This window comes from Mesoplodon densirostris, chromosome 7 (genome assembly GCF_025265405.1).
Source record: "Mesoplodon densirostris isolate mMesDen1 chromosome 7, mMesDen1 primary haplotype, whole genome shotgun sequence".
NCBI lineage: Eukaryota > Metazoa > Chordata > Mammalia > Artiodactyla > Ziphiidae > Mesoplodon > Mesoplodon densirostris.
In genome coordinates, this window is record NC_082667.1 from 55,834,499 (window position 1) to 55,978,677 (window position 144,179).

The window sequence follows — 144,179 nt, forward strand, 5'->3', positions numbered from 1 at the left end:
GTTGTCTGACCCAAGTTATACTTTCAGGCAGAACGCCTGCCTAACCTCGGGAGAGAGCAGTGACCAAAGCAGTTTCAGCTTGGCTCCTGCAAGAAAGGACCCAGGGCAGGTGAATAGGAAGAAATCTTGGCTTCTTGTCTAGAGCCTAGGCTGGAGCTCTAAAGGGCAGGTCCTTGAGAAGGCAGGCAACGGAAGGGTGGGGAGACAGGTCAGCCCTTCTCTGACTTCTGATGATGCTAGAAAAGAAACAGATTTTGTTTCCAAACCTGGGGATGAGGGAGGGAGAGATGAAGAGGGAGAGGGTTGGAGGGAGTGGGGAAGAGAAAGAGGAAGTGCTTGCTAGGTATGTGAATTAGCTCATGGAAGGAGCACCGGTCTGGGTTCTAGTTCTGGCTTTCCCACTGAATCTCTGTTCTTTCATAAACTACTTGCCCATTTTAGCTCTTGGTAGTAAGGAGCTCTCTAAAATCTGTTTTAGGTCTAAAACTTTTATACCTGTTTAATAAAGTCCAGAAGAAAGATCCAAATAAAATACTCTAGGAGTTTAGAGGAGGAGGAAGAGAGAACTTCTGTTTGATTTGTTTAGTCTGTATTGTAGTTTCTCAATCTTGAGACTATTGATATTTTGGATCATATAATTTTATATTGGGGGCTAGGGGCTATCCTGTATATTCTAGGATGTTTAGCAGCATCCTGTCCTCTACCCAGTAGCATCTACCCCCACTCTAGTTGTGACAATCAAAAATGTCTCTAGACATTGCCAATGTCCCCTAGGGAATAAAATCAGCCCTGATTGAGAACCAGTGGTCTACATACATGCAAATTGTAGGGACAGTTAAAAGATAAATTTAATGATGATGATGATAATAATAATAATAAAATCTCAAATAGCACCTACTGTGTGCCAGACACTGTTCTAAGGCTTTAAATATATTAGCCCATTTAATCTCCATAATAATCCTATGAGTTAGGTACACTTCTTGTCCCTGTTTTACAAACGGTTAAACTGAGGGAATAAGGTTAAGTGAATTGATAGCAGCTAATGTTTTTATGAATTGCTATGTGTCGGGGACTCTGCTAAGTACCTTATGTATGTGTTATCTCATTTAATCCTCACAGTCACTCTGTGAAGTGGGTACAGGTGTTATTGCAGTTTTACAGATGGGGAAGCTGTACTGTGTCTAACCCTGTACTGAGCACTGGGGGCACTCTGGAGTAGATTAGTTTCCAAAGTACTTATTCCTATTTTATCTTAAGAATAGTGTTGTGAAGTAGATAGAATTATCGCCATTTTATTTATTTTTTTTTTTTTTTATTTTTTTTTTTTTGCTGTACGCGGGCCTCTCACTGCTGTGGCCTCTCCCGTTGCGGAGCACAGGCTCCGGACACACAGGCTCCGCGGCCATGGCTCGCGGGCCCAGCCGCTCCGCGGCATGTGGGATCTTCCGGGATCGGGGCACGAACCCGTGTCCCCTGCATCGGCAGGCGGACTCTCGACCACTGCGCCACCAGGGAAGCCCTATCGCCATTTTATAGTTGAAGACACTGAGACTCAGAGAAAGGAGAAGAAACTGGTGGAGCTAGCATTTATTGTGTATATGTTTTATGTTTTTTTTTTTGTGGTTGACCATGATGCTCTAGCCACACAAAACAGCAGGCAGTCAGGTGACAACGTGTATGGCAAAGAAATACTGAGCCCCTATTTGTGATGGAGGGAGAGGTGAGAGGAGCTCCTTCTGATTTGTAATCTAAAGTTTGTTGATGAAGTTTTCTTCTGCATATGTGCTCTCCTACCCACTTCTTACTTCCTGATTGACACTGGCTGTGTATCACAAGTTGTAATTATGTTAAAATGGGCTTGCTTATTTATTTTTTAATACCTGACTTCTGTAGCGTTCTATTCTGTAAACTCCATAAATACAGACTTACATGTAAACAGACTCTGTTCAACACACTATCTCAGCACAGTGCCGTGTGTGCAGTAGTTAACTGTTATTTGTGAAATTTCTGAATTAGTAGGCACATGGGAAGGGAACAGAGTCAGAGAGAATGATTTATTCAAGATTAGGCAGCAATTTGGTAGCAATTTTGGGGCTAGATCTGATTTTCCCTATCTTCAGGCCCAGAATTCTTTGTAAAACATTGTTTTGCTTGCCATATACCTATCATACAGTTGAGATTATATGATTTTGCTGTGTGGCCTTAGGCAAATCCCTCGGTGTTCCCTTCTATCAACAAAAGTATTAAACAGCTGCTCTTTTCTCCTTTCCATCTTTGGTTGCCCACCACTGGTGTCCTGGTGTGGCCTCCAACCACAGGATAAGTGTCTACTGTGAACTAGGAAAGCCTCATTCTCCTTGCCAACCCAGAACTAGGAATCATGTTATCTCTCCTGAACAATGACTTCATATTTCAGTGGTGATGTGGTGGTCAGGGTATAGGAATTGAAACAAAGTAGTTTTAGGTTCTAGGGAAAGAAGGCAACCGGGTATCTACTTATACCCCTTCTTTCTTCAGTACTGCATGCTGAGTGCCTATGTTCATAACTTTAGAGCTTTCTTACTCTTCACTGTAAATTTTGGGGTCTGCTCATTTTCTTTTTATCAATAGCTTGTAGGAAAATACCACAAAGCTACTTAAATCAGGTGAGAAAAATGTCCTTCTCTCTTTCAAATATTTTTGTCAGTTAAACTAGTGACAAGAAATGTCTATCAAGAGAAAGTAACAGTCTTAGGAAATTAGCTGTATGCAAGGCACTTTTCATGTCTGTTTTCTTACCTTACTTTCCAGCCATTTTGCAAAGGTAGTGATTACTGTTATTATCCTAATTTTACAAATAAAGCAAACAAGGTTCAGGGAGAAGTCATCGTGATGCAGGTAGTGAGTAGTAAGAACCAGGATTTGAACCTAGGTCTTACTCTTAAGACCAGGGGATGCTCTTGTCACTCTACCATAGTGTGTGTGTGTATTTAACAGCTTTATTGAGACATAATTCACATACCGTAAAATTCACTTACTTAAAGTGTACAATCCAATGTTTTTTAGTATATTCACAGGGTTGTACAACCGTCATCACATGTTCTGTTGAATAGTTTTAGAACATTTGGCCTCCTAAAAGAAACCCTGTGCCCATTAGTAGGCACTCACCATTCTCCCCATTCTCATCACCCTGGCCCTAGACACCTACTAATCTACTTTTTGTCTCTTTAGATTTGATTTGCCTATTTTGGACATTTCATATAAATGGAATAATACAGTATGTGGCCTTTTGTATCCTGTTTCTTTCATTTAGTGTGTTTTCAAGGTTCATCCATGTTGTATAATTTCTTTTTATTGCTGAGTAATATTTGATGATATTTTTTGCTGAATAATATTTCATTGTATGGATATACCACATTTTATTTATCAATTTATCAGTTGATGGACATTTGGATTGTTTCCACATTTTTTTTAGTACTATGAATAATGCTACTATGAGCATTTTTTGTGTGTGGATGTATATTTTTATTGATCTTAGGTATATACTTAGCAATGGAATTGCTGGCTCATACGGTAGCCCTATGTTGAACCCTTTGAGGAACAGCCAGACTTTTTCTCAAAGGTACTGCAGCATTTTACATTCCCACAGCATTGTATGAGGGTTCTAACTTCTCCACATGTTCATAAACACTTATTATTCTCTTTTTTTGTTACAGCCATTCTGGTGGATATGAAATGGCGTCTACCTCATTGTGATTTTGATTTGAATTTCCTTAATTACTAATGATGTGGAGCAACTTTTTATGTGCCTATTGACCATTTATATATCTTTGGACAAATGTCTATTTAGATCTTTTGTCCAGTTTTAAATTGGGTTGTCTTTTTACTATTTTTGTTAAGAGTTCTTTATATATTCTGGTTACAAGTCCCTCATCAGATACATGGTTTACAAATATTTTCTCCTAGTCGGTGGATTGTCTTTTCACTTTCTTGATGCTATTGCTTGTAGCATAAAAATTTTAAATTTCAATGTAGTCCAATTTATTTAGTTTTTCTTTTGTTTGTGTTTTTGGTGCCATACCTAAAGAAACCATTATCTAGTCCAAGGTCATGAATATTTACACCTATGTTTTCTTCTAAGAATTTTGTAGCTTTAGCTCTTACATTTAGAAGTTGGATCCATTTTGAATTACTTTTTGCATATGGTATGAAGTAGAGGTCCAACATCATAGCCAGTTGTCCTGGCACCACTTGTTGAAGACTATTCTTTTCCCACTGAATTATCTTGGAACTTTTGTCAAAATCATTTTACTGTTAATATAAGCATTAATTCCTGGACTCTCAGTTCTGTTTTGTTGATCTATGTATGTTCATCTTTATGCCAGTACCACACTGCTGCTTTGTAGTAAGTTTCAAAATTGGGAGGTATGACTCTTCCACCTTTGTTCTTATTTTTCAAGGTGTACAGGTCTTGTACTTCTTTTATTCTTTTTGATGCTATTATAATTGGAATTTTTTAAAATTTCGATTTTTGGATCATTCATTGCTTGTGTATAGATATACAATTGATTTTTGTATTGATCTTGTATCCTGCAACCTGGTTGAACTTTATAATTCTAATAGTTTATTTGTGTGTGTGTGTTTGTGTGTATGTGTATATGTGTGCACCTGTGTGGGTTCCTCAGGATTTTCTGTATACAAGATCATGTCATCTCAAATAGAAAAAGTTTTACTTCTTCCTTTCCACTCTGGATGCTTTTATTTCTTTTTCTTGACTAATTGCTCTGGCTAGAACCTTCAATACAATGCTAAATAAAAGTGGCAAGAGCAGGTATCCTTGTTTTGTTCCTGATTTTAGGGAGAAGGCATTCAATTATTTACCAATTAAGTATGATATTAGCTGTGAGTTTTTCATACATGCCCTTTATCAGGTATAAGGAAGTTTCCATCTATTCTTGTTTTCTTGAGTGCTTTTAACATGAAAAGGTGTTGGATTTTGTCAAATGCCTTTTCTTTATCAATAAGATGATCTTATGGCTTTTTTTCATTTATTCTATTAATATGGTGTATTGATTGATGTTTTTGGATGTTAAACCAACCTTGCTACCTGGGATCATACTGTATTTTATGACAGGTACGTATTGGGCACCAACTACTTACCAAGCCTGTAGGAATACATGGATTACTAAGATGTTAGCGCCATTCACTGTAATTGAGGAGACAGAAAAAAACACAGGCTTAAAGTTGAGAACACAAGAGTGTGATAAAAACAGTATCTTGTGTTGATGTGTGATAAATAGTTACCAAATGAACTCTACAGTGACTTATTTTCAGGCCATTCAGTGATTATAGGGTTGGCATTTTTTTTTTTGCTGCACCACAAGTCTTGCAGGATCTTAGTTCCCCTACCAGGGATCGAACCTGGGTCCCCAGAAGTGGAAGCGTGGAGTCCTAACCACTGGACTGCCAGGGAATTCCCTAGGGTTGGCATATTGTAACTCTTTGTGAAGTATGTCCTTTCCTTTCTCCAAGTCTCAGCTTCACCATCTGTACATGGGAAGGTTGGACTTCGTGGTATTTAAGATCCCTTCTAGTTTTAACGTATTGTGAAATTACTTGCCTTTTGTGGGGCTTCTTTCACTTAAATCCTTCTGAAGAGTTTGGGTTTTTTTTTTTTTGGTAAGTTTCACGTGGCTAGGTAGTTAGGTGCCTATTCGTGTTCTGGTTCTGAGTGGTAAAAAGATTCTTTACTCCTTCTTAGTTCACCTTAATCACACTCCCATCTCGGAGAGATTATTTTCTTTCATATTATTCCAAATTCTGGTGAATTCATATCATTTTCTTTCATATTATTCCAAATTCCCTTGAAAAAGGCCATGTCCCTAAGTAACACATAACTTTTATGAGGAGGAAGGGCCACTGGAGAGGGAGATGGGGGTATCTTTCAGGTCTGAGATATACATTTAGCTAACTGTTAAACATTGGGCACATCAATGCATTCTCTTCATGTTTCCTTTGCCTCATCTGTCAAATTGAAAAGAGAATACCACTTCTATTGCATAATCTCATAGGCTTGATATTAGTTGTAAATGATATCCTAGATGCATATAGAACTGGGTATAAACATGAGTTATTTGCAGAAGTTAGAGTTGCAAATAATGTAAATAATGTATCAAATAATGTAAACATAAACAATAATGCAAATGATTGTCAATGTTGTAAATAATAGCAAAATGTTATAAAATGTAGCAAAAAAAGAGCTAAGTAATAGATACATTTTAAGCCGCTACTGTTCTCGGCACTTTTGATAGGTGCTTTAAGCATTATTTCTCCAACACTTAACAAGAACAACTTTATCTCATTTGGTAGGTGAGGAAATTCTAGTTCAGAAAGGTTAAATAACCAGCCCAAGGTGGCAGAGTATGGAATCAAAACTAGACCTAACTCTAGAGTCCATATTCTTTCTATTATATTTTGCTGCCATTGTCTCATTACTGTTGATGTTCAGTTTGCTAACTTGCTCAGGATGGTGTCTGCCAGGCTTCTCCACTGTGAAGCTATAATTAATAAGTATTTTATAAGAAGGTGCTATGAAACTATGTAAATATCTTTCTCTTTGCCAAACTTTCAATATAGATAGTTATTTGTATCTGTTTGGACTCTTGGCTTCCTACTTTATTCAGTGGGTAGCAATCTATTGCTATATCATTTTTTATTGATGTTCAAATTCTCCCTGATTTGGCTACTAGGAGTCCTATTCAGGTTGGCTTCTGTCTACTTTTTTATGTCCCTATTACTCTTTGACCACTCCCTTTCTTTCTGACCAAATAAGATATTCTAGACTCATTTGTGCTTTCTGTGCCCCAGGCCTGGAATAATCCATTTCACCAAGGAGCCATAATTTCTTTTATTGTTTAGTAGTATTTAGAAGCCAAGGTCTGGCTGCTGGGTATGCTTATTGCTATTGGGTTGGTGCTGCTCCCAGGCCCTCTCAGTAGACATAGTGAGGAAACAAAGTTCCAGCTCCCTATTATAGGCTCTTCCCACTGTGTGGATGCCCTCCTCATTCTGTGTGGGTTCCAGCACCCTAAACCAGGCTGCTCTACCACTGGGACTCCTTCACTTCCTCACCTTGGGCTCTGACATACTGTATCAGGCAACCCTCCCCACACCCAATATGGATGCCCTCCTCGCTGTACTCAGTCCTCCTCCCTACCCCATGTGTGGATGCCCTTCTCACCACCTTGGGCTCTGATTCTTCTTACCAGGCTTCCTCTCCCTTCTCCCCTCCCCAGTGTAGACCTTCCTCACCCTGCTAAGGCTCTGGTCACAATGTTGGGCTGCTCTTCTCATCTTTTAACTAGACTATCATAACACAGTAGATTCCTAACAGCCTTACCACTTCTAATCTTACCTTACCTTACATACTTCTAGAGTGATCTTTCTAAAATATGTCAAACACCATAGCTCTGCTTAATAATAGTTCCCCTTGTTTGTAGAATAAATTTCAAGTTCCTTAGGCTGGCATTCAAGGCCTTCTAAGATCTGACCCAAATGTGCCTTTCCTGCCTCATTTCTTGTTTATTCTTCTGTGTACCCTGCACTCCAGTCATGGTCACTGGCCATTCCTTAGACATAGCCCAGTACATATACTCTTCCATTTTGCCTTTGCCTTCTCCTCTACCTGGCTTAGCCAACTCCTTTCTTCACAATTTGACAGAATCCCTTGGGGTCCTATTTCACATGTCTGGTGTGGGATGTCAGAATCTGAGAACAGTGTGGAGGGGACTGTTAAGGGGAGGGGGTTACCTGGTGAAGCCTCTCTGACCTTCACAGTAAAAATTAATCCCTTTTTTTCTTCTGATGGAGTACTTACCTCATTCTTCCTGTTTTCATGATTAATTTTTATCTGTTTCTGATTCATTGGCTGGTCCTTGAAAGCACCTGATGGAAGTTGTCGAGGGAATGAATTCTGAGTTGTGAGTCTTTTTTTCTTTTTTTACTTTTATTGAAGTATAGTTGATTTACAATGTTGTGTTTATTTTCTGCTGTACAGCAAAGTGACTCAGTTATATATATATATATATATATATATATATATATATATTCTTTTTCATTATGGTTTATCACAGGGTATTGAATATAGTTCCCTGTGCTATACAGTAGGACCTTGTTGTTTATCCATCACATATATAATATTGAATAGTTTGCATCTGCTAATTCCAAACTCCCAATCCTTCCCCCCCACCCCCTGCAACCACGAGTCTGTTCTCTATATTTGTTGAGTCCATTTTTGTATTGTAGATATGCTCATTTGTGTTGTATTTTAGTTTCCACATATAAGTGATATCCTGTGGTATTTTAGATTCCACATATAAGTGATATCCTGTGGTATTTATCTTTCTGACTTACTTTGCTTAGTATGATAATCTCTAGGTCCATCCATGTTGCTGCAAATGACATTATTTCATTCTTTTTAATGGCTGTGTAATATTCCAATGAATATATATACCGTATCTTCTTTATCCATTCATCTGTCGATGGACATTTAGGTTGTTTCTATGTCTGGGCTATTGTAAATAGTGCTGCTCTGAACATAGGGGTGCATGTATCTTTTCAAATTATTGTTTTGTCTGGGTATATGCCCAGGAGTGGGATTGCTGGATCATACAGCAACTGTGAGTCTGTTGTTTTTATTTAAAATCTGTTTATAGGCCTTGGTGAGGTCTAAGAGGCTCTAACTACAGGAAGGGGTTTGGACAGTGGCACTGCTGGGTCAGATACCTGCCCTATGCCAGAACTCTTGCTGAGAAAATTATGTATTCGCATGGCTTTCCTCTTTTGTAAATTCCAAATATGTTCTTTAAAACAAATTTCTTTACACTCTCTTCCCAAATAAAAGAATTGCTGGTTACACGTATGTTGGTATTTAAAGCTTCAAGTAATAGCAGCTACATCACTACCAAAAAAAAAAAACCTATCCCAAACTGTATGAAGGACAGTATGATGACAACATGTGTCTTCTGACAGCCTGTCTGCCATTCATTCTGTCTCCGGAGAGGCATTTAGGAGGAAGTGTTAGCCAAGGAGGGTTTTAGACTTTCTCAATGACTTACTAATCTGCATTGTTCAGGTGCTGTAGGGAGAAAAGAAGCATCACAGGTTAGGTTTCTTGCAGGTTGTGGGGGTGTTTGGGGAGGAAGAAGAGAATAAGAATGTTTTCTTAGGTCTCACTACCAGTCCTACTTGCTCCAGCCATTGTCATATCTTGATCCTCTCTGCTAATTCCCTCCTCCTGGCCTTTGTCTAGGTTTTTCTTTTCTACTCTTAAATTTGAACTGTCCGATTTCAAAGCCTAGGTTCTTTCCATGTTTCATAATCACAGTAATGAATGGTAAAAAAAAAAAAATAGATTGTTCACTTTTGCTTTTCCTGTCAGATTTTCAGTCTAGTTAAAATAATTTCAAAATTCATGTCAGAACATTTTCTAATATACATATTCAATTTTTAGCTCATCCTACTGAGGTGTGGCACCACAGGGATGGCAATCAAGCTGCGCTTACCTACAAGGCTAACTTAGTTTGATTTGGTCTGAGAGACAATGAAATGTTCTCAACTCAAGATTAGCACTGTTGGGCTTCCCTGGTGGCGCAGTGGTTGAGAGTCCACCTGCCGATGCAGGGGATACGGGTTCGTGCCCCGGTCTGGGAAGATCCCATATGCCGCGGAGCGGCTGGGCCCGTGAGCCATGGCCGCTGAGCCTGCGCGTCCGGAGCCTGTGCTCTGCAACGGCAGAGGCCACAACAGTGAGAGGCCCGCATACTGCAAAAAAAAAAAAAAAAAAAAGATTAGCACTGTTCCATCAGTCTAGAGGCAATTGTAAGCTTTTATTTTGTAATGTTGGCGAAGCAGTATGGGAAGATCTTTAGGATGTGATGAACTAGAATTCTATCTAATTCCAGGTCTAATATTTACTAGGTTTGCAGTCTTTGGCAAGTGTTATGCTCTCTGTGCCTCAGTTTTCTCATCTGTAAAATGAGGACAATAAAGCTGATTTTTTAGCTATTAGGATAAATATGTTTCTTCTAGGGCAGACTGATTTTGACTTTGTCAGTGACAGTGAGAGTCATCAACCTAAGCATTGTCTGTAACCTATATATCATTTCACTCTTCAAGTCACTTCTACTCACATTATCTTATATTAGTCTTCACAGTGTGTTCTGAGAGGAAAAGACTGTGTGATTGTTCCCACTTGTAAAAAATGTGGAAGCTGATGCTCAGAGAAGTTAAGTGGTTTGTCTGAGGACCAGGACTTATGAGTCCCAGCTCAGGACTCCTTCTTTTGTACACTGACCAATCCATGGAGAGGGCAGCATGGTAAAAAGAGTCCTGAATTGAAAATCAAGAATACCCTCATTATAGCCTTAGCTAGGAAAATTTGGGAAAGTCATCTCAGTTTCTACTTTATTGAAACAAAAATGCTGACTGTTTTGCCTAACTCATTTTGGTTTGTTTATTCAGCAGATAATTATCAAACATTTACTGTGCTATACACTGGTAGGCCTGGTTCCTTTCCTTAGGCTGCTCACACTTCACTATGGATAATAGGTTATCTGTATGAGTGAGAAGAGCCATAGCAAATGTGTGTGTGTGTGTGTGTGTGTGTGTGTGTGTTTGGTGGGGTTAGGGGGTGGCCCTGGTGGTGGTAGTAGTCCACGAGAGACAGCTTTGGGACTGGGCTTTGCTTGTGAGGAGAAATCTCAGGATTGTATGCAAAAATTAAATTGGGTGATGGATACGACTGTGCTTTGTTGATTGTAAAGAACTGCATAAATGTTAGGCATTGTCATATCTTATAGAAGGTACTTCTTTTCTGAAGCCTTGGCTGACACAGTGGAACACTGTAGTTGGAGTCTAAGCTTAATTGAAAAGAAAGATTTCAGTGGCAAGAAAGATGGGAGCTCATTAAAGACAAATCTGTGTCTAAAAGTGTTTTGAGTCTAGGAGTCCTTAAAATGGGATATACCTTTTAAAATGGTCTTATGCTTTGACGACACAGTGGACCTTCAAACTGCTTTTGGGTTTATAAAGAACTTATTTACAATCATCTTTTTAAAGAAGCACTTGTGTTGCTGCAGCATTTTAAATATTTAGGAGAGATATTTAAGGCAGCCTTGAAAACAAGAATATATCCTGGGATATAAGAGGAATCAGAGCAAGACAAAAGGAAATTAGGTGGCTGGGCCAAAAGATATGTGATGTTCTTATTTTTTAGATTTGTTTGGAATCAGTAGATATAATTGTTGAGAACCTTCTATGTATGAGGCTTTGATTAGGTACTGAGGGAATGGAAATGAATGAATGAAACATTCCCTTACCAAAGGGACTTATAGTCTGGCTGGAAATGTAAGACACCTGTGGTAAATAAGGTGAGGAGTTTTCATGAGGTGCTCTAATATCCTAAGGGAGGAGGACCTATTCAAACTTTTGGGCAGGACTGCATCAGAGATGGCCAGTTAGAGGAGAGGACACCTGAAGATTAAGAGTTTTCCTGGAAACAAAGGGAGATAAGGAGAGATAAGGCTATTCCAGTCAGAAATAGCAGCATGAACAGAGGCATAAAGGCTTAGAGTAGTACCTGGTACTTAAAGCACTCAACAAATAGAGATAAATTCCTTAGAATTTAATATTGGGATGTTGCAACTAATGAGACTGTGTGTTGTCCCTTTTTTGGGGAGAAGGTGAGAGCATTTTTAGTTTGTTAGGGTTAGTGACAATATGTTAGGCTGGAGTGTATTTTTTTCTCTACTGTTCTTTTTTTAATTGAGGTATAGTTGAGGTAAATAGTCTATGTTTCAGGTGTACCACATAGTGATTCACAAATTTTAAAGGTTATATTCCATTTATAGTTATTATAAAATATTGGCTATATTCCCTGTGTTGTACAATATATCCTTATAGCTTATGTATTTTATACATAGCAATTTGTACCTCTTAATCCCCTGCCCCATCTTTCCCCTCCCCATTCCCCTCTCCCCACTGGTAACCACTAGTTTGTTCTCAATATCTGTGAGTCTGCTTTTTTTGTTGTTGTTATATTCACTAGTTTGTTGTATTTTTAGATTCTACATATGAGTATTTGTTTTTCTCTGTCTGATTTATTTCACTTAGCATAATACCCTCCATCTGTGTTGCTGCAAATGGCAAAAATTTCATCCTTTCTTATGGATGAGTAGTATTCCATTGTGTGTGTGTGTGTGTGTGTGTGTGTGTGTATCACATTTTTATCCATTCATCTGTTGATGGACACTTAGGTTGCTTCCATATCTTGGCTATTGTAAATAATGCTGCTATGAACATTGGGGTGCATTTTCATTTTCTTCAGATATATACCTAGGAGTGGAATTGTTGGATCATATGGTAGTTCTATTTTTAGGTTTTGGAGAAACCTCCATACTGTTTTCCACAGGCTGCACCAATTTACATTCCCACCAATAGTGCATGCATGAGAACGGTTTTCTCCACATCCTCTCTACCACTTGTTATTTCTGGTCTTTTTGGTGACAGCCATTCTGACAGATGCGAAGTGATATCTCATTGTGGGTTTTTTAAAAAATTAATTAATTAATTAATTAATTTATTTATTTATTTTTGACTGTGTTGGGTCTTCGTTTCTGTGCGAGGGCTTTCTCCAGTTGCGGCAAGCGGGGGCCACTCTTCATCGTGGTGCGCGGGCCTCTCACTGTCGTGGCCTCTCCCGTTGCGGAGCACGGGCTCCAGATGCGCAGGCTCAGTAGTTGTGGTGCACGGGCTTAGTTGCTCCGCAGCATGTGGGATCTTCCCAGACCAGTGCTTGATCCCGTGTCGTGTGCATTGGCAGGCAGATTCTTAACCACTGTGCTACCAGGGAAGCCCTCATTGTGGTTTTGATGTGCATTTCCTTGTTGATTAGTGATGATGATAGGCTGGAGTATTTAAAAAAAAACTATATATGAAGGAAGGTATAAGTAAGAGTTAACTGAAATGGATAGCTGTCATTTGTTTTTACTGCACAGCATTTTGTGTCCCCTGTTTTTAAAAAAATATATATATATTTATTTATTTGTTTGTTTATGGATGAGTTGGGTCTCCGTTGCTGCACGCGGTCTTTCTCTAGTTGCAGCGAGTGGGGGCTACTCTTTGTTGTGGTGCACGGGCTTCTCATTGTGGTGGCTTCTCTTGTTGTGGAACACGGGCTCTAGGCGCGCACGCTTCAGTAGTTGTGGCACACGTGCTCATGTGGTATCTTCCCAGACCAGGGCTCAAACCTGTGTCCCCTGCATAGGCAGGCAGATTCTTAACCGCTGTGCCACCAGGGAAGCCACGTGTCCCCCGTTTTATGAGTCTTCTTGGTGGCAAAGATGCTATCCCCTAAAGGAGATAAAAATTTAGATACTTGCTTCTCAAACTTCCTTGCTTCTAGGGCACAGGCAGTGACCTAGCTTTCACCAATACCGTATGCCCACACCACACTTGGTTTAGGACTTAATGACATGAGAGAGAAGGTAATGGGGAGCTAACTTTCTCTCTTTGGCTGTAGAGGCAGGTAGCATCACCTGCAAGGTTGAGTTTCTGTCACTGAAGTAGCATTGATGCTGGTGGCTATTGCACTCAGGCCAAATTCCTGCACTGCCAGAAGAAGTCTGTTTCTTACATCCAAGAATCTTCTGACTTAAGGGTCAGCAAACTATAGCCTGTAGGACATATCTGGCCAGTTGACTGTCTTTGTAAATAAAGTTTTATTGCAATACAGCCATACTCATTTGTTTAAATATTGTTTTTGTGCTACGCAGGCAGAGTTGAGTAGTTGAGACTGCAGTGATACGACCTGCAAAGCCTAAAATATTTAGTCTGGCCTTTTGCAGAAAAAAGTTTTCCAATCCTTGCTTCAACTGATAATGGTTGTCTCGTAACAAAACTGAATTACTTCTTCCATTAGACAATGAGAGTTAATAGTTTGAATTTCACTCCCTTCCTTTTGATTTTGATTTGGCTTCCAGGATGCACAGAGCAAAATACGGTCATGAATTGCAATAGCTACCTTCAGTGTGGGTTTTTTGGTACTTGCTGTGATTTTCTTCTACTTTATGACCTATACCCCATTGATGATTACTATTGTCCTAGGATGTCTGTCTGTCTGTCTATCTATCTTATCTATCTTTTATATGTGCAAGCAACTTGAAAGCCATTTTTGAAGAAGACAGAGTTATACCGTTATTCTTATAAAAATAAGGACTTATTAGGAAGAGTGATTGTCTGGTGTCTGTTACTGTGCAGTCCTCCTTTTATATCTACTCTGTATTTGTAAAATTTGCTAGATCATCTCCAATCTCATGCTAATAAGAGAAATTCATTTATGGTTAGGGGCCAGTGGCTGGTAAGGAATAGAGGATTCAGACTAGTAAGAATCCTCTTCCTCTTGATTCTCTAGTATGCTTCTTGTTTGTGTTAATTAGGAATGTCTTCAGCTGTAAGTCGTAGAAAAACCTAACAGTGACTTAAAATGTAGGGATTAGCTTTCTTGACAAGAAGTCTGGAGGAGAAAGGATGGTTGCTGACATGGGTTCAGATACTCACAATACCATTTGGATTCCAGGCTATTTCTGTTTTTCCAGTCTGCATCCTTAGAGTGTTTGCTTTCAGCCTTTGTGCTTATGATCTCATAGGTACAAGGCAGCTACTGTAGCTCCAGCAGGAATGTTTGAGGAAGAAGAAACGGGGAAAGGCAGAACTAGCACTTCTTCTATGTCCTATTTTGTATTTAAAGCAACCATTTCCCCAGAATTCTTAGAAGCTTTTCATGGCTTTACTGGCTAAAACTGTGTCACATGGGCACACCAAACTTTGAGGAAGGCTGGGAAAACGAATATTTAGTTGTCTCATTGCCTTCCTGAACAAAATTAGAGTTTATTTAGCGAGAATGAAGGGAAGAATAGTTCTTGGTTAAGCATTTGAAAGTCATTTGACTTTAATGACTTTTTAATATGGTTTTTAAAAACATATTTTTACTCTATATCATTCCATAAAAATATGTAGTGGTGCCTACATTTTATTAAAGTTGCCATATTCTGGTCTGGGGATATAATAGTAAATGGGGATATAAAGTAATTTTTCAGTCTAGAGGTGAAAAGGTATATGTTTTAATATGCTAGGCTGGGTGGCTTAAGCAAAAGAAATTTATTTTCTCACAGTTCTGGAGACTGAGAAGTCCAAGATCAAGGTTCTGGCAGGATTTGGCTTCTTGTAAGAGCTCTCTTCTTGGCTCACAGACTGCTGCCTTCTCACTCTGTCCTCGAGGCAGAGAGAGAGAGACAGAGAGAGATAGAGAGAGAGAGAGAGAGAGATTCTGGTGTCTTTTCCTCTTTTATAAGAACAGCAGTTCTATTTGATCAAGGTTCCTCCCTTATGACCACATTTAACTTTTTTTTCCTTTAGAATTATTTTATTAAATTATAAATGTATAACAGCTTTTTAACTCTACCCACGCACTTAAATTTTTTTTAAAGGAAAACGTTATGTCTTATTACACCATGATCCTGGCTAATAGCTTTTCAAAACTTTGAGAAAAATCTTAAAAAGGGTTTCACACGTCACCTGAAACTTACAAATTTAATATTATCAAAGAAGGACTGCTTCTATACTCTTACAAAGACCACTAGAAAGAAACAACAGTTAAAAAGCTAAGAAACTGTCTCAAAGGCATTTTTTTTTTTTTACAATCCTTCCTCCCCAGTAGGTAATGTTATTAAATAATCCAATCCATTCACAAAATGGCTCTCTGCATCTACTCTGGTGTAGTCTGCATATTTATGCATAACTGAGATGAGAGTTTCCTTAACATTGTTATTTCGATAACCTGAAGCTGTTCTGTTACCTCTGGGCTCTCATCCTCTCCTACTTATACAGTGAAGCGCATGGTAAATAGAAAGAAGCTCAATATTGGCTTCTCCCTCCATAACCCCCACTTCCTCCACTGCCTCCTGGACCATAGTTTCCTCCACCATAGGTCCCCCCTTGTTCCTGCTACCACCAAAGTTTCCACTCTTCATTGGACCATGGTTAGTAGGTTGCTGATTATAATTTCCAAAATTATTACAATTTCCACTTCCATAATTTCCCTCTCCATAGTTGTCATAACCATCTCTGTAGCCCCCACCCTGGTTGCCATATCCAGGTCCTCCACCACCATATCCTTCTCTTCCTCCTCCATAACCAGGGCTACCTCCAAAATTACCACCTCCAGGTCCTCCTCCATACCCATTATAGCCATCCCCCAATCCACGACCACTTCCATATCCATCAGATCCTCCTCCGAAGTTACTTCCTTGACCTCACTTAACTTTAATCACCTCCTTACAGGCCCTGTCTCCAATACAGTCACAGGTGGGGTTAGGGCTTCAACATATGAATTTTGGAGGTAAGGGGGGCACAATTCAGTCATAATAATATATTAACAAACACTTAGTAAATTGGGCTAAGTGGACAGATTGTTCTGGGGACCATAAGTAGGAGTGGCTAACTCTGAGGGAGTTTGGAAAAACCTTGGTAGAGGTGGTGACATTTGAACTGAATCCAAAAGGATAAGCATAGGGGAAAATTATGGGAGAGTAGTTTGTTACTGCATCCTACGTGCTGAGAGGTTGATTGGGGGTGTTAATACTTTAAAGATTATCCATTTCATTATTGTATACTTCTGATTATTATAATGTTCTTATATTGATATAAAATAGAATTCCCCGTTACTCTCTCTGTCTCTATTTGATGAAGACAAGGTGATTTGTATGGCATATGACAAGATAATCACTCTTGGGCAATCTCTTCTTTAGGCCAATTCTAAGATTATATCCACATTTCTGGCCTTCATTGGTCTTTCTAGTTTCTTCCTGACTGGTCTTTCCAGCTCCATTTATTCATTCACTTATTCATTCAGCCATTACTTACCAATCTCCTACTGTGTGCAAGAAATAGTTCTTAGGTTGGGGGATAAAGGAAGAGTTTTTGCTTGTGGGGCATATGTTCTATTGGTGGGAGTCAGCCAAAAAGCAAACAGATATGTCAGTTGATGGTAAGTGCTATGGATACAAATAAAGCAGAGTAGGAGGGAATAAAGAGTGCTGAGATGGAGTGAAGAGAGGTTCCTGTCGTTTTATGAAGAGTGGTCAGGGAAGACCTCTGATTAAGTGATATTTGAGTAGAGACCTGAAGGGAGTGAGGAAAGGAGTCATATGGATATCTGGGGGAAAATGTGTTTTTAGGCAGAGTGACCATAGGTACCAAAGCCCAGAGGTGGGAGTGTACATAGCCTGTTGGTGGAAGCCATTGTGCCTGGAGCAGCGTGAGTGAAGGAGAGAGAAGTAGGAGACCAGGTCAGAGATGTAGCAGGGTAAGATGGGGGGTGGAGGAGGAGGATAGAGGTAAGATCATGTATGGCCTTGTAGGTCTTCATAAGAACTTTAGCTTTTACATTGAGGGATTTGGGAAGCCACTGGAAGATTTTGAGCAGAAGAGAGTGATGTGATCTGAGACTTACATTATAAAAGGATCATTCTGGGAGGCAGGAGTGGATCTGTTAAGAGTCTGTTGCAATACTCTAAGTCACAGTTTCAGTTGTTTCAACAAAAGTTTCTCTAGATATTGCCAAATTTCTCCTTTGGAGAAAAATCTCTCCCCACTAGCCTCCAAATATTGAGAACCACTATTCTGGGTAAAAGTTGCTGATGGTTTGGACCAAGGCAGTAGCAATAAAGGTGATGAGAAGTGATTGGATTGTAGATATATATTGAAGGTAGAGTTGTTAGGATTTGCTGGTGACTTTGAGGTAAAGGTGATAGAAAAAGTGGAGTCAAAGATGAATCAGATTGGAATTTCCCTGGTGGTGCAGTGGTTAAGAATCCGCCTACCAATGCAGAGGACACGGGTTCAAGCCCTGGTCTAGGAAGATCCCCCATGCTGCGGAGCAGCTAAGCCCGTGAGGCACAACTACTGAGCCCACGTGCCACAACTACTGAAGCCCACGCACCTAGAGCCTGTGCTCCACAACAAGAGAAGCCACTGCAATGAGAAGCCCACGCACTGCAACAAAGAGTAGCCCCTGCTCGCTGCAACTAGAGAAAGCCCACGCGTAGCAACGAAGACCCAACACGGCCAAAAATAAATAAATAAATTTATATATATTAAAAAAACATGAATCAGATTTTTGGCTTGGGTAATTGGAAGATTAGAACTGCATTGAGATGGGGACAGGTGAAGAAGGAACAGATTTTTGGATCTGTTAAGTCTGACTGTCAGTGACACGGGTTTGTCTTCTGTTGTCTTTAAAAATGCTCTTTCTTGAAAGTAAGAAGTAGGTCTCCTCATATTTTCATCCTTTGTGACTGCACTGTATCTGGCATGTGGAACAAATTCAGTAAATGGTGAATGAATGATGAGATTATTTACTATTTCCTTGAATGTCTAGATTATTTATTTCCTAAACAGAGCTCATGCTTTTTCCTCCTTTGGGCCTTTGCTTTTGTGGTTCCCTCAAGGGGATTCTCAACCCTCACCCCCATTCTCAGTACCTCTATTTATGAAAATTCTACTCCTTTTTAATACCCAACCCAAATACTGTCTCCTTCACAAAGCTTCCCCCAGCTCTACAGATGTAGTTGGTGTCTCCCTTCTCTGTACTTTTTGCCTTGTTTGAACTTCGTGTACATTTTGATTTAGTTAGTTGCTTTGTATCTGACTGGCACTGAATAGATTTTTGCCTTTTTCCCCCCTTTTCCATCCTTCCATTGCTTATTTCTTTTCTTGAAGTATTTTGATAAGCCATTATTGTTATTTATTTATTTTATTCTCTACCTCATTCCATAGTCCTTAATAGACAACAGGCTCTGCCATGTAATTACAAGAAAGAATGGTATATCAGATGACTATTTTAATAGAACCAAAATCATCATTGTTGACTGACTTGCTCCTACATTTTTTTTAAAGACTTTATTTTTAAAAATTACTATTTTTTATTTTGGCTGTGTTGGGTCTTCATTGCTGCGTGCAGGCTTTCTCTAGCTGCGGTGAGCAGGGGCTACTCTTTGTTGGGGTGTGTGGGCTTCTCATTGCAGTGGCTTCTCTTGTTGCGGAGCACAGGCTCTAGGCACGCGGGCTTCAGTAGTTGTGGTGCACGGACTCAGTAGTTGTGGCTTGCAGTCTCTAGAGCTCACGCTCAGTAGCTGTGGCACACGGGCTTAGTTGCTCTGTGGCATGTGGGATCTTCCCGGACCAGGGCTCGAACCCGTGTCCCCTGCATTGGTAGACAGATTCTTAACCACTGCACCACCAGGGAAGTCCCCACTTCCTCCTACATTTAACTGGTAATATCAGAAGTTGTAATTCTCAATCAGTAAATGTATTGGTCTTAAATTATTTGTGGTTGCACAAGAATCAAATAAAAACAATCATTTTCAAATCCTATAGCCACTATCAGTTGAAACCTGTAATGTCTAAACAAAATTTGCTAATTCTTACTGATCATTAGCCTTTATATAGTGTTAACAGTGGTTGCAAACTCACATGCTTGTAGAAGTCAGCTGAATGACCTGAAAAGGCCTGATTAGGCTAAGATGACTACATAGACAAAACATCACTGGTCAAGATCCATGGGTTGAATAAATAGTTCGTGAATTATTTACTTTGGAAAACCAAAGGACTATATAAATGCAAGGAGTAATTGCACTTAAAACAAGTTAACTGCTAACTTGTGTAAACTTGGGCCAGTTATTTGATATATGTAGGATTTTATTTCTTTCTTTGACTATGTAGTTTAGTCTTTTTTTTGTTTTGTTTTGTTTTGTTTTTTTTGCGGTATGCAGGCTTCTCACTGTTGTGGCCTCTCCTGTTGCGGAGCACAGGCTCCGGACGCGCAGGCTCAGCGGTCATGGCTCACGGGCCCAGCCGCTCTGCGGCATGTGGGATCTTCCCAGACCGGGGCACGAACCCGTGTCCCCTGCATCGGCAGGCGGACTCTCAACCACTGCGCCACCTGGGAAGCCCTGTAGTTTAGTCTTTTAAAGTCCCTTCTACCTCATTTGATTCTGCTTTTTAATTTCTTTAGCTAATAGTTTCTTCCTTGATTATAATTTACTAGCCCTCAGTAATAAATAAAATGCTGGCTTCTTATTAATATACCTCAATTTCATGAGTCTTGTATTTCATCAGAGGAAGCCATGGTTAGCCAAGCTTCCTATAGCAGTACCCACCATTGAAACAGACAGCATGTGAGCTGGCTGGTCTGCGTTCTATAACCAAACCAGCATCTGGTTTTTGAGAACTGAAATCTAGAATAGAAGATGCCTGAATTTGATCTTCCTTCCTAAAGACATTAGTGGTCCTGCCTTATACTATATGATACATGTTTTGTAGTTTCTTCCATCTTATCCTGTTTATTTTGTTTATTCAGTTTTCTAGTGCAGTACCTTTTACAGTTTTATGTATGCCACTCTCCCTTATTAGTGGTGATTCCTGGAGTCATAGGCCATTTCTAGGTCATCTTTAATCCCTGTAACCAAGTACAGGTTACAGATGTTTGACGAGATAGAATACTTACTAGATTTGCAGGTGATAAAGACTGGAAGGAAAAACTACTATGCTAGATGGCACAGAGAGAGACAGACAGAGAGAGAGAGAATGAGCGAGCGAGAGTGAGTGAGCTTGAAAAGGTGGGTTGAAGCCAAAAAAGATGAAATTTAAGGTGGATGGCAGTGAAGTTCTATATTTTAAGTCTGAAAGAAATGGCAAAATATGGGGAGCCTAGAGGAGACCTAGCCTGATGCTATTCTTATGAAAATTGTGGTTTTGGCTGCCTAAGGCCAGTGTCAGCCAAAGGCACTGCAGTGACTAAAAAGCTAGTGCAGCTTCAGACTGAATTATTAGAAGTACAAAGTATAATTAATGGAGGTGATAGTCCAACTACGTTCTATAGGGGATAGACGGCACTTAGACTATCACCTTTCCCATAGGGTACCAGGCAGTAAGAGGGTCATTGCAAACAGGACTGTGTTTAGTAAAAGGCGCCCAGATCACCCAAAGTAGAGTTTGAACTGTTCCCAGTCTGCAATGAGGTAAGCATAGAAATTGAGAGAGTTTAGAAACTTTTACAGTAATTTGACAGAGTAATTTTAGGTCTAATGAATCTAATGAAAAAGAAACTGAGGTTTATCTTATATGTCTTTTTTTGTTTGTTTGATACTTGCCCTTTATTTTTTATTTTATTTTAATAGACTATTTTTCGAGCAGTTTTAGGCTTATAGAAAAATTGATCAGGAAGTACACAGACCTCCCATGTACTCCATCTCTCCCACTCCTCCCAGCACTTCCTCTATTAACATCTTGTATCAGTGGGTAAAATTGATGAATCGGTATTGATACATTATTATTAACTAAAGGTCTTTGTGTTGTATATTTCTATGGGTTTTGACAAATGCATCATATCAGGTATCCACCATTATAGTATCATACAGAATAGTTTTACCATCTTAAAAATGCCCTGTGGGGACTTCCCTGGCGGTCCAGTGGTTACGACTCCGAGCTTCCACTGCAGGGGGCATGGGTTCCATCCCTAGTTGGGGAACTAAGATCCCTCATGCTGTGCTGCACAGTCAAAAAAAAAAAAAAAAAAAAAAAAGCCCTATGTTTCATCTGTTCATCCCTGCCCCCACTTTCTTAGCCCCTGGCAATCACTGATCTTTTTGCTGCTTCTGTAGTTTTTCCTTTTACTGAATATTATATAATTGGAGTCAGCCTTTTCAGACTAGCTTTCTTTCACTTAGCAGTATACATTTGGGGTTTTTCTAGGTCTTCATGGCTTGATAGTTCATTTCTTTTATTGCTGAGTAATACGCATTGTATGGATGCTTGTCTATCCATTCATCTATTGAAGAATATCTTGGTTACTTCTGAATTTTGGCAATTATGAGTATGGCTGCAATAAATATTTGTGGACAGGTTTTTCAACTCATTTGGATAAATACCTAGGAGTGCAATTGCTAGATTGTATGGTAAGCCTATATTTAGCTTTATAAGAAACTGCCAAACTGTCTCTCAAAGTGGCTGTACTATTTTGCATTCCCTCAGTAGTGAATGAGAACTCTTATTGCTGCACATCCTCACCAAATTTGGTGTTATCACTCTTTTGGGTTTTAGCCATTCTAATAGGTAAGTAGTGGTATTTTGTTGTGTTTTAATTTGCAAGTCCCTAATGACATATGATGTTGATTATCTTTTCATGTGCTTATTTGCCATCTCTATATCTTCTTTGGTGTGGCGTCTGTCCAGATTTTTTTGGTCCATTTTTTGATTGGGTTGTTAGTTTTCTTATTGTTGAGTTTTAAGAGTTCTTTGTATATTTGGAATATAAGTACTTTATCAAATGTGTGTTTTGGTAATATTTTCCCAAGTCTATGACTTGTCTTTTCATTCTGTTAATACTGTCTTTGGCAGAACAGAAGTTATAATTTTTAAATAAGTCCAAGTTATCAACCTTTTCTTTTATGGACTGTGGTTTTGTTGTTGTATCTAAAAAGCCATCACCCAATCTAAGGTCATCTAGGTTTTCTCTTTTGTTATCTTCTAGTCATTTTATAGTTTTACATTTTACATTAAGGTTTGTGGATACATTTTGAGCTAATTTTTGTGAAAAGTGTGAAGTCTGTGTCTAAATTTTTTTGCAGGTGGATGTCAGGTTGTTCTCACACCATTCATTGAAAAGAATGTTCTTTCTCCATTGAATTTCCTTTGCTCATTTGTCAAGTATCAGTTGACTATATTTGTGTATGTCTATTTAGGGTCTCTGTTCTGTTCCACTGATATATCTGTCTGTCTTTTCGCCAATAACACACCACCTTTATCACTGTAGCTTTATAGTAAGTCTTGAAATCAGGTAGTGTTAGTCCTCTGATAGATATCTATATGTAGCTATAGTTATATTGATCAGATACGTTGCCTAGGCTACATCCCAGACCAGTTGAGTCAGAATCTCTGCTAGGACTTCAGTATATATTTTTAAAACTTCCCTGGTAATATTGATACACAGGGCGAGTTAAAAACCACCCTACTCAAACCATAAACTTCTTGAAGGTGTAGTCCTGTTCGATGGTGTGTATGTCTCTGGTGGCTTGTACAAGATGCTTAAATAGTTATTGAATGAACAAATGATTAAAAGAACTGAGTGTGTTTATTCTGGAGAAGAGAAAATGTGCATGGCCTTGATAGATCACCATATACACATATCTGAAAGCCTTTAATATGATTTGGCGTTGAAGGACGTTTTCTGAGTGCTCTAGTGGCCAGAATTGGAAGTTTACAGAGAGGCACCTGGCTGAATATTAGGAAGCACTGTCTCATAGTGCTCGTTGCAGATGAGCTTTCTGTTCCTGCATATTCCAGCAGAGCCTATCTGTAAGAGCAAATGCTGCATGGGATGGGAAGTTGGGTAAGGTCAGATGTTATGATTATTGATGATTACTTTGAAACACTCTGTCCAAGACTGCGGACTCTTTTTGGTTCTCCTCTCATTCATAAGCTGAAGGACAAGGGTGTGGGCCCAAAAGAACATCCTAAAACTACTTTGAAGCTGAGTTCTCAGAGTGCAGCAGATCCCTGCAGTCTGTATCACTGACCGATTCTCTGTGTGGGCACGGGGATCGCCAAGAAATTTCCTGTCTCCTCTACCAAATTTGAGACTCTGATAGTTGGAATAGCACAAGTACTCAGGGTCTGGGAAAGGTGAAAAATACTTAACAGAAGAGCTCTTTCTGTCCTCCTGGAGTTCTTCCTCTACATCCTTCTGCAATTAGATTACTTTGGGCATATCAAATGGAGGTGTAGACATCTGTTAGGGAAAATTTCTCTCTAGTACATTTAAATTATTGATCAGACATAATGCTGGTTACCTGCTCTTTGCCAGGCTGTAGGGAGAGGGATATGGTAGTCAATACAAAGATGACTGACATGGCAGAGAGAAATAAAGCATAGGCTTAGGAGTCAGACCAAAGTTGGAATGACTCAGTCATTTACCAGCTGTGTGGTCTTGGGGAAGTCACTGCCCTCTCTCACTCATCACATCCTGTCTTTTACCAAGTTCGGCTGCTGCTTCTTCCAAGCTGTATGTTTAGAATATTCTTGTTTCTTCTCATCTCTTCTTCCAATATGTTATTCTAAATCATTACCGTCTTCTTTTGCCTGGAGTTCTGAAAGAATCTACTGACTTGTCTTATTTCCATAACTCTCCCCTCTGTTCTCCATTCGGCAGTCAGCGATTTTTTAAAAATATAGATTAGACCTTGTCATTCTGCTTAAAACCTTCCAAAGCTTTCCCATTGCTAAAACCTAGAACAAAACCCAGACTCCTAGTTATGACCCACAAGAGACCCTGCATAATCTGACTCCTGACATCTCTCTCAAGAGCAAGACATAGAGGGGTAGTTGACGAGGTAATTTTACGTCCTACGGAGCATTTGGAAATGTGTGAAGGTGTTTTTTTATTGTTTCAATTATTGGGGGGCACTACTAGTATTTAGGGGGTCTGGCCAGTGTTGGTAAATATTCTGTATTGTTCTGCTCAGGGCCCTTTACAATGCCTGATTCACAATATGTGTTTAAGAAATTCTTATTGTACAAAACCGTATTCTTCCTGGAACTCAGTTTTGACACATGTGAATTGGTAGTGTGTCTACTTCATAAGATTGTGGTGAGATAGACAGAAGATTTTGTAAAGTACCTGGTACACAACAGCACTTAATAAATGGTAGCTGCTGCTGAGCTTTCTTTGCTTAGAAGCAGCTATAAGCATCCACCCAGTGTTTTCCCTAGGGCATTAGAATTAGAACCTGACACCTTTGTTGGAGGCGGTGGGTGGGTGCATTTCTTTCCTTGAAGCCTAATCTGATAGAATGCTAGAATGGTTTGATTTGAGTTGTCCTGGAGTCCAGACCCAGCTGGAGAAACTAAGGCACAGGGGAGCTCTGGTTCTCTTCCTGGACTCTGGGGCCCACCTAGGAAGCTCTGGCAGTCCCTGGAAAGCCTGGATTCACTGAGAAATTACCCCCTGCTGAAGACTAGGTTGGGGAGAATAGCTGAGAGGGTGGCAAGGTAGTAGTCTCCCCGCCTTTCCTCAGAGCCTCTTTGCAGAAAGGAGAAGCGCGGTTTTCTCCCGCCTCCTTCCCTCCCTTATTTCCCCGCCCCTTCTGCTTCGCCAACCCTGGAGCAGAGCTTTCGCTGCGCCCTGCGAGGGCGGGAGCGTGCTGCGCCCCGGAGCCAGAGCTGGGGCGGCCGAGCTGCTGGGAGCCCGGCCCCAGCCAAGTAGAGCCACCTGGGTGGAGCCCAGGGTGTTGCGCGCCCGGCCAGGCGTGAGGGAGGTGCGGCTCTGCTACAAAAACCGTAGGCAGAGATGCCGGGGCCATCTCCCGCCACCAGGTAATGCTGGCCCACCCTGGGGCGCGCTCAGCTGCGCGGTGCTGGGGCGGGCGGGGGTGGGTGGGGACACGTCTCTGCTGGCTTCCGGGGAGTGGTGACGCGGGTCCGGTAGATTTAGGGTCTCTTCCTTTAAGAGACCCTAAGTGAGAGAAGGGGTTTAGGGTGGAACCCCCAGATGAGCCCACCCAGGCCTAGGCCAGCACTGGAATCAGAGCTCTGGCTAGGGAAGGGTGTGAAGGGGAAGCTGGTTTTGGGGGAACTTGTTCTGCCTCAGGAGCCTTGCCCCTTTGCAAGCACCCTTCTGCTTGGCGGCTAGGGTGATGCTTTCCTCAGCCTTGGATTAGCGGATGGCCTACTGGGACCATGGGGGCTTTTCTCTTGGGTGCTGGGGAGGGGCATTGCATTATAAGTGACTTGTTAAGAGGTGGAGTAAACTGAGAGCTGGGAGACCTGGGGTGGGGTGGGAGGGCTGGTCCTGTTCAGGCAGCCTCTGTGGGGCCTCAGTTTCCTTATCTGTGCAATGAAGGGCTTGACATTTTGTTTGTGACTCTGGCATTTTCAGGCTGTCAAACTGCCTTTTGGACAGGTGAGTTGGTAAAAGGCCTAGAATGGACTACAGAAATGTCCCCCTCAACACTGTAGGAGATAGGTAAACTTGGGAAACAGACCTTGGTACCCTGTCTTCCAGCCAGTCTTTTGAATGGCATCTTACTGGGCTGTTCAGGACCCAGTGACTTCACAGACGAGGCAGAGGTTGAGAATGCTGATTATTTTAGTGTTGAGTGTGGGTATATTGGGTGTAGGGAGATGGGGTTGGGAAGAAGCAGATCAAGGTATATTAATGGTTTTTCTCCAAACTGGCCAATTGTTTGATACTTGGGCATAAAGCTGCTTTAAACTCGGCTGTCTTCTCTGGAGCTTCCTCCTTACTCTGTCAAGCTAATGACAGACCTTGAGGCTGTGTAATGTCTTAATCACTATAATTCTTTCCTTTTTGATCATCTGAAACCAAGAAACACATGTCAGGCCTGATACTAACCTACCTTGATTATTTTGGACTGCCTTCCTCCCCCCATTTTTTCTGTGACTCTACCCCCTTATCATCTTCTCCCCACTTTTCTTTCTACTTCCTACTCCTGATCATTTTTCCTGCCCTGCCCCCTACCCACCTTTTCTCCCATCCCCACTTTCTCCCTTCTTACTGCTCCCCTTTCTAATCCCTTTCCTCTCATGCTTCGCCTTTCTAATCCTTTCCTCTTCATAGCAGATTTTTCCTGATCACTATCTTATGTACCATCCCCATCCCTGTCCCTTCATATTCACACGAACTACTCTTTAATTTTTATTATGGACTTGACATTGTATATTTATTTGCTTATTTCTTTGCTTCTCTTACTAATCCATAAAGTTCATGAACACAGGGACTTGGTCCTGTTCAGCTAGATTAGTATTGGTACACTGTAGATGCTAAATAAGTGTTTGTGGAATGACTGAATGTGTGTGTGTGTGTGTGTGTGTGAGAGAGAGAGAGAGAGAGAGAGAGAGAGAGAGAGAGAGAGAGAGAGAGATTGATTAATTAATGTAGCTGCTGAAGGAGGAGATCATTCCAGGTGAGAGGAGGGAGTACAAGCAAAGGAGTAGAGGGAGAAGAGAGAATGAGAGGATGGCTTTTGATGGGAGAAGGGTCACCTCCTTCATTGTAACTGGGTGGTACAGTGCAGGGAAGCATACAGATTTAGGAGTGGGAAGATAGAGATCTTCTGCAAAGATTTCTGTTTTCTCATTGAAAGTTGGCTCATTGGCTAAGGGAAGGGGTGAATGAGAAGCCCAGTTGATGCTCATTTGAGGCAAGGTAATCATAAGTAGGGAGAGCCTCATAATTTTCAAGCTAAAGCAGTCAACCAGGTAATGTTCTCTAGGATACTCAGCTCTTTCAGTAGAGAGACAGTTTGGAGCTCAACCATCCCAAAGCTGGGATTTTGCCAATTGAATTTTGGAAAGGGAGAGAAGGCAAGGGGGTTGATTTTTCTTGTTTTTGTTTTTTTATCAGATTTACCTTCCTAAAATGAGCATCAACTGGGCCTCTCATTCACCCCCTCCCTTAGCCAATAGTTTATTGTTCGTACTGTTATGAGCATGGGTGTACAGATAGCTCTTACAGACCCTGCTTTCAATATTTTGGGGTATATACCCCAGAAGTAGAACTGCTGGATCATATGGTAATTCTGTAATATTTTTAATTTTTTGAGGAACTGTTCACTCTACTGTTTTCCATAGTGGCTGTACCATCTTATATTTCTACCAGTAATTCATAAGGGTTCCAGTTTCTCCACATCCTCACCAACACTTGTTGTTTTCTGGGGGTTTTTTGATAGTAACCATCCTAAGGGTATAAGGTGGTGTCTCGTAGTTTTGGCTTGCATTTCGCTAAATATTAGTGATGTTGAGCATCTTTTTATGTGCTTATTGGCCATTCATGTATCTTTGGAGAAATGTCTATCCAAATCCTTAGCCCATATTTGAATTGGGTTTTTTGGGTTTTTTGTTGTTGAATTTTAGAGGGTTGATGGGTTTTTTTTGTTTTGTTTTGTTTTTGCGGTACGCGGGCCTCTCACTGTTGTGGCCTCTCCCATTGCGGAGCACAGGCTCCGGAAGCGCAGGCTCAGCGGCCATGGCTCACGGGACCAGCCGCTCCGCGGCATGTGGGATCTTCCCGGAGTGGGGCACAAACCTGCGTCCCCTGCATCGGCAGGCGGACTCTCAACCACTGCACCACCAGGGAAGCCTGGGTTGATGGTTTTTGATGTTTAAGTGATTTTGTTGGACTATGTTTAGGGAAAAAAGGAAGTGACGGTAGTGGGGACTAACCGATAGTGGATTGGAGCTCAAAATAAAGTCTGGGAATTGTAGTGGAAGTTCTTGAACAAGTGAGCTACATGGATAGGAGGTTGTGTTTGGAGTATATATAATTCTCTCTAGATATTGGTGTCAATGAACATTTTGAGGATAAGGTCCAGGGTGTGATCATAGGAGTATTGGTTAACTTGGACTATAGGTCAGCAAATGAGATAGCCAGAGTGTTAGAAGTGTCATCATTGTGTCTGTTGAATCACCTAGAATGTTAACTGGAAGGGTACAGAAGAACACTGATCTAAGGACCTTTGGGTGGAGTGTCCAGGAAGTAGGTATTAGGCAGCAAGGGAGTGTGATAGCAGCCAGTGGAGGCTACTCAAAGGAACAGAGGTTTTACAAGAGGAAGAAAAAGGAGTGGTTTGGTAATGGCACTGAAAATTAAGGACCACACTGATAGGTTGGGTGTAAGAGAGAAAACAGCCTTCAGTTGAGAGAGCTACTAGAGAAGTCTCTTTCTCAGGAGATAACCAAATTTCTTTTAAGGCAAAGAGGCAAGGGGAATGAGCCCATGACAAATGGGAAGTTCCAGAGGAAATAGTGGGAGGGATCCAGAGTCAGGAAAGGGTTGAGGAATTTGGTCAGATTAGAGGACATACAGAAAAGGTTGGGTATGAGAGTTTGGGTGGTCAAGGCTGTCTGAAGTACATGGACACTGGAAGCTTGATTAAATTAGTCGTGATTCTCTTTTAAAGGAGAGAGGACAGTCTATTTTCATTCTGTTGTTCCTAATACTTCCAAGAGAATATGTTCCTTTGAGGCAGCATGTGGCAGTGTGGGAAATCATAGGATATGTTCAGGCAGGTTGACTGGAAGATCATCCATCTAGGAGACAGCAGAATAGATTCCAGTGTTTCTTGGGAGGTTAAACTAGATCACCTTATTGGTTCCTTCAGCTCTCAGATTGTATGAGCCTCAGGTTTTAGTGATTATTTTCTCAGTTCAGGCCATCCATGGGGAGGGCTGGAGGTTTGAAGCTTAAATTTGAATTTTTCCCTTAACTATTGGGAATAGCTCAACGGGGGATACAGGTCAGGGATTTCCCAAGATGGTAGGAGGAGGATTATAAGACATTTGGTGCTGGTTTCTGTGAGTCACTCTAGTGACTATCTGCAGGGGTGACAGGGGTGAGGAAGATGTGTAGTATTATTGGTAGGGGGAGGAGAGGGTGAAGGTATAGGATCAGCGTAAGTTAATTTAAGTCTCTGACTCCAAATTTCTCTGCTTTTTCCATTTCACTTTGCTGCCTCTCATACCTCTCCAATGTAGGAAGTTTTCCAGGTATTCTATTTCATTGAGTGATCTTAACTAAGTTGTATACCCTTATGGGTTTCATGTTAGAACTATGAAATAAAGATTTGGAACTAGCTGATTTTTCAAGATCCTTCCAACTCCTGTGTTTTTCTTCTCTAAACCAGGCTGCCTTTTAGTCAGTAAACCGTTACTAATTACCTAGTTGTGCCAGGTCTATGCTGGGTGGGACTCGGGGACATAGACATTAATCAGACTTAGTTTTGTCCCTTGACTTGTTCATGGTCTGGTGAGGTTGATATCATGAAATATGGAACCTGCTCCCTAGAATTATGTATAAAATGCTATTAAATTTGGGGCAAGGTAGAAATAGGAGGGCTGTGTGAATGTTTTGTAGAGGAAGTGAGTCAAGCCGGGTCTTGAAGAATGAGTAGGAGTTTTCTTGGCAGACAAGTTGGGACATTTTAGGCAGAGAGAACAGTGTGGGCAAAGGCAGTAGCCTGAAAGCAGATTGGCTTGGAATGACAAGTTTAGAGATAGAAGAGATGAAACTGAATAGATGAGTGGGGGATGAGAACAGGTGTTTTTTTTTTGTTTTGTTTTTGTTTTTTTGCCATACACGGGCCTCTCACTGTTGTGGCCTCTCCCGTTGCGGAGCACAGGCTCCGGACGCGCAGGCTCAGAGGCCATGGCTCACGGACCCAGGTGCTCCGCGGCATGTGGGATCTTCCCGGACCGGGGCACGAACCCGTGTCTCCTGCATCGGCAGGCGGACTCTCAACCACTGCGCCACTGGGGAAGCCCGAGAACAGGTGTTTTTTGAACATCTATTTTGTGTCAGGCAGCATGCTAGGAGCTTTTACATATGCTTTTCAACTCTCATGATAGCTGTGTAAAATAGACAATCCTATTTGTATTTTAAAAAAGAGGAAACTGTGCTTCCCTGGTGGCGCAGTGGTTGAGAGTCCGCCTGCCGATGCAGGGGACTACGGGTTCGTGCCCCAGTCCGGGAAGATCCCACATGCCGCGGAGCGGCTGGTCCCGTGAGCCATGGCCGCTGAGCCTGCGTGTCCGGAGCCTGTGCTCCGCACCGGGAGAGGCTGCAGCGGTGAGAGGCCCGCGTACCGCAGAAAAAAAAAAAAAAGGATAAAAAAGAGGGAACTGAGGGTCAAAAATTAAAGTAGCTTTCCTAACAGCTCAGAAAGAGCTTCCAGTTTTCCTCCCTGCTACCTCAGCAGTTGCTAAACCAGTGCGAGTGGCTGGAGGCTGCATAGCGGGAATGTCTTTGACTTGTCAGAAGGACATCCCTCAGCAAATTCAGGACTGTAGCATTCCAGGCTTCTGCCAAAGAAAACCTCCTGGTACAATTTAATTAAAGATCAGATTCTCATAACCAGGTGTCAAGGGCATGCAGTACTCCCCAGTCTCGGGTGGAGTGTTGAGCATGCCAGTCTTAGCAGCTCTGAGTTGTTGGAACTGAGAAATGTGATTAATACATGAGATAGGTTTTATTTCTTTTTTCCTTCCCCATCTTCATTTAAATAATGGCCTGAGGTAATATTAAAGGTTATCTAGTCCATTCCTTTGCCTCTAGAGTGAACAGTGAGGTATGGTGTAGTGGAAAGAGAGGTGATTCTGCAGTCACACAGACTTTATCTCAGGTTCCTGCCTCTGCTCTCCACTAGCTGTGTGACCCTGGGTGGCTGGCAGCATCTCTGAGATTTTGCTTCTTCTGATTTGTTCACTCTTTTATCCCCAGCACCTAACACAGTCTGGCAAACAGTAGGTGATGAATAAATATTTACATGGGGCCTCCCTGGTGGCGCAGTGGTTGAGAGTCCGCCTGCCGATGCAGGGGATACGGGTTCGTGCCCCGGTCTGGGAGGATCCCATATGCCGCGGAGCGGCTGGGCCCGTGAGCCATGGCCGCTGGGCCTGCGCGTCTGGAGCCTGTGCTCCGCAACGGGAGAGGCCACAACGGTGAGAGGCCCGCATACAGCAAAAAGAAAATAAATAAATAAATAAATAAATATTTACATGAATGAATGAGAAAAATGATACCAACCAAATAGATTTCCAGGCTTTCTTGTAAACTCCATTAATGTTAGTGGTTATTAAAATATCAGCCCCAGGTGATGGCTGAAACCCTGTTTGTAAAGACGGTTAGTCCAGGAGTTTCAATGGGGATACTCTTAAAAGAATTTTAGCAACTTTGTTAGGCAATTTAGAGAACTCTCCTAAATTCCAAGTCCCATTGTGTGAGCTCAAGGCACCACAGAGTCGTCAGTGCAGATGGATAGCAGCTGGTCCCCTCCTCCAGGCAACACTTCTTTTCTCATTGTCATACATCAGCCTTTTTTAATCAACAGCGTCATCTTTTATTTTTAACATGGGACATTCATTGTACAGATCTAGAACTGCTTAGAAAGGACCATTTTTCTGACTAGCGCTGTATGTGTTGCAGAAAATGAAAGGTCCTCTGTGATTGCTGTGTCCTACTTTTTCACCTTCATGTTGCGTTCTACCACACTGTACTCTCACGCATGTTATTCCTATGGTCTGGGATATATTTGCCGTCATCGTTCTCTGTCAAAATCATTCATTTTATTGTCTGTTTTCCTTGGTCAAGGTAATATACCAATGCCTGGGCCTATCCCAGACCAATTAAAATCAGAGTTAAAGCAGTGGTATTCCCCCCCACCCCTGCTGCCCCCACTTTTTAATTAGGAAAATCTGAAACATACAGCAAAGTTGAAAGAATTTTATAGTGAATAACTGTGTAATCGCCATGTAGATTTTTCTACCATTAACATTTTCATGTTAACTTCCTTTATCACATCCATTATATATTATATATTAACATGTATATTATATCACATCCCTATGTTCATCCATTAATGTATCTTACTTTTAAAAAATGCATTTCAAAGTAAATTGCAGATATTAGTATACTTCTTCTCTTAAGTACTTCATCTAGTGTTTTAAAAAGCTCTCTTAAGTACTTCATCTGGTGTTTTAAAAAGCTCCTAGGGAATTCTAATAGTCCAGAGTCAAAGACCACTAGTCTGACCTATTTATTCTTTAAGCCTCTACTCTTTTTTTTTTTTTGGCTGCACTGCGCAGCATGTGGGATCTTAGTTTCCCAACCAGGGATGGAACCCATGCCCCCCGCAGTGGAAGTGTGGAGTCCTAACCACTGGATCACCAGGGCATTCTCCTAAGCCCCTACTCTTAACACCACTTCTTCTGTGAAGCCTCACTGATGGCCTCGGTTTAATATAGTCTTTCCTTTCTGTTTCTTCTGACATTTTACTGCTTGTACTGTTCTACAGCACTGTTCACAATTGGCCTGACATTATGGTTTTCTAGTTCCTGTCTATCTTGCTTACTAGACCGTGAGAACCTCTAGAGTTGGGAACATATTCATTTATTTATCTCTATATCCCTAGTTTCTGGCATAGCACCTTACAAGTAAGTACTCATTAAAAATTATTTATTCGAATTGTACTTGAATGAAGAGCCTGCAACTGCAGTAAAAGGTGTACATAACTTTCACATGGCTGATTTGAGGACCAAGAAATTATTTATCTTCTCTGTTGCTTAGTTCGTGGCAGACATTTAGTAAATATCAATCTTAAGTCCAGCCCAAACATGTTTATATATTTCTATATTTGCCATTGGCTAGATCTGACGGATCTAAATGTAAATCAGAAGTAGCCTAGTTTAGGTCAGAATAGGTACAGCAGGGTGAGAATTACCTCAAGTATAGTTGGAAAATCCTTTGGCAGAGAGTCAGAAGACTTGAGTTCCAATCTCCACCTTTAAATTTCTGTGTGATCTTTGGCAATTTCTTTCTGCTTTTTGGACCTCCGTGTTCCTGTTACGTGAGGGGGTCAGATTAGATGACCTCTAAGGTTGCTTCTGGCTTTGATGTTATGTGTATCTTAAAATCTTTGATTATCTTGGCTGTGATTCATACTTGTGGCTGTGGAATCCAGATGTGGTAAAGTAGAAAGAAGTAGTTGTTGGTGAACATACTCCTCTGAATCCCTGACCAGTTTTGTTCAGTACGTAAAGTACCTTGTACATACTGGCTACTTGAAAAGTGTTTTCTTTCTCTTTTTTCTACTCTAGCACTGTATCTTTATGCTTTTTGTAGAAAAAGAAACATAAATCACTTCCCCTCCTTGGTTGCCTCTTGACCAGTGTCTGTCTAGAGACTGACTGCTCAGGAGGAAACAACAGTTTGCAACTCATAGGTGAAGAGAGTTCTATTAGGACTATAGCTAGTAAATAACAGAGCCAGGACTTAAACTTGTCTGATTTTAACTCCAGTCATCTTTTTACTATATCGCCCTGCCAGTGGCCCTTTTGAAACTTCACAGTGATCCTACATTTATTATAGAGTCATTCAGTTGATTAATAATTAGTACTTCAGTATAATTAGTTGCTTATAAATTATTAGGCCCCCTGAGCCTCTGGGGCATTGGTAATACATGGTCAATCTGTCTTTCTCTCTGTTATATCAGTTTGTCATCTAGGATAGATAAAGGTTAGTAAACATTTTAAGATACACATAACATCAAAGCCAGAAGCAACCTTAGAGGTCATCTAATCTGACCCCCTCACGTAACAGGAATACGGAGGTCCAAAAAGCCAAAAGAAATTGCCAAAGATCACACAGAAATTTAAAGGTGGGGATTGGAACTCAAGTCTTCTGACTCTCTGCCAAAGGATTTTCCAACTATACTTGAGGTAATTCTCACCCCGCTGTACCTATTCTGACCTAAACTAGGCTACTTCTGATTTACATTTAGATCCGTCAGATCTAGCCAATGGCAAATATAGAAATATATAAACATGTTTGGGCTGGACTTAAGATTGATGAACTTTCATTCTAAATGTTGGCCTCAGGCTTAGCTTTATTCTGCAGCTTGTCAGAAGGCGTTGGCTTGTCATCCTCCCCAATCTTTGACCTGCAGAGATTGCTAGAAGATTTACTATATATTTGGTCATGTTATTCAAGAGCTGAGTTATTTCTTGCAAATCAAAACTACAATGAGGTAACATCACACCGGTCAGAATGGCCATCATCAAAAAATCTACAAACAATAAATGCCGGAGAGGGTGTGGAGAAAAGGGAACCTTCCTACACTGTTGGTGGGAATGTAAATTGGTACAGCCACTATGGAGAACAGTATGGAGGTTCCTTAAAAAACTAAAAATAGAACTACCATATGACCCAGCAATCCTACTCCTGGGCATCCGGAGAACACTGTAATTCAAAAAAAGATACATGCACCCCAATGTTCGTTGCAGCACTATTTACAATAACCTGGACATGGACGCAACATAAATGTCCATCAACAGAGGAATGGATAAAGAAGATGTGGTACATACATACAATGGAATATTACTCAGCCATAAAAAAGAACAAAATAATGCCATCTGCAGCAACATGGATGGACCTAGAGATTGTCATACTGAGTGAAGTAAGTCAGACACAGAAAGACAAATATAGCTTGTATGTGGAATCTAAAAAAAAAGGGTACAAATGAACCTTATTTACAAAACAGAAGTAGAGTCACAGAGGTAGACAACAAACTTATGGTTACCAGGGGATAAGGGTGGGGACAGATAAACTGGGAGATTGGGACTGACACATACACACTACTGTATGTAAAATAGATAACTAATAAGAACCTGCTGTATAGCATGGGGAACTCTACTCAATACTCTGTAATGGCCAATATGGGAAAATAATCTAAAAATAAACAGTGGATATATGTATATGTATAACTGATCCACTTTGCTATATACCTGAAACTAACACAACATTGTAAATCAACTATACTCCAATAAAAATTAAAAAAAAAAGAATTTCTTCTTTTTCCTATCAGGATTGAAATTTTGGACTTGTTTTCCTATAAACAAAGTTTAGAATAGTGTAGGTTTTAAAATGTGCTAATTATTGTGCTAGGTATAGATGGACAAAATGACCTCTGAGTGGATCTATGAAGTGTAAAGAGAGTAAAGACTTGTGCAGAAGCCATAGGAAAGGACTGGATGAAGGGCTGCAGAGAAACTGGAAAGTAGTGTAAAAATATTAAGTCCAAGTAAGTTCAAAGGAAAGGTTCAAGAAGGCACAAACTTGTGTTCTGTGAGTATAGTTGAAAGTACTGGCAATGTTTAGCATTGAGAAAATAGATTTTGGGCGGTGGGGGGAATCTTGAGAGATGATTTCAGGTACGTAAAGTTCTGTCTGGGAAGAGGCAATAGACTTTCGCTGAGTAGCCCTCATAGGATTTAGAAATAATAGATGGAAGTAGTGTTTGTTCATTTGTTGTTCTTTTATTTATTCATTTGCTTGTTCATTTGTTCAACAAATCTTTACTGATTACCTGTTCTGTGCCAGGCCTGGTGTTGGGGATTGCGATCACTGAACTTTGTTCTTGAGGAGTTCATAGTCTTAAGTCTGGCAGGGAAGGGAAGTGCAGGGAGAGGCAAATGTGTAAACAAATAATTTCAATTCAGTGTGAGAAGATAAAACAATATAAGTGAGGGCTTTCCTGGTGGCACAGTGGTTGAGAGTCCACCTGCCGATGCAGGGGACACAGGTTCGTGCCCTGGTCCGGGAAGATCCCACATGCCGCGGAGCGGCTGGGCCCGTGAGCCATGGCTGCTGAGCTTGCACGTCCGGAGCCTGTGCTCTGCAACAGGAGAGGCCACAACAGTGAGAGGCCCGCGTACTGCAAAAAAAACCAAAACCAAAAAAAAAAAAAACAATATAAGTGAGGGCTCTCTAAATGAGGTCACCAAAGATAGAATAGGCTGACTTGTGAGACTGTAGATTTCCTATCACTGGAAGTTTTCAAGCACAGGCTAGATGACCTGGGCTGGAATGTGGTACAGAGTATTCAAACATTGTATTCCAACAACAGATTTTAGGTTTTAATAATTTAGAATTTTTTTTGAAAGTGGTGATCTACCACCTAAGAGTTCTCCAAACACAGTGGAAGAACTGAGAAATGAAGAAAAGCCTTATCAGAAAGGTTGATGAAGCCTTTCTTGGTGCAATCCTGGGCTGTCATTCTGAAAAGGAGTAATATTCAATGAAGCTTTTGGCTGAAGGACCTAAGAGGCAAGGAAGGGCCTGCTTAGGGTATCAGGTGGCTGCAGGGAGTGTAATTTTGGAACTGGCAGTCTGGAGTGGGAAGGTACTCTTGAGAGCTGGGCCAGTAGAAATTCTCTTTGGGGGTGCTGAGGGACTTGAGTTGGGGCTGGGAGGGAAAGCAAAGACAAATCTGCAAAATGAAACTGGAAGAAATGGATAAAAATCACACCACCCAGAGTTACTCTAGATTAACAAGATTGTCCTTGCTTACTTGATTTCTTTTGTTCAAAAAGAGAAGTAAGGAGCAGTGGGTTTGTCAGAGGTAGGTCAGGATGAATTATATAAACAGATGAAGTTTAAATTTGATCTTAAAAGATGAGTAAGATTTTCATCAGTCAGAGGAGGGAGAAATCACTGACAAGAAGCATTGGGGGTGGGGGGGGTAGGGCAAGAGGAGGGTAAGAGACTACTTGGCAAATTCAGGAGAACAGAGATTTCTGAAGTGTGGTTTGAATGCAAGCTGTGTCCAGGTACAGTGGCTTAGTTTGTGAGGCAGTTCAATATCAAAGATTGCAAAGGACCTTAAAATTTTGTCTGTACTGAATTCCTTAAAGGCAAGGTATATAACTTTGTCAAACTTTTGATTAATAGAAATATTTATTGAACCCACTGTTGAGTTAGATACTATACTAGGCTCTTTTGGATTACAAAGGTGACAAAATCGTGCCTGACCTTTGGGTTACATTCTTCCTGGCGAAGATAATTATAACAGTAAAAATAAATGTGATAACCTGGCAATATACCCATTGCCTTTGGAGTGTGGAAGAGGGGACCTTAACTTCTTGAAGGTGAGAACATTTCAAAAGGGCTTCATAGAAGAAATAGCAGTTGAGGGGCTTGCCTGGTGGTGCAGTGGGTGAGAGTCCGCCTGCCAAGGCAGGGGACGCGGATTCGTGCTCCGGTCTGGGAAGATCCCACATGCCGCGGAGTGGCTGGGCCCGTGAGCCATGGCTGCTGAGCCTGCGCATCCGGAGCCTGTGCTCCGCAACGGGAGAGGCCACAACAGTGAGAGGCCCGCGTACGGCAAAAAAAAAAAAAAAAAAAAAAAGAGCAGTTGAAGGAGGAGTGAATTTGAGGATAGGGAAATTGGCATTCTAAGCAGAGGGAACAGCATGTGTAAAGGAATGAAAGTGTGAAAGCTACAGTATACTTGAAGAAGTTAGGTGTGGCTAGAGTATAAGGGGAATTAGAGGGAGGGGTAGTGGTTGGAAATGAAGCTGATGGTGGAATGGGTTAAACAATGGGAGAGCCTTCAAAAGCAAGCTAAGGAACTTTAGCTTTTACTCTGGGATGTCACTGAAGGGTTTTAAGTAGAGGTATGAGTGTTTTAAGATCACCGATGGCATGTGGAGAAAGGATTGAGGGAAAAAATGGATGCAAGGGATCATTTAGCTCTGCATTTATTAGAAAATATTAAGACTCCTATAGATTTTGTCCATAGCATTTAAGTAATTAACTTCTAAAGCAGTGGTATTCAATTCTGGCAGGCACTGGGATCACTAAGTTTTAAAATTATAAATTTTGGGCTTAACCCAGCCATTCTAAATCAGAATTTATGAGGGTCATACAAGGACATCTATATTTCTGAAAAGCTTTGGTGATTATTACACTTTTTTTTTTAATGATTAGAAACTTCAGTCTAAAAAGCACTGTTGTGTTTGACTCTAAGGGGCTTACATTCTAAATAGTCATGGTTAAAGATATAATTTCCAGTGTAGCATGAAGAATAATGAGAAACTTTATTAACTCTGGATATATTCATATTTATCTATTGTCAAGCACACTTATTTAAGGCAATAACACCTATCTTCACTAAAACTACTGGTTCCATGTGATAGGGATTTTTTTTCCTTTTCTTTTAGATTTTATTCCTTCTGTTTCCCAGAAGCACTGGAAATTGCCTGTAAATTCAGCACCATATAGGACAAGATGGTTAATGCATTGATCATCATATATTTAGAACAAGGTCAAATTTTAGAGGAAGGAGATACTGGAGAGATGATAAAGGCCAGGGGTCAGCAAACTTTTCTTGTAAAGGACCAGATAGTAAATATTGTAGGTTTGTGAGCAACCTAAATATTTTAGGCCTGTAACTCACTGTGTGGAATGCTGTTGGCAGTTTTATTTAATCTTCATGTGAACAACTGAATGGAACCCAAGTGGTTAAGGAATTTCTCTAAAGCTTGTTAAGTAGCACAGGGATTCATTCTCAGTTTAACTGGGCCAAATTTCTGCCTTTTAAATCACATCATGGTGGTTTCTTGTGCTCTCCAATGCCTTAGATAGGAGAATGAAGAGAAAAGCAAGAACCTTGTGAATTTTCAGCAGTGCTTGGCACAGAGCAGGTATTACATCTTTGAGTATGGTGGACTGAATAAGATAGCAGTAGTCATGGTATGCAGTGGAAGGGCTTGAGGTGGGTCCTGGAGGAAGGGTTGTGAAATTTGGATTCCTTTAAAATTTTCAATACATATTTCCTTTTGCTCAAAAAATAATAAAAGAGTTATGTTCTTCTTTCTGATTCCAGTAGCTGCTGCTGGTGGTGACAATGTCGAATAACGGCCTAGACATTCAAGACAAACCCCCAGCCCCTCCGATGAGAAATACCAGCACCATGATTGGAGCTGGCAGCAAAGATGCTGGAACCCTAAACCACGGTTCCAAACCTCTGCCTCCAAACCCAGAGGAGAAGAAAAAGAAGGACCGATTTTACCGAGCCATCTTACCTGGTGATAAAAGTACAGTATTTCATTTCTTTCTCATCATTTGTATACTTAAAAATTTTTTTTTTGTAACCTGAATAAAATATTTGTCCCTTCCTTGATTTAATTTTCCTTTAATCCCTCTTTTTCTCATTAAATATTTTCCTTATTACTTATCTTCTTTTCCTGAAATGACTGTGAAATCAAATGGAAAATAGACCCATTATTACACTCTATTAACTATATCTGACCAAAATTCTAGGAAAATAATTATGCTCTTGCCAGATTTTGGGGAATCTGAAGCCATATATTTACTTACTTTTTAAGTTCTTAAACTGTTTATGACCTCACAAAATATAAGAAATATTGAAATATCTTCATTTGGATATGGTTTTTCCCCCAAACTAGTTTCATTTGGAATATCTTCTTTCCAGATTCTTTTTTTTTTTTTTTGAAAAATTTTATTTATTTATTTTTGGCTGCATTGGGTCTTTGGTGCTGCGCACGGGCTTTCTCTAGTTGTGTTGAGTGGGGGCTACTCTTTGTTGCGCTTCACAGGCCTCTCATTGCAGTGGCTTCTCTTGTGGCGGAGCCCTGGCTCTAGGTGCTCAGGCTTCAGTAGTGGTGGCACGCAGGCTCAGTATGTCGCTCGTGGGCTTAGTTGCTCCACGGCATGTGGGATCTTCCCGGACCAGGCATCGAACCTGTGTCTCCTGCATTGGCAGGCGGATTCTTAACCACTGCACCAGCAGGGAAGTCCCTTGTATCCAGATTCTCTTTTTTAAAATTAATTAATTAATTTATTTATTAATTTATTTATTTATTTTTGGCTACGTTGGGTCTTCGCTGCTGAACCCAGGCTTTCTTTAGTTGCATTGAGCAGGGCCTACTCTTCGTTGCAGTGCACAGCCTTCTCATTGCAGTGGCTTCTCTTGTTGTGGAGCACGGGCTCCAGGTGCACGGGCTTCAGTAGTTGTGGCACACAGGCTTCAGTAGTTGTTGCTTACGATCTCTAGAGCGCAGGCTCAGTAGTTGTAGCACACGGGTTTAGTTGCTCTGCAGCATGTGGGATCTTCCCAGACCAGGGCTCGAACCTGTGTCCCCTGCATTGGCAGGCGGATTCTTAACCAGTGTGCCACCAGGGAAGTCCCAGTACCCTTTCTCTTACTCTTTCATTGAAGCTGGGAGGCTTAGCTAGTAGGCTACGTGGTAAAGTCAGAATTGGGATTCTGAAACAGTAGGCCAAATATGCCAAGTACAGTGGTGAATTGCAGAAAATATGTTGCAGAAAAATATACCTGTATAACTACAGATCAGGGGAGATGGTAGATAATAGTATCATTAACCAAATAGGGAACACAGGAAGAGGAACAAGTGAGGAAGGTTGATGGTTGGAGAGCAGGAAAGATGATGACTTAAACAGATTGCATTTGAAGTGAAAAGATAATATTAGACACTTTGCATTTGAGACGTCTTGACATAGAGATGTCTAATAGGCAGTGATCTTACATATAGGAAATGATTGTTGAAAAACTGAAATGAGAACTATTGAGGACTCTAATTGAGTACATTGGGCATGCATCTTTGTGTTTACCCTTTCCTCTACCCCACCTTCATTGTGAGCTCTTTTGGGGTCTAGATAGAAGAGGTACACATAAGTTGCTTAACTTTTGTTTTCTGACTAATTCATTTATGTAGTAGCTGCCAACTTCCTAGGTGAGGAGCTATGATTTAGGTGATGTTACTCTACCATAGAATCTTCTCCCACATATATAGCCACTTTGTTTATCCCTCAGTTTAGATGTGTGCTTATTTTTAATATTGTACTTTATCAACCATAATTCTTGATCTCTATAAATAAGTAGGCTTTCAGCCCAGGTTTCTACATGCAGTAAAGAGGACTTTTAAAAATAAAAAATAAAAAGTTGGAATTGTTCTTACTGACAAACCAGGAAGACGATGAGATTCCTGACCAATAGGCATCATCAAAATTAAAACTTTTGTGCTTCAGAAAGAAAGGGAAAAGATAACCCACAGAATGGGAGAAAATTTTCCCAAATCATATATCTGATAAGGATGTTATATCAAAAATATAAAGAGTTACTATATTACCAAAAATGAAAACATATGTGCACACAAAAACTTGTACATGAATGTTTATAGCAGCATTATTGATAATAGCTAAAAAGTGGGAACAACTCAAATGTTCATCAACTGATGAATGGATAAATAAAATGTGATATATCCATACAAAGAAATATTAGCTGGTAACAAAAAGAAATGAAGTCCTGATCCATACTACAAAAGGGGGGACCTTGAAAACATTATTATTAGTGAAAGAAGCCAGTCACAAAGGATCACATACTGTATGATTCTGCTTATATGAATTATCCAGGCAAATTCATATTATCCAGGCAAATTCATAGACAGAAAGTGAAGAGTGGTTGCCTAGGGTTGTAGGGGGATGTGAATGGGATTAGGGGACGATGGCTAAGAGGTATGGGGTTTCTTTTTGGGGTAATGAAAATGTTCTAAAGTTGATTGTGGAGATGATTCCCTAGCTCCATGAATGTATTGAGTCACTGAATTTTAGACTCTATGGGTGAATTGTATAGTATGTGAATTATATCTCAATAAAACTCTGTTAAAAAAAAACAAAACAGCTGATGGAAGTGTTTAGACATCATTGGGAACCGAAGGGATGACCTTATGTATTGAATGGGGAGATGGGGATTGGGATATCGGTGTTGTAGTCTTGGTTCTCATAATTTGGCTGCCTGGTTTGGGTCAGTTACTTGTCTTTGGACTTCAGTGCCTTCATCTAAAATATTAGAGTCACACAGATATAGGGAACAAACTAGTGGTTACCAGTGGGGAGAGGGGAGGGGGAAGAGATAATATAGGGGTATGGGAAAAAGAGGGTTATTATGGGGTTATATGAAATCATGTGAGAATGGATACATGTATATGTATGGCTGAGTTGCTTTGCTGTGCACCTGAAACTATCACAACCCTGTTAATTGGCTATACTCCAATATAAAGTAAAAAGTTAAAAAAAAATCGTGTGTGAAAACTTTGAAAATTGTAAAGCACTCTAGAATTTGAAGAATCTTTCATTCAATAAAAAACAATTTAAAAAGATTAGTCAAACCAGTAGACATATACAGTCTCTTATAGTTTTGAAATGCTATAATTACATAAGTGAGATATAAAGATGAGGTTAGATCAGGTTGTATATTCGTGAAACAAAACTAGGCCATTGTGAAGTACTTTGTTCAGCAATAAAGCTGTAGATGCAGAGGTTCTTCTGGAAATCCTCGCTGAGTAACCCCAGGCCAGATCTGGTCTGAAAATAAGTCTCATAGCTCAAGATCAAAGCTATAGCTCTATAAATTCAAAGCATAGGTGTAGGAAGCATAGAGTTCTAAGAAGTTCTTGTGAAACGATTTAGTGGCCTCTCTTTCACCACCTAGTTTTGTATTTCCTATACATACCCTGAGCACATAGGTTTCACTCCTTTGCTTTAAGACCTTAGATGGCTATAATTAATGCGTGCATCAAAATGAAATAAATGAATTTTTTCCTTTTGTTTGGAAACTTTATTCAGCTTGATTTTGTGCTTGTTGATTTTATCATTCAACCAATAAGCATTTGTTGACCTGCTGCTTTGTGCTTAATTTAGTCCTAGAAGGAAGCACCGCAGTGTTGGCAGTCTTTGAAGTGGTATGCCCTTCATGAAGTATTTGAGAATTTATACCAGCTATACAGAGAAATGGGCTAGAACTGGACTTAGTCTAGATTGAGTCCTACCTCTAACGTTTATTAACTCTGTGATTTTTGCCCTTTTACCTATTTATTTTAATCCCTGTATCCTTAACTGTAAAGTGGGGAATGATTATAATTCCCATCAATCCCATATCATGAATAGGCTTTTGTCATTTGATGTAGTGGATGTAAAAGCATTTTCTAAACTCTAAAACACTATACAAATATGAAGTTTTTTTTTTTTTTAAGGGAAACCTCATTTCTTGTTTGATCCGATATCTGTAACAACTCATTTTCAGCTGGGGAGGCTGAGGCTTAGAAAAAAGTAAATTGATCAAGGTCTTACAGTTGGAAAGTGGCAGGGATGAGTATGGAACTAAGTCTTCCTAAAGTATCTATTACATCACGACATACTATCTCTGTTAGTTGTTCCCCACCCAGATTACACATCCGACTCACTCATGGTGCTTTTCTGAAATACAGTTGCCCAGATCCTACCCAGACTTTTGGAGCCAGAATTTCCAGAGGGGTAGTTTTGGGGTCTAAAGGGATTTGGGAGATGAGAAAGAAGAGCTCTCTGTGGGCTGCGTTAGTGGTTGAGATTTGAGCTGGCAATGGGTAGAATGTCTATGGGCATTACCTAATGCTGACCTCCAGCGTGGCTTCAGTGTGTGCCTGGGGGGATGCATAAATGATTGCAAGAAGCTGTAATTGAGGGCCTGTGATAGGTGGTGCTGAGTTGCAGAATTCCATGTGGGAAAGCCTGGTTCCTGTGGTTAGGATCTGGAGCCTTTGGTTTATTCTAAGAAGTCCTGTAGCATTTAGTTTGGAATCTTTTCCTGGCTGCATTTTCACAACCGAAGTGGAATTCTCCAAGCTTGGGAAGAGTTTAGCAAAGTTAATTTTAAAACTGGACTACGTCAGTGTTTATCTCTCCAAGTTTGGAGTGTTTTACTGCCTTGAGCTTAGATTAGCTCAGCTGAACCAATGAGAAGGGCTTCTTAAAAATAAATCTTTAAAAAAAAAAATAAGGTCAATGATTTGTGCTGAAACTTGGATGGCTATACTGCAACCTGGGATTTTGTAATGTCAGCCTCATTTCCCATGTTACCAGAAAGCCAAATGGACTTGGCCAAAGATAGGGTTAATATTAGGATGGATGGGTTTGCAGCCTTCTTTTTTCACTTTATTTCCTCAAGTCTGTGATCTCTAGTTTCATGAAATCAGATGATTCGTTCTTCTTTTTCCTTAGCCACAGTTTCTGAACTGTCTTAATGAGTGGGTTGGTAAATCTTACTCTGACACTTTTTTTTATTAATGATAACTCATGTTTGTAAAGCTCTCTAGCTTCTACACAGAACGTACATTTTCTTTATCTTAGTTAATCCTTAAAATAATAAGAGCAATAGTAATAAAAATAGTAATAACAAATAGTACTAACAATAGTAATAACCATAAAATAGTAACAGCAGTAACTGAGCTTCTATTTATTGAATGCCTGTTAGTTACCACATATTAGGAACTTTGATGTTTGTGAAATGTGCCAATTTTTCAGGGAGATAAATGTTTCACTTTGTAGATGGTAAACTGAGGTAGTTCAGTTTGAGTAACTTGCCCGAGGTCATCTGGGCAAGGAGTGGCTGATCTGCGATTATAGCTTTTTTCTATGATTCCAGGGACCTTTCCACTATACAACCCTGATACTCTTGTGCTCAGAGAGTCAAGGACTTGCCCAAGGTCATATGCTACATAGTTGCGGTGCATGGAGTCTGCATTTGAACAATTGTCTCTTGACTTCTGGACTGTGCTCTTTAATTCTTCTAAGTCCTCAGACACCATGTACTGTTTGAAAGCTCCCATCCTAGAGATGTTCAGACTAATGCCTTTAGTAGAACTGATTTGGTTAGTTCTTTTAACTTATTTTAAAACAAATTTGCATTTAATGACCTCCATTCATATTCACTTAGTCTGCAGAAGGCATAGTGCATGTAGAAGCAGCTATATTGGAGTTCAAGCACTGGAGGTTATCACCATTGACCATCCCTAATTTTGTGACCTTTGGTAAGTTGCTCTACCTTTCTTCACCTCACTTATTTTACCCGTAGTATGGGTACATAATAATATTTATCTCATAGAGTTGCTGAATGGATTTATAAGACTAACGATGTGAAAAAGGTTATGCAAACTGCAGCTTTGTTAAGAGTTGGTAGTAATTTTGTGGCTATTATTCCTTTCAGTCATGGTTTTCTTTTGGAATCTGTGATTAACACTTAAGAGTTGCTATGAGATATACAAAAGAACAACTCTTAATAGGATTCCTCCAAGATAGAATTAAAGAATGGTCCTGGGGTAAAATACCTTTCTCTTCCTATATATAGGCTGTATTTCCTGTTGGTTTAGATAGGGCTCTTAGGCCAGATTAAAGAATTTGTGCACTGAGACTAAACAGCCCAAGGAGAGGTTTCCCAAGGAGTTCTCAAGAGTTCTCTGTAGTGTCAGAAGCAGGATTCTAAGCTCTGGACGTGGGCCTGGGCCTCTGGAACAAATACTCTATTTGAAACTGAGGCCAAAAAGGTAAGCCTCTTAAAACTACAAATGTCAAATACTCTTTATATGTTCATGTGTTAAGTGATTTCATTTCCCTGGGGCTCTTTTCTATAGGCTATTCATCCTCTGAGCCACTGTCTTTCTGTGTTTCCATTACTGAAGTTTGTTGTGTATTTGACATTCCGTGCCTGTGATGGTATATTATATGGCATATTGATAACATATCATAGAAATAATATATAAAATATATAACTATAAAACAAAAATCTAAGTAAAACATAAAAATAATCTAAATAAAGCATAAAAATAACATAAGTGTTCTTCTCTGCAATCTTTTAATTGACTAGATCAGAGGAAATTTAGGAGCAGAAAGCAATTCCAAAGCCCTGCGACATGTCCCATGCATTCTAGCTATGAGTAAGACCGATGGACTTATGTCATAAGTGAACCATTTATGAACCGTAATAAACCATTCCCTTTCTCAAAGCAGCTGCTTCTGGAAGGGAAATTGCCAAGTGTAAAAATAGCTTAAACCCTAGCAATTGGCATGTAGGCAAATGGTTCTCACTAAGGTACTAAGGAAAGAACCTTTGGAATCAGACCTGGGTTAAAATCCCAGCTCTTACTAACTATATGAGCTTGAGCAAATTAGTTAACTGCTTTTTAGTTTCCTCATCTGTAAAATGACAGTAGTAATAATGTATCCCATAGGATTATAAGAATTAAGGAAAATATTTTATGGTTATAGTATCTTATACATGGTAAGTTCTTATTTAATGTTATTTCTTCTCATTATAACAAAGTATGTTTTCTTGATTCAACTTGAAATTCTTTAGGGGAGGCAAAGTAGTAGAATGTAAAGGGCCTTGGCTCTTGATGCCACACTTTTTGAATTTGAATTACTTCAAGAACTGTAGGCAGGTCCATGCTTCAATTTCCTAATCTCCAAGTAAAGTTGACTCTCAGGATTGTGGTAATTATATGAGATGATGTATATGAAGTACCTGTTAAAACTGTGGGATGCTGTGTCAGGAAGAAATGTAGATACAGGACTTTGAGAGTGCTGATCTTTCTGTTTTCAAAGACATTTGGAGTATAGGAGCTGAAAGGGCACTTAAGATCATCTAGTTCATGCTCCCCATTGTTCAGATGAGAAAGCTGAGCACCTGGACTGTATGGTGTGGTAGAGGCAAAACTGGCCTGGATTCTAGACCTTCTTGTGTGTCCCCCACCGCCGCCCCCTGCATTTTGCTGCCTTTCATCAGGGTTATATTGGGTCTGTGGAGGCCTTAGGACCTCAGAGTATCTTTTGGCCAGTGTGCTGAGCTACCACAGAGCAGGATTTTAAAACGGGATTGTGAAAATCATGTCAGAGCTGATAAAAATGGAACATTTATTCCTGCCCTGGAGAGAATTTGCATGTCTTAGGCAGATTCCTTAGACTCCCTGTCAGGTTGAGTTAGGTGTCTGATCGTTTGTTCCTTTCTTCACTCAGTGTCTGAGCACCTGTTTTATGCCTGGCTTTTGCTAGCTGTTGGGGATTCGTGATAAATTGGACATGGCCCCTGAACTTAGAATTCAGTCTGGTTGGAAAAAAAAAAAGAAAAAATTTTAAATCCCTTAAAATAGGCAATTACTATAATGGTGCTGTGGGAACAGAGGGGAGGGTGAAGAACTCCCCAACCTAGAGATCAGGAAAGACTTCACAGAAGAGATGACCTTTCAGCTGAGACCTGGCAAGGATAAATAAAAGGGTTTGTGTGGTGAGGTGGCAAGGGAAGGGAAAGGGAAAGGCAGGATTCACAGGCAAAGGGAGTAACTTGAGACAATAGGAAGAGGTGTGAAAGAGCCCATTATGTTTGGTGAACCATCACTGGTTCAGTGTATTTGGTGTAGAATGTGTGAAACATAAGTACAGGCATGCCTTGGAGACACTGTGGGTTTAGTTCCAGTTTTATTGTGATGCTCACTACCACAGTAAAGTGAGCATCACAATAAAAAGAGTCACATGAATTTTTTTGGTTTCCAAACGCATATAAAACTTATGTTTACACTATACTGTAGTCTATTAAGTGTACATTTATGTTTAAATAAACAATGTACATATCTTAATTAAAAAATACTTTATTGCTAAAATATGCTAACCATCATCTGACAATGCGAGGTTGCCACAAATCGTCAGTTTGTAAAAAGTATAATATCTGCGAAGTGCAGTAACTCCAAGCACAGTAAAATGAGGTATGCCTGTAGTGCGAGATAAAGGAGAAAATGAAGTCTGTAGAGCAGAGTTCTCAAAGTCTTTAAAAAAAAGAGTTTATTTTTTAGAGCAGTTTTAGGTTCACAGCAATATTGAGTGGAAAGTACACAGATTTCCTATAAACCTCCTGCCCACGCATATGTGCAACTTACCTCACTACCAATATCCTATACCAGGTGGTACATTACAATAGATGAACCTACATCAACACATCATATTCATCTTAAGTCTGTATTTTACGTTAGAGTTCACTCTTGGTGTTGTACATCTATGCGTTGAACAAGTGTATGTATATAAAGACAAATATCCACCATTATAGTGTCATATAGAACAGTTTCACCACCCTAAAATTCCTCTGTGCTCTGGTAATTCATCCCTCCTTCCCCCAAATCTGTGGCAACCACTGATCCTTAATACTGTCTCCATAGTTTTACCTTTTCCAGAATGTCAGATAGTTGGAAGCATATGGTATATAGTCTTTTCAGATTGATTTCTTTCACCTAGTAATATGTATTTAAGGTTCCTCGTTATCTTTTCATGGCTTGATAGCTCATTTCTTCTTAGTGTTGAATGATATTCCATTTTCTGGATGTATCACAGTTTACTTATTCATTCACCTATGGAAGGACACCTTGGTTGCTTCCAAGTTTTGGTAATTATGAATAGAGCTGCTGCAAACATCCATGTGAAAGTTTTTGTGTGAACAAGTTATCAGCTCCTTTGGGTAAATAACAAAGGAGCACGAATGCTGGATTGTATGGTAAGAGTATGTTTAATTTTGTGAGAAACTGCCAACGTGTCTTCCATAGTGACTGTACCATTTTGCATTCCCACTACTAATGAATGAAAATTCTTGTTGCCCCATATTCTTGTTAGTATTTGGTGTTGTCAGTTTTGGATTTTGGCCATTCTAATAGGTGTGTAGTGGTTTTTCATTGTTGTTTTAATTTCAATTCCCTAATGAAATACGATATCGAGTATCTTTTCTATCTGTATATCTTCTTTGGTGACATGTCTCTTCAGGTCTTTTGCATATTTCATTAATTGCATTTCCTTATTGTTGAGGGGTTTTTTGTGTATGAAATTATAGCTTTTCTTTTATTTTTAAAATTTTTATTGGTATAGTTGACTTACAATGTTTTGTTAGTTTCAGGTATATAACAAAGTGAAACTGGTATACATACACATATATCCATTCTTTTTTAGATTCTTTTCTAAAAGCATAGTAATAATATATATTACTATTATATAATGTAATATAGGTCATTACAGAGTATTGAGTAGAGTTCCCTGTGCTATACAGTAGGTCCTTATTAGTTATCTATTTTATATATAGTAGTGTAAGAGAATACAAAGGCCTTGGGGTTGGGAGTCTGAAGACCTCAGTCCTGGCCCCATATCTGCTTCTAACTTGCTCTGTAACATTGGGCAGGCTATTTAACTTCTTGGAACCTCTGGCTTCTTCTGTCACATGGGCACCAAAATCACTACCCTACTTGTCACACAGTTGTTTTGAGGCTCCAGTGGACTAGGTCTAGCTAATACCAAGGCCAGAAACTCTTTTTAGTTGGGAAAGGATTATATTAGTTTGCTAGAGCTGCTGCAACAAATTACCACAAACTAGGGGTCTTAAACAACAGAAATTTATTGTTTCAGTTTTGGAGGCTAGAAGTCCAAGATCAAGGTGTTTGTAGGGTTGGTTCCTTCTGAGAGCTGTGAGGAAAAATCTGTTCCATTCCTCTCCCCTAGCTTCTGGTGATTTGTTGGGCTTGAAGAAGCATTGCTCTGATCTCTGTCTTTATCTTCATAAGGTGTTCTCCTTGTACGTTTGTCTTCAAATATCCCCTTTTTATAAGGACATTGACTGGATTAGGGGGCTGAACCTACTCCAATTTGACCTAATCATATTTTAAATAATTACATCTGCAATGGCTCTGTTTCCAAATAAAGTCACAGTCTGAGGTACTGGGAGTTAGAACATAGGAATCTTGGCGGAATACAAGGGTACGACAAGGGCACGACAACTCTTTAAATATTGAAGCTTTTTATGCCAGATCAGCAGAACCTTAGTGAACACCTACTGTATACAACACCCTTGATGATTACAAATATTCAGACTTAGTGATTCTTTAAGGTTGTAGCCTAGGGAAGCAGCATAGTATAGTGGTCTAGTGCTCAGGGCCTGGGTCAGACTGCCTGGATTTGGGTCTGACTGCTGCCAGGTACTATCCATTTGATCTTGGGCAAATAACTTATTCTCTGTGCTTCAGTTTCTTTATCTGCAGAATAAGGATGACAGTACCTAACTATAGGGTTGTTGTGAGGCTACGGTGAATATTAATAAAGAACTTGAATTAATACATAAGATACAAGGATATACTTTACAGCACAGGGCATATAGCCAATATTTTATAACAACTTTAAATGGAGTATAATCTATAGAAATATTGAATTACAGTGTTGTTCACCTGAAACTAATATAATATTGTAAATCAACTATAACAGAAAAAAGAAGGAACTTGAATCATTGCACATGATAAAATATTAGCTATTCATTTAATTAAAACAATTTCCAAATCTAAAATTCTGTAACGTAGAGAACCTTAAAGTGGTCCATAATCAAGGATCAAACAGGCAGAAGCAGGTTATATAAGCTCATAGAATGTAGGATGTCTGGGTTGGAAGGCTCTTTAGAGACCATCTACTTGAGTCTTCTCATTTTGCAGATGGGGAAACCAGGGTTCAGAAAAAAGGAGGTGACTGTCTCTGGGTCAACTGACTCATTAGTGGTAGAACCAGGACATTCTGATGAATGTTCTTTCTGCTCCTGCTTTACTTCAGTTCAATGAAAAATTAAGCCTTTTATCATGCATTGAGCATCTACTCCAATCTAGATCTGGCACTGGGCTCTGTAAATGCACATGTGAATTTGTATCACAGTCCTTGGCCTCTAAAGGAGCTTAGAGCTCAACAAAGAGCTAAATAAGCCTAAAAATGTAGTAATGTCCTTGTTTTTATCTCCTTTTCCCTGTTTCTCTTACAGCAAATAAAAAGAAGGAGAAGGAACGGCCAGAGATTTCTCTTCCGTCAGATTTCGAGCACACGATTCACGTGGGTTTTGATGCTGTCACAGGCGAGTTTACAGTAAGTCCGGGGTCACAGAGAGACCTGTGGTCTTTCAGAGTTCTGGCTATGCACTGTTAGATTTAATCCTTTCCAGACTGCCTGACGCCTCGATCTTTGCCCGAGACCCTCATTACTATCTTCTTATAGTAATGAGAGGGACACGTTCCTCCCCTCCAGAATTGTACTAGAGAAGCCTTTGAATCTCCATTCCTTAAATAGACCTCGGTTAAGTGGCCCCTTGGCGTCAGGCTCTGTGCTGGGCACTGATGATCCAGAGACAAATCAGACATGATTCCTGCTCTAAAGGAGGAACAGCCTGGTGAAGGGGCAAACATCTCAAGAAATGATGGGTATAGTAAGATATGTGTTATAAGAGAGGCCTGTGTGGAACTCTGAGGGCAGAGAGAGAAAGGAATGACTAAACCCATCTTTAGCTGCCATCAGTTATCAGAGTTAGTTCTGAATTTCATTCAGGATCCCCTGTGATTATGCCTTGCTGACAGCCTTGCATGTCTCTCTTGTAGGGGATGCCAGAGCAGTGGGCCCGCTTGCTTCAGACATCAAATATCACTAAGTCAGAGCAGAAGAAAAACCCGCAGGCTGTCCTGGATGTATTAGAATTTTATAACTCGAAGAAGACCTCCAATAGCCAGAAGTACATGAGCTTTACAGGTATGGGGATTGTGTCCAGGGCAGTCTAGGAAAAAAGAGGTTTTCATCTTAGTAGATGCCTATTGGTGTGGGGTGGAGGAAGAACGTTTTCAAAAGAGTGGAGATGGCACTTTCACTAAGATGGAATTTTGGAATTTGAGAGCCAAGATGATGGGTTTTTGCATCAAACTTGAGTCTTTACTCTGAAACTGCATGTTTTGAAAAAGTACTGTGATATTACGTGTTAAGAACATAGACTTTGTGCTAGAAGATCTAGATTCTGATACTCACTATGTTCTAGTAGTCAGTTCATTTCTTTGAGCTTCAAAATGAGAATAATAATTCCTATCTCAAGAGGTTGTAATGAGGATAAATGAGCTCATTGATACGAAAGTTCTTTATAGGTTGCAAAATGGCACCATGAAAATGTAGCCATCATTATCATCGTTTTCAATATCAGTAGGTTATGTGATAACCCATTTAAGTAGGCAAGCCCAATTTCTTCCTCAAGGAACTGATTTTTATCAGTCCAATCAGTCCAATGAAAAACTGGCCAGTAATAATAAATGTTCTTTAGATGTACTCTCTCTATATGTATAAGGGACTGTGTTTTTCAGAATGTTTTTAATTGCAGAATTGGGATTAGAATCCAGGTCTCCTAATTCCTAGACCAGTACCTTTTCAGTTCACCACTTGCTTCTAGTAACTCTATTTGGAGCACCTCCTTCCATAGCAGAGAGATTTTTCTTTTCTTAGGCAAGTCATAAGAAGGCCTACATTTCTGGAAACTTGCCTTTTATATAGCATCTTAGAATGTTAGGGCAAGAAGTATCTTTAGTATATACCACTTCCAGTTTCCCCTTGTTTTGCAAACATTAGAGCCCAAAATGCCTTTCTAATGTGGCTAAATTAGTGATCTCTTAACCACTGGTCTGAACTCTGAGTCCAGTGCTTTTTCTGACGTTCATGTTGTCTATTTCAAAGGGCAGTATTGTTGGCAAAGGTGAGAACCAGGATGAACTAGCTAATTTTGAAGGATGCTTTCCCCAGCAAGTATTTGGCTTGTAGCAGTAGGCACAGATGGTGAGGATGACAAACTGCAGCTTTGCTAATGCTGCATAGTGGTGCCCAGTAGAGTGTCATACATGTTCCTAGCATGTTTCCTTCCTGATATCTGGCCCCACTGGGTCTGTATCACTTCTTCCATTGAGGGACTGGGTCATTCCAAGGCAGTATTGGGGTTGATGGGTAGGAAAGTTTTCTAGATTACGGCTTGTGTTTTCAAGAGTTTGTCGTGGAGACTTCAGATTAGAAGCTGGCTTTGAAAGCCTCAGCAGCAGAGTCTTTCGAAGAATCTGTTTTTATGTGTATGTGTGTAGATGTGTACAAATACTATTTATGTATATGGAAGCATAGCCATGTGGGATTGCATATGTTTGGAATTAAAGTCCACTTAAGTATTTATGAGTGAATATGGGTATAGATATACACATTCAGGTAATTGTGTATATGTTCCTCCATGCATGCATAAATGAATAACATTGAGTGTATATGTATAGAATGTATAGATATGTGTCCATACAGCTACTTCAGTGTGTATAAATTTGTGCAAGTATGTGTATGTGTGTGTGTGTGCACATGCACACACACGTGAGGGATTTTTTTGTTTTCTGTAAGTTGAAGACCAAGGCAACTCCAAGCAAAACTGTATATTTGGCACTTAAAAAAAATTTTTTAAATTGAAGTATAGTTGATTTACAATGTGTTAATTACTGCTATACAGCAAAGTGATTCAGTTATAAATACATTCTTTTTTTAAATATTCTTTTCCATTATGGTTTTTCATAGGATACTGATTATAGTTCTCTGTATTATACGTAGGACCTTGTTGTTTATGGCACAGTTATTTTTAATGTCCTATCTCTCATTTTCTTATTTCCTTTCTTCTCATACTGTTAATTATGATAACACTACTTCAATTTGTATATGCTTGCACATAAACCATCTCATTTGATTCTCATGACGGCCTTGGGAGATTGGAAACGCAAGGGCATTATCCCCATTTTGCAGACTCAGGAAAATTAATTAGGCTCAGGGAAATTAAGTGACTTATTCACAGAGCCTCAACATATCAGTTGAGTGATATACCAGTGTTGGAAGTGTGTTTTCAACTTGGGCCTTTAAATCCTTTGCTGTCTAAAAGCCCAAGCACAATCCTCCGTGCCAATTTTTTGTTAAGTTTCCTGTCTTTTCATCACTTTATTTTCTGTACCAACTAGTAGCTAATGTGATAAGCAAAGCCTAGACTAGATTGACAATGCCAGGTTCTGGGTTTTAGCCCTACTTTGCGACTGATTTATGTAACCTTGAACCAGTTTCTTTTCCTCTGAACCCTAGTTTATTTATTTGTAAAATGAAGGGATTGGAAGTATTTTCTGCTCTGTCATTCTGTGCTATGGAATTTGATTTTTATATACAGAAATTGTACATCACATTTAAAAGGAGCAAACATACTTATTTTTTATATGGTGGAGATATATTTATTACCAGAATATCCAGTCCTCAAAAACACTAGCAGTACATAAGGTTGGGAGTGGTGCAAGGAAAGCATAGTATTGCACTTGGTATAGAAAGTGCTTTTGGACAAAAAAAACAAGTGAATTATGTTTAAGCTATATCCTGAATTGATTTATCCAGAGTACAGCTGGCTATTCAGGGTTTGTTTTAAGAACATATTGTCACAGTTTATGGGTTCATAATTTGTCATAGGACCAAAGAAGCTATACCTGATACTTTCATGTATGATGGAATTGAGATCTTGGACATTCTCTGGGCTTGTTTCTTGGTGAGGAAGATGTAGGATTTGATATAATATTTCTTCTCCTTAATTCCCATTGGTGGTGAACTGGTGAAATCAATTTCTTCTTGGACTTTCAGGAATTAAAGAATAAATCCAAACACAATACTTGGTCTTTAAACTTATTTTCTTGCTAAGATTTCCATTGGGTCTGTTTCATAGTTTATCAAGTCTAAGATATCATTGATTGTAAGGTGCATTGTTATTTTACATGCCCCTAAAGAAAAAAGAAGCTGCCAATTAAATCATGAAATACTTTTGATTGTAGGACACATCTCTTTCTGAGATGTTAATGTGAAAAAATACATGTCTCAGAATTAATAAAATATGGTGATTATCTGATTGAAGGAGCTTGGACCTATTCTTAGAAATAAGACCCTGCCTTTAATTATACCTGACATGACTAATGCATCTCTTTTCCTAAGGCTTAGTCTTTCTCTCCTTGTGGGGAATAGAAGGATCCTTTCTAAAAGCTAAAGCCACATGCTGGTCATGATTTGTTATAGATGGCTCAGGGTGATGCCAGCCATGAATTCTTTCCCTTTCTCTTAGAATGCAGGAAATTTCCTTGATCATTGAGGCCTGATGATGTGGATATAGTTCTAGCCTAGTATTTAGAATTAGACCAGGATTCAAATCTTGACTCCTAATAACCTTTGTGTTAAGTAATTTGTGGACAAATTACATATCTTCTCTGAACATCAGTTTCCAAACCTGTGAAAGTGTACATACTAATAGTACTGAGAGCTGCAGTGAGGATTAGAGGACGTAATGTGTATAATGTGTTTAAAATGGTGTTGGGCCTGTAATACCAGTAACACTGTTATTATTCTGAGCTTGGCAAATGCTTTAGTGAATAGGCTTCCTTAGGTCTCAAGAAAGGATTAACTGTAATTGTTTACTGACTGAGTCCCTTGTCTTTTTCCTTTTGCAGATAAATCAGCTGAGGATTATAATTCTTCTAACACTTTGGTAAGCCTTTATTTCCTCTATTCTGATATGGGCAGGTATGATTTTTTAGGGATCAAGTCAAGTGTGGTAGATGCAGAGCCTGGGCTGGGGGGTACTCATCTTCGTCACTTTCCCACCCTGGGCCTCAGAGTAAAGGAATTGGACTTAATAAACAATAGGCATCCCTTCCAGCTTTAATTTATGAATGCTGTAGAAATCCTAACCCTGGAACCAGAAGAACTGGCTGCTAGGCTCAATTTTCAGTTTTCACTTTGACCCTTAGGAAAGCCAGTTTGCCTTTCTGAGCTTCATTTTTTTCATCAATAAATGATAATGATACACTTTACTTGAGATGTCTTCAAATAGCTGCATTTAGAGAATTCTTTCTTTTGGGTTGGTTGGGTCTACAAAACCAGGATTAGGGCTAATTGTTTAAGGGAGCAGATTCTATTAATTTAAGGTCATTCATTCTGTCCTCTGAAGTTGTGGTGAATGCCCTATCACTTGAAGGAATGTGATAGGAGTCACTGGTGACCTCAAAGGGCCCTCTGCCCTTCATAACTTACAAATTCTGTTTTCCAAGGCAGATTATGAGATGAGATGCTGATGTATCTGAAGGGGTCTTATGACTAGTAAGCTGTGACGTATATACTAGAATACTGCTATTCTTTATATCCAGTGTTGTCTTTTGTGCAAAGTTGGTTATTTCATGTTGATTTACTAAACATTTGCAAAGCCCCTATTCTATGCCAGGTCCTGTGTGGAGAAGAGGCAGTATAGGGATGAATCAGACATTGTCCCAATTCCTAAGAATCTCCCAATCCTATAAGTGACATGAAGGTACAAACAGTTACAGTGCAGCATGCTAAAGCTTCATGAGGCCAGGAGCTATGTCTGACTTGTCAGTTACTGGATCCCTGGCATCTGGCAAGTAACAATTTACTGAATCAAATGTTGGGTGTATAAAGAAGGCTTCTTGATGGTGCAGTCTGAGCTGAATTAGTTATCTTGGGGAAGAATTATGAAGAGACAAGCGTATTCCCGACAGAGAATAATTAGCATGTGCCAAGACAAGGAGGTCCGTGAGGTAGGCTTGTACAGAGAACTGCAAGTGGTTTGTTATGATTGGAATGTGAAGTGTGAAGGGACTAGAGGTGGGTGGTGAGGAGGGGAGGGCAGGCAGGTCAGATCATGTAGGAATTTTAACTTTATCTTAAAGGTAATGAGAAGCTATTGAAGAATTTTAAGTGGGAGAGTCATACATTCTAACACAATACTGAGTCACCATCCAAATACTTTGGATCATGCTTCCAGCAATGGGGATTGGTTTATTCTGAGTCATTTATACTGTAATCAATGACAAAAAATGTTCACATGTCCATTGCCTTGTAGCATACTGAGTCCTTTCTTATTCACTACCTCTTTTAATCTTCAAAGGAGTTTAATGAGGTGGGTTATTATCCTTGTATAATCGATGATAAAACTGAAATTGAGGGCTTCCCTGGTGGCGCAGTGGTTGAGAATCTGCCTGCTAATGCAGGGGACACGAGTTCGAGCCCTGGTCTGGGAGGATCCCACATGCCGCAGAGCAACTGGGTCCGTGAGCCACAACTACCGAGCCTGCGCATCTGGAGCCTGTGCTCCGCAACAAGAGAGACCGCGATAGTGAGAGGCCCGCGCACTGCGATGAAGAGTGGCCCCCACTTGCCACAACTAGAGAAAGCCCTAGCACAGAAACGAAGACCCAACACAGCAAAAATAAATAAGTAAATTAAAAAAAAAAAACTCCTACCCCCAACTTCTTAAAAAAAAAACAACAAACTGAAATTGAGAAGGGTTAATGGCAGTAGGTATCTGATTCCCAGTCTGCATCGCTTTCCCCTGATTCATTCTTTCATCAAATGGAATAGATACAATTAAAAGGTGGGGAAGAATTTGCTAATGTTAAGATCCTTGGGAGTTTCTCCCCATTATTGAACTGTAAATTATTAAAGAAGGGGCCTTAACCAAAGCTGAGCTGTGCCTTGTGGCACAAATGTCTTTATGCCTTTATAGGAGGAGTAACAGCTATTATTTATTGTGTAGCTAATATGTGCCAGGCACTGTGCTAGTAACTTTATGTATGTTAGCATAATTAGTCCTCACAATTACTCTGTGAAGAGATTAGCATCCCCACTTCACAGGTAGGAAAACAGACTTTCCTGAAGGCTCATAATTGCTATTGTGGCACAACCAGATTAGAACTAGGGTCGTCTGAGTCCCTGTCCTGGATTTTTTTCCACTGTGGCAGGGAACTGAGAAAGAAGATGTCAGAGAGGTCTTATAAAGGAGACTGCAGTAAAGCCTTGGGTCTGTTGTTCCTTAGTGAGGAGGAGGGGCCCTCAGGCTCATGCCATATGGCAGAGAGGATAACACCTGCTTGGTAAAAACCTGTACTGGTTTACCAGGCTGAAAGGACATTTTTCTCCCCCAATTCAGAATTTTCCCTCTGGCTCAGTCCTCTTTATTTTCTTACTAGTTTCACATGGGGGATATGGTTTGTACTGTGGTAGTATGGCATCGTTTTCCATATTGGTTTCACACAGATCTTTCCAATTGATTTGGGAACTAATTGGATGAGATTATAACCTCCATGACACCAGTTAAGAAATTGGGATGCTTCCGGGTAAGATGGCGGAAGAGTAAGACGCGGAGATCACCTTCCTCCCCACAGATACACCAGAAATACAGCTACACGTGGAACAACTCCTACAGAACACCTACTGAACGCTGGCAGAAGACCCCAGACCTCCCAAAAGGCAAGAAACTCCTCACATACCTGGGTAGGGCAAAGCGGAGAGATTCCCGCACAGAGGAGCGGTGCCGAGCGGCACTCACCAGCCCGAGAGGCTTGTCTGCTCCCCCGCTGGGGCGGGCAGCGCTGGAGCTGAGGCTCGGGCTTTGGTCAGAGCACAGCGAGAGGACAGGGGCTGGCGGCGAGAACTCAGCCTGAAGGGGGCTAATGTGCCACAGCTAGCCGGGAGGGAGTCCGGGAAAACTCTGGAGCTGCCGAAGAGGCAGGAGACTTTTTCTTCCCTCTTGGTTTCCTGGTGCGCGAGGAGAGGGGATTAAGAGCGCCGCGTAAAGGAGCTCCAGAGACGGGCGCGAGTCGCGGCTGAAAGCGCGGAGCCCAGAGACGGGCGTGGGACGCTGGGGCTGCTGCTGCCGCCGCCAAGAAGCCTGTGTGCGAGCGCAGGTCACTGTCCACACCACCCTTCCGGCAGCCTGTGCAGCCTGCCACTGCCGGGATCCAGGGGCGGCTTCCCTGAGAGAACGCACGGCGCGCCTCGGGCTGGTGCAACGTCACGCCGACCTCTGCCGCTGCAGGCTCGCCCCGCACTCCGTGCCCCTCCCTCCCGCCGGGCCTGAGTGAGCCAGAGCCCCGAAGAGGCTGCTCCTTTAACCCTGTCCTGTCTGAGCGAAGAACAGACGCCCTCCGGCGACCTACACGCAGAGGCGGGGCCAAATCCAAAGCTGAGACCCAGGAGCTGTGAGAACAAAGAAGAGAAAGGGAAACCTCTCCCAGCAGCCTCAGAAGCAGCGGATTAAAGCTCCACAATCAACTTGATGTACCCTGCATCTGTGGAATACATGAATAGACAACAAATCATCCCAAATTGAGGAGCCAGGAGTCAGTGCTGTGCCTCTGAGGTGGGAGAGCCAACTTCAGGACACTGGTCCACAAGAGACCTCCCAGCTCCACATAATATCAAACGGCGAAAATCTTCCAGAGATCTCCATCTCAACAGCAGCACCCAGCTTCACTCAACGACCAGCAAGCTACAGTGCTGGACACCCTATGCCAAACAACTAGCAAGACAGGAACACAACGCCACCCATTAGCAGAGAGGTGGCCTAAAATCATAAAAAGTCCGCAGACACCCCAAAACACACCACCAGACGTGGACCTGCCCACCAGAAAGACAAGATCCAGCCTTATCCACCAGAACACAGGCAGTAGTCCCCTCCACCAAGAAGCCTACACAACCCACTAAACCAACCTTAGCCACTGGGGACAGACAACAAAAACAACGGGAACTACGAACCTGCAGCCTGCAAAAAGGAGACCCCAAACACAGTAACATAAGCAAAATGAGAAGACAGAAAAACACACAGCAGGAGAAGGAGCAAGATAAAAACCCACCAGACCTAACAAATGAAGAGGTAATAGGCAGTCTACCTGAAAAAGAATTCAGAATAATGATGGTAAAGATGATCCAAAATCTTGGAAATAGAATAGACAAAATGCAAGAAACAGTTAACAAGGACCTAGAAGAACTAAAGATGAATCAAGCATCGATTAAAAACACAATAAATGAAATAAAAAATACTCTAGATGGGATCAATAGCAGAATAACTGAGGCAGAAGAACAGATAAGTGAAGTGGAAGATAAAATAGTGGAAATAACTGCTGCAGAGCAAAATAAAGAAAAAAGAATGAAAAGAACAGAGGACAGTCTCAGAGACCTCTGGGACAACATTAAACGCACCAACATTCGAATTATAGGGGTTCCAGAAGAAGAAGAGAAAAAGAAAGGGACTGAGAAAATATTTGAAGAGATTATAGTTGAAAACTTCCCTAATATGGGAAAGGAAATAGTTAATCAAGTCCAGGAGGCACAGAGAGTCCCATACAGAATAAATCCAAGGAGAAATACACCAAGACACATATTAATCAAACTGTCAAAAATTAAACACAAAGAAATCATATTAAAAGCAGCAAGGCAAAAACAACAAATAACACACAAGGGAATCCCCATCAGGATAACAGCTGATCTCTCAGCAGAAACTCTACAAGCCAGAAGGGAGTGGCAGGACATAATTAAAGTGATGAAGGAGAAAAACCTGCAACCAAGATTACTCTACCCAGCAAGGATCTCATTCAGATTTGATGGAGAAATTAAAACGTTTACAGACAAGCAAAAGCTGAGAGAGTTCAGCACCACCAAACCAGCTTTACAACAAATGCTAAAGGAACTTCTCTAGGCAAGAAACACAACAGAAGGAAAAGAACTACAATAACGAACCCAAAACAATTAAGAAAATGGGAATAGGAACATACATATCAATAATTACCTTAAATGTAAATGGACTAAATGCTCCCACCAAAAGACACAGACTGGCTGAATGGATACAAAAACAAGACCCATATATATGCTGTCTACAAGAGACCCACTTCAGACCTAGAGACACATACAGACTGAAAGTAAGGGGATGGAAAAAGATATTCCATGCAAATGGAAACCAAAAGAAAGCTGGAGTAGCAATTCTCATATCAGACAAAATAGACTTTAAAATAAAGACTACTAGAAGAGACAAAGAAGGACACTACATAATGATCAAGGGATCAATCCAAGAAGAAGATATAACAATTGTAAATATTTATGCACCAAACATAGGAGCACCCCAATACATAAGGGAAATAGTAACAGCCATAAAAGGAGAAATCGACAGTAACACAATCATAGTAGGGGACTTTAACACCCCACTTTCACCAATGGACAGGTCATCCAAAATGAAAATAAATAAGGAAACACAAGCTTTAAATGATACATTAAACAAGATGGACTTAATTGATATTTATAGGACATTCCATCCAAAAACAACAGAATACACATTTTTCTCAAGTGCTCATGGAACATTCTCCAGGATAGATCATATCTTGGGTCACAAATCAAGCCTTGGTAAATTTAAGAAAATTGAAATTGTATCAAGTATCTTTTCTGACCACAATGCTATGAGACTAGATATCAATTACAGGAAAAGAGCTGTAAAACATACAAACACATGGAGGCTAAACAATACACTACTTAATAACGAAGTGATCACTGAAGAAATCAAAGAGGAAATTAAAAAATACCTAGAAACAAATGACAATGGAGACACGACGACCCAAAACCTATGGGATGCAGCAAAAGCAGTTCTAAGAGGGAAGTTTATGGCAATACAATCCCACCTTAAGAAACAGGAAACATCTCGAATAAACAACCTAACCTTGCACCTAAAGCAATTAGAGAAAGAAGAACAAAAACATCCCAAAGTTAGCAGAAGGAAAGAAATCATAAAAATCAGATCAGAAATAAATTAAAAAGAAATGAAGGAAACGATAGCAAAGATCAATAAAACTAAAAGCTGGTTCTTTGAGAAGATAAACAAAATTGATAAACCATTAGCCAGACTCATCAAGAAAAAAAGGGAGAAGACTCAAATCAATAGAATTAGAAATGAAAAAGGAGAAGTAACAACTGACACTGCAGAAATACAAAAGATCATGAGAGATTACTATAAGCAACTCTATGCCAATAAAATGGACAACCTGGAAGAAATGGACAAATTCTTGGAAATGCACAACCTGCCAAGACTGAATCAGGAAGAAATAGAAAATATGAACAGACCAATCACAAGCAGTGAAATTGAAACTGTGATAAAAAATCTTCCAACAAACAAAAGCCCAGGACCAGATGGCTTCACAGGTGAATTCTATCAAGCATTTAGAGAAGAGCTAACACCTATCCTTCTGAAACTCTTCCAAAATATAGCAGAGGGAGGAACACTCCCAAACTCATTCTATGAGGCCACCATTACCTTGATACCAAAACCAGACAAGGATGTCACAAAGAAAGAAAACTACAGGCCAATATCACTGATGAACATAGATGCAAAAATCCTCAACAAAATACTAGCAAACAGAATCCAACAGCACATTAAAAGGATCATACACCATGATCAAGTGGGGTTTATTCCAGGAATGCAAGGATTCTTCAATATACGCAAATCAATCAACGTGATACACCATATTAACAAACTGAAGGAGAAAAACCATATGATCATCTCAATAGATGCAGAGCAAGCTTTTGACAAAATTCAACACCCATTTATGATAAAAAACCCTGCAGAAAGTAGGCATAGAGGGAACTTTCCTCAACATAATAAAGGCCATATATGACAAACCCACAGCCAGCATCATCCTCAATGGTGAAAAACTGAAACCATTTCCACTAAGATCAGGAACAAGACAAGGTTGCCCACTCTCACCACTCTTATTCAACATAGTTTTGGAAGTTTTAGCCACAGCAATCAGAGAAGAAAAGGAAATAAAAGGAATCCAAATGGGAAAAGAAGAAATAAAGCTGTCACTGTTTGCAGATGACATGATACTATACATAGAGAATCCTAAAGATGCTACCAGAAAACTACTAGAGCTAATCAATGAATTTGGTAAAGTTGCAGGATACAAAATTAATGCACAGAAATCTCTGGCATTCCTATATACTAATGATGAAAATCTGAAAGTGAAATCAAGGAAACACTCCCATTTACCATTGCAACAAAAAGAATAAAATATCTAGGAATAAACCTACCTAAGGAGACAATAGACCTGTATGCAGAAAATCATAAGACACTGATGAAAGAAATTAAAGATGATACAAATAGATGGAGAGATGTACCATGTTCTTGGATTGGAAGAATCAACATTGTGAAAATGACTCTACTACCCAAAGCAATCTACAGATTCAATGCAATCCCTATCAAACTACCAATGGCATTTTTCACAGAACTAGAACAAAAAATTTCACAATTTGTATGGAAACACAAAAGACCCCGAATAGCCAAAGCAATCTTGAGAACGAAAAATGGAGCTGGAGGAATCAGGCTCCCTGACTTCAGACTATACTACAAAGCTACAGTAATCAAGACAGTATGGTACTGGCACAAAAACAGAAAGATAGATCAATGGAACAGGATAGAAAGCCCAGAGTTAAACCCACGGACATATGTTCACCTTATCTTTGATAAAGGAGGCAGGAATGTACAGTGGAGAAAGGACAGTCTCTTCAATAAGTGGTGCTGGGAAAACTGGACAGGGACATGTAAAAGTATGAGATTAGATCACTCCCTAACACCATACACAAAAATAAGCTCAAAATGGATTAAAGACCTAAATGTAAGGCCAGAAACTATCAAACTCCTAGAGGAAAACATAGGCAGAACACTCTATGACATAAATCACAGCAAGATCTTTTTTGACCCACCTCCTAGAGAAATGGAAATAAAGACAAAAATAAACACATGGGACCTAATGAAACTTCAAAGCTTTTGCACAGCAAAGGAAACCATAAACAAGACGAAAAGACAACCCTCAGAATGGGAGAAAATATTTTCAAATGAAGCAACTGACAAAGGATTAATCTCCAAAATTTATAAGCAGCTCATGCAGCTCAATAGCAAAAAAACAAACAACCCAATCCAAAAATGGGCAGAAGACCTAAATAGACATTTCTCCACAGAAGATATACAGACTGCCAACAAACACATGAAAGGATGCTCAACATCTTTACTCATTAGAGAAATGCAAATCAAAACTACAATGAGATATCATCTCACACCAGTCAGAATGGCCATCATCAAAAAATCTAGAAACAATAAATGCTGGAGAGGGTGTGGAAAAAAGGGAACACTCTTACACTGCTGGTGGGAATGTGAATTGGTACAGCCACTATGGAGAACGGTATGGAGGTTCCTTAAAAAACTACAAATAGAACTACCATATGACCCAGCAATCCCACTACTGGGCATATACCCTGAGAAAACCATAATTCAAAAAGAGACATGTACCAAAATGTTCATAGCTGCCCTATTTATAATAGCCCGGAGATGGAAACAACCTAAGTGTCCATCATCGGATGAATGGGTAAAGAAGATGTGGCACATATATACAATGGAATATTACTCAGCCGTAAAAAGAAATGAAATTGAGCTATTTGTAATGAGGTGGATGGACCTAGAGTCTGTCATACAGAGTGAAGTAAGTCAGAAAGAGAAAGACAAATACTGTATGCTGACACATTATATATGGAATTTAAGAAAAAAAAAAGGTCATGAAGAACATAGGGGTAAGACAGGAATAAAGACACAGACCTACTAGAGCATGGACTTGAGGATATGGGGAGGGGGAAGGGTAAGCTGTGACAAAGTGAAAGAGCGGCATGGACATATATACACTACCAAACGTAAGGTAGATAGCTAGTGGGAAGCAGCCGCATAGCACAGGGAGATCAGCTCAGTTCTTTGTGACCGCCTGGAGGGGTGGGATAGGGAGGGTGGGAGGGAGACGCAAAAGGGAGGGGATATGGGAACATATGTATATGTATAACTGATTAAATTTGTAAAATTAAAAAAAAAAAAAAAAAAGAATACATACCCAAGTAGCAGCCATGGTTATTTCCAGGTTGAGTTACAATGTCTTCCTTTCTTTCTTCTCTCCCTTCCTTCTTCCTTCTTTCCTTTCTCCCTTCATTTTGAATTTTCTCAATATTCTCCAATAAGCATTTCTGACTTTATGCATTTTCAAAAATGTTCATTGGGTTCTCTGGGTACCACTGAGTGGATGTTCAGACCCTAAAGCCTCTTCCTGTTCTGGCCTTGCCCTGCAGCCCGGTATGGCCTCTGGGACTTGCTACTCTGGCTCTGCAGTAAAATCAGACCTGGTACCTACTGTCCAAGTGACCTTGGGAAATTTGGTTACTCAGTGGCCCTCATCTTTCTTGTCTATGAAATAAGGAACTTAACACTCAAGCACTGCTGTCAAACGAGGGAATCATTTATTATCCAATGAGGCCAAATGAGACAGTAAATGGAAAAGTGTTTGTCAGCTGTAACCCATGTGCAATTGTTAGCTCTTATCATAGTTTCCTTGCTGTCCACACAGGAATAGGAGGGGTCGAGAGGACCCACGCCCAGCATGGCAGGACTGCCCCTTACAAGTGGCTTAGGGGTGTGTGGTGGTGTAATCATTCATTTTTGACAGAAATGCTGTTACTGAAATCAAATTTCCCTAGTTGTCTCAGCAATGTTTTTCTAGTCATTTTTTCCCAATTGAGTATTTAATCATAAAGGCTTTTAGAAACACTAGCTGTGAAGCATGAGGAAAGTGGTCTATAAGGAGAAGAACAGCTTATGAAAAGGCCTGAGATGTAGCCGAGTGTGGGTCCTGGCTACAATGAGAATTGTAGCACCAGGGCGGCAACACATTCAAAAGCCAGATTCTCTGAAGATGCCCCAGGAGTCTCTGTGTGAGACTGGTCTTATGCCTGGGGTTAGACTGAAAACAACCATATTAATAAAAACTGCAACTCAGAATCACCCCTTTGGCAGTGAATTATAGACCCCGTGAAGAATATTAGCATAAGTGAATGAGCTTCACTGCAAAAGAAAAAATGTAAATAAATCTTGCTTGTTACTCATATGTCTATCCCCTGCTTCCTTACAATGTAGCCATAGATAAATTCATTTATACTTAGAAGCTTTTTGACAGAAGTCCTAAAAGCATATGCAATGATAGGTAAGAAGTATAGTGTCTCACCTACTTCAGCACACAGACACACGTTAAAGCCCTGTGGATTTTATTTTTCAAAGAAAAGTTGCTGAAATTGTGCAATGAAAACTCAGAAATCTTTCCTCTAGATTCACCAAATGTTAACATTTTGCCTCAGTTGCTTTATCTCTTTCTCTGTCTCTATTCATAGTTTTGCTGTTGTAGTTGAACCTTTAGAAAGAAAGTTGTGAATTTTATTTCTTATGGGTCTTTCTTCGTTAATCTCAATGCTGGAAATTTGTTTCCCAAAAGTTAAAAACATTTTGGCGTCTTCAGCTTCCTTTGAAACTCTGCCTCCATTTAACTTTTCAAACAGCTGGTAGAAGGTCTCTTTGCGATTGTGTTCTTTGGTTCCGAGCCTACTCCTGCCCCTTCAGGTCCACGTGCCCTTTAAAAGGCCACTGAACGTAAAAAAAAAAAAAAAAAAAAAAAAAAGAAATTGGGACTCAAAGAGATTATGTGACTTGCTCCCTATCCTTGAATGAGTTAGTAGTAGAAACCAATACAGAATTCAGTTCTCCTCAGCATTCATTTATACATTCATACCATAGATATTTATTTAGCACTTTCTTTGTGCCCAGGTGTTAGTGATACACAGATAAATTTTACACTGTCTTAGTCCTTGAGAAAAAATTAACAACAGAATAGAAGGATAAGGGCTGCAAGAGGGGTACATGAATAATGTACAATGGGGGTCATATTTGATGGAGTGATTTATTCTGCTTGGTAGTACAGAATAGTTTGCACAAGGTTCTTGGGCCCTACAATTTGTTCATTTAATAAACATAATCTTTAAGGTTTCTTCTAGCTCGAAAATTCTTTTGTTTGTGGCTCATTGGTCTGAGATATATCTCCCAGATTACATAGCACTTAAGTGCCTGAATTCTCATTTATAAAATGATCACCTATTATGTGATAGACTCTTTAAGTGCCCAAGATCAAGGGCAGGTAAGGTCATTGCTCTTGATCTCACAGTTTAGTGAGGAATCAGAACATGTAAACAAGGATTGATAATACAGTTTCAGGTAAACATAGGCAATGATACCAGCCAGAGAAAAGGGCAATCAATGCTTTCTTGTGTGAGGTAGCATGAACAAAAGCCAAGTTGTTAAGGATCCATCATGTCAGGTGAAAGAACTTGGACTCTGTGCTGGAGCTAAGGAAGTATTTTATTTTATTTAATTTTTATTTTTTTTAACATCTTTATTGTAGTATAATTGCTTTACTATGGTGTGTTAGTTTCTGCTTTATAAGTGAATCAGCTATACATATACATATATCCCCGTATCTCCTCCCTCTTGTGTCTCACTCCCACCCTCCCTATCCCACCCTCTAGGTGGTCACAAGGCACTGAGCTGATCTCCCTGTGCTATGTGGCTGCTTCCCACTAGCTATCTGTTTTACATTTGGTGGTGTATATATGTCCATGCCACTCTCACTTCATCCCAGCTTACCCTTCCCCCTCCCTGTGTCCTCAAGTCCATTCTCTACGTCTGCGACTTTATTCCTGGCCTGCCCCTAGGTTCTTCAGAACCATTTTTTTTTAGACTCCATATATATGTGTTAGCATACGGTATTTGTTTTTCTCTTCTGACTTACTTCACTCTGTATGACAGACTCTAGGTCAGTTCACCTCACTACAGACAACTCAATTTCGTTTCTTTTTATGGCTGAGTAATATTCCATTGTATATATGTACCACATCTTCTTTATCCATTCATCTGTCGATGGGCACTTAGGTTGCTTCCATGTCCTGGCTATTGTAAATAGAGCTGCAGTGAACATTGTGGTACATGACTGTTTTTGAATTATGGTTTTCTCAGGGTATATGTCCACTAGTGGGATTGCTGGGTCGTATGGTAGTTCTATTTTTAGTGTTTTAAGGAGCCTCCATACTGTTCTCCATAGTGGCTGTACCAATTCACATTCCCACCAGCAGTGCAAGAGTGTTCCCTTTTCTCCACACCCTCTCCAGTATTTATTGTTTCTAGATTTCTTGATGATTGCCATTCTGATTGGTGTGAGGTGATACCTCACTGTAGTTTTGATTTGCATTTCTCTAATGATTAGTGATGTTGGGCATTCTTTCATGTGTTTGTTGGCAATCTGTATATCTTCTTTGGAGAAATGACTGTTGAGGTCTTCTGCCCATTTTTGGATTGGGTTGTTTGTTTTTTTGATATTGAGCTGCATGAGCTGCTTGTAAATTTTGGAGATTAATCCTCTGTTAGTTGCTTCATTTGCAAATATTTTCTCCCATTCTGAGAGTTGTCTTTTCATCTTGTTTATGGTTTCCTTTGCTGTGCAAAAAGCTTTTAAGTTTCATTAGGTCCCATTTGTTTATTTTGTTTTTATTTCCATTGCTCTAGGAGGTGGGTCAAAAAGGATCGTGCTGTGATTTATGTCGTAGAGTGTTCTGCCTGTTTTCCTCTCAGAGTTTTATAGTGCCTGGCCTTACATTTAGGCCTTTAATCCATTTGGAGTTTATTTTTGTGTATGGTGTTAGGGAGTGTTCTAATTTCATTCTTTTACATGTAGTTGTCCAGTTTTCCCAGCACCACTTACTGAAGAGGCTGTCTTTTCTCCATTGTATATTCTTGCCTCCTTTATCGAAGATAAGGTGACCATAAGTGCATGGGTTTATCTCTGGGCTTTCTGTCCTGTTCCATTGATCTATATTTCTGTTTTTGTGCCAGTACCATACTGTCTTGATTACTGTAGCTTTGTAGTATATAGTCTGAAGTCAGGGAGCCTGATTCCTCCAGCTCCGTTTTTCTTTCTCAAGATAGCTTTGGCTATTCGGGGTCTTTTGTGTTTCCATAAAAATGGTGCAATTTTTTGTTCTAGTTCTCCGAAAAATGCCATTGGTAGTTTGATAGGGATTGCATTGAATCTGTAGATTGCTTTGGGCAGTATAGTCATTTTCACAATGTTGAATCTTCCAATCCAAAAACATAGTATATCGATCCATCTGTTTGTATCATCTGTAATTTTTTTCATCAGTGTCTTATAGTTTTTGCATACAGTTCTTTTGTCACCTTAGGTAGGTTTATTCCTAGGCATTTTATTCTTTTGTTGAAGTGGTAAATGGGAGTGTTTCCTTAATTTCTCTTTCAGATTTTTCATCATTAGTGTATAGGAATGCAAGGGATTTCCGTGCATTAATTTTGTATCCTGCTACTTTACCAAATTCATTGATTAGCTCTAGTAGTTTTCTGGTAGCATCTTTAGGATCCCTATGTATAGTATCATGTCACTTGCAAACAGTGATGGCTTTACTTCTTCTTTTCTGATTTGGATTCCTTTTGTTTCTTTTTCTTCTCTGATTGCTGTGGCTAAAACTTTCAAAACTATATTGAATAATAGTGGTGAGCGTGGACAACCTTGTCTTGTTCTTGATCTTAGTGGAAATGGTTTTAGTTTTTCACCATTGAGAACGATGTTGACTGTGGGTTTGTCATATATGGCCTTTATTATGTTGAGGTAAGTTCCCTCTATGCCTACTTTCCGACAGTTTTTATCATAAATGAGTGTTGAATTTTGTCAAAAGCTTTTCCTGCATCTATTGAGATGACCATATGGTTTTTATCCTTCAATTTGTTAATGTGGTGTATCACATTGATTGATTTGCGTATATTGAAGAATCCTTGCATTCCTGGGATAAGCCCCATTTGATCATGGTGTATGATCCTTTTAATGTGCTGTTAGATTCTGTTTGCTAGAATTTTGTTGAGGATTTTTGAATCTATGTACATCAGTGATATTGGCCTGTAGTTTTCTTTCTTTGTCACATCTTTGTCTGGTTTTGGTATCAGGGTGATGGTGGTCTCATAGAAGGAGTTTGGGAGTGTTCCTCCCGCTGCTATATTTTGGAAGAGTTTGAGAAGGATAGGTGTTAGCTCTTCTCTAAATTTTTGGGAGAATTCGCCTGTGAAGCCATCTGGTCCTGGGCTTTTGTTTGTTGGAAGATTTTTAATCAGAGTCTCACTTTCAGTGCTTGTGATTGGTCTGTTTATATTTTCTGTTTCTTCCTGGTTCAGTCTCAGAAGGTTGTGCTTTTCTAACAATTTGTCCATTTCTTCCAGGTTGTCCATTTTATTGGCATACAGTTGCTTGTAGTAATCTCTCATGATCCTTTGTATTTCTGCAGTGTCAGTTGTTACTTTTCCTTTTTCATTTCTAATTCTATTGATTTGAGTCTTCTCCCTTTTTTTCTTGATGAGTCTGGCTAATGGTTTATCAATTTTGTTTATCTTCTCAAAGAACCACCTTTTAGTTTTATTGATCTTTGCTATTGTTTCCTTCTTTCTATTTCATTTATTTCTGATCTGATCTTTATGATTTCTTTCTTTCTACTAACACTGGGGTTTTTTTGTTCTTTCTCTAACTGCTTTAGGTGTAAGGTTAGGTTGCTTATTTGAGATGTTTCTTGTTTCTTGAGGTAGGATTGTATTGCTATAAACTTCCCTCTTAGAACTGCTTTTGCTGCATCCCATAGGTTTTCGGTCATTGTGTTTTGATTGTCATTTATTTCTAGGTATTTTTTGAATTCCTCTATGGTTTCTTCAGTGACCTCTTGGTTATTTAGAAGTGTATTATTTAGCCTCCATGTGTTTGTATTTTTTACAGATTTTTCCCTGTAATTGATATCTAGTCTCATAGCATTGTGGTCGGAAAAGATACTTGATATGATTTCAGTCTTCTTAAATTTACCAAGGCTTGATTTGTGACCCAAGATATGATCTATCCTGGACATGTTCCATGAGCACTTGTGAAGAAAGTGTATTCCGTTGTTTTTGGATGGAATGTCCTATAAATATCAATTAAGTCCATCTTGTTTAATGTGTCATTTAAAGCTTGTGTTTCCTTATTTATTTTCATTTTGGATGATCTGTCCATTGGTGAAAGTGGGGTGTTAAGTTCCCCTACTATGATTGTGTTACTGTCAATTTCCCCTTTTATGGCTGTTAGCATTTGCCTTATATATTGAGGTGCTCCTATGTTGGTTACATAAATATTTACAATTGTTATATCTTCTTGTATTGATCCCTTCACCATTATGTAGTGTCCTTCCTTGTCTTTTGTAATAGTCTTTATTTCTAAGTCTATTTTGTCTGAATGAGAATTGCGACTCCAGCTTTCTCTTGATTTGCATTTGCATGGAATATCTTTTTCTATCCCCTCGCTTGCAGTCTGTATGTGTCCCTAGGTCTGAAGTGGGTCTCTTGTAGACAGCATATATATGGGTCTTGTTTTTGTATCCATTCAGCCAGTCTTTGTCTTTTGGTTGGAGCATTTAATCTGTTTACCCCTAAGGTAATTATCGATGTATGTTCTTTTACCATTTTCTTAATTGTTTTGGGTTTGTTAGTTTAGGTCTTTTCCTTCTGTTGTGTTTCCTGCCTAGAGAAGTTCATTTAGCATTTGTTGTAAAGCTGGTTTGGTGGTGCTGAATTTTCTTAGCTTTTGGTTTTCTGTAAAGGTTTTAATTTCTCCATTGAATCTGAATGAGATCCTGGCTGTGTAGAATAATCTTGGTTGTAGGTTTTTCCCTTTCATCTCTTTAAATATGTTCTGCCACTCCCTTCTGGCTTACAGAATTTCTGCTGAAAGTTCAGCTGTTAACCTTATGGGCATTCCCTTATATGTTATTCGTTGTTTTTCCCTTGCTGCTTATACTATTTTCTCTTTGTATTTAATTTTTGGTAGTTTGATTAATATGTGTCTTGGCCTGTTTCTCCTTGCATTTATCCTGTATGGGACTCTCTGTGCTTCCTGGGCTTGACTGACTATTTCCTTTCCCATATTAGGGAAGTTTTCAACTATAATCTCTTGAAAGATTTTCTCAGACCCTTTCTTTTTTTCTTCTTCATCTGGGACCTCTATAATTTGAATGTTGGTGCCTTTAATGTTGTCCCAGAGGTCTCTGAGTCTATCTTCAATTCTTTTCATTCTTTTTTCTGTATTCTGCTCTGTGGTCATTATTTCCACTATTTTATCCTGCAGGTCACTTATCTGTTTTTCTGCCTCAGTTATTGTGCTATTGATTCCTTCTAGAAAATTTTTAATTGCATTTATTTTGTTGTTCATCATTGTTTGTTTGCTCTTTAGTTCTTCTAGTCCTTGTTAAACATTTCTTGTATTTTCTCCATTCTATTTCCAAGATTTTGAATCATCTTTACTATCATTACTCTGAATATTTTTTCAGGTAGACTGCCTATTTCCTCTTCATTTGTTTGTTCTGGTGGGTTTTTACCTTGCTCCTTCATCTGCTGTGTGTTTCTCTGTCTTCTCATTTTGTTTAACTTACTGTGTTTGGCGTCTCTGTTCCACAGGTTTGTAGTTCCCGTTGTTTTTGGTGTCTGCCCCCAGTGGGTAAGTTTGGTTCAGTGGGTTGTGTAGGCTTCCTGGTGGAGGGTACTGGTGCCTGTGTTGTGGTGGATGAGGCTGGATCTTCTCTTTCTGATGGGCAGGACCCCATCCAGTGGTGTGTTTTGGGGTGTCTGTGACCTTATGATTTTACGCAGCCTCTCTGCTAATGGGTGGGGTTGTGTTCCTGTCTTGCTAGTTGTTTGGCATAGGGTGTCCAGCATTGTAGCGTGCTGGTCATTGAGTGGTGCTGGGTCTTAGCGTTGAGATGGAGATCTCTGGGAGAGCTTTTGCTATTTGATATTATATGAAGCTAGGAGGTCTCTGGTGGACCAATGTCCTGAACTCAGCTCTCCCACCTCAGAGCCACAGGCCTGACACCCGGTGTGAGCATCAAGACCCTGTCAAGCACATGGGAAAAAGAGAAAAAATAAAAAAATATATATATCGTTGCTCCCAAAGTTCACCGCCTCAATTTTGGGATGATTTTTTGTCTATTGAGGTATTCCACAGATGCCGGATACATCAAGTTGATTGTAGAGATTTAATCCACTGCTCCTGAGGCTGCTGAGAGAAATTTCCCTTTCTCTTCTTTGTTCTCACAGTTCCTGGGGTTCAGCTTTGGATTTGGCCCCGCCTCTGCATGTAGGTCACCTGAGTGTTTTTGTTCTTCACTCAGAGAGGACGGGGTTAAAGGAGCAGCTGATTAGGGGGCTCTGGCTCACTCAGGCCGGGGGTGGGAAGCGAGGGGTACGGAATGTGGGGCGAGCCTGCGGCGTCACAGGCCAGCATGATGTTGCCACAGCCTGAGGCGTGCTGTGTTTTCTCTTGAGGAAATTGTCCCTGGATCACGGGACCCTGGCATTGTTGGGCTGCAGAGGCTCCCTGGAGGGGAGGTGTGGATAGTGACCTATGCTTGCACACAGGCTTGTTGGTGGCTGCAGCAGCAGCCTTAGTGTTTCATGCCCATCTCTGGTGCCCGTGCTGATAGCCGTGGCTTGCACCTGTCTCTGGAGCTCGTTTAGGCGGTGCTCTGAATCCCCTCTCCTCGGGCACCCCGAAGCAATGGTCTCTTGACTCTTCGGCAGCCCCAGACTTTTTCCTGGACTCCCTCCTGGCTAGCTGTGGCGTACTAGCCCCTTCAGGCTGTGTTCACACAGCCAACCCCAGTCCTCTCCCTGGGATCTGACCTCCGAGGTCCGAGCCTCAGCTGCCAGCCCCGACCCATCCCAGCAGGTGAGCAGACAAGCCTCTCGGGCTGGTGAGTGCTGGTCAGCACTGATCCTCTGTGCGGGAATTTCTCCGCTTTGCCCTCTGCACCCCTGTTGCTGCGCTCTCCTCCGTGGCTCCAAAGCTTCCCACCCCCACCCCCCTCTCCACCAGTGAAGTGGCTTCCTAGTGTGTGGAAACTTTTCCTCCTTCACAGCTCCCTCCCAGAGGTTCAGGTCCTGTCCCTATTCTTTTGTCTCTCTTTTTTCCTTTTTCTTTTGCCCTACCCGGGTGCGTGGGGAATTTCTTGCCTTTTGGGAAGTCTGAGGTCTTCTGCCAGTGTTCAGTAGGTGTTCTGTAGGAGTTGTTCCACACGTAGATGGATTTCTAATGTATTTGTGGGAAGGAAGGTGATCTCCATGTCTTACTCCTCCGCCATCTTGAAGGTCTCCTAAGGAAATATTTTAAATCGGAAGTATTTTAAATGAGATAGTTAGATGTGCATTTTAGTCTAAACTACCATCTTAGAAAGATTCCTCTGGAAATTGGGTCAGTGTAGTGGGGTGAATTCTTATATTTATCTCTCCTGCTATACTAAATTTCTTAATTTCAGAAAAGATACATAAAAAATGAATTCAAAACAGTGCTCCAAAACAAAAACAGGATGTTAATAAACCACTGTCGGGATTCATGGGAGGTAGAAAGCAGATAAGATCAGATTGATTGGAGCAGCCGAAAGCACAGCTGCTGTATGTATGTGGAAGACAAATATCCTAGGAAGATAAGAGTAGCTCAAGAGAAAATGATCTGAGAGAATATATATAAAAAACAGGAAGGAGTCTTGGGTCATCTTCAAGAGTAAATTAAATTCTTTAAGTGAAACAGCAGGGGCAGTGTCCATGTTACAGTGAGCATAAGGTACCAGAAGGTTGATCCTAAGCTTAAACCAGATACTTCTCTGAAGAAAGTAAACTACCTACTTGAGGAAAATGCCTGGTGTGGGTACAGGGAGAGAAGAGAGAGAAGCAGAGCAGAACTGGAGTTAACTACAGATCTCTACAACAGGCGTAAATAGAGGAGAAAGGAGAAGTAGCTCTGCAGTGGGAGAAAATACATTAAATTTCTGCATCCCAAGGATAAATTTCTGATGCTTTTGATAACTGGGAGGAGAGGTATACATACCATACATACTCTTCCATGGCAGCTCACCCTAAAGTGATGCTTGCCAATTACCACAGCTGTATAACTCACGTACGGACTGCATCAGACCTCCCATTCAGAGGAGGGGACAGCAGAGAAATAGACTTACACAACTACAGAGGAAACTCATGCTAGACGCATACACTAATTAATATGGTTTTTCACTGATAAATATGAGGGGAGAGCCAAGGATCTCTAAACATTTGAGAGAAACAAAGCATTAAAGAGAAGGACCAAGAAAAAGAAATAGAACTGACCCCAGAGGAAATTGATAATTCAGGAAAGAAAGTTTTAAAAAATCTAATATATTGAGAGGTTCTATAGATGTTGTATCCACAAAAACACACTTCAGGTAGATCAACCAGAGGATAAAAAAAGAATTCTTAGAAATTAAAAATATAGTTGAAGAAAGAAATTCCCAAGGATTAAAAAATGCACGTAAGAATGGATTATTGATATAAAATATAAAAACACATGGAAAATATGAGAATAAGGGACACAGAAGATTATTCAAGGAGATTCAGGAAGAATTAGAGGATTAGAAGATTAAGACTATTGTCTTTGAAATTTCTGTATTGGAGTTTCTCTGTGCAGTGCTTCTTCATTTTTAGTTGGCTTCCCAGTTTGGTGGAGTCCATCTTCCAGTAGCTTTGAGAAAGTAAATATTTAATATCTTTCAGGTCTCAAAATGGAGCGCCTCTATTCTACTCTACCATTTGATTGATATTTGGCTGACTATGGAATTCTGGGTTGAAAATAATTTTCTACCAGTATTTGGAAAACATTGCCCTTTTGTCATCTAGCTTTTAGCATTGGCTGTTCAAGTTCAAAGCTATTTATTCCTGCATCTTTGCATCTGACCTATTTTTTATTTTTCACTTGGGAAGTTTGTAGCATCTTTGTTGTCACCACTGCTTTGAAATTTCATAATTACATCCCTATATTCACCTACTTAATTTGTGAAGAGCTTTGTGGACTCTTTCAACCTGGACTCAAGGCTTCAGTTTTAGGAAATTTTCTTGAATTATTTCATTGATGATATCTTCCCCTCTTTTCTATGTTTTCTCTTTCTGGAACTCCTGTTTTTTTAGACTTCCTGGACTGATTCTCTGTTTTTAAAAATATTTACTCTGAAAAAATAAATAAGTAAAATAAATAAATAAAAATATTTACTCTGTTTTACCTTGCCTTGATTTTGCAGCATAGATATGTAGATTGGTTTTCAGGTTTGCCTACCATCAGCTTTGGATTCATTCTCCTTGACAGTTACTGCTCATCCATCAGTCATTGCCTCCTTTGCTAATCTTGGCTCCTATCCTGTTCTCTCCAACCTTTGGGTTTAATGCCTTTAAAGGCTATTCGTTTATAATAGTTCTAGTGAGGTTTTAAGAAATAGATGCCTGTGTTCAATCTGCCATCTTTGTCAGGCATTCCTGAGGAATTTTCACTTTTAACTCCGTATATATCTGTATTATATGAAATGTATAATGAGAACCTACTGGTTTTACATATAATTTAAAAATTTAACTTTTAAAAGGCAGCATTATTGAGGTGTTATTTACATACCATAAAATTCACCCACACTGATTGTACAGTTCAATGATTTTATTAAATTTATAGACTTGTGCAACTATCACTAGTCTAGTTTTAGAATATTGCCACCACCACAAAAGTTCCCTTGTACTCATTTACACTTCATTCAAACTCCCACGCCCAACCCTAGGAAACCACTGATCTTCTTTCTGTCTGTATAAATTTACCTTTTCTAGACATTTTATATAAATGGACTTGTATAGCATGTAGTCTTTTGTGTCTAGCTTCTTTCACTTAAAATCTTGTGAGGTTCATCCGTGTTGTAGCATGTATCAGCACGATTCCTTTTTATGTCTGAGTAATATTCTATTGTATTGATATACTACATTTTTTACATTCATCAGTTGATGGGCATTTGGCTTGTTTATTCTTTTTGGCTATTCTAAATAATGCTCATACTAACATTCATGTACAAGTTTTGGTGTGGATCTATGTTTTCATTTCTATTTGGTATATACCTAGGAGTAGAATTTCTGAGTCATATGGTGACTCTATGTTTAACCTTTTGAGGAGCTGCTAGGCTGTGTTCCACAGTGGCTGCACCTTTTTACAGTCCCACCAACGTTAGGAGGCTTCTAATTTCTCCATATCTTCCCCCACATTTGTTATTGTCTGTCTTTTTAAAAAAATATTTATTTATTTATTTGACTGCATCGGGTCTTAGTTGTGGCATGGGGATCTTCATTGCCACGTGCGGGATCTTTTTAGTTGCAGCATGTGGGATCTTTTAGTTGCGGCATGTGGAATCTTTAGTTGTGGCATGTGGGATCTAGTTCCCTGACCAGGGATTGAACCTGGGCCCCTTGCATTGGGAGTGTGGAGTCTTAGCCACTGGACCACCAGGGAAGTCCCTATTGTCTGTCTTTTGATTATAGCCATCTCAGTGGATATGAAGTGGTATCTCATTGTGGTTTTGATTTGCGTTTCCTAATAATGACGTTGAGCATCTTTTCCTGTGCTTTTTGGCATTTGTTTATCTTCTTTGGAGAAATTTCCTTTTTGTTGTTTATCTCTAATTTAACTCTACTGTGGTTAAAGAATACTTTTTTTTTTTTTGCGGTACATGGGCCTCTCACTGTTGTGGCCTCCCCCATTGCAGAGCACAGGCTCCGGACATGCAGGCTCAGCAGCCATGGCTCACGGGCCCAGCCGCTCCGCGGCATGTGGGATCTTCCCGGACCGGGGCACGAACCCGTGTCTCCTGCATCAGCAGGCGGACTCTCAACCACTGCGCCACCAGGGAAGCCCTAAAGAATACATTTTGTGTGTTTTCAGTCATTCACAATTTATTGAGATATGTTTTATGGCCCAGCATATGTTCTATCTGAAGAATTATCCATAAGTGGTTAAAAGTAATGTGTGTTCTGTAGAACTTGGGTGGAAAGTTTTGTACATGTCAGTTAGGTTGAGTTGATTGATAGTGTTGTTAAAATCTATATCCTTGCTAATTATTGAGACCTCTTTCAGGGCTGTCCAGAAACTTTTACTTTCTGCTTGGCTCTTCTGAAGTTTTTATGTACATGCACAGAGCCAGGCATGTATGACTAGTATGGGGCCTCTCTCTAGTGCCTGCTGTACCTTTGGCCAGAATTTGTTTGCCTTATTCAGGATTGCAACCCCAGGCTACTAGTAGTTGACACTCTCCTGCTACTACCTCTGGGAGGTCACTTCCATTGATGGCACCACTGGGCCTGGGCATTGCCCACTGCTTCAAATGAATGTAAGCCCTCTTGGGTCCCATAGTTACAGCCTACCTCGTCCTGGAAGAACCCCTCCTCTGATGGAGCTAGGGTGGGATTGATGGGAGCAATCCTGGGCCAGAACATCAGAGATTCCTATGTTTTTACCCAAAGTTCAGCAGTTTTAAAATCATAAGCACTTCTCAGTAGTATAGGTAGGCACCTGGAGGTTTTGGGAACACACCAAGCATGTCCCCTTCTCTCAGAGTCTTTGTATTTCTTCCATCTGCCAGGAATATTCTTTTCCCAGAGGGTCTGATGGCTCATTTTCTTATTTCATTCAGGCCATTAGAGAGGCCTTTCCATGACTACTCTATGTAAAGTAATAATTCCCTACCCTCAATCAATCTCTATTCTCCTATGTTTATCTTATTACTGCCTGGCAGTTGGTGATTAATTTTGACTGTATCTTCTTAAATGTAATCCATAAAACCAGGCACTTTATCTAATTTGTTCTTCAGTATAGCCCCAGAGCTTTGAATAGAGCCTGGTACACAGTGAATGAATGGGTGAGTTGAAGTCACTTCTTAAAAAAGAGGTTTGTGGTTATTAAACATAATGATAATTTAATTGATTCCTTACATCTTTCTAGCCCCTTGCTATTTACAAAGTGCTTGTATACTCACATCACTTCATTTCTTCCTCCCAGTGGCCCTCTGAGGTAGGCAGAGAGCTTCTGTCATCACCTCCATTTTATGGATGAGAAACTGTAGCTTAGAGTGGGACAGCCTTGCCAAAGAACACAGGGATAAGAAATAAAAATCTGGGACAAAAACCTAAATCTCTTGATTCTGGTAGTTGTTAATACTACCACACAAAGCCATCACCTGTGGAAAACAGAATGTGTTGCTAAGAAAGGTGATGAAATCCCCTTCTTTATAGAGTTTTAGGAGGCAACAAACAAGTGTTTATAGTCTACATTAGTCAGCCCTAGGGCCTCTTCACCTGATGATGAAGAGGCTGCTGAGTTAACCTCATTCCCATTTTGGGTTCCTAGTTAAATTTTGCTGAGTGAAATATTGGGGAGAAAAGAAATTAGAGCAGAAAAATATCAAAATATGTGCTTTGACAAGGGAAGAGCCTCTATTGGATTTTAGAACTAAAAGTGACTTAGGGTCACCCCTCAAATTATCCCTGTCCTATTCTTCCATGTTCCTCGAGTGATGAGACTTGAGACCCAGAGGATGGATTCGTTGCCTGTGATCACCAAAGCTAGTTGCTTACATATGCCAGTCACTGGCAGTTTTCTAGTTATGCCCTGCACTGGAGGCCCTGTTAGAATCTATGAACTTGCCAGTTTTCTTTATCTTAGTATGTCAAATGTAGTAAAGATCAGGCTCCCACACAGTAGCTCTAGACTAGCATCTGACTAGACAGTTCCTTCACTTATCCCCTGTCATTCTGACTCCTGACATTCCTCTCTCCAGAGGCCCCAAATGGCAGCAGAAGGGAATTGTCCCTCTGTCTCCTGCATCATATGGTGAGCTGCTTTAGGACATGGGCCATCTTTTTCATTTTTGTACATTTATATCAAAAGCATCCATCACAGTATCTTACTGAGCACAAAGCAGATGCTCTGAAAATATCTGAAACTGTTGAGTTATATCAATATATACAAAAAATCCCTTGCTTCTCTGGCCCTACACTGTAATCATTTAATCTCTATCAAAAATCTCATGTTTTGGAGCTATTTTGTCTCTTGAATATGTGTTATAAACAGTAATGGTATGATCTTTTTGCCTGGACCTGCCCTAAAACCTGCCAGTCTTAGCCCAGCTTTGGTACAGTTTACATGGGAAAATCAAGTTGCTGAGATTATGGCATATTCAATTAGTGGTGCTGGTAAGGTTCATTCCAGGACAGGGCCAAAGCTTAATGAAATAGATAGCATCCAATCTGGGGGAAAACTCATTGTCTTCTCGAGACAAGGTCTCCTGATGTTCTGTATCTCCACGTTGAGGCGAGGGCACCTGATGGCATAATCGTTGCAGTAGGTTTTCATAAAGGAAAAGGAGAGGGAAAGGCCTCTCAGGACTTCCACTTACCATATCAGAAAGGACTAAAGAATTACAATGATAAACTTTGTGAAATCCCAAACTTTTGATCCCTCCCTTACATTTTGTACTTTATCCTCTCTTTAGCGTAGAGAGTAAAATTCACAGAAGAAGGAACTATGATCTTGTGTTCAGGGTTTGGATTGGGCTAGGCACTTAGAGAAGCTGTAAGCTGGTTTCCCCACCAACAGTTAGGCTTTAGGTGGGAGAAGGAAGCCCCCAAGGGCCTGAGTGGGGAGTGGTATCTAAAAGAAGAGAGGGAAGGTGGCTGAGTTCCTGAGACTACACAAAAGTAGCCAGTCTTGAGGCTGATGTGTGTTTCAGAAGGAGTGTCAGGAGAAGGTTTCTTTTGGGAGATTGGTGACTCTGGTAGCTTAAGTTGCATGTCAGCTGGACATGAGGAATCTGGCTTTTCTCCACTGTGCAGAACGTGAAGACGGTGTCTGAGACCCCTGCAGTGCTACCAGTTTCAGAAGATGAAGATGATGATGATGATGCTACCCCACCTCCAGTGATTGCTCCACGCCCAGAGCACACAAAATCTGTGAGTCTTTGGGGACGTGGACAGCTTTGTGATTTATTAGAGTTTGGAGGGGGAGTGAGGGGTGGGTGCTGAGGCCTAGAGGTTTAATAATCTGGTAGCGGTCCTTAGATTTTGCAGGTGGTGAAATCACCAAATTACCTTGATTGAAAGGTATTTTCTGTTTGATTAAAGACAAGAAGTGGTGTATTTATTTATCATTAGTTTGCACATAGTCCCGAAGTGTCCTAGATAATTGGTCTTTGTACCAACTTGGGCCTAGTTTACTTAGCCTGTTCTTCACATACAGAAAGATACACAGAATTAATGTTACTTAGTGCAAGACTAACATAAATTATTCCAGTCTCCTGGGACACAATATATTAGCCTGCTATAGATTTTTTTTTTCTCTGTTAAATGTGCAGTGTTCAGCCTCTTTGTACATCATTGATGATACTGTAAGACTCAAGAGAATTTATAAAAACATTAGTGCTATTAATATGCTGGACATCAGGAGTGCTTTTTTTTTTTTTTTTTTTTTGGTGGTGCGCGGGCCTCTCACTGTTGTGGCCTCTCCCGTTGCGGAGCACAGGCTCCGGACGCGCAGGCTCAGCGGCCATGGCTCATGGGCCCAGCCACTCCGTGACATGCGGGATCCTCCCGGACGGGGGTATGAACCCATATCCCCTGCATCGGCAGGCAGACTCTCAACCACTGCACCACCAGGGAAGCCCAGGAGTGCATTTTGATGCTGGATGTTGGCAGTGATTTTTATTTAACTTCTTTTGAGGTTCTTGCATCTCTGAATAGCCAGGTCCCTCTGCCCTCACTTGGCACAATCTGCCTTTTACATGATTTAGCATCATTGAGCACTGATCTCTCATCAGATGATACTCTACTAGTGTTTCTTTGTTTGGACTTTTTATCATGACAAGAGCTTCATAATGAAAGAATGATCTAGGGCTTAAACTCTGTGATAATACAAAAAAAGATTGTCTCTGGATTAGAGAATTCGTGGAAGTGTTCAAGCAGATGTTGGTTGACTGACTATGGAGATGCTGTGGAGGAAATTCAGGTGGATTAGATGACCTTTTAGGATTAGAATTTATAAGCAGAATCTGTGGAATCACCCTTTCTGTAGGCTACAAAGTCACTTTAAGGAAAATGAGCTTCAAAATTGGAGAGTTCTCAGGATATCTCATATTGCTATGTTTTTTTTGTTTTGCAAGTATGTTCATTTAAAAATTTTTCCCACTAAACCACAAACTCGTGTGTGTGTGTGTGTGTATACACACACACACATATACATATACACACACATATATATGCAAATACATATATATATGTATGTATTTGCAGTGCTTAACATAGCTCTTGGAAGGTTTTAGAAAGGCAGTTAGTATTGAATGAATTGATAAATTTGATCTTGATAGCATTCCTTTCTAAAAAGACATTGTTAATTCCTAATTTATAGAAGAAGCTGAGATTTGGAGAGGTAAATTGATCTACCCAAAGTCTCTAAGTAAGCAAAAGAGCTAGAACTGAAAGCAGGTAATTGACCCCAGGTCCAGGTTGTATTCCAGCATAGCACAGTGACCTTTTTATGTGAGCAGACCTGTGTTGGGAGCCAGAAAAAGAGAATTTTAGAGAAGGAAAAGGCAGGGTTCATGCCCTTAAGGAGGAATGTCAAGAGAACTAAAGGAGGAGGAGAAGGCATGAAAGTACAGGTTTAGGTGCCAGGGATATAGTTTGTCTACATGTACAAGAAAAGAAAATTAAGAAATCATTATGCTGGAATAGTCAGGAAAGAAGCTGTAGTCTCTGATCTGTGTCTTGACTTATTGCTGTTTCCACTATGTGGAAAGTTCTCTCCCTTTTCTACCTATTAAAATCATATCCATCCTTCAAGATCCAGCTGAAGAATCCTATTTATTTATTCATCAATTCATCAAACATTTTCCTGAATGCTTGCTTTCTGTTAGGCAACTGGTTAGATATAGGAGCTCAGGAATGAATGACACAGATTCTCTGTCTTCATAGAGCTTATAGACTAACCAAAAAATTGTTGTGATATTTTTATGAAAAAAGGTGATAAATGCCTTGATGCATCTCCTGGGGAAAGGCAGTATAACGTATGATCACTTCTTCTGTACGTTAATAGTATACATTTATCCCTTTTGCCTTGCAGTTAGGACTTTCTCTAAGACTTCCTTCACAGGAATAGTGGATGGGGCAGCATTTTGTACAGCAAAGCAAAGAATAGATTCTCAGTAAATGTTTATTAAGTAAATGAATGAATAAGAAATATAATAATATTTGCCAAAATTTGAAAGCTTAGTGTCTTTTGGGTGTGATGTTACTCATTTCACACATTAATTAATTTATTACACAGCAGCTCTATAAAATAGGTATCACTAACATCACCATTTTACAAATGAGGAAACTAAAGCATAGAGAAGTTAAATAATCTGCCCAAAGTCATACAAGGTAAGAATAAGAATTGGGATTTAAGTCCAGGCAGTCAGGTTCCAGAGTCTGTGATCTAAATGACTACACTGTTACTGCCTCTTAAAGAAGAACAATTGCTGTTCCTTCTCTGTGAGGGTTCAGGATTTAAAGAGGCAGTAACTCAAATGAAGATACTGTTGTGTTGTATTAGCCGTGGAAAGTACTATGGGAATACAGGATATTCATTTCAGCTTGGGAAAGAATAGAATTTTACAGATGAAGGGAATTCCCATCTAATGATAGAATGTCCTTTAAACTGTTTATAATGAGAGTTGTCTAACTTGTACTGAATATCTTAAGTGCTCAGACTCTCACTAAACCTTGTTGTGTATAGTGAGAACAAGGAAGGCCATTCCATCCTCACAGCCTGAGTATAGAGGAAGAGTAACATAGATTTTGACCTAGGAGAAGGGATGAATTTACTGGGATTTGTTCTTCTGTGGATGTTCTAACACACACATCTAAGGGAGACTGGCCTTGCCAAATTTTTGCACCAAAAATGCAGGTATACACACGGTCCGTGATTGAACCACTTCCTATTACTCCAACTCGGGATGTGGCTACATCTCCCATTTCACCTACTGAGAATAGTACCACTACGCCAGATGCTCTGACCCGGAATACTGAGAAGCAGAAGAAGAAGCCAAAAATGTCTGATGAGGAGATCTTGGAGAAATTACGTAAGCACTTTCCAGGTTTTTGAATTTCCCTCTGGTATGTGACTGGCCAAGCACAAAGGTGGAATTCTATTGCTATAAAGATCTTGGTTCTGCGCTACGTGTATGTGGCTGGCTGGCTGTGCTTTATATCTTAGTCAGACTGTGCTTCTCTTCACCTGTCCTTGCACCCACCTCCTCTGTCTCACCAGTGCTGATTAGATGCAACATTAGGATGGGAATGTGATGATAGCGTGGATAGCCCACTTCAAGGGCTAGAAATCACTTACCACTGGGCATGGGTTATGGAGATGACAAATAGCTTTTACCTAGTGAATAGTCTGGAATGTTGTGTTGAGAAAGACTGAGGCCTTGTCTAAACCTGGTGGGAAAGAGTGCTATGTTGATTATTGATGTTTCTGTTGACAGAAGACGGATCTGCCATCTTGGCTGAAGGAAAAGAAGTAAGGGAAACTAACATTTTGTGAGCCTGTGCTATGTACCAAATGACAAGCAAGGCATTTTCTTGATTTTTTTTTCATTTACTCCTCATTTTAACCCTTGAAGACAGACATTATAATCCTCATTTTTTGCAGTTAAGGTATTTGAGGCTAGCAATGCTAAATACTCTGCGAAAATTCACACAGCCAAAAAGTGGCAGAGCTGGGGTTAGAGCGCAACTTGTGCTCCTGTAATCAGAACATGCTGTTTCTTGCAGTCAGGTGGAAACTTCCATTTTACTTTTTTTTGGTGACCAGAAATATTAGGGTAGCTTGCTTCTCTTTTTCAGTAATCTGCAGGAGAATTCATATGAGAAGAAAGGACTGGGTTGGTCTGTAGGCTCGGAAGAATCATCTGACAAGGTCTTTGATTTATTCTTTGAACTTATCTACTTCTAAAGAGGATGTGATGTGACTGATTTGGTCAAGTCTGCACACTGGCATTGCTTTTTAAACCTGAGGTTTCTGGTTCCTCAGCTTAGCAGCTCTCGATTTTGTCCTGATAATTCCTACTTGACTTTTTAAAAAAAATTCACTCTTTTAAAAGTTGCCCTTGCCCGGAGCCCTTACGAAATGATGAAATAAGAAAAGCCACTTACCTAGCCGTCTGTTTACTCTTGTATGTATTCTTTTTCTCTGAACCAGATTTTTTTTTAAACAGTAATACTTAGAACATAGAATTATGGAAAGCAGACTGGCCTGGGACTTATGGACCCTTGGGTTGAAGCACAGCCACTAACTTGCATGTTGGGTGATTTCCTACTGTTCTCTGGCCCTCCTTTTTCTCATCTTTTAAATAGGGATGTTAATACCTGTCTCATTTGTAAGTCAGATGAAATAATGTATGTGAAAAGTACCAAATACTAGTAATTGGTATTAGTAGAAAGGGCTTTGGACTGGGAGACCAAAACCAAGCTCCTAATCTTAGCTCTGACACCAGTTTGCTGTGTGACCTTGAGGGGAAGTATCTTCCTTTCTGTGGGCCTCAGTTTTACCATCTCCAGAATACTTTTTTTGAAACTGTCAACTCTCTCATACCTCTGTGTCTTTGTACTTGAAGTACTTTCTGTTGTAAACCTTTCTTGACTTTCTCTCCCTGGCTAATTCCTACTAACCCTGTAAAAATTAGTCCAGATATCACTTCCCTCCTGAAGCCTTTCCAGTCTATATTTTTGCCTCCTTCTGTATCACCACAGTTATTATATTTTCATGGAACTTTATACTTATTGTCTGTCTCCTCTGAGATTAGAGCTTCTTGGGAGCAGAGACTGTCTTAACTGTGTCTCATCTATCTCTTTATTTGTTGCATTCAACATAGAGCTTAGTACATAGTAAGTGAGCATGTTAAAATGAGTAAATGTCTATTGAATGAATGGATTTTAAAATCAATGAATAACTTTTAGGAGTTTAGAATTGGATTAGAGTACTATGAATAAAAGCGGTAAGGGGATGAAACTTCTGGTTGAAACTTAAAGAGGGAAAACTAAGGACCTGCTTAGTGTGGTTTTTAGGTATTGGAGATAGTTCTTTAATCCTTGCCAGCTTAGCATTTGGGAAAATATGGGGCCTGTTTTGTATGTTGATCTGGGAAAAACGGATTCATGTTCTCTGTTTCTTTCAAAGGGAGCATAGTGAGTGTGGGCGATCCTAAGAAGAAATACACACGGTTTGAGAAGATTGGACAAGGGTTAGTAGGGGCATTTTCTTCCCTAGAAAAATGACTTAAAATTGTGTGTGCTGGTATATATGATTTTGCTTTTGTTTTGCCTCTCATAAATCTTCTTCTTTCTCCACCTCACCCATCTGAAGGTGTTTTGTTAGGCTGACCTCAGGTTTACAGAATTACGTTTAATATGTGAGATGTGCCATTAGCTGACATGGTTGCTAAAAATACACCTGTGGTGAGAGTGAAAAACCTATTTATTTTCTTAGCACAAAACCTTCTTCCCAAATTATAGCTCTGCTTTTCCAGATTAACCCTGTTTACCTGATGCTGAGACCTACCAGCACTGATATGAAATGGAAGACTCAGAACTGCAGACTCTTCTGCTAGTACAATGGGATCTGCTTTTCTAGTGGAAGCCAGAATTCATGTCTCCTGCTCTCTGATTCCTTTTCTGCATCTTGTATACTGCCCTCAATGTACCGAACTCAGCAAATCTTAACTGAATTCCTGTTAGGTGCTAGGCACTGTGAATACAGCTATGAATCAGTCTCTCCCTTCAGAGACCCCATGTCTACAGAAGGAGATAGACAGTCAAACAAAAAATTATAATGTACTGTGATAAGTCTTAAAAGTGGCCATTATTTTGAGTAAGAGAAGCCAGATACAAAAGAGCAGATGCTGTATGATTTTATTTATATGGAGTTAAAGAACAGGCAAAACTAATGCTAATATAAGTCAGAATAATCATTGCGTCTGGAAGGGGAGTGTTGATTGGGATGTGGTAAGAGAGAACCTTCAGGGGTGATCGTGATGGTGAACATGTAGGTGTGTACATATTGAAAAATCATCAAATTGTATACTTGAGATTTGTGCAGATTACTTTAGGTAAGTTATACCTCTGTATAAAAAAGAAAAATAATAAAATTTCTACAGATATACCCAATTAGCTAAAATTAAAAAGAAACTGAAGTGTCTGGCTTGTAGAAAGCTCTCAGTGTTACTTGAGTGAAAGCATTGTTGTTAATGAAGTAATTGATGCTTTCTGTTTTAGTTTTCTTTTTTATGCATCCAAGAACTTCTGAAATAAGATAAAGTAATGCATAATATACTGATGTTGTATTTGTACAGTACTCTACAGCTTACATCTGTTATTTGCATCTATTGTTTAATTCAATCCTCAAAACAACCCTGGACTTGAGTGCATCTCATTTTTTCCTGGTCTGGTGCTTTTGTGAGTCTGAACCGGTATAAGGTAGTTAACACCTTGAGAAGAAATTGTTTTGCTTGACTCAGAGTAATCTGGGATGGTATTTCCTTTAGATAATTACACTGAGATATTAACGTAGCAGAAAGGTACACAGACAAGTGTGGGCAAGTCAGGTCCTATCTCTGGACTTCAGTTTCTTCATTTAAGCAAAAGGGGTTGTGGATTCAGGGTCTTTCACCTCCCAAACTGCTGGTGTGTGTGTTCAGATGTATGAGGTCCATAAATGGGCACTATCTGCAAAAGTTTTTTTCCTTGCTTACTTGACAGGTGTGTTAGTGCTAAGGGAGGAATGCAATATGTGTTAAGCACCTATGCTGATGCTTCCATGTTCCATGATTTTAAAACTGTACACGGCACACAAATAAGATAAATTAGTACTATTATAATTTTGCTTGTTTTTTTTTCCCCTTTAAGACCTGAAGGTTTTTTTGACCTGGAATTCATATGTCTAATCATATGTCTATTTGAGGCAGAAACAATCAGGAACTAACCAGTGGGCTTCAATAGCTTCTGAGCCTCTGTAATCATGGAGACACAGTCTCAAAATGTCCAGTTCCCCAAGGACTGGGCATATTTGCCCTTTAAGAATGGTATATCTGGTGGGATAGTGGAGAATGGGGACAGGAATATAGACATCAGCTTTATGACAGAAGATGTCTAGAGGTAGGATGATCAGGCAATGGGGAAATAACTGCCAATGCAAAGAATCCCATCCTTATTTGATTGTCCATATCTTATGATATCAACTTCCTGACATGTAGCTAGGATCCTAACTAAAGAGTTGTAGTTGGGAAGCTGGTGACCATAATTTCTGTCTTCCAGGCAAACTTACAAGTGACTTTTCCCCCGAATTGACCTGACTTCCCTGGGAAGCATAATCACAGAGCTTGCCTAGAATACATTTTTGCAGTACATAGAATTTTAAGTTTCTTTCAATCGCATCATATAAATCTGACATACTGACATGTAAGGTTACAAATATTGTTGCATATCACTCATCTACAAACACACAGGGTTCATGGTTATAGGCATAAAGTGTGGTTTTTAGTCATTTAGAATGGACATGATTACATTCCTAGCATTATTCCTACTATTTCTCTGCCTTTCTTCCTCCGTCCCTCCTTTCTTCCCTCACTTCCTGATGGCCACTAGAGCATATATTCTCCTTACTACTACATACTGCCTCTCATGAGAGTGGAGTGGGAGAGGCAATGGGGAGGATTATTTTTGCTGCTATTTTTATTAACACTTGCATTGCCAGATTGTGTGTAGAGCTTCATTTGACAAATGTCACTTCATCTAACACCTGTTTTTTTTCTTTCCCCCACCTGTTGTTCAGTGCTTCAGGCACTGTGTACACTGCAATGGATGTGGCCACAGGACAGGAGGTAAGTATCCACCACCAACTACTACTCCTTCAATTCCACTGTTTCTTTTTTCTTTTTGTTAAGTTTTTGCCCTTCTTAGCTCAATTGGGACACTTCTAGTTTCTCAGTATTACAGACTAGAACTCCTTAACATGATGGGATTTACAGATTTTGGAAAAAGTCACTGTGGCTACAGTGTAGAGAAGAGATTGGGGGAGATAAGAGTGGAGCAATGAGTCAGGAGGTTACTGTGTAATTCCATGTGAGAGATGATGGTCTGGACTAAAGTGATAGCATAGTATGGGTGGGGAGAAGTGGATGAATTTGAGAGGTACTTAAGTAGATATGACAGAATTCGATGAATGTGAGGATGGCTCACAAGTGAGTGGTACTAGTCAAGGAGAAAGAACAAAGGAGGAGGTACAGATTTGAGGGAGTTAGATGTTGCCTGAGAGACTTTCTTGTGAAACTGCCTGGTGGACAATTATTTTTACAAGTCTGGTGCTTGGGAGAGAAATCTGATATAGAAGAGATTTAAACATATGTCTCTTGCCTCCCAGTCTAGTGGTCCTTCCATTACTCTGTGCCCAGGATTCCAGTAGACATTGAAGTCCTCATTTGGAGGCACCTCTTTGTCTCTCACATTTCATAAGCTGGTAAGGCTCTGATCTTATTGCTAAAGCCTGATACCTAAGATCTTATTTTCAGCAGAAGGAAGCCATGAAGGGAATCTAGAATGTTTGAAATTTCTTTGTATTGTACTGTTTGGTTGCAGAGCAGGAATGTTGGAAGGTGGGTTGTATATGGGAGTTGCCTGGGGAAGATCTTAGTTCAAAAGACTAATGGGCCTCAGAGCTTAAGAGAGGCACCTCCTGTTCCAGTGAAAACAGAGTTGGGCTCTTCTGAGGGAGGCTACTAGGACCTGCTTTTATATGTTTGGTGGTTGAAACCCCATGGTGTACTGGAGAAGTCATGGTTAATAGGGAAAGCACGTACCTCACTGTGCTCTTGTCAGGCTTTTACAAGTGTCTGAGCCAAATATTGAGGCTCCATCGAGGGTAAGTCAACTTAAAAAAAAAACACATTATTATGTTTAAAGATTTATTAATTGTTCTTTGATGTGAGAATCCAATAACCTAGATGTTTACCTTTACTTACTTATAAAACCTTGGGCAAGTAATCTGACCTCCTAAGCCTGAATTTTATTTATTTATAAAATGTGCATGATAACATATACCTCACAAAATGTGAATGAGTTGAGTGAAGTAATGCGTGCGAAAATATACCATAAACTAAGAATTACATATATATTAATTTTTATTTGTATTTATTTATTCTAAAGAATGTTTACTGAACATTTGCTTTATGCTACACTTTGCGCTAAGAACTATGTGAAAGATTCAGGCATTAAAATCATATATATAAATGTAAGAAACCATACTTTCTATTGTGTACATATAAAACTCTTATAATGCTGGACAGGAACCTGTGACAAAATAATGGTAAAGAAGGAAGGATGGTATCATTCTGCTGATTTTAAATATGCTGTATTGGAGGTAGAGATAGAAAAAAGGAGGTTATATTAAATATTAATATTAAAAAGAACCCTATGAGGTAGGTAATATTATTTCCTTTTTACTGATGAGGAATTTGAGACTCAGTTTAAGTAACTTTTGCAGGGTTGTGCTAGTAGCAGTTAGCAAGGGCTGGGTTAGAATCTTTTGATTCTAAAATTTTAACTTGTGCTTTCTGGGCTGCAAGGCTGCAGCAGAGCTAAGGTTAGGCACCACGGCCCCTTGTCGTGTTTCTGGCCTCTGGGGCCTCACAGCCCTTAATGGGAGGCAGGCTGGTGCTGGCTGGTTCCTGGAAGGCCTTGAGGCTCCATGTGTGAGCAGCTGGCCACAGGAGAAGTGGCCAGCTTGACTTCACTATGTGCCTGCCTTGTGGTTAAAAAACTATGAATGGAAGGGAATCCATTAGGGTGGCTAATGCAGTGTAGCCAGGAAGGCCTCATTTCCTCCCCCAGGGAGTGTAAATCTTTAGTGCAGCTATCGAGATACTCTGTGTTTGTGAGCGAGTGCTTATTGGGAGTTATCCAGCTGAGAAGAGGAGAGCTATTGTCTGTCATATGTAAGAAGATTAGCATATTAGTGCTGGAAATCTCCCAGTTACAGATCCAGCAATTAATTTTCAAATCCATTTTTTAGAGGGAATGTGTGTAATAGAAAGAATAGACTGGAAGTGGCTTTGAAGTCATATGAACCTGAATGCATTGATTATGACCTTGGGCAACTTTCTTGTAAGTCTTAGTCTTCATTTTCTTCCCTGGAAATGCAGATAATGATTTTTGCTTGACAGGGTTGTTGTTAGGTTTTACAGAGATAATGTCAGTAAGAGCACCTAAGACAGAACTGGCATTCAGTAAACAGTAGTGGTGGGAGGGTGGTTTGTTTTTGCTGTCATTCCTGCTGATAACGTTGTCACTCTTGCTGCTCTGTGCCAGTTACTCATCAAATGCTGTTATGACAGTGATTAGCATTTTCATTGCTGTCTTACTGTATTATTTACATTTCTTATGTATGAGTAACACATTGACCACTGTCTCATTTAGTTCTCAGAACCATCCTGTGAGGAGGGGATTCAGGGTTGGGATTATTATCCTCAGTATTGATAAAGGGACTGAGGCTCAGAGAGCTTGTGACTGGTCAAGGTTAGTAAGTGACAGACTCAGCCCCAAAGCTTAGGCCCCCAGAGTTCAAGTCCAGTTCTTTTTCTGTTATAGGAGTGCTCTCTGCTGGCCTGAATAGGAGGGATCTGATTAGGTGAAGGGCATTTAGCCTGGCCCATAGTCAGTCAGTAGCTATTGAAAAGGATTCCTGGTGTCCTGCCACCCCCTCTGTCATCCACAGGCTGCCTCTTTTCTCCCTTGCTGCTGCCAGCAGTGACCTCTGTGGGGTTCAGTAGCACTGTCCCATCCTCCAGGATGGCCTGAGGAGCTGCAGAGAATCCAGATCTTAGTATGTGTTGTAAGGGCTTACAGTCTTAATGTAATGTGCCTTTAGATCACTGTGTTCCTCTTTAAACATTAGAAAAAGCTAAACATCAGCTGTTATAGCAAGCTGCAGCCAGACCAGAAGCCTAACCTGATAGGAGACTCCACTCCAAAGAATTTTTTTCTCGCTTGGGGCAGGGAATGGAGGTGATCAAAATGTTTTTAAAAATCATTTCTATTCTTACTGATGAACTGGCTCATGGGAGAAGATTTTCCATACTTGATTGAAGAAATAATAGAATTTGGGGTTTTTCCATAAAAGTTGAATTATTCATCCTCTACACTTCTTGCTGATTCTGGAAAGACTAATTTTAGTTGTTCTGTTAGGTGTTCATGTTCTTGGCTGTTATTTCTAGGGAATAAACATTTAGGAAATAATTTAAAGTCTACTCCTATGGGATAGAGCAGCCTATTGCTAATGCTCTTTGTGGTTTAAAAACAAAGTATTTATCAACCCACTCAATTCTGTCTTTTCCTCTTCATTTCTGAAAAGATTTGTTGAGCACCCACTGTGTGTCAGGCCCTGTGCTTGGCACCAGGGATGCTGAGCTTTCAAATGAGCTCTCAAGCTTCTCGAGAGACACACCCTAACTAATCATCATACAATTCAGTATGTGCTGAGTTCTACAAGAGAGGTATAAGTATAATCTTATGGGGCTTTAAAGAAGGCAAAAAGCCTATCTGGTCTGGAGAATGAGGTTTCTTTTGGTCTGATACAAAGTATAAGATGGTTTGGAACATGTAAAAACAGTGGAGCAAGATGTTCTAAATGGAGAGAAGCTCAGATTGTAGTATATGAAGGAATACAGTGAGAAAGAAGTAAGATAGGGGTCAGATCATAAGGACTTCGAATGTTGGGCCAAGGAGCATCTCTAGGCAAACAGGAGCCATTTCTGCTTTGAACAGGGGAGAGAGTCACCAAATGTGTACTGTGGGGAAGATTAATCTGGTTGTGTGTGCAGGATAAATGGGCGTCACTTTTGAGATTCTAATCCTGACTTTGCTACTGAATAGCTGTGTAGGCAAGTCCCACATCCTCTCTGAATCACAATTTCCTTATCTGTCAAAGGGGGTCAATTGTAATATTTAACTCATAACGTGTCTCAGAGGATTAAATGAAATACATTTGAGAATACCCTACATAGTACCCGACACATAAAAAAGGGCACAAAAGTGCCTTGGAAACTAACGTGTTCCTTAAATTTGTATTATGTGAAAATTTGTTTATTTTTGTAGACAAAAAGCCTATCAATATCTTTTTCATACATAAACATTAAGGATCCCCTTTTTCTATTCTTTCTTAACCTGGTCAACTCTGATTTATTTTTCCACAACAAGTTCAAAAACTCATCTCCCCTTTATGAAACCTCTGCATTGATAGTGTGAAAGAGTTCTTGGCCCAGTTTTATGTTCCTGTAACACTTTGTAGGGACTTTGGTTATAGCATACCTCTTTTATATTGTGATTTTTAAAAGTATTTTTCTAATATAAGTATTTTATTTAGTAGCAAGTTTGATCTTCACACTTTGGTGCACATGAGAATCGCCTGGAGGGCTTATTAAAGTACAGAGTTTTTGAGGAAAAGGAAGTCCCTATTTACTTGGGCTTGGATTAAGTAGAGATCTAAGAAGGTAAAGAGATGAATGGAAAGGTCCGTTTTTAAGTTCTTTCACTTCCTCATTTAAATCCTTCATAACTATATGTCTTATCCTCATCTCCAGTGATACCAGTACCAATGCCAAGTAATAAATGATCCTTATACTTAGCAAGTGAACTTTTCCATTAAATAGAAAGTTTGTGCACAAAAAAAAAAAAGCAAAACAAAAAAAACAACCCACAGAATTTCTGATTCAGTAGGTTTATGTGGGGACTGAAAATTCTTATTTGTAGCACATCCCTAGATAATGTTGATGTTGCTGGTCTGGGGACCTCACACTGAGTACCACTGGTCTCCAGAGATGAACTGTGATTTCCTCAAGGGCTAAGACCATATCTTACTCATTTCTATCTCCTTAGTGTTGATGTCTGGTACTTAGTAGGTGCTCAGTAAATGCTGAGTGACTCTGGTTGTACATTGAATGTACTCTAATTTCAGGTGGCCATTAAGCAGATGAACCTTCAGCAGCAGCCAAAGAAAGAGCTGATTATTAATGAGATCCTGGTCATGAGGGAAAACAAGAACCCAAATATTGTGAACTACTTGGACAGGTATGGAGTGGTAGTCCTGTCAGAGAGATAGGGCCTTTGGGATGGATGGATGGTGGAACTCTTAGGGGAGAAGGAAACACCAACACTCAGAACTGCCTCCATTTAAGACTCGTCTATGATGCTTGGCTCTCTGCCAATGACCCTGCATGTTGGTGGACACCTCTGATTGCTGCACAGTATTCTGGGGTTAGGCTGAACCCTACCACCCTGTAGCTTCTCACAGCTGATCCTGATACTGTTCGTTCTACCCCAGGGAATGCCTTCAGCCCATCTGCCTGAGTCAAACATGTAGGTCTTTAAATCATTCTGCATCTCAAATCTTTCCTTATCCTGCTTACCCTGCTGAATAACTTCTAGTTTGTCTGCATTCTCTTAAAATGTGACATTCAGTAGTTTCGTTTGAGATTTCACCAGTGCCGAGACATTGGGACCCCTCCTTTGTTCTAAACGCTACAGAACTTGATTTGATTTTTTTTTAAGAGTTCTGTTTCATTCTTGACCCCTGGTAACTTTGTAGTAAATTCAAATCTCTGATCCTTGTTTGTTGGAAGATTTTTAATCACAGTCTCGTGTTCAGTGCTTGTGATTGGTCTGTTTATATTTTCTATTTCTTCCTGGTTCAGTCTTGGAAGGTTGTGCTTTTCTAAGAATTTGTCCATTTCTTCCAGGTTGTCCATTTTATTGGCATAGAGTTGCTTGTAGTAATCACTCATGATCCTTTGTATTTCTGCAGTGTCAGTTGTTACTTTTCCTTTTTCATTTCTAATTCTGTTGATTTGAATCTTCTCCCTTTTTTTCTTGATGAGCCTGGCTAATGGTTTATCAATTTTGTTAAATTTACCAAGGCTTGATTTGTGACCCAAGTTATGATCTATCCTGGAGAATGTTCCATGAGCACTTGAGAAGAGCGTGTATTCTGTTCTTTTGGATGGAATGTCCTATAAATATCAATTAAGTCCATCTTGTTTAATGTATCATTTAAAGTGTGTGTTTTCTTATTTATTTTTATTTTGGATGATCTGTCCATTGGTGAAAGTGGGGTGTTAAAGTCCCCTACTATGATTGTGTTACTGTCGATTTCCCCTTTTATGGCTGTTAGCATTTGCCTTATATATTGAGGTGCCCCTATGTTGGGTGCATAAATATTTACAATTGCTGGGTCTTCTTCTTGGATTGATTCCTTGATCATTATGTAGAGTCCTTCTTTGTCTCTTGTAATAGTCTTCATTTTAAAGTCTATTTTGTCTGATATGAGAATTGCTGCTCCAGCTTTCTTTTGATTTCCATTTGCATGGAATATCTTTCCCCATCCCTTCACTTTCAGTCTGTATGTGTCCCTAAGTCTGAAGTGGGTCTCTTGTAGACAGCATATGTATGGGTCTTGTTTTTGTATCCGTTCAGCCAGCCTATGTCTTTTGGTTGGAGCATTAATCCATTTATATTTAAGGTAATTATCGATATGTATGTTCCTATTACCATTTTAATTGTTTTGGGTTTGTTATTGTAGGTCTTTTCCTTCTGTTGTGTTTCCTGCCTAGAGAAGTTCCTTTAGCATTTGTTGTAAAGCTGGTTTGGTGGTGCTGAATTCTCTTAGATTTTACTTGTCTGCAAAGGTTTTAATTTCTCTTTCGAATCTGAATGAGATCCTTGCTCGATAGAGTAATCTTGGTTGTAGATTTTTCCCTTTCATCACTTTAAATTTGTCCTGCCACTCCCTTCTGGCTTGCAGAGTTTCTGCTGAAAGATCAGCTGTTAACCTTATGGACATTCCCTTGTATGTTATTTGTTGTTTTTCCCTTGCTGCTTTTACTATTTTATTTTTGTATTTAATTTTTGATAGTTTGATTAATATGTGTCTTGGCATGTTGCTCCTTGGATTTATCCTGTATGGGACTCTCTGTGCTTCCTGGACTTGATTGACTATTTCCTTTCCCATATTAGGGAAGTTTTCAACTATAATCTCTTCAAATATTTTCTCAGTCCCTTTCTGTTTCTCTTCTTCTTCTGGGATCCATATAATTCGAATGTTGGTGCGTTTAATGTTGTCCCAGAGGTCTCTGAGACTGTCCTCAATGCTTTTTTTTTTTTTTTTTTTGCGGTACGTGGGCCTCTCACTGTTGTGGCCTCTCCTGTTGCAGAGCACAGGCTCTGGATGCGCAGGCTCATCAGTCATGGCTCACGCGCCCAGCCGCTCCGCGGCATGTGGGATCTTCCCAGACTGGGGCACGAACCCGTGTCCCCTGCATCGGCAGGCGGACTCTCAACCACTGCGCCACCAGGGAAGCCCTGTCCTCAATTTTTTTCATTCTGTTTTCTTTATTCTGCTCTGTGGTATTTATTTCCACTATTTTATCTTTCAGGCCACTTATCCATTCTTCTGCCTCAGTTATTGTACTATTGATTCCTTCTAGAGAATTTTTAATTTCATTTATTGTGTTGTTCATCATTGTTTGTTTACTCTTGAGCTCTTCTAGGTCCTTGTTAAACGTTTCTTGTATTTTCTCCATTCTATTTCCAAGATTTTTGATCTTTACTATCATTAATCTGAATTGTTTTTCAGGTAGACTGCAGTGGCGGGCTGCATAGGCTCCCGGGAGGGGAGGTGTGGATAGTGACCTGTGCTTGCACACAGGCTTCTTGGTGGCTGCAGCACCAGCCTTAGAGTTTCATGCCCGTGTCTGGTGTCTGCACTGATAACTGTGGCTCGCACCCGTCTCTGAGGCTCATTTATGCTGTGCTCTGAATCCCTTCTCCTCGCGCACCTGAAACAATGGTCTCTTGCCTCTTAGGCAGGTCCAGACTTTTTCCTGGACTCCCTCCCGGCTAGCTGTGGCGCACTAGCCCCTTCAGGCTGTGTTCACACAGCCAACCCCAGTCCTCTCCCTGGGATCTGACCCCCAAAGCCCGAGCCTCAGCTCCGAGCCCCCACCCGTCCTGGTGGGTGAGCATACAAGCCTCTTGGGCTGGTGAGTATTGGTCGGCACTGATCCTCTGTGCAGGAATCTCTCCACTTTGCCCTCTGCACCCCTGTTGCTGCGCTCTCCTCCATGGCTCCAGAGCTCCCCTCCACCATCTCCACCAGTGAAGGGGCTTCCTAGTGTGTGGAGACTTTTCCTCCTTCACAGCTCCCTCCCAGAGGTGCAGGTCCCATCCCTATTCTTTTGTCTCTGTTTTTTCTTTTTTCTTTTGCCTACCCAGGTACGTGGGGAGTTTCTTGCCTTTTGGGAAGTCTGAGGTCTTCTGCCAGCATTCCGTAGACGTTCTGTAGGAGTTGTTCCACATGTAGATGTATTTCTAATGTATTTGTGGGGAGGAAGGTGATCTCTATGTCTTACTCCTCCGCCATCTTGAAGGTCTCTCCTAGGTGCCGTTTTTGTTTATCACATAATAGAGCTGAGTGATCCAGTCCCTGAGACTATCGGTTTTAACTCATGTCAGCCCCATAATCTCTCTAGGGATACAGTACTAATTGGGAAACCTTGGCTTCCAGAAGCAGCTTTGGTTCTGCAGCCTTTACTGAATTTATTCCATTCTTAGAATCAGAGACATTCAAAATGGAGATCATTGTCAGCATAATGGCTATGTGTATAAAACTCTACAGCTTTTCAATGGCTCTTACAGTTAATACTTCATTTTACATTTACAATTATCTTTTATTTTACTCATTGAATTATTCAGTAAATATTGACATCTACTGTGCCACACTTTCTGGGAATGGAATCTTGAACAAGACCCAGTATGGGTCTCATGGATCTCAAATCTAATAGAATTCTAAAGAAGGTTTAGTGACTTTCCCTAATATTGGTAAGATGGACTCCAAATCCCATCTTTGTCAAATGTTTGGATGCTCTCTCCTTTCATGCAGAGAGGTGTGGGAATCATGCCTAATTTTAAGAAGTACTGCTTTGTGTTGTGATGAAATAATTTTGTATCTTCAACCTAGTGATTGTAGTTCTGTCTTTTGGGACTTCACAGAACAGTGTGCTTCGTTTTCCCCAGGCGAATCCTTAAGAGATGTCAAGTTAGTGATTCTGTCCCACAGATTCTGGTTTTCTTTAGAAAAAAGAACCCTAGACTCTTCCAGAACTGAGGGAAATGCAGAGTCACTCTGGTATATGCCTGTCCTTTGAAAGCCACTGCTATGGTCCAGTGTACTCTATTCCTTCTCACCCTTTATCTTTACTCCTACAGTTACCTCGTGGGAGATGAGCTATGGGTTGTCATGGAATATTTGGCTGGAGGTTCTTTGACAGACGTGGTAACAGAAACCTGCATGGATGAAGGCCAGATTGCAGCTGTGTGCCGTGAGGTAAGGCTAGTGGCCAACCAGACTTGAGCAGGACATGGCCTCCATATCCATATATCTCAAAGTTCTGCATCTGAAGGAATCTCAGCCTGGGCACTGTAGAGGTGGGAAAAATTAGTTGTACTCTCTCCCATCATCCTCTTTTTATACCTCTTTTTAAAGATTACTATATTCTGAAAGTGAGAAATTTCCAAAATATATATATATACACACATATGTATATATATGCATAATCACGCATAATTTCAACCTCTTAAAAATAACTATGAACACTTATTTTCCTTTACCTCTTTTATATGGGTATATATTTTAAAGATATTTTTATTCTGCTTTCCTGCTTTATTCATGTGCTATGAAGGAAATAAAATAAGAGTAAAAAGACAGTGACAGAGGAGGTACTATTTCAGACTGAGTAGTCAGGGAAGGTTTTGCCATAGATTTGAGTAAAGATCTGAATGGTATGAAAGAGTAAGCCAAGCAAAAATCTAGGGTAAAATACTTCCAGGCAAAAGAAATAGGAAACAAAGCTTAAATAGGCATTCTCCTCTCTCCTCATTGCTATTATATGTCTCAAGACTGTAAAATGCTTGTATAAGAAGGGAAAATAAATACCTCTGCAAGGCCTCCATGAAAAGCAGTGTCCTCAGGGGATAGCCACATTTTCGTTAGAGCAAGGAGATGAGGAGAGTATTAGAAGAAGTTGAGCATATTGGATGCTTTGCTGATAAGAGACTGGAACTTTCTGATAGGCTAATAATAGAAAAGTTTGGGAATGAGGGAGAGTAGAAGGTTTAAGTGATTAGAAGATTAGGTTCAGAGTTTTATGGGGATCAGTATGCTTGGGTTTTGATGATGCAAGATTTGGAGGCATAGCGATGTAGTTTTATATTAATGTTAGGAAGGATAAAGTCATGTGAAATCATTACTGTCCTAGAAAATATGATCACCTTTTCATTAAAAACCCTGGGATCTAGAACACATACACACATAGGTTAATGGAATTAACACAGGCCTGGGATTCTTAGGAGATCTGATTTCTTTTCTTTGCTGGTCCGCTAAGGCAGTGTTTCTCAACTTTTGTTTCATTATCTTCCCTCCCCCACCCAGGAGCCTTTTAAGACATTTTTGCCTAATCACATTCCCTTCATGAAATTTGATACCATAGATAAACTGTATATCTGTTTATATACTGGGGACCTTTGGAAAACCACAACCATTGTAATATCTAAGATGTTTTTCAGTCACCCCAAGGACTGACTTTCACTGGTGTTGAGATACATGCTTGGGGAAATCAATAAGCCTCAAGTGATTTATCTTAGAAATTGCAACATTCACACTGTATATGCCTTAGGGGTACCATATGGATCAAAAAGCATTTGGAGAAACATTTAAATGTTACCTAAATAGGTGGCATTACTATTATCCTTAAGTTCTCATGGAGATAGTTCCCCTTTCTAAAAATACCTTTATTGAGATATTATTCACCCATTTAAAGTGTATAACTTAATGGGTTTTAGTATATTGAGTTATACAGCCATCACCATAATCAATTTTAGAACATTTTCGACACCCTAAAAAGAAACTCCATATCTATTAGCAGTCACGCCCCACACCCTCTTTCCCAGCCCTCCCAGCCCTATGCAACCACTAATCTATTTTCTATCTCTATATATTTGCTTGTCCCAGGCATTTCATGTAAATGGAATCATATAATATGTGCATCTGACTGGCTTCTTTTGCTTAGCATAATGTTTTGAAGGTTCATCCGTGTTATAGCATATGTCCTTTTACTAGCAAATAAGATTCTATTTACTTATCTTTCCATCAATTGATGGACATTTGGGTAATTTCCACTTTTTGGCTGTTATGGATGATGCTGTGAACATTCACGTACAAGTTGTTGGTTGGATGTATGTTTTCATTTCTCTTGGGTATATGCCTAGGAGTGGAAATTCTGGTCATACAACAACTCTATGTTTAATATTTTAAGGACTGGCCAAAACGTTTTCCACAGTGGCTGTACCATTTTATATTCTCATCAGCAGTGCATGAGGGTTCCAATTTCTTGAAATCATCCTTTTTGTTTATAATTTTTTTAAATTAATTAAGTAATTAATTAAGTTTTGGCTGTGTTGGGTCTTCGTTGCTGCACACGAACTTTCTGTAGTTGCGGCGAGCGGGGGCTACTCTTCGTTGTGGTTCATGGGCTTCTCATTGCGGTGGCTTCTCTTGTTGTGGAGCATGGGCTCTAGGTGCGTGGGCTTCATTAGTTGTGGCTCGCGGGCTCTAGAGCACAGGCTCAGTAGTTGTGGCGCACAGCCGTGGTTGCTCCGTGGCATCTGGGATCTTCCTGGAGGAGGGATTGAACCCATGTCCCCTGCATTGGCAGGCGGATTCTTAACCACTGTGCCACCGGGGAAGTCCCTGTTCGTAATTTTTTACATCCAGAGGCCAACGTCTCTAGCCTCCTTAGGAAAGCAAGTCATACTTTTCCAGGGAAAAGCCGCTTCTGGATATTTGTTTGTTTTTAATTTAACCATTGATGTGTTCTTAGAAAGTGAAGTATTAAGTTGAGAATATTTAAATAGTATCTTCTAATTCGTTTTTCATTTTTAGTGTTTTTTAATCAGTGGAAGCCCCTAAAATTTTAGCTTTCGGTTATGAACTTAAACTAGTATATTTAGTAGTAACTCTGAGAGTATCTTTTCTGATCCCCACATTTTACAGATGGGGGATAGCCAGTAGCCCAGAGGGAGTAAGAGATTTGTCTAGAATAATATTGTTGGTCAGAACCATGCATTTTCATTGTTCCATTCAGTCTCTATGTTACTTATTTTTCTTGCTAAGTCTGGGTGTTTTCCAAGGTTCTTTTCTTTCTCCTCTATCTCATATAGCATTTGCCAGTTCCAACCATTACCATTACTTAAAAAAAAAAATCACCTCTTCACAAATGACTTGTAAACATTTATTTCAAGTCCAGCCTCTCTACAGAATTCAAGATTCACATCTGCAGTGGCCTACCAGACGTTAGTCTGCAAATGTTTATAGGAATATAAAAACCAGCATACCCCAAACAGTACAAATTTATCTCCTCACCAAAATAAGATTATCCTCCTAAGTTCACTGCTTCTAATATCATTTCTGTTGTCTAGTTTCCCAGATGTAACTCTTATTTGTCACTTTCTTCCAGTTTTTTCATTACGAAATCCTTTCCATTCTTCCTCAGTATTTATTTATTTTTTGCTGCCTCGGGTTCTTTGTCAAGGTGCTGATGTTCTGTAAACAACTCTAAAATACTTTGGAGGAACTCCTGTAGTTAAAGAAAACTATTATAAGCTATGTTATAATACGGTATGGTCAAGTATATTATAAGAACGATATAAGGCAGCACGGAATGTTAAAAGAATGCTTAGCTAGGAGATAGGAGACTAGGTTCCAGACCTGCCTCTTCCACTTATTTGGAGTAAGTCCTTTTACTCAGTGGGGCCTCACTTTTGTTATCATCAAATGAACAGGTTGGATTAGCGATTTTCTGTAAATCTTCATGTTATATGTCCTTTCTTTCTCCCTCTGCCCACACCACTTCAATAGTGCCTGCAGGCTTTGGAGTTTCTGCATTCGAGCCAAGTTATTCATAGAGACATCAAGAGTGACAACATCCTGTTGGGAATGGATGGCTCTGTCAAGCTAAGTGAGTAAGAGTTGTAATACTTCTCTTCCCTGTGGGACCCTGTCTCCTCTGGGATGATAATCATATAAGAGTAGCTACAAGACTCACCAGAGAATCTGTATTTCCTTGGGTATGCGGGCACTTTATATTACTCAGCACTATATAGGATGACATTTCTTTTTTTTTTTCCACTCATTTATACATTCAGCCAAAAAAATTTACTGAATGCCCACTATGTGCTAGGACCCATGATGGGCGCTGAGGATACTTTTGCCTGTATTTAAGTAGTTCTCAATCTAGTATGGGAAGCACAAAACACATAATTAGAAGAAAGAGTTTAGTGTAACTTCTTTCATTCAGTCATTCATTCAGCAAACTTTTATTAAATGTCTGTTGTATGCTGGGCCCTCTGGGAATGAAAAAATGAGTAAGAAGACATAGTCCTTCTTATTGAAGGCCTCATAATTAAATAAACATATAATTGCAGTATAATGGGAATGAACTGCAGGCAGAACATTTTGTTCAAATGTGTAAGGACCAATAGTCCAGACAAACAGGTTGTGTCACAGATGGATGGGCTGCTTATGGGAGGACTGTTAGCAGTCTGTGTCCTGGGGCACAGGGTGAGGAACTTATTAAAGCAGGTCCATGCCTAGTTGTAGGTGATTAGGGTTTAAGTCCAGGACTCATGCCCAGGAAATAAAGCAAGGACCTAGTTACCAGATACCGGTGTATGGGAATGATTTTCAAGAAGAAAGCAGTACTGGGGCAAGTAATCAAGGTCAATGGGGGTGGCTTGGACTTTAATGCCTAGTGCTTCTGGTTTGAGGAGGGGTAAGGAAGCCAGAGATGATATTTGTTATGTTCCTCCTTCGAGGTTGAACAGGAGACAGGCTAAGAGCTGAAGGTGGCAGTTAAGTGATTCTAGCTTTGGAGAGACAAGGGATGCAGTGGCTAGGATGCAGGCAGAGCTTGATACCTAGGGGTAGGCACATAGTCAATATTTACAGAAGGAATACCCTACATATAAATCCTTTCTGTCTTGTCTTTTCTTTTTCTAGCTGATTTTGGATTCTGTGCCCAGATCACCCCAGAGCAGAGCAAACGGAGCACTATGGTGGGAACACCGTACTGGATGGCACCAGAGGTTGTGACACGGAAGGCCTATGGGCCTAAGGTTGACATTTGGTCCCTGGGCATCATGGCCATCGAAATGATTGAAGGGGAGCCCCCATACCTTAATGAAAATCCTCTGAGAGTGAGTGTTACTAGGCCCATGTCAAGATATTTGGGCTGTTGGATTTCTCTTTTCTGGATAAAACTAGGCACTGTTGAATTTAAAGTATAAATGCTTAAAGAAAAGGTATATTAGCAGTCATTCATTCATTTATTCAATGATTATTTGAGTCCTTATCATGGGCAAGAAACTGTTCTACTGATAATAAATTAATATATAGTAACAAGAAAAGAGCTGTGAAAAAAAGCAGAGTAAGTGGCTTAAGAGAGTAAGGGGGGAAGGAGGGAGAAGTGTGCTACTTTATTCTAGGTAGAGAATGAAGTCTTCTCTTATAAGTTATTTGAGGAGAAATCTGAAGAAAATAAAGTAGTGAGCCATGAGATTAATCTGACGTAAGAGTTTTCCAGGTGTCAAGTATATAAAGAACTTGTTTTGAGAACGTGCTTGATACATCCTAGGGAAAACCAAGGAGGCCAGTGTCCCTGAAGTGAGTGAACAGAGTGGACAAGGTTCTGTGTTAATTTGAAATGTTTATTAAACATCCAAGTGGAAATACTGAGTAGAATTGCGCATAAGAGTTCAGAGTTCAAGGGTGAGAGGTCAGTACTCTAAATATAAATTTATTAGTGGGTATTATATAGTTGGTTTATTTAAAAATCAGAGCTAGTTGAAAATGAGATCACTCACCTAGGGAGTGAGGGGAGAGTACTGAGACCTGGGATACTGTCATGTTTACAGGTTAGAGGAGCTAGCAAAGTGGCCAATGAGTAGCCTTCCAGGTAGGAGAGCTGAGAGAAGTGTCCTGGAGGCCAAGAGGACAAAGTGTTTCGAGAAGGAGGATGAATCACTGTGTTAAACTTGACTGATAGGTTGCATTTAAGATAATGCTAAGAAATGATCATTAGATTTGCCAGTGTGAAGGTTATTGATGACTTTGACAATCAGTTTCACTGGAGTGATAGGAATGAAAGCCTAATTAGAGTAAATTCACCAGAGTGGGCAGAGTTGAGATGGCATGTGTAAGCAGTTAGTTTTTACTTTTCATTGTTGTTTTCTTTTAAAGGAGTTTTGCTTTAAGGTAAGGAGTTTTGTTAAGGTAACAGTGGCGCAATATCTTAAAGTGGAGTCAAGGAAGGGTTTGTTTGTTTGTTTGTTTATTTATGGCTGTGTTGTGTCTTCATTGCTGCACGCGGGCTTTCCGTAGTTGCAATGAGCGGGGGCTACTCTTTGTTGTGGTGCGTGGGCTTCTCATTGCGGGGGCTTCACTTGTTGCGGAGCACAGGCTCTAGGTGCACAGGCTTCAGTAGTTGTGGCATGCAGTCTCAGTAGTTGTGGCTCGCGGGCTCTAGAGTGCAGGCTCAGTAGTTGTGGCGCATGGGCTTAGTTGCTCCGCAGCATGTGGGATCTTCCCAGACCAGGGCTCAAACCCGTCTACCCTGCATTGGCAGATGGATTCTTAACCACTGTGCCACCAGGGAAGTCCCTTTTTTTTTTTTTAAGATATTATTATAGCATGTTTTTGTGCAGATGGGACTGATCTAGTGGAGAGGAAAATGGTCATGTACAAGAGAGAAGTGACATCTGTAGGAGTGATGTCCTTAAGTAGATGAGTGGGGTTCGATCAAGTACTGAAGTAAAGAGCATTAGATTAGAATATGCACAATTTATCCGTTGTAATAGGAGAGGGAAAGCCGGGTATGTGAATACAGATGCAAGTAGGTTGGTAATTTTGATCATGGGCAAATGTGAGAGTTATTTTTATTGCTTTCATTTTGTTGTTTATTCCAACCTCCCATTCAGTGCAGGAATTCCCTGTGCATTGTCACTGATAGGCGGTCATCTAATCTTAGTTGGATAGCTCTGATTATTGAAAAGGCTTTAGTGTACCAAACTAAAACTACCTTCGTAGTTTCTACCCTCGGCCCCTAGTTTTGCCCTGTGGATCCACATGCCACTCATCTTCTTCCATCTTAGAGTGGCCTTGAAAATGATATCAGTAGGGCGTGACAGAAATAAGACTGGGAGTAGAGTCAGAGGACATGAACTTGTGTAAACAGCATGATTCCAGGCATATCTCTTTATGTTTCTGGGCTTTATCTGTGAAATGGGGATGATAATTCTTGCCCTGCCTTTTACCCAGAGTTATTGTGGTCATTAAATGAGACAGTATTTGTGTAAACACTTTATGAATTAAAGTGCTGAGTGCTTTGAAAGGTTTAGTTTGACTGTGTTTTTCTTTACCTTTCCCAGGAGATGCTTCATGTTAGGGGACCAGGATGGCAACAGTGAAACAGGTTGCTCCTTTACAGAACGCTTCCTTTATATATATTTCTGTCCTGCTAGAAGAGATCAGTTTTTAGATGACTGAAGTGATGGCACCAGGAATAATTTCCTTCAGCAAATGGGCAGGTGTTTAAATCATCAGGCTAAATGAATAATAAACCATTTAGATCTATAATCAAGGATAATAATAAACCCTTGGGTCAGTAACACACTTCATAAGCTTACAAAGTGCTTTTAATATACTATCTTGTTTTATTTTTCAGACATGTGAGGTAGGCACTATTATCATCCCTGTTTTACAGATGAAGAAGTTGGAAGTTCACTGGCTTGCACCTGGTTACATGGCCTTTAAATGTTAAACCTGACCCTTAACTCATATTCTTTCCAGTATACCAAAGCTGCCTCTTTGTGTTCTGAAGGCAGAAAGCAGCTGACCATATTTCTAGAGGGCCTGTCTGGGGACCAAGAGAGAACCTCAGTTGGAGCCCAAGGCAATTCTCTGTTTGTATTGCCAGGCCTTGTACCTCATCGCCACCAATGGGACCCCAGAGCTTCAGAACCCAGAGAAGCTGTCAGCTATCTTCCGAGACTTTCTGAACCGCTGTCTTGAAATGGATGTGGAGAAGAGAGGTTCAGCTAAAGAGCTGTTGCAGGTAACTGTCCCTATGCAGGGAAGCACCTAATTCGAGAAATCACTAAACCAAGGCTTTTTTTGCTTCATTTTTGTCTGTGAGGTACTGGCTGTTATAGAACTAAGCTTCTCTCCTAGCACATCCCATGCTCAATTTGTATTCCGAGTTCCCTCATCTTTATCCTTGGGCCTTTGCTCATGTTATTCCCTTAGGCTCTTCTTCAGCCTATTAAAACTCTGTACATTCTCCTAGGCTGTATCTTTTAGAGTTACTTTCTGAGCTCCTGTTGAGCTTTGCTTGTATCTTCCTTTGGTGCCTGTTTTGTTCTGCCTGAATTAGTCTGGCAGAGTTTGAGTGAGTCTTAATGAGAAGAAACTCTTTGCTGTTCAAATCTTATACAAGTTATATTTTACTGGGATAAGCTCAAAAGATAGATTTTCAGTAAAGGATATCAGAGGGCATTAGTTTAGAGGATAGTTCCCAGCTTGGAAACCCTCTCAGATGGTGGGGATGATAGTCTGCTTGTTTGTTTGTTTATTTATAATTTTTTTGGCTGCAGCACGCAGGATCTTAGTTCCCTGACCAGGGATTGAACCCACGCCCCCTGCAGTGGAAGTGCAGAGTCTTAACCACTGGACTGCCAGGGAAGTCCCATATAGTCTGCTTGTTTGGAGTAAGATCCTGCCAGGCTGTGGGGAACCTGGAGCTGGGGGTTTACCAAGCCTTTTATACTCCACCAGCTTAATCATGAAATTACAGCATAATTATTTCATATGGTTGTAAAAACTGCTTTTAGCTGACCACATTATTTGTATTTAACATTTATGTCTCGGGTACAATTTCTCATTACTAGTGTTATTTTACTACAGTGCCAACTGGTGATTTAATAAGTATCACATGCAACTTAATGACAATGATTAATTTGTAGGCTTTCATAGTCAGTTACTTTTGTATTATGAGGACTAAGAGCAACTGGTCTGGGCAGGGCAGGACCTACCATACTATACCACATTAACGTTATGAACAATTCTGTCTTTCTTACTAGATTATAACTTCTATTTTATTAATCTCTTGTCTCCTCTTATACCTGAGACCTGACTCAAAATAGGTGTTCAGTGGGAGAGAACATTTGCAAATGATATGACTGATAAAGGGTTAATATCCAAACTATATAAACAGCTCATACAACTCAGCAAAAAAAAAAAACCCAAACAACCCAGTTAAAAAATGGGCAGAAGACCTGAATAGACATTTCTCCAAAGAGGAAATGCAGATGGTCAACAGGCACATGAAAAGATGCTCAACATTGCTAAGCATCAGGGAAATGCAAATCAAAACCACAATGAGATGTCACCTCATATCTGTCAGAATGGCCATCCTCAAAAAGAACACAAATAATAAATGCTGGAGAGGGTATGGAGAAAAGGGAACCCTCCTACCTTCTTGGTGGGAATGTAAATTGGTGCAGCCAATATGGAAAACAGTATGGAGGTTTCTCAAAAAACCCAAAATAGAACTACCATATGACCCAGTGGTTCCACTCCTGGGTATATATATGAAAGAAACAAAAGCACTAATTTGAAAAGATACATGCAGCCCAATATTCATAGCAGCATTATTTACAACTGCCAAGATATGGAAGCAACCTAAGTGTCCATCAACAGATGAATGGATAAAGAATATTCCATACAGTGGAATACTACTCAACCATAAAAAGAATGAAATCTTGCCATTTATAACAAGATGGATGGACTTGGAGGATCCTATGCTAAGTGAAGTAAGCCAGAGAAAAACAAATACCGTATGCTAACACATATATACGGAATCTAAGAAAAAAATGGTTCTGAAGAACCTAGGGGCAGGACAGGAATAAAGATGCAGACATAGAGAATGGACTTGAGGACACGGGGAGGGGGAAGGGTAAGCTGGGACGAAGTGAGAGAGTAGCACTGACATATATACACTACCAAACGTAAAATAGATAGCTAGTGGGAAGCAGCCACATAGCACAGGGAGATCAGCTTGGTGCTTAGTGTCCACCTAGAGGGGTGGGACAGGGAGGGTGGGAGGCAGACACAAGAGGGAGGGGATATTATGTATATGTATAGCTGATTCATTTTGTTATACAGCAGAAATTAACACACCATTGTAAAGCAATTATACTCCAATAAAGATGTTTTAAAAAATTGTGAATCACTATATTGTACATCTGTAACTTATATAACATTGTACATCAGCTATACTTCAATAAAATATAGGTATTCAGAAAATACTTCTTGAATTAAATGGGATTGCTTAAGCCTTCATTGAAATGTTACCCTCTGGAATATATTTAGCACCTCTTTGTAATCAGAGTAACTGACTACAGAGCACTGGTCTATTAGATATGAGATCTGAGTTCTGCCAAGTGTAACCCATTCGTTTCTAGCATCCTTTGGTAATAAAACCCCCTTATAACAGGCAGTATAATATAGGATCCTTTGCCTTTTATATGAGTTTTGTTCTGGAAACCCTAAGCTTTGGGAAATGTGCAAATACTATTCTAAGCCTCAAGATGATATTGTTAATTAGGTATTAAAATATAGTTATTGAAAGATGAATGCCTTCTAGAGTTTCCTTCCTGATATAATAATATAACTACTAATAAATACATTATGTTGAATTTTTGCCACATTCTAGGCACTAAGCACTTTATGTATTTTTTTCATCTATTCTTTTTAATAACCTTGTGAGTTAATAGAGGCTTATTTTCCCATTTCTACAGGTGAGGAAACTGAGGTTTCAAGTGTTTAGTAACTTTTCCATGATTATGTAGCTGATAATCAGTGGATCCAGGATTTCAGCCTATGTCTGTTTGGCTCTCAAGTGTGTATGCTCTTGGCCACTGCTTGGCTCAGAGTGTTAAAACTTGAAAGACCTTAGGGCTTATCTCATCTGCTTTGTTCATTCCACAGAGAAGGAAATTGAGGCTTCCCAGTTGGGTGTTGGATCATGCTGCTTTCTCAGCTGGGAGGGGAGTTGTATAAACATGTGATCTAAGAACAGTGATTCTTTAATTTGTTATTGTACATTGTAAATATTCAAAACCATGACTTTCAGAGTCTTAAATCATGAAAGCTTCACATCTTTGTCTCCTGTGAAAACACATATATGGACAGAAATACATAGGGTTTTATGTTTGAATTCATATCTTCATGATTTAGCCAAGATCTTTTATTCCTTTTGTAGTAATAGTAACTTCTTGTTCTCAGTACCTCTTTATATCCTATCTCTGTCCAAAAAGAAGTTGAAGCACTTCCAGCAAAGAATATGTGTAAATATGTCTATATGTGTGTGTATACATATACAATATGATTAATAAAAGAGACTTCTGAGGATGGCAGAAGAATCAAATATGCTAATCATTTGAGTTAAATAGTTTTGTTTAAACATCAGATTTGGTTCTTAGTTTCCTGGTAGCGAGGACAGAAAAGGAAATATGTTAGTTCCTATGTTTCTTATCAAATGGAAGAAACATCCTGCATCCTCAAGACACAAAGCTTTTTCACTAGTAAATATAAGAAAAGTCATTTTTAGTTAAGAGGCTCTGAGTCACATAAAGAATCGTTTTCCATAATGTTTTTTCCTGAAAACATAAAAATAGGTTTCATATGGTGTTTTCTCCAAAATGGTCTTCTTTAATAGTTGTGGGTGTGACCCAAATTACAGCCCAGTGAAAGTGGTTTGGGAAAGAACCAAGCCATTGAAGTCCTTCCTGGGTTAATTAGCCTTACTAGATTCAAGGATAGAACAACAAATTCCTAGATCAATGCTCCTGAAATGCAGTATTGCAATGTACCATTGGGTCATGATCAATTAATAACCTTCCCTCTGAGCTGATTATTATTCTGATTATCACCATAGTTTGGTCTTACCTAATATAAAATGGAATCATACGATATGAACTCTCTTGTGTCTGGCTTCTTTCATGCAACATAATGTCTGTGGGATTCGTCCTGTTGTTAGTGTATCAATTATTTATTTTCTATTGCTCTGTAATTTTTGTGTAGTATTATATAAATATAATATTATTCATTCTTCCATTATCTTGGACATTTGGGTTCTTTTCATTTATGATTGTCATAAGTAAAGCTGCTATGAGCATTTTTGTGTGTGTCTTCTGGTGGATTCACAAGCTCATTTCTCTTGGAAATATATCTAGAAGTGGAATTGCTGGGATATAGGATAGACATGTGTTTAGCTATAGGTAGATACTGCCAAACAGTTCTCCAAAATGACATGTTGTCTTTTAAAGATGTCCTTCAATTTGGGGATGATGATCTGAAGCTCTCCAGGCAGCACCTTGTGCAAACATGGATGCCCTTAACATCTTGTAATGGTTGCTGAGGAAGAATGGGAAATTGTCATGTGTCTTTTGTTCTTTTTCTCCTCTTTAGCATCAGTTCCTGAAGATTGCCAAGCCCCTCTCCAGCCTCACTCCACTGATTGCTGCAGCAAAGGAGGCAACCAAGAACAATCACTAAAACCACGTCACCCCAGCCTCATTGTGCCAAGCCTTCTGTGAAATAAATGCTCATTTCGGATGCTCTTCCTTGTCTTGCTCCTCCCCTTTCCTGATCTAGTGCTCTCAAGACTTTGATCCTTGAAAACCATGTGTCCAGCATTGAAGAGAACTGCAGTTGACTAATCGGATGATGGCCATTTAAAATAAGGAATTTGCTCCCAATCTGTGGATGTGAGGGTGGTTTATGATCAAGGGCTTATATGAATAAACCCTTGGACTCCTATTTCTACATAGCAGGATCCTTCCCCCACCAATCAGTTCTTGACTGTGTAAATTTTTGGCTTTATAACATTATCAATTTGCAGTTGGTTGATATTTTTCTTTAGTGCTTGCTTTTCTATTTCAAAACTGCCCAAACACGCTATTGTACTTGAAAATTGGAATAGCTTGAAGAATGCCATGGAGGTTGATATTCTTCCAGGGACATGAAATGGCTCTTTTTTCTGGACCATGACTTTGGCACAGCTGATCCTGATGTGGGAGGGAGAGCTACCACATTTTTCTTTGTATATGCTTCTAGCAGCTGTTTGGGAGGATCTTGACCCAATAGTGTTCCCCACGCTATTTCTTGTGAAATGGTCTTGGCTATGTAGCAGCTTTTGACTCCCTAAATCCCCCTAGGCTGCTGCCTTCATTCTGTCCTTGTTTAGAACATTGAGAGGTTTCCTAGGGCACATGCTGGGTGAGAGCAGTGTGAAAAGTCAGGAAAAAAGATTTAGCTGCTTTTAGAACAAGGCTGGGCATCAGCACCTGTCCAGCTATACCTATGTGATGTTTCAAGAACTCAGCCTCTTTTTCCATCAGCAATAAGGAGCTAAAAGATTAACTCAGATCTTCTGATGGCCTGAATCTTTGGGTCAAAGGGAACGATCTCCAAATCTGAGACTACATGTTAGTTTTGGATGGATTTGTTGGCCTGAGATGATAGTCTGCCAGCTGTGAGGGGACCCTGTTTTTACAATGCATGGCCAAGCTCTCTGCAAATGGAAATGCCTGCACTGGGTGTTGGGGATGTTTGCTACCTCCTGCTATCTTTGTGGTTTTGGTCCTCCCATTATGGTAGGACCCCTGGCCAGCATTATGGCTTGTCATGTCAGCCCCAGTGGCTACCTTGTCATGCTCTGAGGTACCACTGCCTCTGCAGCGCAAGTTTTATTTCCTTCAATAAAAGGAGATGAAAATATTCTACTTGAGTATGCCTTTCTTTGTTTCTTTCCTTCCTTTTCCCCTTCCTTTCTTTTCTAATTTTTTATTTTGATATATTGAAAGTTAAGAAAAAAAAATTTTTTTTCTTCCAGAATCATTTGAGATTAAGTTGCAGATAAGCTGCCCCTTTACCACTATATACTTCAATGTGTATTCTTTATTCTTAACACTTTAAAATATAATTTAATTAAGAGAAATGGGCCAAAAATGTTTGTATATTATAAGGTATTGGCTTAGGCAGTTGTGGAGGGTGAGAAGTCCCATGATCTGCATCTGCAAGTTGGAGACCCATGAAAGCCAGTGGTGTAGTCTGAAGGCCAGACAGCCAGAGAGCTGTGGTGTAGATTCTAGTCCAAGTCTGATGCCTGAAAACCAGAAGCACTGAGAGTAGGAGAAGATCAATGTCCCAGTTGTATAGTCAGGCAGAGAGCAGCCTTCCTCTCCCTTTTTCTATTCAGGCCATCAGCTAATTGGATGATGCCCACATTGGGCAGGGCCATCTGCTTTATTCCGGTCCATCAATTCAAATGCTAAACTCTTCTGGATACACCCTCAAAGACACACCCAGAAATAACATTTAACCAGATAATGGGCTTCCCATGGCCCAGACAAGTTGACAGAATTAACCATCACACTCCCCATCCCCACCTCCAAGTGAAGGAGGTAACTCCAGCGAGGACTGAGTGAACCAACAACTCTTATAATGCTATGTAGTTATGGCTTTTAGATTAAGGGGTCAAAAGTGATGATTGGTGACCCCCGATATTGTCTTATGAAAAAAAGTACACAGGCACAGGAGATCCTCCATGCAGTTACTGAAAGGACAAGTACAATTGGATTGCTTATGTATAAGGTAGAAGGAATGTTAGATGATGGTATGGCCCATCAGAAGACAGGAATGATGAAGACCCAAAGATTGTACCTCCTTACTTTGAGATTGCAGAAGTAAACTGGTTAGTCTGATGAGGGCTGAGGAATTGTTAGTTAATTACCCCTCTGGAATCTTAGAGTTATCTGATTGGTTGGGTTTTAGAACCCCAGTGTTGGCTGTCCTGTGAACTTTCCAACACTCAATTTAAGCATTAGAGGGATGACTTTATGTAACCGAGCAGGACCCTATGGGGCCCACCTGGGCACAAAAGCAGTTCCATGTCCCCTCCTTTCTTATTTGCAGGATCAAGGCTTCAGCCTTCTAGACCTTACTGAGTTCCAAAGAGCAGATTAAACAGTTTCTAATCAGTGAAGTAAGGAAATGCAGAAACAAAGGAGGAACAATCAAGAAACTGTAGTGCAGGACTTCCTTGGCGGTCCAGTGGTTAAGACTCCACACTTCTAATGCAGGGGGTGTGGGTTCGATCCCTGGCTGGGAAACTAAGATCCCACATGCTGTGCAGTGCAGCCAAAAAAAAAAAAAAAAAGAAAAAAAAAAAGAAACTGTAATGTAGCTGTTAAAGCAGGATCCTGGTTCCTCCTCAAGGGATATACATAACAACATCTTTGAGTTCTTCTGCGGGAACTAAGGCCCCCATGCAGGTGGAGGGTGGTTCAGGCTGAGCGCGAGATTCCTGGAACATCAACCTGTTACCACCAACCAATCAGAAGAAGTCACAACCCTTCAGCCCTCACCCCAAATTTTGCCTGTAAAAACTTTTCTCCAAAACCCACTGAGGAGTTTGGGGTTTTTGAGCACGAGCCACCCGTTCTCCTTGCTTGGCTCTGCAATAAGCCTTTCTCTGCTCCAGACTCTGATGTTTCAGTTTGTTTGGCCTTACTGTGTGTCTGACACTCAAACTTTTGTTTGGTAACATTTACTACTGGTATATCTAGACATCCACTCATATAATGGAATATTCTTCAGGTCCATGCAGCTTAACTGCATATTTCCATGCCTTTCCTTGCCTGCAGAGTGTGGAAACAGAACTCTGAAACTCTATACTCATAGACAATCGTTGCGTGTCTAATTCTCTATGAGTACTGAACACATCTGTCCCCTATGTGTTAGTTTTCTATTACTGCATAACAAATTACCACAAACATCGTGGCTTAAAACAACACAAATTATCTCACAGTTTCTATAGGTTAGAAGTTGGAGCATGATGTGGCTGTGTTATCGAATCAGGTCCATCTGGTTGCTGCTCAAAAATCAATACTCGAGAGAGAGAGACAGATGTTGGTAGAAAGGAAAGTTGTTTTTAATCAGAATGCCAGCAATCCGGGGAGCTGGTGGATTCATTGTCCCCCCAAAACCATCTCCAAAGATTCTGCTCAGCCATGAAAGTTTTTAAAGGGAAAAAGGGACATAATCTCAGTTAATCGTTGAGATGGAGGTCAGAGTCGTTGCCCTCCCACACTGTGCAGGCTTGTGTGCTGGCTTGTTGACTTCTTGTGATTTTTCTTTAGATGCTATCTTGTTCACAGAATTTGTTCACAATATTACTGAAGGGGAACCTAGGGAAGAGATCTGGTCATCTGTTAATTACTTCATTTCTACTTCTTTGATCTACAGAAAGAACCAAGAGATTATACAAGGTATTGTGTGATCAAAAGATTTGAAAAGTGTGCTAGGGCCAGAGATGAGTAGAGCATGGGGGTGCCTGGTTAAAGGTTAGTGACAAGACAAAAGGGTGCCTCCTGCGGAGAGCTTTTTCCTGCAAAGAGCTCTTTCCTGCCAAAAGCTGCTTACAAATCCCCGCTTGTCAGAACATCGTTCCATTTCTATGGGATTATGAGTGAAGGTCGGTCTTCTGTAACTTCTTCATGCTGAAATAGGACGTCATGTTCTTAGAGTGGAAGATGTTGACGTGGGTCTGTACCATCTCTTTGCTGACCATTGTAGTTGCTCATTTACATATAAAGGCAGAACAAGCTAAATTATTTTGATGCCCACAAGGATATAGATTATTATGAGCAATAGTGTTAATCCCATTCTCTTAAGGCCAGTTCTTGGAATTGTGCTAGCCATAGATTCAATATTGCTCAAGATGGAGCAGTTCATGTCATGGCTGCAGTCTGATCATCATGCAGTTAGCTTTTTCCCTCTGGTGGCAGTTAGTGTCTGTAAAACAACTCAGGAATGTGCATCAGACACTGAGTCTGTGATTCTATTGTCCTAATCATTCGCTGCTTGAGCCTACTCTTTTGTGACTCAGGAAGGCCTGGAGACCTCAGCTTTTCTATAAACGAGGCAGGAGACATAGAGGGGATTTGTACTTGGGAGGGAGGCGCAGTGTTCTGCTCGGTTCCAGCTGGTTTTTCTGTTCAAGGTCTCATCAGGGTGAAAGTCCAGGTGTTAGCCAGGGCTGTAGTTCATGTGGGGCTTGGAGTCATCTTCCAGGCTCACTGGTTGTTGGTAGAATTCATTTTCCTGTAGTTGTAGAACTGAGGTCCTCATTTTCTTTCTTTTTTTTTTAATTTATTTATTTTGGCTGCATTGGGTCTTCATTGCTGCTTGCAGGCTTTCTCTAGTTGTAGCGAGCAGGGGCTACTCTTTGTTGCGGTGCATGGGCTTCTCACTGCTGTGGCTTCTCTTATTGTGGAGCAGGGGCTCTAGGCGCATGGGCTTCAGTAGTTGTGGCACACGGGCTCAGAAGTTGTGGCTCACAGGCTCAGCAGTTGTGGCGCATGGGCTTAGTTGCTCCACGGCACGTAAGATCTCCCTGGACCGGGGCTCGAACCCGTGTCTCCTGCATTAGCAGGTGGAGTCTTAACCACTGCACCACCAGGGAAGTTCCTGAGGTGCTCATTTTCTTGCTAGCTGTCAGCGGAGGACCCAACTCCTAGAGGCTGCCTGAAGTTTCTTGCCACAGGGCCCCCATAGGCAATTCATAAAATGAATGTTTGCTTTCTTCTGTACCAGCTAGAACATAGCTCTTTGACATCCACTTTGGCAACTAGCCAGAGAAAACTGCTTTTAAAGGGCTTACGTGATTAGGTCAGCCTTATTTAGATAATCACTCTATCTTAAAGTCAACTGATTTGGGAACTTAATTACATCTGCAAGGTCCCTTCACTATAGTACCTATATTACTGTATGATTGAACAACTGGGAAAAGGTACACGTATACCAAAGGCAGGGAATACATGTCTCTTTTTGAATTATGGTTTTCTCAGGGTATATGCCCAGTAGTGGGATTGCTGGGTCATATGGTAGTTCTATTTGTAGTTTTTTAAGGAACCTCCATACCGTTCTCCATAGTGGCTGTACCAATTCACATTCCCACCAGCAGTGCAAGAGTGTTCCCTTTTTTCCACACCCTCTCCAGCATTTATTGTTTCTAGATTTTTTGATGATGGCCATTCTGACTGGTGTGAGATGATATCTCATTGTAGTTTTGGATAAAGAAGATGTGGCACATATATACAATGGAATATTACTCAGCCATAAAAAGAAATGAAATTGAGCTATTTGTAATGAGGTGGATGGACCTAGAGTCTGTCATACAGAGTGAAGTAAGTCAGAAAGAGAAAGACAAATACTGTATGCTGACACATATATATGGAATTTAAGAAAAAAATGTCATCAAGAACATAGGGGTAAGACAGGAATAAAGACACAGACCTACTAGAGCATGGACTTGAGGATATGGGGAGGGGGAAGGGTAAGCTGTGACAAAGTGAAAGAGCGGCATGGACATATATACACTACCAAACGTAAGGTAGATAGCTAGTGGGAAGCAGCCGCATAGCACAGGGAGATCGGCTCGGTGCTTTGTGACCGCCTGGAGGGGTGGGATAGGGAGGGTGGGAGGGAGACGCAAAAGGGAGGGGATATGGGAACATGGGGATATGGGAACATATGTATATGTATAACTGATTAAATTTGTAAAAAAAAAAAAAATGATCTCCAAAGGCAGGGAATATTGGGGGCTGTCTTAGTCTGTTTGGGCTGCTATAACAAAATACCGCAGACTGGGTAGCTTATAAACAACAGAAATTTCTCTCTCACAGTTCTGGAAGCTAGGAAGTCTAAGGTCATGGTGTCAGTATGGTCAGGTCCTGGTGAAGGCCCTCTTCTAGGTTGCAGACTGCCAATTTCTCTCTGTGTCCTCACATAGTGGAAAGGGCTAGGGAGCTCTATGGGGTCTCTTTTATAAGAGCACTAATCACATTCATCAGGGCTCCACCTTCGTGACCTAAGCACCTCCAAAGGGCCCACCTCCTAATACCATCACATTGGGCATGAGGATTCCAACATATGAACTTGGGGGAGAGGGACACATTCAGACCGTAGAAGGGCCATCTTAGATTTCTGCCCAGCAAACCCTGCAAGGGTCTATATGCTCTCAGCCATCTGTTAGGGACCCAGGAGTTAGGGGATGGGGAAATAACTGGAGTAGTACATGGACCTGAACCTAGATGTGCCTTTCTACACCTCTGCACTTTTTCCTAACCCCTGATTCTCTTTGGTAGTTGGGAAGTCTGCACAATACCCTGTACTAAGAGTGGGCAGGTCCAACCTGAAGGCACTGCTACGCCATGAGGCTGGGTAGTGGTGGCCCATCCAACTGAGGTCACAGTAGTATCTTTATCCTGCATTTGATATTATTGTAAACCTTGCCACCTAGGTGTCCTCACCTCTGGGTGTAAGCAAATGCAGTCCAACTACTATGGGACCATGGAGCAAGGAGATTGGTGGTGATGGGGCTACTCCTGGGTTCCTGTTAAGGTGATTATGCTGGGCCAGTTATAGATGTTTTCAGAAGAAGCCTCTCACCAGAAATAAGGGAATACCTGAAACTATGGGAGGCATTTGGAGGAAGTACATACTATCTTATACTTGGACCCCTTCCAGAGGGTTGTCACCCAGGCCACCCCATTCTTCCGTGCATCACTTATTGACAGTGGCTCCTTTGCTAATCTGTCACAATGCTGAATCTGTCATCAGTTACTGGATGCAGCAAAGGGAGCTTGAAGCACTCCAGTGTTTCCTAACACTTATCTACTCCCAGTTTCCTATGTTACTCCATTGAATTATACTACCCACTCCCTGCCTATGAAATTGACTGTGAACAATGGACACTTAAGTTCCATGTTAAGTTCTTTCTCCACCTCCTGGGATGACAAGATTCTTGGTGTTTGGGAAAGACTTGGGAGCAATCCTACAGGTCTTGGTTAGTTTTTATTCAAGCCCTGTGACTCTGGATGTTAACTTTACACACAAACACACACACACAACGATGGACTGCATAATATGCCCTTCCTAGGCTATTTTCCTGTGTGGTCAAATGGCTGTCACCTGTTTCCCTGCATTGACCATGACCTAGAACCTGAGGTGATAACCCAGCTGTTTCATGTTTTCTGTGATTCTCAGACCCATAGCCACCACCTGGCTGAGATGTAAAGGAGAAAACTTCCCAGTTGGCAGTGGTGGGGAGGGCTAGGAGACATTACATAGTCTTGTTCCTGGTTGGGGGTAATTGTGGCTGAAGACAGTAGGAAATCTGCCAGTTATGCTATAGTTTATGAGACCACTGTAGTCACTGAGTGGATTAGCCTGGATTCCTTAGCCAGGATGATTTTATTTTTATTTATTATTGTTATTATTATTATTGTTATTTGAACCAGGTGGATTTAGATCACAGAACTGATCTTCATAATCTTATAGCCAAAGGGCTGTCTGTGCCCTAATCGACACATCCTGTTTTTATGGATCATGATTAGTGGCAAGTAGAATAATCTGTATTCTGCATATGGGGAAAGGCACTATAGTTATCCAATGTACCCCAGTCAGAACTCTGGTGCCTCATTTCTTATCTGAGTCTAAGCTCCCTTAGCCCCTGATTTAGGAAAGGACTATTCATGGCTTTCCTTTTTCCAGAGATTTTCAAAGTGTGGTACCTGCACCAGCAACATTAGCATTATCTGAGAACTCTTGCAAATTCTCAGAGACCTCCGTGGATCTGCATTCTGCAGATGAGCCCTCAAGGTGGTTCCAACAGCTCAACTTTGACAACCACTGCCCTAGTCACTGTACTAACCATTCTCCACGGTTGCCTATAGATTGAAATGGTATATATTACAGATGGAATGGGGTATAATGCATAGAGGCCACACCGAGATTGGAGGTGAGGTGGAAAACTTCAGTGGTTGAGAAATAAGGGCTAACTTTCCCAAGATTCTCTGCAGGCTGGCCTCCTAGAAAAGACATGGCTTTTGAGCTCCATGGGAACTAGCTACAAGCAATTCTAATGCTTGTCTGCCATATCAAGACATGTCCTTTTGCCCCTTGTCAGGAAACAGCCTGTGCACTCCTACCTGATGTATGATAAAGTGGCGAACGGGGCTAGAAGCCATGGTTCTGCCATGTCATGCGTCTATTGGACCACAGCCCTTGTCAGGCAGCCACTCTATGGTTTTAAATCTCTTCCTTTGTGAAGAAACAACCTTCCTTATTGGCAGTGAGAGAGGAGGGAGTTGATTGGGAGACACTGTACAGCCATATTCATGCCAGGACCAGGATCCCTTTCATCCCTGTGTGCTGACTCCAGATTGCAGTGAGCAACAGGGGACTTCCAAACCTGCTGTTGGTTTCCTCCTATAAATCCTATTCTAAAGGCCTGGTGTGTGTGCTGCCTCGTCATCTGACTTTGTTTGCTCTATGTTGTTCAGTTGTATGAATGTGCGGATATTATTTATTCGTTCTTCTGTTGAGCATTTAAGTTAGCTGCTATTTGGGGCTATGACAAGTAATGCTGCTATGAACAGTGTTGTATATTTATCCTGGTGCCCACAAGCACACATTTATCTAGAAGATACCCTAGGTGTGGAATTATTAGATCATAGGGCATGTATCTCTTCAATATTTTAAGATAATGCCTAAGAGTTTTACAAAGAAGTTGTACCACTTTAATCTCCCACCAGTGTTGGAGTTCATACACATTGCTCAACCTTTTTCACATTGCTGAGTCAGTCCTTGCTAACATTTGATATTGTCAGACTATTTCATCATAACCAATCTGGTGTGTGTACTGTAGTATTTGATATAGCTTTTACTCTTTTGTGAAGTGCCTTTTCAAATCTTTTCCTCATTTTTTTCTACTTTGTCATCTTTTAAATATTTTATTTGTTGAAATTTTTTTGTATATTCTGGATAATTATTCTTTTTATATTTGTGTTATAAAATACTCTTATTTTGTTGCTTGTATTTAAAATTAAACTCTTTATTTTGAGATAATTGTAGTCACATGAAATGTAAGAAATAATACAGAGGTATTCCACATACTCTTTACAGTGTCCTCCACGGGTAATGCCTTGCAAAAGAACAATACTAGAGAACAATACTATAGAACTATTGTTCTATACTATAGAACAATATCACAACCAAAATGTTGACATCGATATAATGAAAATGCAGACATTTCTATTACCACATATTACTTTTATAGCCATATCTACTTCCCTGCTGCCTCATACCCCTTTATTATAATTTCCTTCTTTCTGCTGGCTTTGTTTGCTCTATGTTATGGTTTAGTTTGCTCTTCTTTTTCTAGGTTCTTGAGATGGGAGTTTAGATTATTGATGTGAGACTTCCTCTTTTCTAATTTATGCATTTAGTGCCATAAAGTTCCCTCTTAGCCCAGCCTTAGGTGTGTCTCACAATTTTTTGTGTTGTATTTTCACTTTCATTCAGTTCAGTGTGTTTTAAAAATTTAAAAGAGATTTGAGATTTGTTCTTTGACCCATAGATAATTTAGAAGTATGTGGTTTAGTTTGCAAATATTTGTAGATTTTTATGGTATCCTTCTGTTATGATTTCCAGTTTGATTCCAGAGGATCAGACAAGACACTGTGTATGATTTAAACCCTTTTAAATTTGTTGAGGTTTGTTTTCAAGCACGGAATATGGTCTATGTTATTATATGTTCTATACAGACTTGAAAAGGCTGCATATGCTGATGCTCTTGGGTGGAATATTCTATAAATATCAATTAGATCCTGTTGGTTGATGTTGTTGTTGAATTCTTCTACATATTCGCTGATTCTCAGTCTAATTGTCCTATCAATTGTTGTGAGTTGGGTGTTGAAGACTTCAACTGTTATTGTGGATCTGTCCATTTCTCTTTCAGTTCTATCAATTTTTCATTCACATATTTTGGAATTCTGTTGTCTGCTGCAAATACATATTTAGAATTGCTATATCTTCTTTGTGGATTGACTTTTTAATCATTATATAATGTCCTTCTCTGTTTCTAGTAATTATCTTTGCTCTGAAATATAATCTATCTGGTATGAATGTAGCCTCTTCTGCTTTCCTTTGATTCATGACAAAACCTTTTCCATGCATTTACTTTAATCCAGCCTATATTGTTATATTTGAAGTGAGCTTATTGAAGACAGCATATAGTTGGCTAATGAGTCCTATTCTGCACCTTATACCAGAAAGGTCTTATAAAAATCAGGTCATGTGTCCTGATTTTATTTATTTATATTTATATCTTGCCTTTTCCACAAATAATTTAAGAAAACCTGCAAACAGAACATTTTCAGTGAAACAATAAGAAAAAAATACAGGCAGAAAATCAGGACCAAGGAAAAGATGAACACAAATATGTTGACCGGGCCTCCCTGGTGGCGCAGTGGTTGAGAGTCCGCCTGCCGATGCAGGGGATGCGGGTTCGTGCCCCGGTCTGGGAGGATCCCATATGCCGCGGAGCGGCTGGGCCCGTGAGCCATGGCCGCTGGGCCTGCGTATCCGGAGCCTGTGCTCCGCAACGGGAGAGGCCACAACAGTGAGAGGCCCACATAACGCAAAAAGGAAAAAAAAAAAAAAAAAAATATGTTGACCACAGGGGCTAAAGTATTGCTATACTTGAGCTTAAACTGAAGCTCAAGTAGAGCAATACTTGATACTTGACTTCCTGGAAGTCAAGTAATGAGGTAATTTACATAATTCTCATTATCAGAAAAGAGAGAGGGCTTCCCAGTTACCAGAGACTCTAGACCAGCACTGTCCAATAAACTTTCTGCAATAATGAACTCTATAATTGCATTGTCTAGTATGGTAGCCACTAGCCACACGCAGCTATTAAACACTTGAAATTTGGTTAGTGACTAAGGAACTGACTTTTACATTTTATTTAACTTGTATTAACTAAAACTTAAATAGCCATAGGTGGCTAGTAGCCACTTAACTGAACCACATAGGTCTAAGGAAACAAAGTAGCACAGTGTAATTGGAGTCAAATGGGCTGGGTTAATTTTTGGCTCTGTCATAGGTATGTGTGACTGTGGAGAAGCTACTTAATCTTTCTGAGCCTCAGTTTCTAGATCTGTGAAATGAGTACAATTATAGTATTTAACTCTAAGACCCTGAGGAAATAAAACGTGTGCAAGCATTTAACATGATCCCTGTCACATAGCAAATGCAGTCCTATTTTATTTTGTTTTTGTTTTGTTTTGTTTTTGTTTTTTTGCAGTACGCGGGCCTCTCACTGTTGTGGCCTCTCCCGTTGCGGAGCACAGGCTCTGGATGCGCAGGCTCAGCGGCCATGGCTCACGGGCCCAGCCGCTCCGCGGCATGTGGGATCTTCCTGGACCGGGGCACGAACCCGTGTCCCCTGCCTCGGCAGGTGGACTCTCAACCACTGCGCCACCAGGGAAGCCCTGCAGTCCTATTTTATAATGCTTGGAATTACCTGGTCTGTCAGGAGACTTTATGCCTCGTACTCTTTTATTGGCACTAAATTGAAGGTTTTATAGAAGAACCAACAACTAGGAGTCTAAGTTGTGCTTGAGCATGTTAGCCAGTAACTGGTTTTGGTCCACAGAATCAAAGGCCAATCAACATTGATAAAAACCTGTATCCACTTGAGGCTGCTTGAGGATACTCTGTTCAAAAGCATGGACCTCTTTTTCTTTCTTGCCAAGCTGCTAAGGGATTAAGTCCTAATGTTAGTATTTAGTATCTCTTTCAGACTTGTAGTTCAATATTTCTTTATTATGGGTGTATTAAAAGCAAAATATTAATTTCAGTGACCTTCCACTTAAAAGGAAATTCATTCCTTTTAATAAGGACATTTGTTACAACAGGAATGCCATATATATTTAGCAGCGATAAGGCCCAAACTTTGGGGTTGATACACTGCTTCACAGTTGACTAGAATCTGCATCAAGCCCCAGCATGCTGCCAAGAAAGAGAAATCAGAGGCTGGCACTCAGCTGATGAGGTGACATTTATCTATAGGTCTCAAATTTATCTCTTTCTTTGTGTCAATTTTATCATTTTTCAGAATTAGGTAACTGGTACTTAAAACAACCCCTGACTCATCCTTCAGTCCAATCAGTGAGCAATAAAATTGCTTTTACAGTAATTAGAAAACAAAAAGTTGAGATAGATATTGACTAGACTTTAGGATGCAAGCAAAGTTAGGAATTTGCTGTGTTTTTATACTACTACTAGCTTCTTATATTTTGCTGAGAAACCTCTCCTATATGCAAAGGCCTAGGTGACCATGTGCCATCTTAGATGTTTAAATAGCATACAGCTTTGTGTGTGTGTGTGTGTGTGTGTGTGTGTGTGAGAGAGAGAGAGAGAGAGAGAGAGAGAGAGAAAGAGAGAGAGAGGCAGAGAGACAGAGAGAGAGAGACAGAGAGAGAGAGAGGGAGAATATACATTTGCAAAGTATTTGAATTAGACTTTATGGTCCATAGCAAACTACAATTTCTCTTATGTCATTTTAAGCAGAATTTTCCCTTAGATGATGGTGTAACAATGATCACTAGAAAAAACCATCTCAGGTCATCTTGCTCCTTACGGAAGCTATTGGACTAAGAATCTATATTCTACAGAAGGAAAGTAGAGTTTTGAAGAAATGACTAACAAACTTTCAGTTTGTAGTTTTGAAAGAGTCTTCAAGAAAAACCTAAGTTCTTCCAACACAGTCTGTTTGAGTTCATCATACTTTTTGTCTAGGATCAGATAGGGCCTACCACACTTAAAACAATATTTATTACAAATTAATTAGATTAATGAGCTTACAAAATTGAGTCCGTTTTGTTGGGACAATAAAGCTGGGAAAATAACCTCCCCAGATATCAATGGGAAATCTGTGGTTTCTTACTTTCATGTCCCCAGGTCAACTTTCATTACTGATTTTTAACAGGCAAGTTAAAAGTTAAAGCCTCCCACAGAGATTAATTGAATACTTATGTTCTTTGAAATAATAATGTGATAATTAGACTTATTTGATAAGCTCTTTGGTAGCCTTTTCTATATTCTGTATTGCATGCTTTAGTTTTGTCTTGCTTCTGCTTTAAAACCAAGAGTGATAGGATCAGGTCTGTATTTGCCCTAACATGGGACCAACCTCTACAGCTTGTTTCATTCTCTGTTGACAAGAGGAAAAGGTGTCTAAAGAAAAAGTCAGAATGAAGTTTCAGAAAATCTTCATATCACAAAAGATCGCTTAATCCCTTGATTGCTACCTAATCTCAGTGGGTGCAATCATTTGGAGGGACATATGGGACAAGAGGAGGAAGTATTTAACCGAGTCTGGTGGTGAGGAATAGGGGGTGTTGATCAAAGAAGGCTTCCTGAGCTGAGTCTTCCACCAACAAGAGGAGTTAACAGGTGAAAGTTGTGGGGTGGGAGGTGGGTCAGCCTGGCAGTAGGGACAACATGAAGGAAGATACACAATGGTGTAGGGGAGCAGTACAAGTGGTTTGGTTTTGCTGGAGTTTCAATATGAGTGGGGATGAGGGAGAGTAGGCGGAAGATGAAGCTGGAGAGGAAAACAGGATCCAATTTAAGGAGCTTAAACTTTAACCTTAGGAATGAATTTTAACCATGTTCAGGTTTGCATTTTAACAAGATCACTACCTGATCTTTGAAAGGTAGATTTTGGGAAAGTTAAACTGGAAGCAGTGAGATTCTTTGGGAGTCAACTGTAGTAACTACCTTAACGCTTATCATAGCAGTACTAAGCAGTTGATACCCAGGGAGATGATTAGGGGCCTAGTGGGCACTGAAATTAACAAGAGAATGACTAGGAGAAATGAATAGAAATGCATAGGAAATATAATAAGCAGAATTTGGTTGGTATAAGGTGGGAGGGGGGTTTGCAGAGGGAAAGGAGGAATTAAGAATGAGGAATAGGTTTCAGATCTTGTTACTTAGCAATTTGGAGCCACAGGAGATGGAACGGATTTGAAGGGAAAGATAATTTAGGTTAGGGTTTACTGAGTTTGAGGTGTCTACAGCAGGACATTCAGATGAAGATGACCAGCAGGCAGTTGGAGACAAGAATCCAGAGCTCAGAAATGAGGTCAGACCTATAGAAATAGCTGTATGAATCAAAGATTAAACAAAGAAACAAGACTAAAACAGGTCTATTTTTGAAGCAGCTTAGGAAAAGAAAGGCAAGAAAAAAATAGTATAAAAAAAAAAAAAAAAAGACAATCTATGAATAAGTGGGCTGGAAAATAATGCCTGAACTAAATGTTAACAAGAGCTAAGTTTATGTTATTTTTAGAAGAACAAAAACAAAACAGGATAAACCTTAAAAGACATTTAAAGCGGCGTGGCGCTTGGAGCTAAGGTCGGGTGTTGGCTTTAAATTCAGTCTTAGTGTCTGGGCATCTGGGGCCAGGGCCCTGGGCCCTGGCCACACCCATCCGCCCCTGCAGCCTTGGGCACCTCCTTCCGCCTGGCCTCCATCTTTTTTTTTTTTTCTTTTTGCGGTATGCGGGCCTCTCACTGTTGTGGCCTCTCCCGTTGCGGAGCACAGGCTCCGGATGCGCAGGCCCAGCGGCCATGGCTCACGGGCCCAGCCGCTCCGCGGCATATGGGATCCTCCCAGACCGGGGCACGAACCCGTATCCCCTGCATCGGCAGGCGGACTCTCAACCACTGCGCCACCAGGGAGGCCCCATCTTTTTTTTTTTTTGCGGTACGCGGGCCTCTCACTGTTGTGGCCTCTCCCGTTGCGGAGCACAGGCTCTGGACGCGCAGGCTCAGCGGCCATGGCTCACGGGCCCAGCCGCTCCACGGCATGTGGGATCTTCCCGGACCAGGGCATGAACCCGTGTCCCCTGCATCGGCAGGCGGACTCTCAACCACTGCGCCACCAGGGAAGCCCGCCTGGCCTCCATCTTGAGAGACGCAGGTTTCCCCAGCCTGAATTCCAGGTTTAGGTCTGGGGCTGTTAAGTCACCGTAAGTACCGTGGCCAGTGCCGTGCTTCTCTAAGCATCTCTAGAAACTACTCTAATACATTAATACTCTCAAGTTGGCAGGCACACCTGAGGCCCTATACCCAGTCAGCTCACCACGTCAGGTGAAGCTGTAGCTGCTAGCTGCCATTGTGCCCCTGCCCGAGGGACGACGCTGAGAACAAAGGGGTCCACCTGAGCTGGCCCCCAGTCCCCATCCGGCACGGTGTACCAAGCCCCGCACCCCCTGGGCAGGCCCGGTGGCTCGGCTTATCTGGAAGTCCCTGCAGGTGTGAAGGGCGCGCTTGTCTCTTTCTCTTCTTGAGGGTCACTGCTCGTGGCTGCCTTTTCAATGTCTGAAAGTAGTTGTTTCATGCATTTTGTCCAGTTCTCTAGTATTTATAGGGGGGAGAATGAATCTTTTTCTGGTATCTTAATCCTGACAGGCAAGCCCGGGTTTTTGCCTCAGGCAACTGTGTGAAGAGTGGTGCCCTTTACTGAGATGGGACAGACTTCAAGGGGAATAGGTTTTGGAGGGAAAGTCAATGGACATATTAATTTTGAAATGCCTCTGAAAAATCCAGGTGGGGATTTCACTAGGCTGTTGGATACATGGGTTTGGAAATCAGAGAAGGAGCTTCAAGGGAAACAATATTTATTGATCCTTCCCTAAATATTGTTGATTGAATTAGATCTCTAATTTTGTGTTTATCAGTACTCTGGCTGATGAACACAAAATTAGAGATCTGTAGATATGTGGAAAATGGTTATGGTAATAATTCTGGTTTAAATGCTCCCTTTGATTCAGTATTCAAGCAACTTACCTTCCTCCCAGTCACAGAACTTTTGTTCACAACATATTTCTTAGACGCTCCAATATTTGCAGCTAGTCATACCAAGTTCATGTAGTTTCATCATCAACCGATTCAAACTCTTTTCTCATTTCAGTTGTGGTCTTCTTCCTTTGACCCATGGGCTTTTATAAATATGGTGTTTAATTCCCAAATGTGGGATTTTCTAGTTCTCTTTTTCTTACTGAATTCTGGCTTAATTGTACTTTTGATAAATGTTCCATTTCCATTTGAAAAGAATATAAATTCTGCAGTCATTGAGTACAGTGTTTTATAAATGTTAATTAAGACTAATTTATTAATCAAGTTGTTAAAATCTTCTATATCCTTACAGACTTTTTAATCTGCTTATTATATCTTTTATTGAGAGAAGTGTGCTTAATTACCCACAATGATTGTGGATTTGTCTGTTTCTCCTACAGAGGCTGTGTGATTAGGTGCCTATAAATGGAAAATTGTTTAAAAGTAATTTCTTATCATTATGAAATGTCCCTCTTTGTCTCTGCTAATGCTTTTTGCCTCAAGGCTTTTTGATTTGCTGATAATATAGTGAGGCAGATTATATCATTTGGCCTCGATTCTCACCCTTCCTTTAATTACACTCTTTGTGTTCACACCCTTTGCCATGCAACTTTACAGTGCCCTCTACCATGAGTTGACTTTGACTTCAAGACATCCCTTGAAGCAGAAGCTTGAAATGGGCTTGACATTGAGACTTGTTCTCTTGGACAACTTCCATCACCATGAGAACATACTCAGGCCAACCTGGTTGAGTGACACATGGAGCAGAGTTGTCTGGTCATTCTAGCTGAGGCCAGTCTAGATAAGCAGAATTGAGAGCAATCAACTCAGATGTGTGAGTAGTAGATGCTTTTTGTTATATGTGACTGAGGTTTTGTCCATGCTTGGTACATGGCCTTGTCCTGGTAATGGAATACTGATACGTGTACAAGGTATATCTTTTTCCATTTTTTTTTTTTCGCTGCATGGCATGACCTGTGGGATCTTAGTTCCCTGACCAGGGATTGAACCTGGGCCCTCAGCAGTGAGAGCACAGAGTCCTGACCATTGGACTGCCAGGGAATTCCCCATCTTTTTCCATTTCTTTTTACCTTCTATCTAAACAAACCAAACTCTTGTAAGGAGCATGTTGTTGGGTTTGTTCTTTTAATCCAGTTAGACAATTTTGCTGTCTTTTTAAAATTGGGGCATTTAGTCCATTTGCATTGAAAGAAATTACTGATATATTTAGGCTTAAATCTGGCATTTACTGTTTGCTTTCTATTTGTTCTCCTGTTATATGTATCTTTTCCACTTTTTTCTTGCTTTCTTTTGGATTAATTGAGTAATATTTATGATTTCATTTTATCTCCTTTGTTGACTTATTATATATGTACACCTTTTTCCAGAGGTAACTTTGAAGTTTATAGCATACTTTTTTCACTTATCAGAGTCTACCTTCAAGTATTATTATACCACTTTACATACAGTATGAGAACTGTATAACAATATAGTTTCATTTTCCTGCCCCTGGACTTAGAACTATTGTCATATATTTTACTTCTTTTTAAAAAAATTATTTATTTATTTGGTTGTGCCGGGTCTTAGTTGCAGCAGGCGGGCTCCTTAGTTGTGGCATGTGAACTCTTAGTTGTGGTATGCATGTGGGATCTAGTTCCCTGACCAGGGATTGAACCTGGGCCCCCTGCATTGGGAGTGCGAAATCTTAACCACTGTGCCAACAGGGAAGTCCCCATTTTACTTCTACAGTTGTTATAATGTTCTGAAGTAATTTTTTAAATAAGAAAAACATTATTTTATATCCACTGATATATTAAATATTGCCAGTGCGCCTCATTCCTTTATGTAGATGTGCATTCCTACCTGGTACCTTTTTCTTTATACCGAATGACTTTCTTTAACATTTCTCATAGTGTAAATCACCGGATTAATTCTTCCAGTTTCAAATATCTGAAATGGTCTTTATTTCACTTCATTTTTTCTAACTGTTTTTGCTGAGTGCTGAATTCTAGGTTAACATGCTTTGTTTTGTCTTCTTTAGTTCTTTACAGATGTTGCTCCACTGTCTTCTGGCTTGTATTGTTTTCAACAAAAAAATCATTGTTGTTCAAAGAACATCAAGAAGACATTCTTATCTTTATTCCTCTACATGTAATATGTCTTCTTCTCTGGCTGGTTTTGAGATTTTCTGTTTACCAGTGTTTTTAAGCATCTGGATTATAAAGGGGCAAGCAGCTGTGTGTCTGAGTCACTTATTAGTCAAAGATTATATTTTTCATATACCTCCCTCACGTCTCTTAAGTTTTCAAGTTATTTTAAGAGCATAATACAGTTAAAAAACACATTTGTGTATATTATCTAATTTGATGCCTTCAGTATATATTAGTTGGCTAGGACAGAGAATATGGTACTGTTTTTAGAGGTGAGAAAACTAAACCTTGAATGGTGCCATGACTGCAGTAAACACTCAACTAGTTAGTGGGAAAGATAGGATGAACCTCTAATCTTCTACACCAAATCCAGTGCATTATCCTAGATTATAAAAAATGTTAAAATCCATCTATTTTGATGGAACTTTCTGTAGAATGGTGGGATAGGAAACATTTGAAGGAACTACTAGATCCTGATTATTTTGTCATTACAGCAAAAAGGCGAACCATGCCTATGAAGGCCAACAGGATTGAACCTAGGAGCCAGAAGACCAAAAGATGGAAAAAGGATAGTCCATGGATTTTACACATCTTCAATCACAAATGCTGTGTTACTTCCATTACTGGCTGCTACAGCTGCCAGTGGAAAATCAAACAGGAGAAAAGATCTAAATGTGGACCCTGCTGCTCTTGGGTACGGAGAGATGGGAAGAAGCTGGGCCACACTTTCTTAGATATGGGGAACATGGGCTGGTCCCTGCCCTCATGAGGGCTCACTAGAGTCTTCAGGACTGGGCTCAGGCTCTAGCTCTTCATGAAAGGTCTGCCATAATTCTGGAGCCAAAGTTAACTTTACTGAAGCATGTACTCATTTTCTTTCACTTTTATTCTTCATTTCTCTTCTTTCTTGTCATTCTGTTATTCACTTATTCACCTCTGCTTTTGTTAATAAGTCAACCTTGAAGAAAAATTGAGGTTTAGGTACAATTAGCTGTTTTTGGCTAGGGATTACAGGAATACCTGAATCTTTAAATCTCTCTTCAGTATGAGTTTCCCAAAGGAGCTACACATATGAGAAAAAACAGCGAGTAGGAAACAAGGTGCTCCTTTATTATTGGTCTGGCCAGTATCTGACTTTCTCTAATGAAGATTGCTGGTAAGGCTGAGTGGTGGCATGTGGTCTAGCCTCATTGAGCGCCTCTTTCTTTCTTTAAGCCATATGTTGGGCCTCTCGGGTGGGCAATACGATATGAGACCAAATGATGAGCACACTGAACTGAGAAGAGGAGAGCCATATCATGTACCTCCACTTAATTATAAACTTGGTCTAGCTGGGTCCAAGATTCTGACCAGTTGGATTACTAATTTTTCATGTCTGAGATGGGGAGCACAAGGAAAAGGGTGGGAATGGGAAGGCTTCCCTGAATTAGGCAGGAGTGTTCTCCTGTTCGTGTATCTTTCCTGCCCAGATATTTGGCTTCTATACCAGTGAGTGGGGATAACACAAGTTCTTCCGGCATGGTTCCTGCTCTCAAGGAATTCACAGTCTACTGGAGGAAAAGACAAGTACACACTGACTCTCAACATAATGAGAGAAGTGTTACAGTTGTGTGTGTGTGTGTGTGTATGCCTATGCACACACGCATGCGTTCATGTACAGGGGGGCGGTGAAAATAACTTTAGAATGTGAAAAGCAGTTAAGAGTTGGATAGGTAAAGAACAGGGAATGGCAGAAGCAAAGGTATTGGAGGAGGAGTCAGAGGGCTTGGTATAAGGTTTATTTTAAGTGGAGTAGAGGATCTGAATGGAGAAGTGATGGAAAATTACGAAGCTAGAGAGGGAGTGGGAAAGATCTTGTGTGGTTTTAAGAATTTGACCCCTGCATGTAGGAGATAAAGACTCCCTAAAGATTTTAAGCTACTGATGTCTGAGCTATGTTTTGGAATGATTATTTGATCATGTGGAAGATGCATTAGACGGTATAAGAGTAATGCAGGGAGATGTCTTTGCCTTCAAAGAGAAAGCAACAGCAGTATTCAAGGTTAAGAGATGTTGGTGTCCTGGATTAGAGGAGTGGTGGTAAAAATGGAGAAGAGCAAATTGATTCAACAGATATTTATTACTTAGGGATGATGTCGTAAGTCACAAGAGAGCTATAGAGAAGGACATGGAGCGAAAGATAAAGGAAAGCTTCCTGGTAAAGGTGACATTGGAGGCAGTGTGGTATAATGGAAAAATCCCTGGAAGAGAGCCTGGGAGTATGTTTTGGCTCTTGTTCCAACTCAGCCTTTGGGCTGGTTACGTGATATCTCCAAGCCTCTCTACAGGGTAATGCTGCACAGCAACTATGCAGACCTTTGGCGAGTATATACAGATGTTGCTGAGGTACCATGGCTAAATGGAACTAAATTAGACTTGCTTCTTTCTCTTCCCAGAGAGAACGATTATTTTACCCATGTCTGGTTATTTCGTTTTGCATGTCTGTGCTTTTGCTGTTTGTGTGGATAGAATCCTCAAACGAATACTTTGGCTTTGACTCGTGAGTTTCACTTTTTGTATTTTCACTTGTGTAAGGGCTCTTTGGTCTAATAGCCACATGGATCCTACTTCAGGATGAAAAGATCTAGTGGGGGAGGATGGATAAAATTGGGTTTTCTACAGCTGGTGGATGGGAGGCCTGACTCTGGGGAGAGGTAAAGATGCTCAGCACCCTCAGCTATTATACTTCCCTTCCACCTGTGCTCACTCTCACACTTAGACCAAGTCTGGCTCAGTGGGAAACTTTCTCTGTGCTTCCAATGTCCCTAATCCTTCTATTCAGATGACTCCCTGACACCTTGTTACTCAGTCTCTTTGTCTGGGTTACTGATGCCTACACTAGTTGGTCTTCATGATCTCTGTCCATGAACCCTGATGTCTCTGCCTCATCTCCAGCCTCTGCTTCTTCCTTCTGTCTTTACTGGGCTTTCTAAGACTCTAAAGACAGAAACGGCGTCCCATCTCAGCCCCTTTTCTAGCCAGATTCCTACTCTGGACTACTCCTAGCTCTTCCAGTTTTTCTGGCCTGATTATTGCAAATCTTACCCATTATTTGGTATTTGGGGGAGAAAGGGATATGTTTGAGTATGAATCTTTTTAAACAATGGGAATACGTTTATTTTTCCTTTTTTTTTTGGCCACACTGCATGGCATGTGGGATCTTAGTTCCCCGACCAGGGATTGAACCCGTGTCCCCTGCAGTGGAAGTGAGGAGTCTTAACCACTGGACCGCCAGGGAAGTCCCTATTTTTCCTTTTGTAGAAGTAAAATATGGTTTGTTATTTTAAATGTAAAAAATGCAGAAAGTAGAAAATATAAAAATCTGCTTAGTCTTATTCTTGAGTAACAATCTCTTGGTATACTTCCCAGTCTTTTTTTCTATGCTTATTTTTACATGATTATGCTCATACCATATATATAATTTTGCTTTTTATTTTCACTTAAAATGGTTGCACACATTTTGAAAAATTGTTAAAACGCTTAATGAACATCATTTAAAATGGTTTTAAAATATTTCCTGACATGAAGGTACTCTAATACACTTACTTAACCACTTTTTATTGTTAGGCATTATGAATGTTTCTAAATTTTCTGGTTTTGATAACATCAAAGCATAGAGAAATCTCTGTGCACTGACTTATGTTCTTGCAATAGACTCCCACGAGTGGTGTTATTGATTTAAGAAGAATAAACACTAATAAAATTCATTATGCTTATTGCCAAAGTACTTTCTCAAAAGAGTCTAGCAATTTCCATAAACAACAGAGGTATATGAGTTTCTATTTTAACCTGCCATTGACAGCAGTAACTATTCTAATTTTGATCATTTTTATTAACTTTATAGTTAATAAAACTTGTTTTGTTTTAATTTAATCATTGATTGAGTGTCAAAAGTGGTTTATTTACTTTTTAGTTTTCTTGCTTTGTTTATTTTGTGGGATCTTTACTAATTTTTGATCAGTTTATATGCAATGTTTATTTATGGACGTATTCTAAATTATCCTACAGGACCTGCGATACAAAGCTGTTTCATTTTTTTTTTTTTGGCTTCATAAAATTTATTTATTTATTTTTTATTTTTTTTATTAGTTTCTGCTTTATAACAAAGTGAATCAGTCATACATATACATCTGTTCCCACATCCCTTCCCTCATGCATCTCCCTCCCTCCCACCCTCCCCATCCCACCCCTCCAGGCAGTCACAAAGCACCGAGCTGATCTCCCTGTGCTATGCGGCTGCTTCCCACTATCTATCTACCTTACGTTTGGTAGTGTATATATGTCCATGCCTCTCTTTCACTTTGTCACAGCTTACCCTTCCCCCTCCCCATATCCTCAAGTCCATTCTCAAGTAGGTCTGTGTCTTTATTCCCGTTTTACCCCTAGGTTCTTCATGACATTTTTTTAAAAATTCCATGTATATGTGTTAGCATACGGTATTTGTCTTTCTCTTTCTGACTTACTGCACTCTGTATGACAGACTCTAGGTCTATCCACCTCATTACAAATAGCTCAGTTTCGTTTCTTTTTATGGCTGAGTAATATTCCATTGTATATATGTGCCACTCTTCTTTATCCATTCATCCGATGATGGACACTTAGGTTGTTTCCAGCTCCGGGCTATTGTGAATAGAGCTGCAATGAACATTTTAGTACATGTCTCTTTTTGAATTATGGTTTTCTCAGGGTATATGCCTAGTAGTGGGATTGCTGGGTCATATGGTAGTTCTATTTGCAGTTTTTTAAGGAACCTCCATACTGTTCTCCATAGTGGCTGTACCAATTCACATTCCCACCAGCAGTGCAAGAGTGTTCCCTTTTCTCCACACCCTCTCCAGTATTTATTGTTTCTAGATTTCTTGATGATGGCCATTCTGACTGGTGTGAGATGATACCTCACTGTAGTTTTGATTTGCATTTCTCTAATGATTAATGATGTTGAGCATTCTTTCATGTGTTTGTTGGCAGTCTGTATATCTTCTTTGGAGAAATGTCTGTTTACCTCTTCTGCCCATTTTTGGATTGGGTTGTTTGTTTTTTTGTTATTGAGCTGCATGAGTGCTTGTAAATTTTGGAGATTAATCCTTTGTCAGTTGCTTCATTTGCAAATATTTTCTCCCATTCTGAGGGTTGTCTTTTGGTCTTGTTTATGGTTTCCTTTGCTGTGCAAAAGCTTTGAAGTTTCATTAGGTCCCACTTGTTTATTTTTAGTTTTATTTCCATTGCTCTAGGAGGTGGGTCAAAAAGGATCTTGTTGTGATTTATGTCACAGAGTGTTCTGCCTATGTTTTCCCCTAAGAGTTTGATAGTTTCTGGCCTTACATTTAGGTCTTTAATCCATTTTGAGCTTATTTTTGTGTATGGTGTTAGGGAGTGATCTAATCATATACTTTTACATGTACCTGTCCAGTATTCCCAGCACCACTTACTGAAGAGGCTGTCCTTTCTCCACTGTACATTCCTGCCTCCTTTATCAAAGATAAGGTGAACATATGTGCATGGGTTTATCTCTGGGCTTTCTATCCTGTTCCATTGATCTATATTTCTGTTTTTGTGCCAGTACCATACTGTCTTGATTACTGTAGCTTTGTAGTATAGTCTGAAGTCAGGGAGCCTGATTCCTCCAGCTCCGTTTTTCATTCTCAAGATTGCTTTGGCTATTCGGGGTCTTTTGTGTTCCATACAAATTGTGAAATTTTTTGTTCTAGTTCTGTGAAGAATTCCAGTGATAGTTTGACAGGGATTGCATTGAATCTTTAGATTGCTTTGGGTAGTAGAGTCATTTTCACAATGTTGATTCTTCCAATCCAAGAACATGGTATAGCTCTCCATCTATTTGTATCATCTTTAATTTCTTTCATCAGTGTCTTATAATTTTCTGCATACAGGTCTTTTGTCTCCTTAGGTAGGTTTATTCCTAGATATTTTATTCTTTTTGTTGCAATGGTAAATGGGAGTGTTTTCTTGATTTCACTTTGATTTTTCATCATTAGTGTATAGGAATGCCAGAGATTTCTGTGCATTAATTTTGTATCCTGTTGCTTTACCAAATTCATTGATTAGCTCTAGTAGTTTTCTGGTAGCATCTTTAGGATTCTCTATGTATGGTATCATGTCATCTGCAAACAGTGATAGCTTTACTTCTTTTCTGATTTGGATTCCTTTTATTTCCTTTTCTTCTCTGATTGCTGTGGCTAAAACTTCCAAAACTTTGTTGAATAAAAGTGGAGAAAGTGACTAACCTTGTCTTGTTCCTGATCTTAGTGGAAATTCTTTCAGTTTTTCACCATTGAGGACAATGTTGGGTGGGGTTTGTCATATATGGCCTTTATTATGTTGAGGAAAGTTCCCTCTATGCCTACTTTCTGCAGGGTTTTTATCATAAATGGGTGTTGAATTTTGTCAAAAATTTTTTCTGCATCCATTGAGATGATCATATGGTTTTTCTCCTTCAGTTTGTTAATATGGTGTATCAAGTTGATTGATTTGCATATATTGAAGAATCCTTGCATTCCTGGAAAAAACCCCACTTGATCATGGTGTATGATCCTTTTAATGTGCTGTTGGATTCTGTTTGCTACTATTTTGTTGAGGATTTTTGCATCTTTGTTCATCAGTGATATTGGCCTGTAGTTTTCTTTCTTTGTGACATCCTTGTCTGGTTTTGGTATCAGGGTGATGGTGGCCTCGTAGAATGAGTTTGAGAGTGTTCCTTCTTCTGCTGTATTTTGGAAGAGTTTGAGACGGATAGGTGTTAGCTCTTCTCTAAATGCTTGATAGAATTCACCTGTGAAGCCATCTGGTCCTGGGCTTTTGTTTGTTGGAAGATTTTTAATCACAGTTTCAATTTCAGTGCTTGTGATTGGTCTGTTCATATTTTCTATTTCTTCCTGATTCAGTGTTGGCAGGTTGTGCATTTCTAAGAATTTGTCCACTTCTTCCAGGTTGTCCGTTTTATTGGCATAGAGTTGCTTGTAGTAATATCTCATGATCTTTTGTATTTCTGCAGTGTCAGTTCTTACTGTTCCTTTTTTATTTCTAATTCTATTGATTTGAGCCTTCTCCCTTTTTTTCTTGATGAGTCTGGCTAATGGTTTATCAATTTTGTTTATCTTCTCAAAGAACCAGCTTCTAGTTTTATTGATCTTTGCTATTGTTTCCTTCATTTCTTTTTCATTTATTTCTGATCTGATCTTTATGATTTCTTTCCTTCCGCCTACTTTGGGGTTTTTTTGTTCTTATTTCTCTTATTGCTTTTGGTGCAAGGTTACGTTGTTTATTGGAGATGTTTCCTGTTACTTAAGGTAGGATTGTATTGCTATAAACTTCCCTCTTAGAATTGCTTTTGCTGCATCCCATAGGTTTTGGGTCGTCGTGTCTCCATTGTCATTTGTTTCTAGGTATTTTTTGATTTCCTCTTTGATTTCTTCAGTGATCACTTCGTTATTAAGTAGTGTATTGTTTACCCTCCATGTGTTTGTATTTTTTACAGATCTTTTCCTGCAGTTGATATCTAGTCTCATAGTGTTGTGGTTCGAAAAGATACTTGATACTATTTCAATTTTCTTAAATTTACCACGGCTTGATTTGTGACCCTAGAAATGATCTATCCTGGAGAATGTTCCATGAGCACTTGCGAAAAATGTATATTCTGTTGTTTTTGGATGGAATGTCCTATAAATATCAATTAAGTCCATCTTGTTTAATGTATCATTTAAAGCTTGTGTTTCCTTATTTATTTTCATTTTGGATGACCTGTCCATTGGTGAAAGTGGGGTGTTAAAGTCCCCTACAATGAATGTTACTGTCGATTTCCCCTTTTATGGTTGTTAGCATTTGCCTTATGTATTGAGGTGCTCCTATGTTGGGTGCATAAATATTTATAATTGTTATATCTTCTTCTTGGATCTATCCCTTGATCATTATGTAGTGTCCTTCTTTGTCTATTCTAATAGTCTTTATTTTAAAGTCTATTTTGTCTGATATGAGAATTGCTACTCCAGGTTTCTTTTGCTTTCCATTTGCATGGAATGTCTTTTTCCATCCCCTTACTTTCAGTCTGTATGTGTCTCTAGGTCTGAAGTGGGTCTCTTGTAGACAGCATATATATGGGTCTTGTTTTTGTATCCATTCAGCAAGCCTGTGTCTTTTGGTGGGAGCATTTAATCCATTTACATGTAAGGTAATTATCGATATGTATGTTCCTATTCCTATTTTCTTAATTGTTTTGGGTTTGTTATTGTGTTTCTTGCCTAGAGATATTCCTTTAGCATTTGTTGTAACGCTGGTTTGGTGGTGCTGAACTCTCTCAGCTTTTGCTTGTCTGTAAAGGTTTTAATTTCTCCATCAAATCTGAATGAGATCCTTGCTGGGTAGAGTAATCTTGGTTGTAGGTTTTTCTCCTTCATCACTTTAAGTATGTCCTTCCGGTCCCTTCTGGCTTGCAGAGTTTCTGCTGAAAGATCCAGTGTTAACCTTATGGGGATTCCCTTGTGTGTTATTTGTTGTTTTTCCCTTGCTGCTTTTAATATGCTTTCTTTGTATTTAGTTTTTGACAGTTTGATTAATATGTGTCTTGGCCTGTTTCTCCTTGGATTTATCCTGTATGAGACTCTCTGTGATTCCTGGCCTTGATTAACTATTTCCTTTTCCATATTAGGGAAGTTTTCAACTATAATCTTCTCAGTCCCTTTCTTTTTCTCTTCTTCTGCTGGAACCCCTATAATTCGAATGTTGGTGCGTTTAATGTTGTCCCAGAGGTCTCTGAGACTGTCCTCAGTTCTTTCATTCTTTTTTCTTTATTCTTCTCTGCAGTAGTTATTTCCACTATTTTTTTTTATTATTTATTTTTGCTGTGTTGGGTCTTAGTTTCTGTGCGAGGGCTTTCTCTAGTTGTGGCAAGTGGGGGCCTCTCTTCATCGTGGTGCCCGGGCCTCTCACTATCGCAGCCTCTCTTGTTGCGGAGCACAGGCTCCAGACACGCAGGCTCAGTAGTTGTGGCTCACGGGCCTGGTTGCTCCGTGGCATGTGGGATCATCCCAGACCAGGGCTCGAACCTGTGTCCCCTGCACTAGCAGGCAGATTCTCAACCACTGTGCCACCAGGGAAGCCCTATTTCCACTATTTTATCTTCCAGGTCACTTATCCGTTCTTCTGCCTCAGTTATTCTGCTCTTGATCCCATCTAGAGTATTTTTAATTTCATTTATTGTGTTGCTCATCATTGCTTGTTTCATCTTTAGTTCTTCTACATCCTTGTTAAATGTTTCTTGCATTTTGTCTATTCTATTTCAGATCACCTTTACTATCATTACTCTGAATTCTTTTTCAGGTAGACTGCCTATTTCCTCTTCATTTGTTAGGTCTGGTGGGTTTTTATCTTGCTCCTTCATCTGCTGTGTGTTTTTCTGTCTTCTCATTTTGCTTATCTTACTGTGTTTGGGGTCTCCTTTTTGCAGGCTGCAGGTTCGTAGTTCCCGTTGTTTTTGGTGTCTGTCCCCAGTGGCTAATGGTTCAGTGGGTTGTGTAGGCTTCCTGGTGGAGGGGACTAGTGCCTGTGTTCTGGTGGATGAGGCTGGATCTTGTCTTTCTGTTGCCAGGTCCACGTATGGTGGTGTGTTTTGGGGTGTCTGTGGACTTATTATGATTTTTGGCAGCCTCTCTGCTAATGGGTGGGGGTTTTGTTCCTGTCTTGCTAGTTGTTTGGCATAGGGTGTCCAGCACTGTAGCTTGCTGGTCATTGAGTGAAGCTGGGTGCTGGTGTTGAGATGGAGATCTCTGGGAGATTTTCACCGTTTGATATTACGTGGAGCTGGGAGGTCTCTTGTGGACCAGTGTCCTGAACTTGGCTCTCCCACCTCAGAGACACAGCACTGACCCCTGGCTGCAGCACCAAGAGCCTTTCATCCACATGGCTCAGAATAAAAGGGAGAAAAAGTAGAAAGAAAGAAAGAGGATAAAATAAAATAAAATAAGATAAAATAAAGTTATTAAAATAAAAAATAATTATTAAGAAAAAAAATTTTTAAGTAAAAAAAACCAAAAAAACCCCCGGATGTATAGAACCCTATGACAAATGGTGAAAGCAAAGCTATACAGACAAAATCTCACACAGAAGAATACACATACACACTCACAAAAAGTTGAAAAGGGGAAAAAATAATAAATCTTGCTCTCAAAGTCCACCTCCTCAATTTGGGATGATTCATTGTCTATTCATGTATTCCACTGATGCAGGGCACATCAAGTTGATTGTGGAGATTTAATCCGCTGCTCCTGAGGCTGCTGGGAGAGATTTCCTTTTCTCTTCTTTGTTTGCACAGCTCCCGGGGCTCAGCTTTGGATCTGGCCCTGCCTCTGCGTGTAGGTCGCCGCAGGGCGTCCGTTCTTCGCTCAGACAGGACGGGGTTAAAGGAGCTGCTGATTCGGGGGCTCTGGCTCACTCAGGCCGGGGGGAGGGAGGGGTACGGAGTGCGGGGCGAGCCTGCGGTGGCAGAGGCCAGCAGGACATTGCACCAGCCTGAGGCGCGTCGTGCGTTCTCCCGAGGAAGTTGTCTATGGATCACGGGACCGTGACAGTGGCGAGCTGCACAAGCTCTCGGGAGGGGAGGTGTGGATAGTGACCTGTGCTCGCACACAGGCTTTTTGGTGGTGGCAGCAGCAGCCTTAGCGTCTCATGCCCGTCTCTGGGGTCTGCGCTGATACCCGCAGCTCTCGCCCGTCTCTGAAGCTCATTTAGGTGGTGCTCTTAATCCCCTCTCCTCGCGCACCCCAAAACAGTGGTCTCTTGCCTCTTCGGCAGGTCCAGACTTTTTCCCGGACTCCCTCCCGGCTAGCCGTGGCGCACTAGCCCCCTTCAGGCTGTGTTCACGCAGCCAACCCCAGTCCTCTCCCTGGGATCCGACCTCCGAAGCCCGAGCCTCAGCTCCCAGCCCCCACCCGCCCAGGCAGGTGAGCAGACAAGACTCTCAGGCTGGTGAGTGCTGGTCGGCACCGATCCTCTGTGCGGGAATCTCTCCGCTTTGCCCTCTGCACCCCTGTTGCTGCGCTCTCCTCCGCGGCTCCGAAGCTTCCCCCAATCTGCCACCCGCAGTCTCCACCCGCGAAGGGGCCTCTAGTGTGTGGAAACCTTTCCTTCTTCACAGCCCCCTCTCACTGGTACAGGTCCCGTCCCTATTCCTTTGTCTCTGTTTATTCTTTTTTCTTTTGCCCTACCCAGGTACGTGGGGAGTTTCTTGCCTTTTGGGAAGTCTGAGGTCTTCTGCCAGCCTTCAGTAGGTGTTCTGTAGGAGGTGTTCCACGTGTAGATGTATTTCTGGTGTATCTGTTGGGAGGAAGGTGATCTCCGCGTCTTACTCTTCCGCCATCTTCCTCCAGCCTCTAGCGAAGTTTTATGTATATTTTCTCTGAGAATTGTCATGACAAACGTTCACTATTACACCCCAAGCATTTTTTAAAATCTTCTACTAGCTTAAGTATTTTCCCTTCATTTAGGTATTACTTACACAAATAATCATTATTGATAAAATTGGTGTAGTAGGTTGATTGGTGACCCCAGAAAAGATATAGCCACATGCTAATCCCTAGAACCTGAGACCATTATCATAAAGGCAAAAGATGTGATTAAGTTAAGGATCTGGAAAGAAGGAGCTTATCCTGGATTATCTGGGTGGGCCTTAAATATAATCATGTTTTGTTGTAATGGAGAGACAAGGGGAGAACAGACATACATATAGAGGAGATCACACAGAGAAGGGAAGCGATGTGATCATGGAGGTAGGAACTGGAGTGATGTGGCTATTAGCCAAAGAAGGCCAAGGCATGTCAGCAATCACCTGAAGCTAGTACATACAGACAGATTCTCCGCCAGAGTCGCCAGAGTAAGCACGAGCCTGCTAACACCTTGGTTTTAGACTTTTGGCCTCCAAACTGTGAAAGAATAAATTTCCCTTCAATTACCAAGTTTGCATTAATGATGGAATTCTTGAATTCCATAGGTTGGTCTTTCTTTTCTATAAGAGGCCCTTGTCTAAGGACATTAGTCAGAGCATTCTGTTTAGATCATCTGTTGATGATCTGCCAAAGCATTTCCTCTAATGTCTGTTTTACTGTGGAGCTCTACCTTTAGGACAGCAATTTGTTTGGGGAGTTCCAAAACATCTAGTAATATGTGTATTTATTATTCATTTTTAATACAGATAACTGAAGAGGTTAAAAATCTCTATTTTTTCCCCATAACATTCCAAAGTTGTGAACCACTTGAAAAGCAAACAAGCAATGCATATATTTACCCTTTTATTTTTAGTAATCCCACATGCCATAGAGAGAGCCATAATTTTGGCCAGTTGAGCCAATTTGATATCTGGTAATGGATCTGAGATTCTATAAGCGAATCTAGAAAAATTACTGCATAATCAGCCTATTATTACCTTTTTTCATTTTTAAGTTTAACCTATCAATAAGTAACATTAAATCAAGATTTGATATAGGAGCATCCAAAAGATCTGTTCCAGGTATGGACAGTTCTCAAATTATAGAAATGATGAGATTCTTCTTTGTTGATAAGGATAATACAGTTGCTATTAAGCGTGTTACATTAGTAACTGGTAATATGAGAAAGAGAAAGTAGGTATTTTGTAATTAATCAACTAACATAAAAATACTGGATATTTTAAGTTAACAAGAGGCATTATATTGAATGTGGTACCATAAAATAGAAAGATGAACCTAGTATGAGATCTGAAGACTGTTAGACTAATTTAGCTAAGACTGCATGTTTTTCTGAGGCAAAGATAAAAAGCCTTGGATCAAGGAATAGGCATTAATAGGCAGAGTCTTTGATGTATGTCATGTTGTTAAATTAATACCCATAGACTATGGCCTTCCCTTTTACTTTCAAAAAGAAAGGTTTATGATGATATGGAAGATCAGCAAAGATGATGGTTGAAGAAATATTTTGAGATCACTGAAAGTCTTTCTGTGTTTTGTGAGAATGGTTCCAAGATGCAAGTCAAATCATACAGAGAGCTATTTCAGAAAAGCTTGCTACCTATACTCTACAACATCCAGTTAATCCCAGAAATCATCTTAATTTTCTTTAGTGTTTGGCCTTGGATAATTTTGGATAATTTGTAATCTCTCACTAGATTACATCTCTCCTTAGCCAATAGGTCATGGCTGAGGTCAGGGGTTTGCAAACTATGGCCTGCTGTTCAAATCCAGCCCAGTGACTATTTTGATATAGCTTGTGAGCTCAGAATGGTTTTTGCATTTTTAAATGGTTGAAGAAAAATCAAAAGAATAATGTTTCATGACACATAAAAATTATATAAAAGTCAAATTTCAGTATCCATAAATAAAGGTTTATTGGAACATAGCCATACTTATTCACTTATGAATTGTCTATGGTTGTTTTTGCAATATAATAGCAGAGTTGAATAATTGTGACATAGACTATATGTCTAACAAAGTCAAAAATGTTTAGTGTATGGCCCTTCACAGAGTAAGTTTGCTGATTCCTGGATAATGAAATGTTATTTTGTAGAGTTAAAATTTCTCCTTAGAGTCTATGTGAATAGAATTATAGAGTCAGTCTTAGAATTTCAAGATGGGTATAGGTTACTGCATATCCTTAAGATCTTAGTTTAAGACTTGAGAAAAGTAGGATGGGACTTCCATAAATGCCTGAAACATAACTTTCCAGGTGAAGTGTTGATTTTGCTCTGGTGAAAGCAATAAATATTGGCTATCTTTATAAGCTAGGAAATGAAAGAAAGTAAAGATAGGACCAAAGAGAGTACATTCAGGTTAGGCAGTGCTAGAAAATGAGGTGTAACTCTTTGGTTAATAGCTCACAGATATTGGTGGCAGACCACCATCTCAGTTTTGGGGTTTTTAAAAAACATGTAAAATAGACATATTGCTTGGACTAATGCAAGGGATAATTAAGCCTTGTTTTATTGCCTGTTATAGTTGGTTTAGATCTTTTCTAACTTCGGCATTAATAGGATCTTAGGCAACAGTGTCAACAGAGTCAATCTGAACTCTTGTGGGTTTAACTCCAATTATTCTGCCTCTTTTCCCCTTGGGTTCTGGTACCGTGGACAATTATTTGGTTGTTTTTTTGAATCAACATACTAATGTCCATAGTTATAATTTGATAATATGCAGTAGAATTTTCTGTGACTCCTGATAGTAATTTGTCTGTGGTACATTTCTTCTGGTGGTTCTTGCAAAGTAGGTTCCTAACAAAGCTTATAAGAATGTGCCATAGAGAAGAAAGTAGTGTTCTTCTGACAGTTATAGATAAAGACACGGAAAAGGACTTAGGATTGTTAAAAATTCCCACTTCTTGGTTTTAGTACTCTGAGAAATGTGATTTTCTATGGTAGTGACATTAATAGTAAAGGTAGTTGTACCTGTATCAACAAGAAAACTGTATTGTTGTTCATTGATATTTACAGATAGTTCTCATAATTGTCTGTTGAGTGGTATTGTTTCCCTCAAAGTGGCATCATTGGGCAGATTTTGGATAATTTTCCTACTTCTAAACCAATATGATACATTGGATCACCCACTGGCTCTTCTACTTGCAATTTTTCTAAGCATAGGCATAGAGAACCAAGGACTTTTTAGTACTGTTTTGAAAATGTTCAGCCTTATATTGGAGATAGTCTAAACTGGCATTGTCCCTTTCCAGTTTATTTTTCTGAATAAGTCCTCCCATTTTATATATAAAAAAGAGACTCAACTTACTTCAGATATTAGATCTACCCTGTAATGCTATTTAGAGATTACTGGAATCTAGTTTTAAACTCTCCTATTGATTAATCTTTATAGTTTTACTATTTTGAATTTTTCATCCACTTTATCATTAAAGTAAAGGTTTCATAAATAAATGTCCTTGTATAGTGCACTTCTTATTCCTTTTGCCCATTCAGGGACATTTTAAAAATTATGCACAGCTGAGTTATTTAAATCCTTTCTTGGTCTTTCCCATCCTGTTCTTTTAACAATTTTCCCCTCATGAAGGTCTAATGATTAAGTGAATCAGTTGATCTAGATCTGGTAGAATCTAACAAAAGCTTGTTTTCCA

General features: G+C 40.1%; 1 protein-coding gene across 1 annotated transcript; it reads left to right on the top strand.

The window, feature by feature from the left end:
* Nucleotides 1-25,284: 25,284 nt before the first annotated feature.
* On the top strand, nucleotides 25,285-111,857 carry PAK1 (p21 (RAC1) activated kinase 1). Its single transcript, XM_060102954.1, has 15 exons — nucleotides 25,285-25,467; nucleotides 39,330-39,540; nucleotides 51,117-51,217; nucleotides 51,724-51,871; nucleotides 55,642-55,679; nucleotides 80,664-80,780; nucleotides 83,770-83,944; nucleotides 86,044-86,107; nucleotides 88,693-88,741; nucleotides 93,868-93,980; nucleotides 98,172-98,289; nucleotides 101,878-101,977; nucleotides 103,018-103,214; nucleotides 105,992-106,129; nucleotides 110,545-111,857. Exons 2-15 carry the CDS (start codon nucleotides 39,351-39,353, stop codon nucleotides 110,629-110,631), a joined length of 1,635 nt encoding a protein of 544 aa, XP_059958937.1. The 5' UTR covers nucleotides 25,285-25,467; nucleotides 39,330-39,350; the 3' UTR covers nucleotides 110,632-111,857.
* The last annotated feature ends 32,322 nt before the right edge of the window (nucleotides 111,858-144,179 follow it).

Bases quoted from the DNA above. Each gene is read 5' to 3' on its own strand.
- PAK1 (XM_060102954.1), top strand. From the start codon at position 39,351: ATGTCGAATAACGGCCTAGACATTCAAGACAAACCCCCAGCCCCTCCG. The intron at 83,945-86,043 runs GTAAGCACTTTC...TTTCTTTCAAAG, and splicing joins GGAGATCTTGGAGAAATTAC to GGAGCATAGTGAGTGTGGGC. The intron at 93,981-98,171 runs GTATGGAGTGGT...TTACTCCTACAG, and splicing joins ATTGTGAACTACTTGGACAG to TTACCTCGTGGGAGATGAGC.